Source organism: Strongylocentrotus purpuratus, unplaced genomic scaffold (assembly GCF_000002235.5).
Source record: "Strongylocentrotus purpuratus isolate Spur 01 unplaced genomic scaffold, Spur_5.0 spur5_scaffold_12, whole genome shotgun sequence".
Classification (NCBI taxonomy): domain Eukaryota; kingdom Metazoa; phylum Echinodermata; class Echinoidea; order Camarodonta; family Strongylocentrotidae; genus Strongylocentrotus; species Strongylocentrotus purpuratus.
This window is the reverse complement of record NW_022145597.1, coordinates 28,086,026-28,198,803: the sequence shown is the minus strand read 5'-3', so window position 1 is coordinate 28,198,803 and position 112,778 is coordinate 28,086,026. Positions and strand designations below refer to the sequence as shown.

The window sequence follows — 112,778 nt, the reverse complement described above, 5'->3', positions numbered from 1 at the left end:
GCCAATATTAAACAATAATTATAGTTTATTCAATCCTAATTATTCATTAAATATATTTCATCTCATAGGAAACACAAATTGTACAAATAAAAAATATCTACATTATCTACAGAGTCAATTGAATTTTATTTTCAATACTAGTATTATAAATAAATAAATACATGTATACGTCTATTAATGATGTATTTATGAACACAAATAAGTGAAGTGCCACAGTTTAAGAATGTTCTAAATATAGTTCACACAGGCAGCTTGTATTATATGTATTCTGTATATGAACAGTCTTTTCTCTTATAATTGGTAATACTTTGAGGTAGACTTTTTATAACAAAAAACTTATTTACACTTCAATCTTAATATTTTCAGAACAACAATTGCAACAAAAAAAATAACAATGGTTATAATGACAATTAGGAGACTACAATAAATATGCTATGTCACATAATGTGCCGTGATGAAAGAGCTTGTTTGTTTCTTCCAAGACACATTTGGTACTTATGACCCTTTCCCAATTCTTCTACTTGTCAAGTAAATTAAAATCCTTAAATAGCAGCTACAAAATGCAACAATAAGATGTTCATCCTTTGAATGTAACACTATCAAGATCAAAAGTACCATAATATTCCGACTTCCTACTTATTATCAGTGTGTCTGTCTGTGATTTTGTGTCGGCGTGTGCGTTTTGACGCCAGCATAATCTGGGTTTAAAAAAAAAAAAAAAAAACTATAAAGGTTATAGTAAGCACTTTTGTTTAACTTGTTCCCATAAAAAATATTGGTGTTCACTTAAGCCTTTTTTCATTTAATTGAATTGTTCAATTTACTGGAAAGTCATTAAATTTTAATGTGCAATAGCTCAGGGACCAATTGCAGGGACCGGGGTAATAAGAGAATATTTATGAAACAAGTTACGACTGTTTTCATGTTCCCAAATAAGAGCTCTCCTCTTTTGAAACGTCTTTTCATTTTGATCCATAAAGTACAAAACAAGGGGCGTCAACATGCTGGCTCCATCTAGTGCTGAATTCGTCACTGACATGAAACGACGTTTCAAAAGAGGAGAGCTCTTATTTCTATGGGAATATGAAAACAGTCGTAACTTATTCCAATGAATTTCTTATTACCCCAGTCCAAGGGTGTCGATTAGTATTTGGTTGGGGGAGGGGGGGGGGGATGATAGGTGCCAAAATATTTTCGGCAATGGATCAAAGCAACCAAGCGTGTGGCAGGTTGCACCCCCTCCCTAAGCGCGTAGCCAAGGGGTTGGATGCTGGGAGGGAGGAGTTTCCCCCTCCCCCGCGAAGCGCGGAAGCTTTGACGTTTCATTAAATTATTAGAGAAAGAAGACGATTCGATGTACCATTCTCGACTCTTAATCCTTGTTTGAATTAAGTTCCCCCCTCCCGCGCGAAGCGTGGAAGCTTTGACGTTTCATTAAATTATTACTCTTAATCCTTGTCTGAATTCAATTTCGCCCAATTCTGCGCGAAGCGCAGAAGCTTTTACATTTCAATACATTATTAGAGAATGAAGACGATTCGTTGTATCGTGTGCTTGTCTGAATTCAGTTCCCCCCCCCCCCTACCGTGCGAAGCGCGGAATTTTTGATGGTTCAATAAATTATTACTCTTAATCCTTGTCTGTATTCGTTTTCGCCCATCCCGCGCGAAGCGCGGAAGCTTTACCGTTTCATTTAATTAGTAGCGAGCTTTAGATATTCGACACCGAACGACCTCTACTACGAGTGACGTCATTTTGAATGACTGCGCATGCGCCACCTGCTTCTAGCTCGTCGTCTGTGAATTGACACAACGGGAGTCGGGCAGATATTAGGCTTATCTCGAAGTGATCACAACGACTACGAGAATATAATTCAAGAAGATATATGTGACTGCAATGAAAACAACAAATACCTATGAACTTGATCAATCACGTTAATTCAACCTATTTAATTTCACCTTTTCGACGAAATTAAGGAGTTTTCTGCACAGCTGAGGTTCGAACAGCTGTGCAAACTATGACGTAACAAAGAAAACTTGTCGCGCGTATATCACTGCGTATCACTGCGCATCACTGCGCATGCATTCAAACATTGGCACCGCGTCGTGTGACAATCTAAAGCATTGCAAGAGGAGACCAAACGTGGATTCAACGACCGCATAACAATGACGTCACTCGTAGTCGAGGTCGTTCGGTGTCAAAATCTAAAGCTCGCTATTAGAGAAGGAAGACGATTCGTTGTATCGTGTCCTTGTCTGAATTCAGTTTTCCCCTTCCCGCGCGACGCGGGAAAGCTTTGAGGTTTTATTTGATTATTACTCTTAATCCACATCTGAAATCATTTTCGCCCATCCCGCGCGTAGCGCGGAAGCTTTTACGTTTCATTAAATTATTAGAAACGGCAACTAATTAGGCCCATTAGTGCCTATAAAAAATATATGCTCTTCCTGGCTATTTTGGAATGTGTAAGTTTGCAAAAGAAATGGAGAAACGCGAATTTGTTGAAAATCATGTGATATCACGAACATTTTATAAATTACTTGTATGAAATTGAAAATAAGTCATGGTTGGATTTTATTGGGGGGCTAGCGCCCCCAAGCCCCCTCCACCAGTACGCCAGTGACATAGGCCTACATCAGCTTTTAAATAAAACAAAAATGAAAAATGTTTTAGGAAATATCAGGAAATAAAATGAGTGAAAAAAATCAACATGAAGATACAATGAAGTGAATTTTAAAAAGGGTTAACGGAAACAACATAACAACTAGTGAACTATCTTATAAGTCATAATGATGTCCGAAAATCGTACTCCTTGTCTCCGATCTCATCACGAATTCGCCACAGAGTTCATTTATGTTTACACTGTCCAGGATTGTCCAGGATAAGCATTGCAGATGGCTACTTTTGCGCTTCGCGTTTAACATTTAGCTCGTTGCTTTTTAACGCTGCGGCTTTGCATTTGGCGCACTGCATTTCTATGATGCTGTTGATTTAACAAATTGAATAAATTAATCAATTCCTGATGAAGCCGTTTGAGCGAGAATTCAATTTATTCTTGTCTCATATACGGTTGTCACATTTACTTTTATATATATATATATATATATATATGTATTATAAAAATGAGATAGCAAAATGTGTATATTGATGGTCATCTTGCGAGTAATAACCATTAACTACTCTCATCGGGCTCTCATCATTAATTTTTCTCTTCATTTTTTTTTTTTTTTTTGATGGTGAATTATTGGGGGGGGGGGATGATTGTACAGGGCATCACCCCCACCTGAAATATTGGGGGGGGGGGGGTATATCCCCCCATCCCCCCCCCCCCCCCCCCCCCCCGGGATCGACACCCATGCCCCAGTCTCTGGAATTGGTCCCTGAACTTTTACACAATAAAATGTAATGGCTTTCAAGTACTAATGGAACCATTCAATTAATAATAATAATAATAATAATAATAATAATATGGATATTTATATAGCGCCGGTATCCGCCTGGCTCTGACGCTCATGGCGCTGTACATACATGTATTTCTATCACAAAAATATAGTTTTCTTAACTAAAATAAAGTAAACTAAAACAACATAAATTATTACGCTACATTGACATGATTAAATAGCACTGTTTAGAAAGAGATGGGTTTTTAGAGCAACTTTGAAAGGATAATAATAAATGAGTTCTTGTTTTAGACCGCAAATACCTTCAAAGTACACGGTTATTGCTCTTATTCTTATTTATGACATTTCTAGTGCCCTTTTAGAAACTGAAATTGCTATGAAGGTAATTTTAGACCGCAATATGTGTGAGTTTATTTTGAATAGTATCAAACCAATTCAGCTCCACTTTAAAAAAAATACGGTGACCATTAATTAATTAATTAATTAATTAATAATAACAATACACGGGCCGGCTGGTTGTGCGTATTATAACCAACACGAAAAAGCCAATATTGGCATTGGCTGGACTAAAACATATAAGGTGCTATCTCATTTTTCAACGGCTCAGTGGTTCAAAATTACCTAATATTTGTGGGGCACCACACATATTAGAAATGGTTATATGTATGGATATTTCAGCCGTCTCTGTACCGATTTTGATCAAACAAAGATTATTTTGTCATTTAAATTGTATATTATTTCAAATTTGACACTCAGTTTTTCATTATGTCATACAAAAATTATTTTGTGTAGCGCCCTCTGCAACAAAATTCAACTATCCCTGTAAGTGAAAATAAGCTAAAGTAAAACAGAAATATTGCTTGGTATACCTTTTTATTTTATATTATAAAAAAAAAACACGATTATGCTGGCGTCTCAAACACACATTCACACACGCCCACACAAAACGCACGCAGTGAGAACTAGTTCTGTGTGATGGGAGCTTTAATCCTACGAACGTCTTGTCAATTTGTATGGTGGGTAATTCTTAAGTTGCTACCTCCCCTTCCCCACATGTGCACCAAATTCAAGTCCATAACTCAACTTGCTTAGAGAATGTTCACTTGCCACTAATACTGCATGTCACCTTCAGTAACCCCCTCCCCAAATGGGATAACCCTCAATTCTTTTTTAAATCAACGGATAACAAAATTCAAAATTATAGTGCAACAAAGATAAGTGACTTCAAATGCCAAAAATGACATGAACCAGGAATAGCTAAAATTAACTTACTGCCACATATCTCTTTTGGAACATTTTAGAGATGAAAGAAATTACTTTACTCGTAATACTTTTTACAACTTATTTTCTCTCTTTGTCCCTTTTCCCTTTCTTACCCTTTTCTCCTCTTTTCATTTTTCCAGCGAGAACAAGAAAGACAAGATAAGAAGAAGAAGCAGGAAAATACATATGAAAGTAAAACAATATACATGTATATAAACATACATACATATAGTAGAAAATATATCAATTCACAATGCTAGATGGAATACGCAAGAGGCATGGATTGAACTTCCCGTGCGCTTTCGATTTATTCTCATATGATGAAGTGAGCATTATCTCATGGTTTTAAATGGACATACACACAAGTACATGGTTACACAGGGTTATTAAAGCCCCTCTAAAGTGTTGGCAGCCCCTCAAATTTGATGGCAAAAATTTCACTTAAGTTGTATCATAATGTTAAAGAAAATGTCATTTGAGACACATTTCTGCAAGGATTTTCAAAACAAATGTGTTTGAATATTGATGAAAGAATGCGAACTTTCGGTTTTCTGGGTACAAAAAAAAAATATTTGGGGATCCCAACACTTTATAGCGGCTTTAAGAGAAAGGAAATAACAGATGCAACGAAATTGGCAACCATAGTAAAAGCTGACTGATTGCCATTATAGCACCAAACGAAGAAGAAGAAGATCAGGATGATTATAAATGTGTTGTTTATTTATTCTATTGGATACAAATACTTTCTTCTTTAGGGCAATTATTAACACAAGTCACTCACTCTGTCATTCTTCTTTCCGTCTTTCATTCTTTCTTTCTTTCTGATTTCTTCTTCTCAACTGGCCTTCTGCTTTCCATTATGCATTTTTACATATCGAATTCTCATTGTTTTAATCTAGTTTTATTTAATATGACGAGGACAACAATTTAAGCTGTGCTTATGACGACCCCCTTTTCCATGTAGACTTTTAAACGAGCTGACTTTTACAAATCATACAAACATCTGACGGTATATATGGAAATAAATACAAATCATATCAAAAATAAAATTTCTCGTTTAAATTTATCACAGCCAATGGCTGAATTAGGTATCTTTATTATATTCAGTAAAATACATCGTAAAACTAACGCTGAATTGTTCTCAATTTCTATGGCCTGTCTAGTGTCCTTGTAAAAAAAAGTATTCTTGTTCTCGTAGGATGGCAACTTAAGGTAATGGATTATGTAGGCCTATGCAACAAATCCTCGATCGCGACTACCTCATAATTATTCATGCTCTTTTTGAAACAAATGATTAGATATTATTGTTGATCAGTAACCTGGGGTCGTTTCATCAAACCAACTCCATGACAGTCATATCTTTGTCCGCGACCTACGGAGATGTCAGGAAGCGGACAAATTCATGATTTCGATACTATCGGCTAAAAAGTTTCGGAAAACGACCCCTGTTGTTAGTAGACCTACAAATGTGATTTATGATGTGAGTTAAATATGGTTTGGGTTGCGTTAAGGTTTAGGATTTAGGATTAATGTTATTAGGATTAAGACTCAATACGACGAGCAATCCGATTGGCCTTTGCTCTTATCTATCGCGTATCTTGCATTTAAATATTCTCTTGCCATCCTACGATAAATACATTCGCGTGCCTAACGCCAGTGCTGCGACGTTACGACACATTAATATTTTTTTTTTTATCGTTCATCATTATTATCATTATTATTATTTGTATTATTGTTAGGGACTCAATGTATGGATTAAATTTACACCCCAAAAGAAGGTGTAAATTTGCACCCCAAGGTTATGATTTTACTCCCTTTAGGAGTGAAATTTGCACCCAATTGTGTTTAATTAACACCTTTTGGTTCCATTTTCATGAAAAATGGGTTAAAATTTACATCCGTTGGGTTGAATTTTATACCCTATAATCGATTCCACCATGGACCTACGTGGTAGGTCCATGATTCAACACTCTTCTTATGCACAGCATCAACCAATTGATCATCCCTCGAGCAATCAATCATCCATGCTTTGTAATCACCTAACATTCAGATATTTTCAACCTTTTGTCTACGTTTCACTGCTCTAAAGAAATCATACCAGAATCTCGAGTTATACTGTCGAAAAGCTTTAATGCTTATACTTAAACAACAGTTAGTGTGAACTCAACTCAAGTGCAGACTGTAAGAACCAACTAAGTTAGCCTCGGTGAGGCTGGCCTGGATGGACGTATCGGATCAACTGTAGTGGAACTATATAGATACACGATCTTGCCTTCCAAAGGAACTTCCCTTTACTTACACGTATAAGTCAATTATGTACTAGTTAGTAAAACAACACTTCTGCTAATTTCATTAAGTTATCAAATATAACCTTCGGTACGACCCCTTATTCTTGATCAGATAACTTTTACACAAATAATATACATGCCCAAATGACACATGATAATTCCCTCAACATGACTGAAATGTGTAAACTGTGCTAATTTTCCTTCATTTGGCAGTATATATATCGACACGATGCGGAAAAGAGAAAAAGTAAGGAGAATTGATATGTACAAAAATTGTAAGAATGGGGGTGTAAGTATGATGGACGTTGAAACTAAGATTATGAGTTTCAGATTGCGTTGGCTAGGGCGAATTACTGACAAGTCAGACACACTGTGGAAAAGAATGGCTAATTTCTGGTTTGACCAGATAGGTGGGCTCTCTTTAGTATTAAACTGTGATTTCGATGAAAGAATTTTACATTATATCAAAATTGCCAATGTTTTATTGTGAAATCTTAATAGCATGGTATAAAGTAAGGGGTATATAGTTTAAAAATGTCTCATCGGAAATTTTATGGTTTCATGAGAACATTATTTTCAAAAAGAAATTGGTGTTCTTTAAGAAGTGGTTTCAGAGTTGGCATTTTGTATGTAAACGACATTTTTTGAAACGGTACCTTTAAAAGTAGTGTTCGAATTGGGTATGAATTAAAACAGGGGAAATGCAATGTATTGTTTGACCTAGCAAAACTTCAAAAAGCGATTCCAAAACAGTTGCATAAAAAGGAAATAACTCTCAATCGAAAAGAACAAGTTTACAAATTCCAAGAAATCTTATTTGAGGTAAAATAAAAAGGCTGTATCAGTTAACTGGTAAACAAAACAATATTATGACATGCTACGCCTAGATGATGGGGTTGCTAGATGTTGTCTATTATTTTGGGAAAAGCTTTTAGATAAAGATATAAACTGGCCAAATTGTTTTAAAAGAAATTTAATTAACATTAATGAAAGAAATTCACTTTAAGATTTTGTATAACATTCTACCAGTGAGAAAGAATCTTTTGAAGTGGAATCTTGCATCTGATGATACGCGTAAAACTTGTGAAGCAAGTGAAGACATTGTTTATTTCATGTAAATGTAATCATTCTTTCAATCATATTTATGTTGGTTAATAGATAAAGTGTTTGATACAGAAATAAAATTAAATCAGATCATCTTATTAAAGTAGGTTAGGAAAACTCAATAGATCACATAATTTCCTTTGCATTTTGGTCAATATATAAAATGATACTATTACGCAACAAAAAGGGGTAAGATATTTTAATAGAAAATCTGGATTGAAGTATATCTTTACTTCGGAGCTTAACAAAAAAAATTGAAATTGATCAGAATAGAAGAAATAAAAACAAATCAATATATGATTTTTCTAATCGACTTTCAGAGTACATTTGAGGCAAATAGGTAACAGTTTATATTGTGTTGCACATGTACAATTCAAGTCTTATGTATGGAAAAATGAAGAAAAAAAAAACATGTATGGTTTTTATGAACTTATGTTTGTGATATATGATGTTAGAATCTGAAATCATTATGAAAGAATTAGTAAAACGAGAATTGGAAAGAAAACAAATTCGTAATAATCCGTAAGAAATCGTTAATAGCTCGTAATAACTCATAACAACTCTTAAATCGGTCGTAAAAGTAGCCAAATCGTAAGGATCCGTGAAAGATCCGTGAATTTGTGCGATCCGTAAGGACTCGTAAGAATTAGGTTGATATTCTTCGAAAGTCTTTGCGATCGGATTCACTGTATGTGAGTTAATAAGAATCACAGATGTGAATAACAAATCTTCCCTCTGTAGTCTTCTTCTTATCGAGTCACTACACAAGTCCCGTCCAGTGGTCCACACAGGCTTTGGCACGGAAATTAACGGCTTCCAGGTCATCTTGGGTGCATGGCTCTGGCAGGAGTGGGCAGACTAGCAGGTGTTCCATTGTCTGTTCCTGGCCGCATTCACATGCCGTTTGTTCGTCTCCTAGACCCCACCTCTGCATTAGGACTCTGCATCGACCGTAGCCAGTTCTTAGGCGGTTGAGGCTAAGCCAGGTAGGCCAAGTCTCACTGGAGCCGGTTGCGAGGGATTCCTTCGGGCTGAGGGAGAGTTTATGTGGAGTTGTCTGAAGGTGGTTAGACCACAAAGTCATCCTTTGGTTGTGAGGGCTAGTATTAAGAGGCTCTACCGAGTGCAGAAAGCTGTGTCTGGATTTGAGCCGCTTGCCCACTGGCTGTTGTTCGAAGAGTGGGTGGAGTGGATTGTTTTCTTGTTTGTCCTTTTCTTTCTGGGACAAGACCAACCTTCTGACGTGTGGAGGGGCAATACCGCAGAGCAGGTAGATGTCTTCTACTTTAGTTGGCCTTAGGCATCCAGTGATCGCTCTGCAAGATGAATTTAGAGCTGGGTCAATCTTGGGTGCATGGGCCGACCTACTCCATACTGGTGATGCATACTCCGCAGCAGAGAAGCAAAGCGCGAGGGCTGTCGTCCGGATTGTTCTGGCATCAGTCCCCCAGTTGGTGTTGGCTAGCTTCTTGAGGATGCTGTTGCGGGCTCCAACTTTTGCCTTTGTGTTGGCGATGTGGTTCTTGTAGGTAAGGGAGCGATCGAGTGTGACGCCTAAGTAGACTGGGTTGGGAGTGTGCTTCAGCCTTTTCCCATACCAGCTGATCCTTAGTTGATGGTTGGCATCCCTGTTCTTGAGGTGGAATGCGCTTATCTGAGTTTTATCAGGGTTAGCTCTCAGGTGGTTGGTCGCATAGTATGGGATGAGACCGGCCAGGGCATCACTGAGGGACTCCTCCAACTTCACAAAAGACTGGTTCTGGGTGGCGATGCAGAGATCATCGGCGTAGAGGAAGCTCCTGGTGTTTGGGTGGATCGGTTGGTCATTCGTGTACACGTTAAAGAGTAACGGTGCGAGCACACTTCCTTGTGGTAGGCCATTTTTCTGTCTGCGCCATCTGCTGCGATTCCCATTGAGAACCACAAAATATCGCCGATTGGACAGCAACGTCTGGATGAGTCCAGTCAGTCTCACGTCCTTTGTCAGCTCAAAGATCTTCCTGGTAAGGATTCTGTGATTCACGGTGTCGTAGGCAGCAGAGAGATCAACGAAAGCAGCTCCGGTGATTAGCTTACTCTCATACCCGTCCTCAATGAACTGAGTGAGGTTTAGGAGTTGGCCAGTGCATGATTTTCCTGGCCTAAACCCTCTGTAGTGAATTTACAAATTGCAACATGACGAATAGTGAGCGGGTGAGGATCGGTGTATGTCATAAACGGGGTTCGGTCGTTATCGTCGAACACCTTGATGACTCCCTGCTCGTACGTGACGAGGATTGACATCGTTCTGTTTATACTCAGTCCATAAGATGGGTTGCGTTGCCAACGTACCGCACATCCAGTCCTACACCGACCAATGAAATGATAATATTCTCCTCCTATATCTGCGAGAACAAAACAAAAACAGATAAAATTAATGCGTACTCTCGGCCACAAGCATAAAACAAACATCGGTATATCCGGATATTTATTAACAGAGGGGGAGGGGGGAGCACAGTTGAGTCCTTTCAAGCCGATAAACAACGGGTCCATAAACGATTCCATCGTTATACGGGAACTGGCATAATGGGGAGGGGGCGGCAGCGACACAAGCTTTACTCGATGGATGAAATGATCAAAAGCAAAATAGCCATTGCTTAGGGGAGGGTGTGGGAGCTAGGTGTCGCAGCGTCTTCTTTCCTTTATATATCTTTTATTTTTGTCATTTAATTGGGTATCCAATGTACCCCCCCCCCCCATACCTACGTCAATGGATGTGAATGTAGATAGTAGATGCCTGTAAATCATAAAAACTACTCATTTCGGGGGCAAATATACAGAACTTACAAAATGACCTACCTTCATCGATTGAACTTTGTATCTAACAACTTACACATAAGCGTTGTAGTGGGTGGGGTAGGATGATTTTGGTGCCCTCTCCTCATTTCTATCAAATTTGGACAACCACTTTTTTGGAAACAAGTTGGTATTGTTGTATTTTTTACGCCGTGTCCGTGTTCATAATCCTATGAATATGTTATGACAGGATTACGTATAATGCAACACCCGAGACTGACACAAACGATCGGAGTCTCACAATATTTGCTCGTTTAAGTATCATTCACTATGATCTATATACTTATAATGACACATTTTAAATGAATCAAGAACTAAATTATCAATTTGATCATCTTACGTATGATGTAGATTGGTTCACTTGCTCTGTAAAAATTATGGTATGTAGATCGTTCTGCCAGCGCGATAACGGTAGTGCCTACTGACCGAGTAGAAAACCGAAAACTCAAATTTATGTATTTATCGGCTGGGACAGGCGGCAATTGGTCAAAAGGGTACCGCTCTCCAATAATATTACATTTCGTAGTCCGGAGATGGATATCACCTAAAGAAATGACATGAAATAACATTTTGTAGATTTCTTTTATAGTGAATCGAGTGTTTCACTCCATCAATCAATTAATGTTTTATTAATGCTCTACAAACACCAAACAAAAATATTGTTCTGTGTTATGTTTATGTCCTCTAAGTTTATAATGTAAAGTGCTTTGGGAATTATATCGTAATTATTATGCCATAATAAAACAAAATACGTGGAAACGTGTGACACACCAAATCACCAATACGTTCACTATTTGAAAGGGGGAAAAAAGGGGGGGGGGTGTCCATCCTGACAAATTTCCAACTATAAAAAGGAAAGACAACCCACACATGTTAAGGTAATCATTTGTTTTAGTATTTAAAACTTCCAATTCCTCAGTTCCCTTCCCCCTTTTCTTCCCCCACAATATGTTGGGGTCGGGGTGACACTCTCTCTCCCCCCCCCCCCCCATTATTTCCTTGCTTTCACCTCCTACGGTCCATCTCTGGAAAACGCCACTGACTATAGCTTCTTGCCCATAAAACACATGATTTTAAGTACCTGTGAAGTTACCGCTCCGAGCAAGAGAACCATGTAAGTCTCTGTCATCTAAAGGTGGCGTTGGTGCTGTTGGGGACAATGTAGAAGGTTGATTTTCATATGATTGCGGTTTCTCCGTCGCTGAAGAATAGTTATCATTATTTGAAAAAAGATGAAATGCCACGAAAGACATTGGCATATCGAGGGCAAAGCAAAGTATTATGTTAACATTGAATACAAAACAAGAATTTCTCCCCTTAAGGCCCCGGCACCAATGGCACTTGGATTAGAGTATTTTTTGTCTATCAAGAAAGTAAGTAACATGTGATCATAACTCTTTATTTGGTCTTTTCAGAATGTTTTCTGTGAAGTGCACCCCTTTCCCCGGACAGGGAATCCTGGATCGGGCACTTGAAGAAGTACTTCTCTCTAATCAATATTTCATTTAAAGTAAATTGATTGCTATACATCCAGCTCTTGAATGGGTAAATCTGTTGATTTATCCGACATATCTGATTCTGTATTTACCGAGAACGCTGCAAACATCGTGCCGTCTTCTAATTCTTATTCCCCACCCTTTTGGAATCTACGGTGCTAGATCGCGCTCAGACGCGATCATCGAGTCATTGCTAAGAAGACTTCCTCGACATCGGAGTCGAAATAATCTTGTTAACGCATCCTCAGGTCTTTCGTGACATGACTGGGCATGTACACCTGTGGAGAAAAAGAGAGAGAGAGAGAGAGAGAGAGAGAGAGAGAGAGAGAGGGCACCGCGGTAAGAACTTGCGAAAAACAAAGTATACCCCATTTGTTGTTTTTTTATAATAATTTTAAATAGAATGCACGGTGAAATGAGTAGAATATCGAATTTGGTGATATTTACCCTACACTGTTTAATGAATCTTGCATCCGCCACATCACCTTGATTTTAAACGTGCAAAGTGGATATAATTGGCAATTGTACTACACGTACTATACCGAGAACTGTTTACATGTATATCAATGCATTTACACACACACACAAAGGGGGGGGGGGGGGGGGGGGGGGGGGGGGGGCTCTGAAGATATAAAGCATCATTTTCTGACTAACAGCGGATAAGAGACTATCGGTACTCCGTAATCGAACAATATCGAGTTATTCCAATGAATGCAAGTCAGGCAAAAATCTTCAATTTTTCTGTCCTGAATGATAAATCTTTAACTGTTTTAAGTCACTTCATCTTGAGATTGTGTTTGTGTATGATTGTTAGAGCTTTCGCGTAAAAAGGGTCACGTGTTACCCCCCTGAATATGAAGTGACAAATCGGTCTTTCTGCTTGTTTTAAGATATTTTCGGCAATATTTTTTGGCAAAATTTAGTTCAACACTTCAGTTCAAAAGGTTATTATTGTAAGGATTTCTATTAATATTGTTAATATAAAAAAACAGAGGTAAAAACTGATCGATATTCAGCAGTCAATAAAACTGAGAAAGAAAAACAAATATTATAGACGTATACCTGGTAGACCGGTTCCATTTATCACAGTAAGCACGATTGGGTAGTAGATCTGATCCAGAAAACAGATTGAACAAGAACTCAACATTTCATAATGACAAGATAATATTCCGAACCCAAACAATACATTGCCCCAGAAGCCAGTCATAATTATCAATATTTAATTTAAATTATGCTTTTATATTTGTTTCCATTGATTGAGATTGTAATGTATAATCATGTATTTTACTTCCTACCTTGATAGATCCGTCCCGCATGTCGTTACTACTCAAATTAGGGATATACGCTTAACTTAGACAAAACTATAATTTAAAATCTAGATTTTCGGGGAGAGGCAAAGGCAGGGAAACCGTACATAGAGCCGGGTGTTATACAAAGACTGGGGAAATAGATAAATACATGCTGAAATATTTAGTCAATGAACATGAATTTTTAAAGGTTATGATGATAAAAACGAAATTCTTTATCATACATTAAATCAAATACAAAAAGACGCTGATATTTTAATTAATTGATTAAAACAAGAAGACCTCCCTTTTATCTCCTGATCGGTTGTTAGAGGACTTTTACGATGACAATATTGTTTCACAGTCAATATCCGACACTGACCGAATTCCTAACTTCAACTCTAGACCAAAAGTGATATCTTACTCTTACCCTATCCTAACCTTTAACCCGAATGCAACCCTAACCCTAGCCCTTTATCTCGGACGCATTAAATCCCGGATCAAATGTCGCCAGATCACCGATCGCTAAAATACCCAAGTCTATAAAATCCAATAAGGGCTTCCGCGTGAAAATACGTACAGTAAAGAGACACATCCTGACTTCAAGGATTAAGAATACCGAGTGAAGCACTAATAGAATTGATCGACAAATTTTGAGAGAGTGTGTCTGTCTGTGATTTTGTGTCGGCGTGTGCGTTTTGACGCCAGCATAATCTGGGTTTAAAAAAAGAAAAAAAACTAAAAAGGTTATAGTAAGCACTTTTGTCTAACTTGTTCCCATAAAAAATATTTATGTTCACTTAAGCCTTTTTTCATTTAATTGAATTGTTCAATTTACTGGAAAGTCATTACATTTTAATGTGCAATAGTTCAGGGACTAATTGCAGGGACCGGGGTAATAAGAGAATATTTATGAAACAAGTTACGACTGTTTTCATGTTCCCAAATAAGAGCTCTCCTCTTTTGAAACGTCGTTTCATTTTGATCCATAAAGTACAAAACAAGGGGCGTCAACATGCTGGCTCCATCTAGTGCTGAATTCGTCACTGACATGAAACGAGGAGAGCTCTTATTTCTATGGGAATATGAAAACAGTCGTAACTTATTCAAATGAATTTCTTATTACCCCAGTCCAAGGGTGTCGATTTGTATCCGTGGTTGGGGGGGGGGGGGGGGGGGGGGGGGGGATAGGTGCCAAAATATTTTCGGCAATGGATCAAAGCAACCAAGCGTGTGGCAGGTTGCACCTCCTCCCTAAGCGCGTAGCCAAGGGGTTGGATGCAGGGAGGGAGGAGTTTCCCCCTCCCCGCGAAGCGCGAAAGCTTTGACGTTTCATTAAATTATTAGAGAAAGAAGACGATTCGATGTACCATTCTCGACTCTTAATCCTTGTTTGAATTAAGTCCCCCCCCCCCCTCCGGCGCGAAGCGTGGAAGCTTTGACGTTTCATTAAATTAGTACTCTTAATCCTTGTCTGAATTCAATTTCGCCCAATTCTGCGCGAAGCGCAGAAGCTTTTACATTTCAATACATTATTAGAGAATGAAGACGATTCGTTGTATCGTGTGCTTGTCTGAAATCAGTTCCCCCCTACCGTGCGAAGCGCGGAAGCTTTGATGGTTCAATAAATTATTACTCTTAATCCTTGTCTGTATTCGTTTTCGCCCATCCCGCGCGAAGCGCGGAAGCTTTACCGTTTCATTTAATTATTAGAGAAGGAAGACGATTCGTTGTATCGTGTCCTTGTCTGAATTCAGTTTTCCCCTTCCCGCGCGACGCGGGAAAGCTTTGAGGTTTTATTTGATTATTACTCTTAATCCACATCTGAAATCATTTTCGCCCATCCCGCGCGTAGCGCGGAAGCTTTTACGTTTCATTAAATTATTGGAAACGGCAACTAATTAGGCCCATTAGTGCCTATACAAAATATATGCTCTTCCTGGCTATTTTGGAATGTGTAAATTTGCAACAGAAATGGAGAAACGCGAATTTGTTGAAAATCATGTGATATCACGAACATTTATAAATTACTTGTATGAAATTGAAAATTAAGTCATGGTTGGATTTTATTGGCGGGCTAGCGCCCCCAAGCCCCCCCCCCCCTCCACCAGTACGCCAGTGACATAGGCCTACATCAGCTTTTAAATAAAACAAAAATGAAAAATGTTTTAGGAAATATCAGGAAATAAAATGAGTGAAAAAAAATAAACATAAAGATACAATGACATGAATTTTAAAAAGGGTAAATGGAAACAACATAACAACTAGTGAACAACTATCGGGTTCGACTCCCAGCTAGTGCTTTTTTTTTTTATAAATCTTTGAAAAAGAAAAAATGATGTTAAACCCATTTTTATCTCACTCAAAGAGTGATAAAATAATTATTGTTGGTAATGTTGATGTATGGAAAAGGGTTTCAAATCTCAATATGTCAATGGATTCCTCAAAAAAAATTGAAAAAAGAGCCTATGGTGAGGGGGAGCAGCTGAGTGTAGGAAAAACTGTAAGGGAGCCCCTTTGGGGGTCTTTTTTTTGGGGGGGGGGGGGGGTCTTTTTTTTTTTTTTTTTTTTGACGCGGTCGTCAGCTAGCTGGCGGTCGTCAGCGTAGCCGGTGGCCGGTAGCGTTAGCCCCAAAGCCATGTCCAATTTTTAAACTACATTCAAGAGTCCCTTATTGCCAGGTTAAACAAGTTTTTTACATTTTCAGTACTACTTTCTTCCTTTTATTCACTCTGTACACTCCCATGCTATCCTTTTCCAGTCTGTAAACAACTTTACAACATGAATTCAATGATGGGCAAGGTTTTACTTCTTATATGAAAGCGCCCAAACTTCGCGAGGTGAAACAAAGGGTCTTTCAATTCAAGTCTATTCAAGCCCAATGGGCTAACAACTGGCCTGCATACCCGAGCAGAATCATTTCGTGCTCGACAAAGACACACAGCCTTGGGTAAAGAGGTCCAATATTATTAATTTTTTTAGTTATATTTTTTCATTGACAGTATACTATTAAATATCAGGAATATTGGATGCTCTGTTTCAAATACAGTCCAGATTGCCGCGCAATGAATTATCTCATGCTTCTTGTCCAAAAACCATATCTAACTGGTTTTTAAAACGGTATCATTTTAATTTCCATTTCCCAGCATTATTTTGAACTGTCTTGAACTGAAGTTGTTTTCCTTTCTTATATTTTGATACCATTACGTCATCCAAATAATGCGGTCATTGTTGCAATGTCAGGAATGCTATTATTACCTCTCATGTAATCCTCGCAATTGACAAAAATATTCCGTCAATGAAGGGAGGGTCGGGTTTTTTTTCTTCAATTCATTAATTGATGCCATGTCAGAAAGAGCTGAATAATGTGTTACATAACTATTCAAACATTGCAGGTGCAAGCTATTGAACACGGAATCGAATAGCCAAGCTTCCCTATTCATTGGTGCCCCGTTATAGAATTCGTAGCACATCCTAAATGGAATAGATCCGTGTTCTGTTCATTATGCTATGTCAGGGCAGTGGCCTATTGTCATATCACTTGAAGTTTAAGTCAGCAGTTTGCAAAATAAATGAAAATAACATAAAACTTCACTATTATATCAGAAATATCAGTAACTGAAAGAAAACATTTACGGGCAATCTTGACAACATCGGACTGCAAAAATATGAATAATTATGCATCCCGAAATCGTTAAATCAGTAAATCAACATATTAAAGTCATTAACATGCAGAAAGTGCTATAAGACCAAGAAGCAAACCAGTTAGTAGCAGTGAGGCAAAGTGGTCTTGTGGATAAGACTGATCGCTTCACAATGCAATGTATACTCGGGTTCGACTCCCAGCTTCTTCTTTATACCTCATGTTATTTTTTTTTTTTTTTTCTTTACCCCATGATATTGACGTGTCTATCTCCTTTTTTAAAGGGGACACCCCCCCCCCACCTCCTCAACAAAGGAGAAAATAACATTTGATACTCTTTCTTTAACAAGGAACTCTCTGAATTAGTTAGAATACCTCTTTTGCTACATCTACAACAATAAGTATCAATATGAAAAAATACATAGAGATTACCAGTGTGACACATTGGTCTAGTGGATAGGCAAACGCCTGGCAACTGGAAGGTATCGGGTTCGACTCCCAGCTAGTGCTTTTTTTTTTTATAAATCTTTGAAAAAGAAAAACTGATGTTAAACCCATTTTTATCTCACTCAAAGAGTGATAAAATAATTATTGTTGGTAATGTTGATGTATGGAAAAGGGTTTCAAATCTCAATATGTCAATGGATTCCTCAAAAAAAATTTAAAAAAGAGCCTATGGTGAGGGGGAGCAGCTGAGTGTAGGAAAAACTGTAAGGGAGCCCCTTTGGGGGTCTTTTTTTTTTTGGGGGGGGGTCTTTTTTTTTTTTTTTTTGTTGTTGACGCGGTCGTCAGCTAGCTGGCGGTCGTCAGCGTAGCCGGTGGCCGGTAGCGTTAGCCCCAAAGCCATGTCCAATTTTTAAACTACATTCAAGAGTCCCTTATTGCCAGGTTAAACAAGTTTTTTACATTTTCAGTACTACTTTCTTCCTTTTATTCACTCTGTACACTCCCATGCTATCCTTTTCCAGTCTGTAAACAACTTTACAACATGAATTCAATGATGGGCAAGGTTTTACTTCTTATATGAAAGCGCCCAAACTTCGCGAGGTGAAACAAAGGGTCTTTCAATTCAAGTCTATTCAAGCCCAATGGGCTAACAACTGGCCTGCATACCCGAGCAGAATCATTTCGTGCTCGACAAAGACACACAGCCTTGGGTAAAGAGGTCCAATATTATTAATTTTTTTAGTTATATTTTTTCATTGACAGTATACTATTAAATATCAGGAATATTGGATGCTCTGTTTCAAATACAGTCCAGATTGCCGCGCAATGAATTATCTCATGCTTCTTGTCCAAAAACCATATCTAACTGGTTTTTAAAACGGTATCATTTTAATTTCCATTTCCCAGCATTATTTTGAACTGTCTTGAACTGAAGTTGTTTTCCTTTCTTATATTTTGATACCATTACGTTATCTTTCATACGCCTTCCCGGCATGCACCTCGAGCATTGTATACGTTTGTGTAATGTAATGCGCTTAGATAGCAATGTACCATACTTGGAACGCAAGCCACCTCCAATCTCATGTAATGTAGTTGACGCAAATAAGGCTCCGTCTCATTTCATCTCTGTCGGAGCTTCCGATACCGATCATGTCGAATTATGATGTTTGGTTATTTTGGCACATCTGCTCTTACTTCTATAATATCAAGTTTTGGTTATATATACCAGGCTTATGTTTAGGAATGTCACTCCCAGGTCGAAAATCCCATAGAGACCAATAGCGACCATTGGAAAAATTCTATTGGTCTCTAATCGTTTCTGATGGAGTCTATTGGTTTCTGTTGGACCCATAGAATTGAATCCAATAGAAACCATTCAAACCATCAGAAACCAATAGAAACCAATAGCACCCAGAGAAACCAATAGAAATAGAAACCAATATGACCAATAGAAACCAATAGGACCAATAGAAACCAATAAGACCAATAGAAACCAATAGGACCAATAGGACCAATAGAAACCAATAGGACCAATATAAACCAATAAGACCAATAGAAACCAATAGAACCGATAGGACCAATAGGACCAATAGGACCAATAGAAACCAATAGGACCAATTTAAACCAATAAGACCCATAGAAACCAATAGAACCGATAGGACCAATAGAAACCAATAGGTCCAATAGAAACCAATAGAAACCAACAGCTAAATCTATCTCATGCATATTCATGATTACTTTATACGTGTTCACAGAAAATTAAATTTATCATAATTTGTTAAGCAACTTATGACAATGTACATCAATTTTGTGATTTTTATTTTCTTTTGGCAACTAATGACCAATAGATTATTTGTTTAATCATGTTACAATTTCATTCACGTTTTAGCAATAGATATATTGATTATAATGAATACTATAAAATACTAACCAAGAAACAATTCATGTATGTTTATTATATAGAATAGTACAAGCATTCTGTTAAAATAAAGGATATTCTTAAACTCACTTCAAGTGATCTATGTGATGGAGTTAATGCAATTGAGGTTAGAATATACTTTTTTTTGGTGGACAGTTGCTAAAATCGATTTTGATTGATCATTATTGATTTACCAATAGAAGCCATTGGCCTATGGGTTTCAAAAGGGAATTCAGAATATGGGACCATTAGAAACCCATAGAAAGATCTCTAGTGGACCAACAGGAACCCATAGAAAATATCTAATGGACCAACAGAAACCCATCATAGAAGAACATATCTAATGGACCAACATAAACCCATAGAAGACATGGGTGGATGCTGGTCCAATAGAAGCTTTCTGTTGGTCCATCTGCATTTTTTCTGTGGGTTTGTGTTGGTCCAATAGATATTTTCTAATGGTTTCTGTGGGTCCATCATTTCACTTTCCCTATTGAAACCATTAGACACCAATAGCTCTAATGGTTTCTGATGGTCCATTAGGATCGGATCCTAATGGAATTTCGACCTGGGCTAGACGTGAAAAACTAAATGAGAGAGAGAGAAAGAGAGAAAGAGAGAGAGAGAGAGGGGAGGGGGCGAGTTAGAGCGCGAGAGCATTATCACAATCTTTATTCCTAGATCGTGTAAGGGATTTCCTGACTACTTGCATATTTTGTAATGTTACTAATTTTTACATAAAGTTTTCACAATCTTTACTCTTTACCAATATATCAGATATAATCTGTATTATAAAGTACCGAAATGTCACGTCATACTGGCCAAGTTATCAAGGTTGCTAGTTCCAAACAATCTTGTTCTAAACAATTGTGTGATCAACACACAAGCCCCATACCTAGTATGTTTCATTTTGAAGAACTTCAGTTAGTGTTCTCGCTCATTAATTATTAACTCCATAATATCTTCTAGCATGATTTCATTTAAAATTGCCTAGCACCCCCTCCATTGAGACTTAGAGATATTAGCTCCATCTATCTCCTAGCATGGTTTCATTTAAACTTGCACTAACTACATCCAGCCTAGCACCCTCTCGATCTAGCCTAGCACCCCCTCCATTGAGACTTAGAGATATTAGCTCCATCTATCCCCTAGCATGATTTCATCATAACTTGCACTAACTACATCCAGCCTAGCACCCTCTCGATCTAGCCTAGCACCCCCTCCATTGAGACTTAGAGATATAAGCTCCATCTATCCCCTAGCATGATTTCATTTAAACTTGCACTAAGTACATTCAGCCTATGACCCTCTCCATCTAGCCTAGCACCCCCTCCATTGAGCCTTAGAAATATTAACTCCGGCCATTTCCTAGCTAGTTTGCCATTAATGCTAGTTTTCGAAACTAATTTATGTATAATACTGTTACTTTCAAGTTGCCTTTGATAAGGAAGTAATGTTCGATAATGTCAAAGTCTTCTGCGTCCCAGAAAAAAAGAAACTGAGAATTATCGATGTTTTATCATAACTTAATCAGGGGGAGGTGGTGGTGAGCACTAATTTGTACGGGTGTAGCTACGATGTTGACTAAGTTAACGAAATAAATCTTAATATATTCATGTTGTCGTGGAAAATGACCATGTGCCCATATCGCAAGTAGGCCTACTATACAGTGCGTCCCAGAAAAAAACGAAACCGAGAATTAATCACAATTATAATTAATAAATGACATATATTTGTAAAGCATAGATCCTCCTCTTTCATTTGATGTAACTCATATGATGCATATTTTACGCACGAGTGATTAAAAACAAATTGAAGAGAGGGTACCAAAAAGTCATTTGGCGGGCGTTATCTCAATTTCAAAGAGAAAATCACATTTCTAGAAAGTTTATTTTCTGCCCTTTCATACGACACCTCAATCAGGAATAACAAAGTTATGTTTGTTTAGATTAATGCTTGCATTTCCATAATTTGATGAAACGAATTGGTTTTTACTGGTTGCCTGCCATAGCAGACGAGCAGACTTGACAAAAGACTTAACTCCGTTTCGTTGACAATCAGCCATGCACAAAGAGGACGAAAGAGCCCCCAGAAGCTTAGGGGTTTTGGGCATTAAATTTCCATCAGATTAGCATCCAGTGGACCGCCTTAGGGCAAGCGAATCACTTAAAGAGCGCGCGTGGGGGAGGGGATGGGTGAAAGGCCTCCCGCGCGAAGCGCGGTAACTTAGACGTTTCATTAAATTATTATGAAAAGAAGACGATTTGTTGTACCGTTCTCGACTCTTAGTCCTTGTCTGAATTCAGTTTCCCCATCCCACGCGCAGCGCGGAAGCTTAGACGTTAAGTTAGAAAGAAGACGATTTGTTGTATACCGTTCTCTACTCTTAACCCTAATTGTCTGAATTCAGTTTCTCCCCCTCTAGCGCGAAGTGCAGGAGCTTCAACGTTTCATTAAATTATTAGAAAAAGAAGACGATTCATTGTACCGACTCTAAATCATTGTCTGAATTTTCAAAAATGTTTCTTTGTCCAATAAAAAGTCACAGTTCGAAGGGGAAAAAATTGCTGGCCGACCGACATAAAAAAATCCCACCGACTTCAACCCACCCCCCCCCCCCCCCCCCCCTTTAGCGACGCCCCTGAATGTAGAGTGGCCTGAGCGGGTAGGCACAGGTCGTGGTTCTAAACTTACAGAGACACTTCGATGAAGACATCCTTATTTCATGATTGCGTGTGTTGAACTGCCCTGGACTTTATAACTTTAAACCTCCAGGGTTTATTTTGCATATATAGGTATTTATCAAATAGGTAGCAAATAAAAGATGACTAAAAGAGGAATGAAAACAAACAGATAGGAGAGGATGATCAAGCATAATGATGTGCACCAATCTATAATGATAATGATAACCGAGCACGGCCAAAATATGCGGGGAGGGGGCTCAATGATATCCGAGCCCCTCACAAAATATCGGGGGGGGGGCTCCGTGATGTTATCCGAGCCCCACAAAAAACAATTGGGTGATATCTGAGCCCCACCAACATATGGGGGGGGGGGCTCAAAGATATCTGAGCCCCACCAAAATATGGGGGGGGGGCGCTCAATGATATCAGAGTCCCGCCAAAATATTTGGGGGTTTCAATGATATCCGAGATCCACCAAATATATTTTTGGGGTCAATGATATGCGAGATCCGATGTCTGAGCCCCACCCCCCCCCCCCCCTCCTCCCCAAATAAATATTTATAAAATGTTTATATTTGAATGGTAAGCCTGTAGATTATAGGTATACATGAGTTTCATGCTTAGAATATAATGATTGGGGAGAGGGGGGGGGGGGTTAATGATATCCGAGCCCCGCAATAAGTATCGGGGGCGGCTCAATGATATCTGAGCACCACTTAAATATTGGGGGCTCAATGGTATCTTAGCCCCTAAGGACTCAATGATATCTAAGCCCCACCAACAAATTGGGGGGGCTTAATGATATCTATAAGCCCCGCAAAAAATATTGGGGGGCTCAATGATATCTGAGCCCCCAAGCCCCCCCCCCCCCGGTTCCTAAGCCTTTATACGGTCAATGAAGTTTACTTTTCGAAACTTAAAGGGATTGGGTAACTTTGTCTCAGGTTTTGAAACAAAATCCTGAAATGATAGTTAGGGCTAGTTCTGACCGGAAAACGACCCAAATATCGGATTATGGCTAGCTGCCCCAGGGCCTTGTCCTATATACGGATCAGGGAAACAATACTTTTCAGGTCATGTGGAACGGCGGCTCAAGCCCCCCCCCCCCCCCCCCCCCACACTTTTGAAAAAGTATATTAAAGATAATTAAATAGAAAGAAATAGAAAAGAAAGTATGCTCATGTGACCGTAATTAAATGCCCATACCCCTGAGCTTCCGGGGGCTCTGCCCCCTGGACCCCACCTTGTGCCCTAAGGCTGGCCCCCGGATGCTCATTGAAGAACAAAGCCACGTACAAAAGTATAATCGATTACAACAGTTGTGGGGCCGATATTCATAGAATAAAGGTTTTAAATAAAATATTCACTTCTACTTTCAAAAGGACTGGCCCATTTGCTTTAAAAAAATTGTAGAGAGTTATTATTATGTAATTTCTAGAAAAAATGTCTACCACATGATTTACCGAGTTGCTTCCTTTTATCAAATATACACGTAAAACAATATGAGGACAGACTGTGCGGAAAGCAAACCGCACGGATCTTCCCTCGGACGATCGGTGCGAGCAGAAAACCCGCATGTTATGTCCGACGGACAAACGAAACTGGTAGGACAAACGGCGCGGTCACACCGGCACGGACGACTATGCCAGTTCGTGAAAATATGATTTGCCTTTTTTGGCGTCTGTGTCGTTTTACTCGTTTATGTTACCATGGATATCTCAAAAACTAAAGCGTTTTGGATGCTGAAATTTGGTGAGATGAAAGATTGTTGATAACTTATGCTAAAAATGCAAAAAAAATAAAAACTACATTTTGAAGGGATTTCGGTGGCTTGTGCCGGTTCGTAAAAAAGGCGACGAAATGATATGGGCTTTATGGATCAAAATGAAACGACGTTTCAAAAGCGGAGAGCTCTTATTTCTATGGGAACATGAAAACAGTCGTAACTTGTTTCAATGAATTTCTTATTACCCCAGTCTCTGGAATTGGTCCCTGAACTTTTGCGCAATAAAATGTAATGGCTTTCAAGCAGGGGCGGCTCCAGGTTAGGGGGCGAATGGGCGCGCCAGGCAGGGGGTGTCTGAGGGGGATCTGGCCCCCTCCGAAGAATTTTTTTTAAATTGATGCATAAATGGCTCGATTATAATTTTTTGCCAAATTAAAAAGAAAACAGTCTTAAGTTCAACTACCAAGAACAAGAACGCAGGGGGTGTCTGACGGGGGATGTTCCCCCTCAGAAGTTGAAGATTTTTTTTAAATTGATGCATAAATGGCTCGATTTGGTGCATAATAATTTGGCCAAATCACGAAAACTGTCTTAAGTTCAACTAACAGAAACAAGAAGGCATGGGTGGGGGGGGGGGGGGGTCACCATATTTTTCAGAAGGGTTGTTATAGATGAATTTGTCGTTTCCATTGAACAATCAGCCATAAGGTTAGGAGATACAAGGGATTAATTTGATTTCTGTCAGTTGGCGAAAGGTTTCTCATTGTAAACCAATGTTTGAACTTCCGGTAAATGTGAATGTAACAATGACGCGTCTATATCTGATCGCCTGATTTGGCTGGCTTTTTCTTTCTTTTTCTTGTTTTCTCTTTCTTTATTTTTACCCCTCTCCCTGGCCCTCCCTTACGTCATATCAGTTTTATAGTTATCTTTCTCCTGGCCTTTCTCCTCCTCGTCCCTCTCCTTTTCTTTTATTCTCATTCTTTTCCTTTCTTCTCCTTCTTTTCCTTTCCTTTTCCTTCTCCTTTTCCTCTTTCTTCTTACCTTCCTCTTCCCTTTTTCAAAATAATAGGGGGCGGCCGCCCCCCTCCACTCCCTGTGGCGCCGCGCTTGCTTTCAAGTACATGGAACAATTCAATTAAACGGATAATAATAATGAGTTCTTGTCCCGGCCCCCCCCCCACTCAGAGGTCGGAATGACCGCATGCGTGTTGCCAAAATGTCCGGTAAAGGGGTACTTTTCGTGCGACAAAGTCCGGCCCGAGAATTGTAAAAAAAGGGGTGTATTTGACTTTTCACCCGGAGATTTCTTTAAAAAGGGGATGTTTTTCTTTTTTTCTCTCATCTCTTTGGACTCCTGAGAAATTATTCCGAATTTAGGGGGGTACATTGAGCATTTTTCCTGATTTAGGGGGGTCTCCAAAGCAGAAAAAGCCCGCGAAAAGCCCGCGAAAGGGGGGTTCGGAAATGTTGGCAGTCCTCAGATAGGGGGTGCTTTCAAAAATAGGGTACGAGCATATGCGTACCCTAAATAACATTGAGTGGGGGGGCCGGGGTTCTTGTTTAAGACCGCAAATGCCTTCAAAGTAGGGTGATCACACTGCCTGTGCACATAGTCTAGCTGCCCCATGCACATACACACACACAACAGCAGTCAGTTGGTAGAAATAGGAATTTTCGTAAATTTATTTTAAAAAAACTGAACAATATTTTTAAATTTTTATTTCACATGTCTTTCAAGCATACCTTTAACTACAATTCTGTGTAGTTTCATTGTTATAAGCATGTAGAAAATATGTTAAATTATTGATTAGAATATTGTCTTTTCAGCCATGTGTGACATGGCCCGCTGATCGCCCATTGACTGTTATTCTGCGTGGTGAAAATGCACTTCAATGTATAAAACTCCCCTACAAAAATGCAATATCCTCATATATTTCACTCATTAAATCAATTTGTTATTTACACTCAAGGTAGCCACAACTGTACTGGGGTCACCAAATTTTCTTTTTCTCTGAAATTCAGTCCCTGTGGAATGTTATGGCCTGTTGAATTGAATGATTTCTCGGAAAATCGTCATAAATCCTCAAAAACGGACTTAGTTATTTTTCAAATTTTTTTCATAAATTATCTGCAGATTCGCAAAAGTGGCAAAAATGACTTATTTTGTTTGCTTCTGTTTTCAAAACGGTAGTAGATATATGAATTTTCTTTTTTGTATTTTTTACCACAAAGATCATATTTTAGTGTCTGATAATTTAATTTATTATTTGTGTCCAAGAAAGTGATGAATTGAGTTGTCAACTTTGTCGAATTTTGCCATTTTTGCCAATTTTACCATTTCTGGCAGGTTTTTCGGTAATTTTGCGATATAAAAAAAAAATGGTATAAAATTACAACGCATTGACCGATTTCAATTCTGTTTTTTGTTTTTTGAAGTTTTCATAAAGCTTGATCATTTGCAATCATCAAATAACATGTGTTTGTTGTACTTATTTTTGGTGTGCTATACCTATTCAAAGTGCACGACGGTTATTGCTCTTATAATAAAGAATTGCTATCATTTACCAAGTTCTATTTACATAAAATGCCTCACCAATCAATGAATAGACCGGCTCACGCACCTGATCGTAATTTGTATGCACTTCCTAAAAATAAACCTAATAAAGGGCGTTTCCGACAACTCGAAAGAACACCAAACGTTAGCCCGACATAATGATAGGCAAGCATGCATACCGGATCTCCGGATCCCAACACGTTCCTCCCTCTCAAAATATCACACCACCACCTGACTTTAAAAAAAATAGTTTTGGCTGGGTGAGCAGATAGGACCACTATCTGGATTCCCGAATTGTTTTCACTTTACAGAAAAAATTTGTATCAGTCATTTAGATAAATTATGTGAATTTACATAAGATTGCGTTATCGATAGCAACACATGAAAGTAAAGGTCCTACTCAATTCAGACATGGCTTTGCATTTGAATGTGTAATGCAATGTTTACTATGTTATTTGAATAGTACTTTGAAATCAAGCTCATTGTAATATAAAAGCCGTCGTTACCCAGATACTATGGCATTGTATAAAGGGGTTATAATAGACATCGTGAAAGAAAGCGGACGTTCAAAAGAGCATCCAAACATCTACCCACCTATTTGAATTTACATAGACTGTGTTTGAAAATAATGAAATAGTCGATATACTGTATAAGCACTTCGTGAAGGAAATGTCTCTTCTCACTTAAGGCGTGCTTAGGATTGTAATACAATCCTGCTGCCATTTTATACCATTATACCAAGTTATATAATTTGCATATCATGAGTTACAAATGATGAACGGACAGGCCCTCTCACCAATCATAATTGCATACCCTAAAAGAAAGGGCGTTTCCGACACCTGAATTCAAACCATTACCGCCATTCCGAGAACCCTTTCAATTCAAACGTGGCCTTGCAATTGAATAGGCCAGTTTCGGCGGTTACGTAATGCGCGGTTACTGTAACCAAGCCCGACAAGCTTTGTCAAATCACCATTTTGAATCTGTGCATTGTGTATTAGACTGTCGGTTCTTGCCGTTAAATTGCATTCATATCTTTCTATCAAAACTGCGTGTAAATATATGAATTTCTGTTTTGGCCGGAAATGTCTTCCAACTTGCCATTCATCAAGCTGAGTTTCAAGCAGCTGCAATATTTTCTAAGAAAAAGAGGAGTTTCGACTACGGTATACACCCGAGAAAAGACTCGTTAAATTAGCGTCCGCAGTAGCGGACTAGCCTGCCCGTAGCCCCTGACCTGCGGGGTCCGTGTCACTCGGTAGACGTGACTGTATGGGGAAATTACAACGGGCAGGATTTTCGTTAAGTGAACTAGTTACATACCTCCCTTAAGTTTGACGATATTCCTGACTTTGGGACCTATGACGTATTCAATTATCTAGTAGAGAATATGGCGGACCATGCATTTATGATCGTCGAAAACTGAAGGCTTTTAAGAGTTTTGAAGACTTTCGATTGATATTTGCCGATGGCCATAGATTATGTGGCCTGGAGAAGCTCGAGTACAATCCTCCCTCTAGTTAGCTCTCGGCAGCTTATGATAGCGACTTGTGACTAGATTATACAGGTCAAACCGACGCAAAAAGACAGAACATACCAACTTGAACAAAAAGAAAAAATATATAAATAATAAACAAATAAAAAGTAGAAGTCTAGACTAGATCTAATAGAAAATGTAATAACAGTTTTATTTTTCAATGTTTTTTTTTAAATAATAATAATTGCTTCTTGAAGTTGAATAACGAAGGTCCGGCATAATAATTGTAGTCTAATACATTAACTTTTATTTTATGAAAATCAAACTTAATTCCTAATCTTATTCTAAACAATAAAATTATTCATCATCCTGATTCTTCTTCCTTGCCATCATAAGTTTTTTTTTTATTACTTTTATTATTCCCTTTTTCCATTGCTCTATCATTCTTTTTCCTTGTTCATTGTTTTTCTTCCTTTTTTCCGTTCAAAATTATTTGTTTATCATTATTCATCATTCTTATTCTAGCTCTCTGTCATCGGACGATATTATTTTATAAATATTATTTTATTAACAAAGACCTTATACCGGTATATTATATTATTACCTTTATTGTCATTATTTCTCGTTGCTTTTGTTAATAATATTGATTCTGCGGTCAGTGCTTGCTTCTCGTTAGCCGTTTCTCGTCCGCCTTGAAATAGTCCGTATCGAGGCGTTTCACAAACATTTTTTTAATCCGTAAAATTGTTTCCATTTTGAAAATGTGAATCGCGCCTACACGAACACGAACACGTGGTACGCGCGCACGCTTCTGCAAGCAGAGGTGACTGTGTGTGCGAACGAGTGGAAAATAGTTCATCACTTCTTTCATTTCTACGTCCTAATTTGTACTCAGATTCAAGCTAAGGTAAATGCAAAATTGAATGGAAATTACCGATATCGGCTAGCTAACTTATATTTTGGTGCTTCGCTTTCTGTTTCATCACTGGCTTTCAAGCCAATATCGCTTGTATCATCGACCTCGTTTTTCTTCTTTTTGAGGGGGTATCGTGCGCTGCCTGTACCGGGGACTTGGCCGAACAGGTTAAGCTGCAAGATGTGAATCGCTAGTTCTGTACCAGCAATGCTTTTCTATTATTCTTGCCTAAGACTCAGCGATTTTAAAGATCAAAAGTATGAAGAACAAAATCACATCTCAAATATATTTATTATTCAAGTTTGAAACTGCCTCCCTTTTCTTCTCTCTCTCTCTCTCTCAAAATAGCGAAAACAAACGATACGATCACACCTAGCGAACACAGTCATGGTATGCACGCAAAGTGTAGTCTGCTACGCACCGCGAGTTCTTTGCTTGTCCGACCCTCCGATTACGTAATGCGATTTAAAGGTCTCTGAATACATTACGAAACTGGCCTATTTGTAATGCTATGTTTACAAAGGTTTATGGAAAGTACCTTGCAATAAAGCTCATTGTAATACCAAGAGCCTTAATTCGCCACCCAGACATTGTGTTTTGCATAAATAGGCGTTACAAACAAAGTACTTAAATATCTTGAAAGAGAACAGATCCCCAACAGACCATTGATACATTTACCCCTCTATCTGAATTTACATATACAATAGACATGCGTTACAAAATAAAGAAATAGTCAATGTACTGTATACTCATGTTTTGAAGGAAATGTTTCTTCTCACTTCAGGCATGCCAAGAGTTGTAATACAAATCTTGCTACCATTTTTTGTTTAAATACCAAGTTATATAATTTGCATATCATGCGTCACAAAATGATGAACAAAATGATGAAGCACTACTGGCAATTCGAAATAATAACAGGGAATGTATCCGGACCGGTCCCCAAGCATTTTAGCCCCCTCAATAAACACCACCACCTGGCACCATTGAAATATTTTGGAAACCTCACTCCTACACATACTTAACCCCTTTATTCCGCAAGTGGCAAAGCTTCGAAAAAAGAACTGAAACCAACAGCCCTTGTCACGACAATCTTATTAAAATATTATCATTTATATTGCCTAATTCCTCGCATCCTACATTCTACGTATATATATATATGATGTTTTAAATGTAAATAATAGCCTAATTGTATCTATTTGGACTCTGTATAGTGTACAAGTATAATTTATCTCAAATCACTTTTAAGTATTATTTTAAGCATACAACCTTTTCAAATGATGAATTGTATTTTAATTTAACAATATTCACATATCAACATATCATGTATTCGTTGTACCTGGTTTGCTCTCTCATCTGACGATGAAGCATTCAAAAACACATACCTAGAGCCTTATTTCTGGCTTTCGTTACTCCTGATTCTTAGTTTTTACCTTATGGTATTTTTTCTTCCAACACTAGTTCTTCCTCTCTGACTCCCACCTTTTTTCTCTCCCTTCTTGATTCTCTCTCTCCCCCTCTCAATCTGATCTTCTATCAATCTATGTGCCTTTATACCATTTGATAATCCTAGCTATTTCGGTTTATTGATTAGTTGAATATTATTGCGTTACTAATTTTGTATGCAGTTATTATTTTGTATAATGCTTTTTACAATGTTCATTATAATCTGTTTTATGTCAAAGATTTGTAAAAAAAAATCGTGCAATTCAGCCTTTGGGCTGCAATGTGATTTTTTGAATAAATAAACCATTATAATAATAATATAATAATCATTGTTTTGGTTAAAACAATTAATGAAAAACCTCTGGCAAAAAAAACCTTAGCCTGAAAAAGAAAAAAAAAAGAGAGAAAAAAAAATTCTCTCAATGTTGTCACTTCATCTCCAATATTCATCATGTAAGGCATTATGGAGACGAAGTTGCACACAAATCAGACCTCGCCTTCCACATACCTTTCAACGGTGAGAAACCCCGAGACTTCACTTTATATTTCATATACACTAAGATTATATGTCATAAATTATCAGAAAAAAATGTGACACATTTTTTTCTGACACTGTGTGATATCATCTCTTGGTAAACGTACGATAATCTTCTAAATTTGTGTATTATGCCTTTATAATGAAATAAAGAAACAAACAAAATATGTTTATATGTATATACATTAAACAAAGATCACTCTCGTATACCTGACAGGCTAGTTTGACCCATAAATTTAACATTGGCCAATGTATAGTTCACAATACTTTATAGCTTGTACTTTTCTTTTCTTCGTTCCCCATTTTATCTAATTGTTTTTATCTTATTTTCCCCATCCCTTCATTCCCTTCTCCTTCCCCCCTCTTTCCTCCTTAATTCTCCTTCCTATCTCTTTCCTCTCTCTCTCTTTCTTCTTATACATATTCCATTGAATAAAATCAAGCAAAGAGGGAAAAAATTAAATGAAGGTTACTTGATCCACACTTCTCAAAGAATTATATTTTGCTTTTGTATAGAAGGTTAAAATAAGGTTTACCTTTTCATTATGAGTTTTATGAATATGACAACATCTTACAATCAACAACGCACTTTTCATCAGAAAGGTATGGACTTCCCAAAGCGCTTCGCGTATCTTCCCTATGGGACTTTCCCTTTCAAACTAGTTTATTTCAAGACTTAAGTACTTTTTGTTAAAATGAAACAATGAAATGAAATATCTCTATCTTATTTGTAAATGTAATATTTACATATGGCTATTTGATAAATAAATTGATATCCCATGGAATTTTGTCATATCAATTTAAAATGTGGCTAAATTAGAATATTGAACAAAATACGAAAGAAGTTTATGAAATGTAACGACTGGATAGTTGCTAAACTAAAAGTGCTCTGCACGTGTAGAATGTGCGTGCATGCTGGCTGGTGCTGTAGAAATGGAACACAGACTAATCGAAAATGCGAGCAAACTTTTGCAGCAAAATGTTCATCAAGCGACTTCTAAGCAAGCATCGAAGTTGTTGGCAAGGCAGTCTACGGAAAACTCGGTGGATAACTTGATTTTCTCTGGCAAGGTATTTAGTAAATTTCATGAAAAAATTACTGAAATGCCCGTGACTGGCTGCCCGTTTACTACATCTACCAGACGGGCTACCTTCGGGGGCCTTCATGCTAGGGGTCGTAAACGGCCGAACATGCCATGCGGACGCAGGCAGTGTTGAGATTCGATTGTGAAGCATGTTGTTCTCTCGTGGAGTCATTGCGGAACTATCTATGTCAGGCATTTTATTTCTTAGAGATGTTTTATTCCTTGAAAATGCATTTGTGAAAACCCTACAGTGGGAAACATAGGTAGGGAGGCCAATGCCCGGGCGTAAGGCTTCTACACCTACGATTTGTGCGCTCGTCGCCCACTTCAAAAAATTAGCAAAGGGAAAAAAATGATGTAAAAATAAAAATTGAAGAAAATATGAAAAGAAAATACAATTATACATTTCACAACATACCTATAATCACGGATCTGTAACAGTCTTTCACCATTTGTTGACAATCTTGCAGATTTTGACGTTTTTTAATCCAATAATTGTGGTTGCAGACGACCTTGACGCACTCGCACCACCGACTAAGAAAATCCTAGAGGGCGTAGAGGTTTGCTCACTAAAAACCTTCTCATTGGCAGAAGGTAGACCCTAAAAATATGGGATCCGTTTTGAGTAAAGAACTTTTGATAGAGATCAACATTTCAGATGTTCACAATTGCCACTTCTAACAACTAGAAAATATAAAGAAAAAAGATTATATCTTTTTAAATACAGATTTTTACAAACTGAACATTCGAAAGTAGATAGAGTACGATGTTTCTGTCAATCTTGCGTTGGTTTGAGCCCTATAGCTACATCCATCTCAAAATGAGAAGGAAAACAGTGAACAGTGACGTCATTGTTCGCGCCAAAAATAAAGGGTATTGCGACATAATCTGAGCTCCGGTCAGATCGTGCGCAAAGCATAGTCTTATTTATAGACCCTAGTACCTTATTCTCACAGCACTAGATACGAGTGTCGTGCAGTAATGTATGAGAAGTGTTAAAAAAGATATTTCAGTAAAAAAAAAAGTCTACGTGAGCAGTCTATACTCCAATTGAGAATTGAAATGAAAGCCATGATTTGAAGGTGTGTGTTGTATGATACATGGTTAGTGAGTGTGTATGTTACGTATAGCGAAAGGGAGAGAGAGAGAGAGAGAGTGAGAGAAATATTAGTACACGTACGTAGCATGCATGGATGTGCGCTATGATTGTGTTCGCTGCAAGATGGATTTTAATTGGACCTCGTAACTTCTCGATCGTTGATAATAAGGAATACTCATGAGGAAATCAAATTATTGGAATACACATCTAAGGTAAATATCAATGAATTATATATATTTCTTTCCTTTTTTGAACCATCGTCTTCGGCTCGTAGTAGTAGAAGATGTAATCGTTCGCACATTGATTAGAGCCACAGCGTAACAGCTTTTCGTTACCGACATTTCTCCCCCGATTTTCTTTATTTAGATCTAATTTCCTGATTTCTAAATCAGATGTAAATTAGGTCGATATGTCATTTGTCCTAATTACAGTTATCAAAATTTGATAACTTAATATTAAATAAATAATTTACGGACTTACTTATATGAATTATCCAATTTGTACCTCAGAACCGCGAAGCAGTACGTTCATGCATTCGAAATATTACCCGGCGGCCGATATATTTCCGGGTCCACCTACCAAAACATAGCCAATGGCCAATCAGAGCACTCGTTTCGTGGGAGTTCGTTGGTCAAGCTGGGCCGACTCGTATGTAGCTACGGTAGCTATTGGACGTTCGAAAAGAAAAAATTAATATTCATCAACTAAAACCAAGACGGATAATGTTGACGACGAGACTTTCTCGGATTAATCATTAATTTAGGATCTAAATGAGCAAGCTATCGTAAGTCAAATAAGCTATTTATATGTTATTTTTAATTAGACTCTAATTATTGTCATATTGCAGCATGTGTGAGGATGTAAAGAGTGAAAATCTCGTAGCATATCTCATTCATCGCGGTCCTGCCGAACCGAACCATTGGTTCCGTACAGTCCCGATAGGACAATCTTCAGTCTCTATAATCGGAGGTCTAGTGGAGCCAGACGTAGTCTCAGTGGAACAACCGAAGATTAGAGAGACTGAAGTTTTCGGTCTAGCTGAAGTCCAGCCATCAATGTGCGAACGATTACATCTTCTACTACTACGAGCCGAAGACGATGGTTCAAAAATGATGAATAGATTTCAAAATTGGCAGGAAAGAAATATTTATAATTCATTGATATTTACCTTAGATGTGTATTCCAATAATTTGATTTCCTCATGAGTATTCCTTATTATCAACGATCGAGAAGTTACGAGGTCCAATTAACATCCATCTTGCAGCGAACACAATCATAGCGCACATCCATGCATGCAACGTACGTGTACTAATATTTCTCTCACTCTCTCTCTCTCTCTCTCTCCCTTTCGCTATACGTAACATACACACTCACTAACCATGTATCATACAACACACACCTTCAAATCATGGCTTTCATTTCAATTCTCAATTGGAGTATAGACTGCTCACGTAGACTTTTTTTTTTACTGAAATATCTTTTTTAACACTTCTCATACATTACTGCACGACACTCGTATCTAGTGCTGTGAGAATAAGGTACTAGGGTCTATAAATAAGACTACGCTTTGCGCACGATCTGACCGGAGCTCAGATTATGTCGCAATACCCTTTATTTTTGGCGCGAACAATGACGTCACTGTTCACTGTTTTCCTTCTCATTTTGAGATGGATGTACCTATAGGGCTCAAACCAACGCAAGATTGACAGAAACATCGTACTCTATCTACTTTCGAATGTTCAGTTTGTAAAAATCTGTATTTAAAAAGATATAATCTTTTTTCTTTATATTTTCTAGTTGTTAGAAGTGGCAATTGTGAACATCTGAAATGTTGATCTCTATCAAAAGTTCTTTACTCAAAACGGATCCCATATTTTTAGGGTCTACCTTCTGCCAATGAGAAGGTTTTTAGTGAGCAAACCTCTACGCCCTCTAGGATTTTCTTAGTCGGTGGTGCGAGTGCGTCAAGGTCGTCTGCAACCACAATTATTGGATTAAAAAACATCAAAATCTGCAAGATTGTCAACAAATGGTGAAAGACTGTTACAGATCCGTGATTATAGGTATGTTGTGAAATGTATAATTGTATTTTCTTTTCTTATTTTCTTCAATTTTTATTTTTACATAATTTTTTTCCCTTTGCTAATTTTTTGAAGTGGGCGACGAGCGCACAAATCGTAGGTGTAGAAGCCTTACGCCCGGGCATTGGCCTCCCTACTTTGGGTGGTGCATCATCCGTGATCATGTGCATCCGTGATCGTGCGTCACGATTCTTCCATGTTGTATCGTCGACTCAACATGGCGAAGAGAAAGTATGCATGCGTAGGACGAAGAATCACTCCCTTTTTCCCATTGAAGACTTCTTCAAATTATAATTTCAAGTTGCTGGATAGATGCCCAGAGGAGTCGAGCAACCGAGTAGGCCAAAGTCAGAATTGTAATTACTCCCTTTGCATATTTTGAGATAATGTCGCCAAACCCGCTGTTAGTAGGGAGGCCAATACCCAAATCTAACTTTTTAATTACTAATCTAATTATAATAAAACAAAGTTTCTTCTTCTTCTTCCTCTGTAAATGCTACTTCATACAACGAAGATTACGCACTGCAGTGTGGTGTGTGCTATGTCCAAAATGTGTGTAGGCCTCAATCCATGTGCAAAATACAGTGATGTGCTGTTAAAAACGTGGACAGCGATGTGCTGCCATCAGTTAGACGCTTCCTTCAAAAGCAAATATTTTCTTTCACTAAGACAAATCACCCATCTGCCGACTCCAGAAGTTCCATAAAATAGGAGATATCCAGCTCTAAAGTAGGCCCTTCCTTCTACGCCTATCTGTACGTAAGAGCCTTGAAACAATTATATTTCATGTCGCAAAATTACGTTCATAACTAGACAGGCCAGGGGATAGGCATGTCATTGCCCGGACAACAAGTTCAAAACTTCGCGCGAAAGTACATTCATCATCAGCGGCTAGCCTTGAATCGGTCGCACACTTACACACCGACACGGGCATTGCAAGCCGCAGTCCTGAAATCGAGCCATTGAGGGACAAAACATGAACAGAGAGAAAAAAAATCAACGTAGATCTATGTGATTGTAATATAATCCAAGAAAAGAATTAAAATTAATAATTAGGCCTAGAGATCTACCTTAGTTATAAGTGGTATTCCAAATCCAATAGTAATTCCTCATGAGTAAAGATCAATCTGACACTGCATTATCAATGATCAAGAAGTTACGAGGTCCAATTAACATCCATCTTGCAGCGAACACAATACGGAGTACAATAGGACAACAGCATGCATGCAACGTACCCAGACGTACAGGTGTACGTGTACTATATTATTTCTCTCACTCTCTCTCTCTCCCTCTCGCTATACGTAACATACACACTCACTAACCATGTATCATACAACACACACCTTCAAATCATGGCTTTCATTCCAATTCTCAAGTGGAGTATAGACTGCTCACATAGACTTTTTTTTTACTGAAATATCTTTTTTAACACTTCTCATACATTACTGCAAAACACTCGTATCTAGTGCTGTGAGAATAAGGTACTAGGGTCTATAAGTAAGACTACGCTTGGCGCACGATCTTTCGCAATACCCTTTGTTTATGGCGCGAACAATGACGTCACTGTTCACACTTTTCCTTCTCATTTTGAGATGGATGTAGCTATAGGGCTCAAACCAACGCAATATTGACAAAAACATCGTACTCTATCTACCTTTGAATGTTCAGTTTGTAAAAATCTGTATTTAAAAAGATATAATCTTTTTTCTTTATATTTCTAGTTGTTATAAGTGGCAATTGTGAACATCTGAAATGTTGATCTCTATCAAAAGTTCTTTACTCAAAACAGATTCCATATTTTTAGGGTCTACCTTCTGCCAATGAGAAGGTTTTTAGAGAGTAAACCTCTACGTCCTCTAGGATTTTCTTAGTCGGTGGTGCGTGCGCGTCATGTTCTGCTGCTACCACAATTATTGGATTCAAATACGTCAAAATCTGCAAGATCGTCAACAAATGGCGAAAGACCGTTACAGATCTATGATTATAGGTATGTTGTGAAATGTATAATTGTATTTTCTTTTCTTATTTTCATCAATTTTTATTTTTACATCATTTTTTTCTTCTTTGCTAATTTTTTGAAGTGGACAACGAGCGCACAAACCGTAGGTGTAGAAGTCTTACGCCCGGGCATTGGCCTCCCTACTGTTAAAATGTTTTTTGATGCACCATCCGAAGCTCTGACGCCTTCAGCATCGGCGTCGGAGCTTCCCGGAGTTAATTAGGGTCTAGAGTCTAAGAGTAAGATACTAACAACAGTAACTAACACTAACACAGTCTAAACATTAAGTCTAACAATTAAAAATTATGCAAAATTGGGAGACTGATGATGACTGATGTCTGATGACGCTCCCATGAATGATGAAGAACAAAAAATATTACTGATATTTAATATTATTAGATTAGCTTGTGAAGTGAACCGTCATGCATGCATGTGTGTGGTTGATTGCTCTGCATCTGTTAAATGTCTTGCATGAATGATGAAGTCAAAAGGTTATTTTTCTCCATTTGTTTATGCAGAGAAGTGGCACTCTTCACGACTGGATAAGCCAAGTGAATGTCAACTTGAGTACATCGGCATCAAGGTAAACAACATCTCAATCTAATATAATTTTTCACGCAGTTTGTGCAATAGTGACATGCCTTTTGCAAAATACTAAAATAGGAACTGAATTAAGCAGTACAAATAGGACCTAGTATCAATACCATAGAAATACCAATGAGTAATTATGGTCTCACTAAAACTAAAGGTGGAAAGAACTGTCACATGTTGCAGAAGTAGTGTTCTCAACTTCTCATAAAGCAATATTTCGCTTTGTACTTGAACACTTTCCAGTAAACCACAATGAATTCCAAATGCACTGGATGCTTTCTGAATATGAATGATTGAAATTTATTTACTGCCTCTAGACTCACTCTGCAATACTGTGATGCTAAATGCCTTATAAATTACGAACACTTTTCTAGGTATGAACCGTAAGGGCAACATTCATTTCTTTCCGGGGCACTGCCAGACCGTTTTGAAGAGGGAGGTGTTTAGTATCAATTTGCCCAGTAGTTATTGGCTAAACAATTTTCAACAAGAATAAAAACATAAGGCATTTGAAATGCACATGTATTAGTGAATGAATAACTAAATAAACACAATAATAATGATAATAGAAAGAAAGGAAAATGTTGTTACATTGACAAATTATGTGACAAAATTTGTGTCATGGAAACGGCTGTATTTATGTTTGTTTCTGTTTTGTTCAGACTTGAAGGTCTAGTTGTTCTACGAGCTATTGTACAGCAGTGCTCTCAAGAAACATTCTCAGAGTGCTGTGTGACGTGGGTTAGACTCCTCATCAATATCTTCCAAGTAAGTTATCCCAACATTAGTTTCATATTTTGGATGATTAAACCAAAAAAGGAAAGGAGGAAATAAATGTGAATGCTACGATTTTTTTGTTTCCATGAGTATCCTGTGAGATATATTGTACATATTTGAAGAAGAAGAAAATGTGACTTGCACTTGTATATTCAAATTTTTCTAATTGACAAACCCTATCAATAAAATTAAAGTGTAGCTCACTTTGATAGTACACTTATTATGAGGATAACAACTGTTGGTAGAATAGATATTAAGATACATGTACTGTACAAGGTTAATGTGTTTTTGGTTTGTTTGTTTTTTTTCCCTTTTTTTTAAATATTTTTTTCTTCTGTTTGTAGCCTCACCAAACACCCAGCATTGTGGAGATCACATCAGGGATTCTAGTGGACATCCTCAGGATTGCATCTCGGAGCAATGAAATCTCGAGAGATCTCGCAATTAACCACATCCCTGGGCTTCTGGGAACCTTACTCAATGCTGAGTCAGAAGAGGTAAGGTAGCTGATCAGAACCAGAATGAACTGGTTCCATCTGGTTCTATGTAGTTTGTAGTGGCAATGAAATCTCAAGAGATCTCGCAATTAACCACATCCCTGGACCTCTGGGAACCTTACTCAATGCTGAGTCAGAAGAGGTAAGGTAGCTGATCAGAACCAGAATGAACTGGTTCCATCTGGTTCTATGTAGTTTGTAGTGGCAATGAAATCTCAAGAGATCTCGCAATTAACCACATCCCTGGACCTCTGGGAACCTTACTCAATGCTGAGTCAGAAGAGGTAAGGTAGCTGATCAGAACCAGAATGAACTGGTTCCATCTGGTTCTATTTAGTTTGTAGTGGTTTTTAAACAGTTGAAACGAAATTGCACCATTCACCTCCCTGGAACATACACAAAATGCTGAGTCAGAAAAGGTATATTTCAATAACTTACCTCCAACTGCAATTATGCAAATGCCAATTTTTGCACTATATCAGTATTTCTGAATAATGAATAGCTATTGGGATATTTGAATTATCTTTAAAACTTCATGATATACTACAGACAATGATAGGAAAGGTGATCTCAATGATATCTCACTTGGGAAAAAATACATTGGAGGTCCAAAACTGGTTCGAAATAGTTCTACTATTCAGTGTTTTAGAAGACAAAGCCTCCCCTGAAATGCTCTAACTGAAAATCAGAAAATGTTTATATTATTGCGAGGTTCTTTTTTTGATAGAAATTCTATTTTTCCTTTTATTTCTACACACATTGATATATTTTTCTTGATTTTATTCCTTGCAGTGGCTGGTTCCTAGTCTGCGTCTTCTGTCGGTGTGTATGGAATGCTTCCCGGGGCCGTGTGGTGCAATCAGTTACAAGCTGGAAGCAATGGTCACGCCTCATTTAGACTCCACGTATCCTGATATTCAAAAGGTATTCATCTCTCTGATCATGGATCTTAGATATTTTCAAAGGAGAACAAAAATGGTTGAATCGTTAATTCTGTAAATGCTTGAAAAATATGTGAATAGTGGTTATATTGAATAATTTTATAGCGCTTATAGCCACCATGCCTGGTGCTCAAGATGCATGAATTTAACCCTGGCTCTAGCCAGGCAAATTAGTTTGGTGCTCACAGCATTCAAGGTCTTCTTTCCTCCAGGTCCATGTATATATTTAACACCTGGATAGAGAGTGGCAAATGCTTATTGATGTTGGTTTAGTGTTAGAACTATAAAAGGATATTTGTCACTTTTTTTGTGGCTGTCTTTAAGTTTACTCAACATTCTGAGAAAGTGTCATAATACATTCAAATCACAATGTTCTTTAAGACCATCTCAAACTCCCTCAAAGCTACGTGTACATGTATTTCTTTCAGGGACAAAAACAGGAACATGCGGTGTGAAGGTGTTTTTTTAATGACAGGTTTTACATTCTTGATCTTGTGATAAAATATATTTTGTGAAATCAATTAAGAATAATACTTAAAGTTAAACCTGTCCTAGTGGCCACCTCTCTAGAAAGGCCACCTGTCTATAGCAGCCATGTGATTTTATCTCAGAGTCCCTAGAGTAGAGAAAGAAATGTGTGTTGTAAAACCTGTCCAGAAAGGCTACCTGCCTACAGTGGCCACTTTCTCTTTTTCCTTAGATGACCTCAATTAACTGGTTTGATTGTGGAATGACAATTTCTTTTAAAGTTTGTGCATGGAGGATGGTCCTTTTTCTTTCAGTCTAATTTGATTACACCACAATCAAGTTGTTATTACGATTGTCGGCTTTCTCCCTCGAAGAAGAAATGTGTAGGACTGTGCAATGGCCACTTTCTCTCTTTCCCTGAGGTGTTTTTAATAGACAAGTTTGACTGTATATCTAAATTTTGATTGTGTCTTGTAATCTTACTTCAGTTGTCACAGAGGTGCTACCCGTTGCTAGCTAGACTTGGAGGAGGTGGTTCTGGGGGTATCAAGTATACAGAGGCTTTCAAGCACTACACCATGACCATCTTGTACACACTCCAAACTCAGCTTGCTGTGCTTTATGCTGACTGTTCAACAGGTACATGGAACAGTGTGTGTGTGTGTGTGTGTGTGTGAGGGGGGGGGGGGCTTTTCTTTAATTTTTTTTTTGGTACTTTAGGTAAATTTGCATTTTGAAATGATGATATTATACACACCACAGCCTTGGTTATCGTTATTGTACCCATACTGGGACTGGGTATTAATGGTAAATTTTGGTTGATGTGATTACTTGTGAATTAGTGATGATAATGTATTTTTGATACACAGAATTGCTGAATTTTACAAAACCTGGAAAGCACAGTACACATTTAAAGATTTATGGGACTGCACCAATGTGTTGCTAAAATGAATTTTCCTGATCCACGATTTAACTATTTCTGATTGTACATTTATGAAAAAGCCAAACTAGGTTCTGAATATGCAATTTTGATTGATTGTTAGCAAAGTATTTGATCATTCACAAGTTTTTATACAAGATCTTCTTGGACATCATCAGTGGTCATTCTTTTTAACAAACACATTTATTCCTTTCAGAACCCGAGCCTACTCCCGAAGAGGGTATTGAACCCATATCTCTCAGCCTCGCTCCTACAGAGGAACCCATGAGAACCCTACACCTCACCAATCAGCTGAAATCTCTAAGCAACTGTCTTCAGATTATGCTAAGGTATCCCTAAAGCGTATTTTCCCCCTTTGTATGCCTTTGCTACAAAGTAGCCGGAGGCATTATGTTTTCTGGTTGTCCGTCCCGTTCTCGTGATCGCGTCATTTCAAGAACTGGTTGATGGATTACCGCCAAACTTGGGTCATGTCTGTATCTTGCAGAGCTAATGATCTAATTAGATTTTGGGTCATGAGGTTTAAAGGTCAAAGGTCACAGGGCTCATTATGTATGCAAAAATAGCTTGTGATCGTGTTATCTCAAGAATCAATGGATGAATTACTGCCAAACTTGGGTCATGAATGTATCTTGCAAAGCCAATGAAGTGATTAGATTTTGGGGTCACAAGGTCAAAGGTCACGGGGCTTATTATGTATGCAAAAATAGCTTGTGATTGCGTTATCTCAAGGATTGATTGATGGATTCCTGCCAAACTTCGGGGCATGTATGTATCTTGCACAGCCAATGAACTGATTGGATTTTGGGGTCACAAGGTTAAAGGTCAAAGGTCACAGCTCATTATGCATGCAAAAACAGCATGTGATCACACTATCATTAGAACCGGTGGAGGGATTACCATCAAACTCAAGACATGTTTATGTATCTTGCAGAGCCAATGAACTGATTAGATTTTAGGGTCTGGAGCTCTTTATGTATGCATATAAATAAATTGTGAACGCATTATAATTAGAATCGACAGATGGATTACTATCAAACTCAGGACAGGAATTTATCTTGCAGAGCCATGCATAAATATGAAAAATAACTGATTCTGAGAACCCATTAATGGATTACTACCAAACTTCAATATTGAAAATTGCTTCCGTTTTGGTTTATAAAATCGCTCTATAGCGGAGGCATCATTATCGACTGCGCGCAGTCAAAGTTCCATCTAGTTATGATTCTGATTTAGGGTTTGATGGGGACTCTGTAATGTAGAGCTGTCAAATGGAGTTCAAGTTTTGCAGATTTCAGAGATGCCAACCGTTACGGTTTCGCCGTATTTGTTACGGTTTTAATGCTTTTGTTACGGAGTAATGTAGAGCTGTCAAATGGAGTTCAAGTTTTGCAGATTTCAGAGATGCCAACCGTTACGGTTTCGCCGTATTTGTTACGGTTTTAATGCTCTTGTTACGGAGTTACGGTAAACAATCAAAAGGTTACGGGGAAACGATAAAACAAAAGTACATTATAGTGAATGCCGCCTTATCACATAGCCTCCGTACACAGCGCTGCATGTCGCACGCATTTACAAACTCATAAGTTCACTGAATTTGACTACATTGGATAGGCACTTTCGCGCACATGGTCCGTCCGCCGCCATCTTGTTTAATTCAGAAACAACACGGCTGCTACGTATGCTACGTGCGGTCGTGCCTTTTTGGGGGAGCATGGGGGTAGATGATCGTGAGCGCGGCGCCCGCAATACCCATTCATAGTATAGTAGCGAAGAATTCGGTGATTCAGCGGGCGCATTGCAAGTGCGGTATATGGTGTGTTGTTGTTCATGAACGCCGGGCGTAGCGGCCTGGGCTGGTGTGTCTGTGGTACTGGTGAGTGTACGTGTGCGTGTGTAGGATACGAGTTCTGCCATTTGACTGTGGATTCGAATTTGCCATTCGACGCTTGAACGAGCTGTTTTCTTCCTGAATATTATCGTGGATTCACTCAAAAGAGGGAGTACCCGAGGAGGAGATCCTTTGACTGGAAATAGATTTTTAAAAAACGTTTTTATGCACATCTTTATTTTGGACTTAAAAATGGTAGGTTCAAAATGCAGTAAGAGCGATTGGGTGTTTGTGTACGTTTTGCGCGAAAATTATGCTGCGGTGTCTTACGTTACGGGAAGACCCCCATTTGTTACGGAAAAATATGGTAAATGTTACTGACAGCCATCCTATAGGGTTGGCATCTCTGAGATTTTGCCAGAGACTTGTATGACACAGCAGGTAGTTGAAGTTTAAAAGCTTAACCCCCCCACCAAAAAAGAAAGAATTAAAGCCCACCGCCCCCTCCCCCTCCCTCCCCCCCCCCTCCCCCTCCCTCCCCCATTCAATTATATTATGAAAGACAACAAATGAGGGTCTCAGTATTGGTTTCATGCAAAATTACATCCATTGCTTTGACAGCTTAGGAGCTCACCATTATGTGTATGTTACTATTTTCTAGATTCAAAGGATGTTGTCTCATAGTGTAGATACAGTGTATTTTCCATCTATATTGTAGTCTCTGATATTGTTTTATTCTCATACCATTTTTTAAAATCAATTATCCCATGATTCCTGTCTTCCTTATATCTTCTTTATTCATCTGTGTGATGGCATCTCTTACTTTATTTTGTTTAGTTATTCTGTTCTTGTAAATTTCATTTACATCGATCTCCTCTCCTTTTTTCTCTCCTTTTGCAGAAATGAATTCCCAGCCAAAGCTTCCATCCCAGTGAAATCCACTTTAGAGTATATCTCCAGCGCACTAGAAGTTACAGGGAAGACACTCGTAAGTTTATTCTCTACATGCTCACTCATGTACTTAAAGTCAAATAGAAGTCAGCTCTCAATAACAGGTGTTGTCAATCACCAGGGTTAGCCTTGAGTTTTATGTCCGTTAGACCTTATGTAATGCTTTGCTTTTCCTTCGCCCGAAGAATCTCTGAGCATGCTCCGAGAGACTAGGGGGTAATACTTGACTGGCCAACGGGTTTGCTGTGTGCAGATTTGTACTCCCATAAATGGTATTTCCACCAAGTCTGGTGTCGGCGAATTACAGCCTTCTCTACATGGAAACTGACTACCCACTCCCTTTAACCCTAATAAGGCCGGGGGGGGGGGGGGGCCATTATGGCCCCCCCCTCCACAATTTTTCTGATTGTTCGATAACGCATATGGATGGCGCCTCGCCGCTCGCTGACTTTTTTCTTTAGAGTCTTGCGCATCTTTAAAAAAAAAAAAAAAAAAAATCGGACCTATAGTTACAAGGTCACGTGACCTTTTGTCTTTGCATGTCAGCCCGAAAATCGCTCATTTTTGTGATTTGTGTACAAAACATATGGAAATGTCATTTTTCCTAAAAATAGATCAAACATTGGTTATTGGGTCTTGTTTAAAGTTTAGGTGGTTGTTTTGGGAGTCAAAATAGTTGAATTGTAGAAAGATTAAAAAAAAACAAAAAAACAATAACATAAATAAGTTAAAAAAACAATGAAATACATAAGAAATTATCAAAACAAGAGATAACATAAGGAATAAGCTGGCTCTTCCAATTTTTTTTGTCGTATTATTGTTCCAAATGGTCTAATGAATATATGTATTGAAAAAGAATGCTTAAATATGAATAATATAGGATTTATGGGTAAAAATGTGATTTTATGACGTTATTTGCATAAATTACCATAAATATGCAAATGAGGGATTTTTTTCAAAAAATTGAAATTATCATATTGTTCTATACACTTCACTTGACATGCGTGCAAATTTTCGCGGAGATCGGCCGTTTCACGGCCGAGATCTTAGGGGGGGGCCATAATGGCCCCCCCCCGGCCGTAGTAAGACTTCAAATAGCCCGGCCTTATTAGGGTTAAACCCTGTCTGTCCCTTGAAGTGTAAATTTTACAGTTTGTTGTGTGCGTGGTAGAAAACAGTGTCTTACCATACACCCCTGTTCACAGGTAGCAAAGCTGACAGGGGCGATACAGAGAACCTTTATTTATTCATCGAACATGTGACATAATAAGCATTACAAGGTAAACTCTGATGCTACATGTGTGTGTAGTCCCGTGTACCTGCAGCTGTGTCATGTGGTTTCCATTGTTTGCGATTGTCTGCAAGATTTATTAAATTCGGAATGCTCTTACTGATTACACACCTGTTCTTTGTTACTACCTATTCAATCATTCAGATTAACATTTAGACTGTTTCTTTGGCAATGAAATTGCATAACCTGTATTCAAGATTATCTTTAGTACCTATATTCTTCATTTTCCATAGGGTGATCATGTGACGTCAGAATCCTCCATGCTAGCTATTGTCCTTCCCAGGATTCATCAGACTACTTTACAACTTCTTAAGGCCCTGATTGAAAGGTATGGCTGAAGATTTTTGTTTTCAGAGAAAGAACCGATTTCTAGTTTTTGTGGCGAAGAAATAAAAGACTAAATATATAAATGGCATGATAAACACTTGCTAGGAACCATAAAAAATGTTATTTTGTTACGTTTATTAAAAGAACCATTGGAGGTATGAAATATAACTGCTTGTATGCATCACTGTTGATAGATGAAGTATAAAGATTTAGTAATAATTACATCAAAGGTCAAAGATCGCATTATGAAATCCCTTGGAATTGTGTTATCAATGATCAGTGAAATATGTTACATGTAAAGTGATGATTAAAGACCCTGTCCGAAGTGAAAAATGAAATAGATGAATTATATATCAAAGGGAAAGCTGACAAGCCATAGATTACAACAATACCAATTATATCGTCGCTGTTTTCACGAAGTGACGGTAGTGAAAAAAAATTGCATTCACTTTGCGTTACGATTTTCCTCACTACCGTCACTTCGTGAAAATAGGGACGATATGCTACTTCAGTGCCTGTCAGACGAGTAACAGCTCTCTCAAAACTTGAAATCTAAAGCTGTGAAAATTGGGAGTTGTTGACCTAAAAACTAGCTATCGAATTGATGACATCACCGTTTGTGGAGTACGCATTTTCACAATGACTTTGCATTAATTAAGCACGGCTCATCGCCTCAGCTATATAGGCGAGCACATATGGTGTCGTCACTGTAACTGCGGCAAATTTGACCCCTGTTTACCTGTAATTTGGAGAGGTGGGGAAAAAAGTTTTGAATTCTGTGCAATACTTAAAGGGAAATATTTTGAATTCCTTTATATTTGTATTCTATGTTCTTTCAGCTTCCCATTGATGAAAAGTTATATTTTCATCGGATAGGGTCTTTAATAACATATTGAATAGAGTCAGGGGTATATTAAAGATACAGTAGAACACATCTTGTTTGATTTGATCAGTCTTTTCTTTATGGTCTCAGTTGCTGTATGAATCACTACAATCATCAAATCAACCAGATCTTCCTCAGAATGCTAGGAGGGACACATTCACAGGACCAGGTCAAACCATTCAGGTTAATTTTTTATTTTTTACATGAAGCAAGCCATTCAAATTATTTGCACTTTGAAATTTATCCTTTCTTTGAATTTAAATTTTATTGTAAGTCAGATTTTACATTTCATTTTAAGTCATCAAGATAAAGACTCAAAAGAATGGTAAAATCACAATTCTGAACATAATTTAATTTGTTTGTTGTCCCAGACAGCCTGTTACATGTCTGATAACCAATAGGAAATCATAAATGTTGCTCTCATAACGAGTGCACTTGTATAATTTTGCAATATTTGTGCTTTTGAGCACAAAACACAAGATCATAGTTAGTGAGCATAAACTAGTTTAGAATAAAGCATGTCATGCTTCAGAGACAAGGATTGCCGTGTTCTTACAGTTGATATTTTTCTATTTTTCTAGAAACCTGCGAGCTGAGATCTACCGGACCATCGTGATGTGGCTAAAGACAGCTGGGGTATCATCAGGATTTGCTACGCTTGTTGGAGAGAAGCTGATTCATCAATGCATACAAGACGCTACTCCCCCCACCAGTGCTACAAAGGTATAGACATGCAATAAGTTGTAATGTATTTAGAGAAAATCAAATATTTGGAGATTTTTTTTGTATGAAGAAAATAATGATTACTGCACATGCAGCCTCATTGTGTAAATAAATTGTATGGTTATGAATATGTGTTGAACTTTAATTAAGCACTCTTTTGAAGCTCAAACATTGGCCTGGGAAATTGATGAGAGATTGTGTTCTGATCCTTGAATATGAAACATTTGATGCCCAAAACCAGGCACCTTTCATTCTGGGTGTTGTGAAGGGTGCTTTGTCATTCCAAAATTGTCTGACAAAACAAACATAAAACAAAACAAAAAGAAACATGAAGGTCCTATTAAACATTTTTAGGGTGTCTTGTAACTTCAGAATTTGCTTACAGATTTACACATGTAGGTCCCAGCATTCTCTGATAAATAGGTGGGCTGTATAGTACCCAGAGATGCCAACTAGTACGGATTTCCCGTAATTTCTACGGGAAATCGGCCGATTACGGGCGGTACGATTTTCATACCATAAATTCCGGATTTTGCCGATTTTGCCGATTTTCAAAATTAGCACTTTAAGGTTTAGCACGTTTAAGGTTTAGCACGTACTTTTGACTATTGCAGCGCAGCCATCCTTGAATCCATGCATAGAAATCCCACAGGGCTTCCGATTGGACAATTTGTTATCTAGCACACCCCTTTCAGTGCATACATGTGCATACAACATGTGCTTCGCGAGCGGGGGCCGGGTGAAATACCTCTCTTGGCCGCGCCGCTACCGCCCGCCCAGCGCCAGACCTCGCTACGCTAGCGCCGTGTACACTGTCGGATTTCTCACAGGCTGTCACAGCGTTCGTCGATTTTCGTCGACAATCTGAACTCATGTTGGTTGGATTTAGATATCAATCATCATGTCTTCCACAACTAAGAAGCGTGGCAAGAAGTTACAGACTTTTAAAGAAGAATACAGTAAGAAATGGAAATGCATCGTGTAACACCAACTAATGAACAGGTAGACCTATGTTACTTTTATTTAACTTGTTGTGCTATCGCGCTTGCCTGCGGGAGCTGCGCTTGCCAGCGTGCAGAAAAATTTGCGTCGCGCAGAAAATTACGGATTTTGTCTCCAAATTACGGATTTTTAGCCTTATGATTACGGATTTGTGCTCTGAAAGGTTGGCATCCCTGTAGTACCCCAGCACCCCATGACTCCAATGCCATACCGTATTTTCCGGCGTAAAGGCCGCAGTATTTTCGGGTGAGAAAAAATCAAAAAGTCGGGGTGCGGCGTATACGCAACAACAACAAAATTCAGCGGTCAAAACATCACGTCCATTTGCACGTATGGGACTATAGGAACGATAGCATGACTAGACAACGGTACAGGACAATTCTAGAATAACTCCACACAACTTACCGACAAGTTTATGTTGCATAGTTGACATGAAGACGAAAAAACTTATTTTTCTAATAAAATCTGCCGATAGATCTAGATCTAAGTCCATACCATTGCATCGCCAAAAAGTAAACAAAGGGACAGGCCGTTACTTACGGAGCTAGCTGCTGCGCAACGCAACTGCGCAGGTCGAAAAATGCTATTTCGGATTACACCGCACATCGAGGAAGGGGTATTGTAGGATACCAAATCTGCGTACGATACAGTACTAGCTTAAAAGTCGATGAAGATCTGCTAAATTATGATCATTTTTTAGGTTAACTTCTTGTTGATTTATAAGAATATTGGTGAATTTGGTATAGGTTGTAGTTTTTTTTTTTCCTCTACGAAATGTCAAAGTTGGGGGTGCGGCCTATACGGCGGTACGGCCTTTACGCCGGCAAATACGGTACTCAAAACATCTACCCGGTAGATAGGATGCCTGGGGTGTGTTTCACAAAGATCCTAAGTAGAACTTAACTCTAAGTTGGACTTAAATATTATGGAGAGCCATTTGTAGCCTTATAATGAAATATATTCAAAAGCGAAAATTCAAGTATTTTAGACTTTTCATAAATTCCACATTAAGAACATGAAATCTCCCATGATAATAGAAAATATGAATGATTTTAAAAATAACTTTTACAAAATATTTACAAGGATGCTAACGGCTTTCCATAATTGTTAAGTCCAACTTAGAGATAAGTTGGACTTGTGATCTTTGTGAAACATCCCCCAGGTCAATATAACACATATGTTCTATAGACTCCATTCAAATTATCTCAGGCTTGGTATATAATATGTTCATCATTTAAAAAGAAAAACTGTCTACCCCCTTGTAAATTTTTCTACAGCTTGCAAGCGGTGTGCAGGCAAAAAGTGACAAGAAAGGTGGCAAGGTAAAGGTCAAGGGTCAAAGTGCACATATTACTGACCTATCATCCGGGGGCCAGCAGACTGACCAGTACTTTGACAGGGTGCTGTGTTTGACAGCATTGCAAGGTGAGATCTGGGACCTGTTTCACAAAGCCTTTTTTCAATGACAAATGACACAAATCAGTGACAAATCTGCTGATAGCCAATCAGAAGCAAGGATTTCAGTAGCTCATAAAAAAAAAAACTGTCATTTGTCACTGATGACAAGTTTTGTGAAAAGCCTCCCTGGAGCTTGGTGGCGTAAATATTATGTAAATATTGTGTGCTTTGGATTTCAATATAAGACAAGACTTCTGTACTTGTGAACAAGTATGAAGTGGCCTGTCTTAATATGACAACTTCTTTTATGGCAAGGATGACGATGAAGAACATGAACATGATGATGATTATGGTGATGACAATAATTGTATTGATGGCAAAGATGATGAATATGATGTCATTATACCAAGTTTAGTACTTTAATTGTACGAAGTTTCAACTTGACTGACTGTGACATTTTGGCAATGGGAAAATGATATCTGAACAACCTGATGATATGTTTTTTCTATATTTTTTGTTTAATGTTTCCTTTTTTCAGCATTGCGACAGTTGATGCTTACAAGTGGAGTCAAACTAAAAGCTAATCTACATCAGGTATGTCAAAGAAAGTTCAAAATGTGACCTGTGTAAAGGTGCATTCACATGATGATTTTGTTTGTACCAAATAAAGGGCAAGTGGAGCAATAATGGTCCTATGCATACTCATTCATCTTTGTTTGATACGATGCAAAAATGAGGAACACAGTATGCTTAAAAAAAACCCAAGTTGTAAACCATGACATATATGTACGACGTTTGTTGTTATAAATAGCAATTTGTACATGTCACCTAATTGGCAACATACTGTAAATGCTGTTATTTTCGCACAAGTAATTTTTTCGCGCTGAGCGACCCCCAAACGTATTCGCGGGTTCTTAAATTCGCGTCGCACCAAATTCAGCCCGTTCGGAACACGCATAAGAAGTCATGTTTATATTTTCGCGGGTTCTAAAATTTGCGGACACTAACTTAAGCTCGAAATCCGTAAAAAATGAATGTACTTCAAATATTTCTGTGTTTACTGTAGTTTACTGAAAGGACCAATCTCTATGTCTGTCTACTTGATGGTAGTACAGCAAAACCTGTATATAAAGACTACTCAATGGATATACACTAAGCAGTTTCTATAGGATTGTGGTCTTTCTGTGGAGGTTCTTTTAGTTCAAGTTTCAGTTAAAAACACTGAGGGAAACAGATAATTGGGTCTTTATTGACAGGTGGTCTTTCTATACAGGTCATTGTTAAGGCGTGTTTCACTGTACTGTGTTAATACCCAACCAACTTTTACAGGATGTCTACAAGTTTGTCATCCCCCTATTGACAAAGATCCAGAGCTGTGACACATCCAACATGCCGTCACCATACACCTGCTGCGACTGCAGGAGGGAGCTCTACGGGATACTCCTGGCAGGTGTGCTTGTACCCCACCCCCAGGCCCCTTCACCCCTCAACCTTGCTGTGGCAATCTTCAAAGAGGGGAAGAATGACAAGAGTATAGAAGTATGTGCAAAATTTATGTACTTTCCTTTTCATATTTGCAGATAGTCTCTATATATTGTGTTGAATGTGTTTTCCACTTCAGAACAGAATAAATAATCAAATATTATCATCATCATCATCTGGTACAAGATGAAGGCGTTGGCCTGTACTGAAAGTGAAAAAGAGAAGTTTATTTTGTCAAATGGGCGATTCCTTTTATGTTGATTGTGACCTGATGAAAGCATATCAATCATACATATAATTGGTGAAGATATTTTCACTCTTGCTTTATTACTGTCCAAATCTATCTTGCAGTTTGTGATAAAGAATGTAGGGTAGCTGTATGTTTTCTTATTTACGGAGCATGATACAGTTAATTGATGTACTTAATTTGAAATCTCTTATTGGACGCTTTCTGTAAGCTCTTCCCATTTTGTATTTAATGCTAAATTTTGGTTCAAACAACATGGCAATGGCTATATGTATGTAATGTATTCCATGAGTGAATTTGTGATGAAAGTATTGTGTATAGTATAGTGTTTACATCTTTAATAAACTTGTTTTATAGGTATCCAGTGCATGTTGTGAAGCTGCTGTTATTTGCGACGTCATCATTCACCCTCGCAGACCTCCGATACCATGTGCCAAACCTCAGGTCCCGCTCACTTCCATGTCGCTCCAAGCCCCTCTCACTTCTGCACTAAGCCTTTCCCAGACACCGGAAGGACAAGTTGTTCTTGTCATGGAAACTGAAGATTCTGGCAATGCAACACTTTCAAGTGCAAAGAAAGATTCAGTACTCACCCAGTGTGAGGTACATATAGTTACTCTGTCACCAAATGCAAATGTACAGGCAGCCTCTGATGAGCTGAGTCATGGGTCGTCACAGGACCAGGACACATCCCATACTGTACATGATAGTGGGAGCACTGATGAGGCTGGTGTGTTCAAATCAAGTGCTGCAAGAAAAGATGACGATGAGGAGGAGGAAGAGGAGGAAGAGGAAGAGAAGGATGATGGGAAGGAGAGCGATGAGGGTAACGAGATGGAGGGAATGAAAGCCGAGACGATGGAGGAGAGTCCAGGATCATCAAGTAGAAAAAGGAAACATAACACACGTGCGAACCAACAGGTAGTTATACTTAAATCTTGCTTGAAATTTAAAAAAATCGACAGAGTCTGAATTATGATTACATCCATACAAAATACAAAGAAAACATTTCAGTCAGAGTTAGGAGAAGTTATGGATTGCTAATTTGTATAATATTGAATTAATGGTTATTTTGTTAAATCAGGGGACAATTATTGACATATTTTAAGAAATGTAATCATTTTTTTAACCATAGAGAGGATTGCAAATGGATACAGGACAAAAAGACTATCTATATCTGACCAATCATCTCAAATGATTACATAAAATAATGCATCGATACTGGACAGGAAGGACTATTTTTTACTCTATTTTTTTGTGTGTCTCTCCCCATCTCTTTTTTGTGTGTCTCTGTCTCTCTCTGTTTGTCTCTCTATCTCTCTCTCTCTCTTTCTTTCCTTCTTTCCAATAGGCAAAGAAACCAGCTACAGAAGAAGTGAAGTCCATGCTGTCGGAATTCATTGATGCTCCTCCAGATTCAGAGTGATGATTTAGGGGGAGGGGTGAGGGGGGAGGGGGAAGATATTATAAAGTCTGAACTGATGGATGGATTTTAATTATTTTTTTTTAAAGATCAGTAAATTTATTTCTGATTCCCTTTCCTTTTATCCATACCACAGACTACCATAGGCAAAACCATGTGGGTTAACACACTTATTTGATACTCATTAGTTCTCCCTGACAATTTCACTACTACTGTAGTTAACCTTAGGTAATATAGTGTATGCCAAGTTGAACAATTTGGTAATGTGTTTTTCTTAGAGTATACATACCACAATAATAATTCATTTTAATTTGAAATTTAAACACCAGTCCTCCAGTGACCTTGCAAAAAATGTCTGTTCATTGGAACTATGTTCTTATCTGTTCTGTTTTCTTTATACCGATTACCTTGGAGGATCCACAATTATATGCTCATTCTTTAAAACCATTATCAATGTTATAATTCCTCAAGTTTGTTAGCTCATATTAAATGTCATCAGCAAATTTTGATAATTGGAAATCCGTATGTCTGTTGCTTCAATTGATTTCAGTGATATATCTTCAGGGCTAAAATGTTATACCGGTAAGCAACAGAAGCAAAAGATACGTACCAATCCTCTGTCAAGTCACATAATAAAGTATGTGAGGTGGAATGAATGAGAATTGTGAACTGTCTTGTCTGTTGGTCAAGTTTTCTGGTTTTACAGTAATTGTTATAAGATATAGTAATGTTAAGGACTTAAAGACAAAGTTGAGTTCTGGTCATGCAATTGCATAGTGAAAGAAAAAGTGTGGAATGGATCAGAAAAGGTTGATTATCTAGCAACTAAGTATTGGTGTATACTGCAAGGTTCTGGAAACATCAAAGTGATAAGAAATTTGGCCTAGTCTTGGTAAAGTTACAAGCACAGTACACAGAAAGATGTATATGGGGCTACACGAACATGTGGCATAAAAATCTGCCCCAATTTTTATGTTGTTACATGCCAAATTTGGAAAATGAAAGCATTTGATGAGCCATGCTTTTCAGGGAATATTTTTTATCTGATGTTCTTTCACACTTTCATAATAACAATGATAACGGTCACATATTATTTTTCACCTCTTCCAGGAACTCAACTTTATTTTTCTTTAAGTACATATATACTTAACAATGAACTCCAGTTACAAACAACAAACTTATCAGAATTATGATTTTCTAATAATTGGTTTATTTATTCATTTCCATGAAGAATTCCATTTGAACCAATAATAAAAACTGATAATTTCATACAAAAATATTTCAAAAATAGATACAATAAAACTATCATCGGGGAAGATATTAGAAAGCATTTGGCAAGTGATATATTGTTTGTATAATGTATTCAACCACAACAAAAAAATGAGAAAACTTATTACATTGGGGAGCAATTCCATGGTAACGAAGAAATACAAAGACACTTCTTTTCAACATTGGGACTTGTTAATCACATGAATTATCACTTAACATGAAGGCTTGTACAGTTATATCTGCTTTAGAGACCACCTGTATAGAGGTGGTCCTATAGGAACTCGGGTGTTATATGCTCTGGCTCCTAATGGTTAGGGGCCAGAGCATATGATATAACACTGAGTTCCTATAGGAAATATATTTATTCAGATGGTCATATCTCGGCCAATAATTAACATATTAAATTGGTTTTTTCGACATTTGGACATTATTTTTGATGCTCTTTCGGAAAATGAAGAAAAAATTGAGAAATTCTAAAAATAGATTTTTTTTTTTAATGACGGCACAGCTTCGGTACTCTATAGAAAAATACCATCTTCATAGACCATTTTTTTTGTTTCCCTTGAAAGTAGTTTATCATTGAAACATGTACTAAAGGAACCTGTACATAAAGACCACCTGCCTATTCATTGTATTTTATTTCAGTAGCCCCTCCTGATGGAACCGTCTTCATGGAAGATTATATTCTCATAACTTCTGGGTTTTAAAATTTGATTAGAGTTCCCAGCATTTCATTTTCATGAACTCCAAATTCCCTGATTTTCAGTGGAGATTAAACATTTCAGGATCATTATCAATTAGAGGTTATGTCCCGCATCACAGCCACTTTGTGCTGGAACAAATAGGACTTTACTGATTTGGTCAATTTGACATTTCCTTATGTAATTGATCACAAGGCAAGCTTTACTACTTCAGCTAGAAGGGATTAGACCACCCAGCGAGCCAGCAAGGTCACTGTGACAGGTGGCCATCTCATTAACTCGGCTCTCATTTAGCATAAGAAAAAGAGGATCATGGGGGACCAACAGGCACCGATTGAGGAAGTTTTCTATATAGAGGGACCAAGTAGCTCCAAGTAGGACAGTCTGCCTTTAATTGTTTGTCCAATTCACTTAAACTTTCACCAATCTGCTTCTCTAATTTTCCTGCCTTATTTCAGAGCAATTTGCTATTAAGGATGGATTTTCCTTAAACAATGATTATTCAATATAGCATGGCAGTTGGAATCTGATCAAACCTTCATGTTTAGTGATAAGTGACTGAAAACAAGTATTAACATTTTGTAAAAAGCATTTTGTCATTTTTGTGTCATTCAGTACAATGGAATTGCCCCTTTAAAATACTGGTCAAACAAAAAGATACATTGACTATCTTGTAAAAAAAGGAAAATTATTAAAAAACTTGCAAAGCGTATGCAAAAAAGTTCAACTCACCAAAGGTTATTGTACAAGTTTAAAAAACAAGGTTAAATGTAAAACATATTAAAAAAGTTACCAACTCATGTAACAATATACAATATATTCATACATTTTGCCACATAAAAAAGTTTTGGCAGTATGTATTCAAAACCATTGCAGATAGCAAGAAGTGATTCACAAGTATATAGATACAAAGAAATACACATTTCATCTGAATGACAAATCTATCTGCATTTGATTTGTAAAATTTAATAATAACAATAACAATAATAATAATAATATTAAAAAACATTACTTATAAAGCGCTTACCCCCAAAGTCTCTAAGCGCTATAAGTTATGGAATGCTTTTTAATGAGATCATATTATGATCAACTTGAAAAAGGATTTTATTCTAATATTTATTGTTCAGTTAAATTGGCAAATATATATCTTTTAAACATCCCAGAAAAATGTAATACTTTTCAAACAGTTGACCATTTGAATTATGTTACATGTATTCAGCTAAACACAGATGCAACAAAAAAGCATCTTCCCTCTAAATTGAAGATAATTGACAGTATATTTGTGAGTCTAAATTTCAAAGTACATTTACAAGGATTGTGCATTTATAAAAATAAAGTCTATACATATCATTTCAGAGTAATTCATTTCCTGTCCAAAGGTGCACAATTTCCAGACATTTGTGTACATTCATGTACATATGTATATTTGAATCTACCAGTATTTGGATCCTACTTTTACATAACAAGATATAATTTGGGTGACTGTCTAATATTTACCTGGTAATTGCATTACATAAATTTACAAGGCAATAAATGCAATGAAAACTAGATACAATACATGCAAATAAGCTGGAAAAAAATGAACTTGAGCAACAGTATACCTTAAACAAGTTTAATACATGTGTAGGTGAATGTTTAATCCATTTCATTTCAAACGCGAATTGCAGACAGAAAAGCAACATCGGTAATGACATTCTAAAAGTCTATAAGCATCCAAAGCCCATTCAACACCAGCTGTAAAATCACCCATAAAAATGCATATTTATTACCTTTACAACTGAATACTGTACGCAGGGATGATAGTGAGAGTTTAACAGAAAAGTTTTAGAAATCCAAGTCATGAAAAAGTGGCACCCTCCCCCCCCCCCCCCCCCCCCCCCCCCCCCTAATTTTAAACCCGGATGTACATCAATCTTAGGGGACATCTATTTTTTTAAGAAAATATTCACGATAACAAATATTTAAAAAATCAACTATAAAAAATCAGAAATAAATAATCGGAAACCAATTTCTTTTACATCAGGGAAATCATCAGGCTCGCGTAGATGATAACATGCTCCGATGACATTTGCTCCTCCATCAATTTTCTACATTCACCCAACTCATCCCTGGACCCAAAACTAGAGCTAACTCCAACCTTAAAGGTCATGTATAGTTTTGGTAAGCCCTCAAAAACTTTTCATAAGATTTCTAGGATTAAAGGTGATAATAGGAAGATACTGGCAATGCTACGCTGATGATAATCTTTATTTCCTCTTGAAGTGAAATATCAAACAAATAATTAGATAGCCATCCTGGGATGTAAATTCTAACAATGGCAACCTGCACTACACATATGTAAAACCTATGAGAACTGTGTGTATACGCTACAGTCTACGCAATCACAAGGCGAAGTGCTGAGATTGTAAATATGAGGGGAGTCGACGGGGTAGACAGAGCTGCCAACCTTGTGCGACCAAAAGAGGAATCATGATGGCAAAAAAAAAGGAATTCATAAAAACGAAACTGACAACCATGCGCGACACACTTCCAATGCAGAAATGTTCATTCATCATGCTGTTTTTTTCCATACGAGCAGGTAATTTTTTTGTTGGCTATTTTGGTACTATCGGCATTTCATTTTTTTTGAGAATATTTTTCTCTTCAAGTATGTTTTAAAATTAGTTTTCTATTGAATTTGTAATCGAATCACCATTGCGGGGCAGTTGTTTGACGTGTGGTATGTTAAAAAAAATAAAAAAAAAAAAAAAAAATTTTAATTAAAAAACGTATTTTATGAAGAAAAAACGTAATACCGTAATTTGGAGGAAAAAACGGAGTAATTCCGGCAAAAACGGAATGGTTGGAAGCTCTGGGTAGAAGGTTCCTAGCGCAGGGGATCAGTGTATAGCCGCTATCCAGCATTCCTTGCATATAATTATACTAGCAGCCATCAGAAAAAACATGGATCAAATGTCAAATGATCTCAGAAATATGTCTTCTGAGAACACGAGACTTTCTTTCCAATTTCCTTCTTGCTACGAAAACGTTACATACATGTAAGCGATTGCAACCTATACCCTAACCTAGCATAACCCTATTCATGTCTAAAGGAAGAAAGCTGAAATGTCGTCACAGCATATGTTGCTGGAACAAAAGTCACAGTAAATGAAGGGTCACCATATCTTGATTCCCATTAATGTAATGCATAACATCTGCAAAGAGCTACATGTATAGGTATGCATACATTGTAGGTGACAGTATAAAAAGCAAACAAATAATGATCTCCAGCTTATTATATTTTTATTTAAGATGACATTAAAAAAGATTCTATGTAACTCCAGTATCCTGCAAGGCATAAAATTCAATCATGACGAGATTAAAGCTTTAGATATATGGCTGGCAACAGACAAAACTTATCGTTTATTAATGATCTCTTTATAAAGTCATAGCATACCTGTAGGCAGAGACATTTTCTTCTACGTGGAAGGCTATGTGTTTAGTAATGCCCTTTTGTCTCTCATTTCCTGGCCCCTTCTCTGTTATTATCCCTATCATGCATACAGAAAGGAAAAATTGGTTGTGTGAAATTATTCCACCCAACCCATGTATTTGTGATTTTCTAAGCGTAGAGCCTTATCATATGGTTGTGTAAAATCCAAGGGCTTTGGAAGTTCGAATCACTACAGTATACCGGTAGCCCATTTTACAGCTGTATAGTGATCTTGACATATTAAAGCTACATGAATGCTGTACAATGCGAGATGTGAAATAGCATAAAATGCGGAGAGCCTACAAAAAAGTAAAAGGCTACAAACTGGCATGCCTCTTGTAATATGACCACTTCCCCATCACAAGCCCTCACCATATACCTACCAAGATGGAATATGAAATGGTTTTGAAATCACTCCATGTAGCTAAAGAGCGTTCTCTGTTTTCGCCTAAGCTCATAGGCATCCTCGGTACCTTTGGATCTATCAACGTTTTCCCTCTGCCTCACCTCCTTATTGAACTCTCTCTGGAGTCTCTCGGCCAGGAGATGATCCTCATCCTCCTGTGTAAGTCTCTTCTGCTCCTGGTCAAGGAGCTCCATGTAGCGCAGGATCGTGTCCCCAGACTTCCTGGGAGACTTCCGGGATGAGCCAGTCCCCTTGGCTGGTTTGACCTTCCCACGATTCTTCCCCCTCCTCTCGCCGTTGCTTTTGTTTTTCAGATGTCCTGAATCATTGTCCAGCACGTCAACGCTTGCCATGCTCACATCCGAATCCTGACTCGCCATCTTAACGGCTGAACTATCGCCATCATCTGAGAATGTTAAGCTATCGTCACAGATAGTCAATTGAGTGCTACTGTTTAGGTCAACAGCACCAGGGATAAGTTTTGAGATCGTATTGGAGTCCCTACAAGTTTGGGATGTTTCACACATGGATGAATCACTGACATTAACATTACCCGTACCCTTTTCTGTTCCTTGCATAGATTCTTTTTCACACTCGTTGCTCTTCAGCCAATCCTCATACGCCACTTCAACCTTTGTTGAACTGCTCCTGAACTTGTCTCCTGAATCACATCTTTGGTTACTCACGGCAGGGTCTCTGCCATTGGCACTCTTGGTTTTGCTCTGTTGAATACCAGCTAATTTTGTCTGCTGCATTGAAGCATTCTCCAATTTACTACTGTCTGGATCTTCTTCTGATTTCCCATTTGCTAAACTATTCTCTAAACTTGAGTCCAAGCATTCTGCTGCTTTAGGCAAAGATGGAAGAAGTGGTTCAGAACAATTTTTGACACCATCACCATTAGCTGCTTTTAACTTTGAACGTCTTGCATTGAACAAGTCTTTGATGCTGTTAGTAACTCTTGTCTGCAGCTTGGTATGTTCCCTCATTGCATATTCCTTGATGGGAGTGTGCACTTTCTTCTTATAAGGTTTCAAGCACCCATCGACTTCATCCTGACTTTTCCCTGAAATTCTACCTACTCTCGCATTTACCTCACCATTGCTGCCACTTTTCCCACTGGACGACTTGTCACTGTTATTGTCACATTTCTTGATAGCTGATGGCTTCAGCTTTGCATCTAATGTCCTGCTATTGTTACAGTTATGATTATAATCAGTAGCGTCGCCGCTATCATCAACGTCCGACACCAAGGTTGTGTCCGTTTTCCTTGAGTCCTCTACCCTCATCTGGAGCAATGTGTGGCTTTTGTCCCTTGGGGCGTGTTCTGGTGAGAGTTCTTTGGCCATCCTCAAGGGGGCATCCCCTGCTCCTGACATCTCCACTTTTGCTTTCTTCTGCGGGGGTTCCCCCTGTCTGCTGCTTCCATGATCTCCTTGCCTCACATGCTTGTTTGTGTGCTGCCTGGAGAGCTGTTTCTTGAGTCTGGCCAGGCTGGTCATAGTGGCCTTGGAAGATTCGCTCACCTGGTTGGTCCGTTCTGTTTCCAGGTCCTTCCAGCGGGCCTTTAGCAAGGACGACATCTTGATGGAGGAATCCTCGGTAGCGTCTCCTCCGTCCTCCATCTTCTGGAGATTCCTTGGGGTCGTGAAGACTATGGGTGGCGACTCTGCTCTGCCATCTGGAAGTTTCCTGGGTAAAAACCAGGGAAGTGCTAAGGCATTATACATCTTTTCTATATACAAGAAGCACATTAAGTAGACAGGCAGTTGCTTTTGTGGACACATAATTATGTCATATAAGAGCAGTAGAACAATGAGAATAAAAATTCCATCAAGAAATTATTCATCCCTTCTGTATCATCAAGATATAGTACATTTTTATAAATAAACTTTCAAGATTGAAATTTTGACTTATAATGCTTTATTTCATGTATAACTTAGGCATAACATGCTATCTGTTTCAGACTTCAAACATATGGTTCAACGCTCAGACTTTGAGGCAGGATTCGATAATTCGCTTCTGATAACAGGGAAATAGAATTTCACTTGATTATAAAAAAGGTGAAAACTGTTTGAGGTTTGTTAACAGGCAAAAAACAAAAAAACAAAATTGAAGAGGGAATCAATGTTATGCATATTGTTTGAAAACTTAAATAATATTTACATATTCCTAAATTGAATTAAAATTGCCGTTTCATGCTTACTTGCGAGCTGTTCTGGGTGACACATGGATAGGTTTGAAATGGTTCATCTCTTCCGAGATGCTATCATTACTGTCCGTACTGTGAGCCCTAAGATGGATGTCATCGAGCTCCCGCAACCGCTGCGGCCTCAAGACGACAGGGGAGAAGGCACCATGGCGCTTGATGGACTTTCCGTGGCCAGGAGAGGGTGAGCTTCTGTCTCTACTGGGACCTGTATTGTGGACATTAATTGGTACATCTTGATTATTTATTTCCTCTCTACCGCGGAAGCAGCCGTTGCACTTTTAATTTTTAATTTCATACAGAGTTTGGATAGCTTTCAGCACAACTACCATCCCAAAGCCCCCTTTGAGAAATCCTGAAACCTGATAAATGAGAAAAGAGGGCCCCTACACAAACTATATCTGTCATTTTGTTTCAATGCATTATACTAACATGTACCTAAACATATTTACATATTCTTGTTTTAATCCCTCATCACTTGCAAACCTTTGCATTATATGATCAGGAAACTTGTGAGGATTGAAGTTAACAATTGAAAACATTCATGTAGTTAAGCCTGATTTATTAAATATCAAATGATTGAAACCTCTCACAACTCTAGGGTACTATGTCTGGCCTAAAAGGAGCCTAAAGCGAGACTGCACTACTTATAGCTACTTGTGCCCTCTATAAAGCCAACAATACCCAAGTGGTACCGGTTGATCCCCCATGGTCCCCTTTTTCTTATGTTAATTGAGAGCAGATTTGATGAAATAACCACTTGCCAGTGACCTCACAGGGAGTTCTAATCCCTCCTGGCCAAACTGGTGCAGATAGGCTTTAATACTGTCCATTCTTTGTTTTATTATTTTCATCCGGGGGGGGGGGGGGGGGGGGGGGGGCTTGATTTATTTCTGGATGATCACATAACCACATTATCACAACAGCTAGGCAGGTCAAAGGTCGATTCAAAGTTACTAATCATGGCTAGATAAGATGAAGCTCTAACCTGGGGAACATGCTGAAGTTGAGGGCTGATCCTGGATGGCTGCTCCCTCCCATGAGACCTGCGTCTCAGGGGATTTACTCTTACGTCCGACTGGCGACATGAACTTCTCGATGCTAAGACATTTGATGGTCGATGAGGAAGCGCTGTTCTTTCGTGAAGAGCCTCCAGATGAGGGCAGGACAACGATATCAGGAGATTTGGGGACAGGGGTCTGTGATAGCAAAATAGTGATAATGATGGCATAAGTTATAATGAAGAAGAGGAGGAAGATGAGGAGGGAGAAAAAGATGAGGAAGAAAATTAAAAAGAAGATGGGAAGGAAAGTAACACTAATAATGATAACAAAAATAATGAAATTGGTGCTACAGAATGATAGTAATATGATATCTTTACCGGTAAATAATAGGAGTATACATTGATAAGTGGTCTATATGCAAAAGTTATGACTGTTTAGGCTTTATAGGTTGATTCATGCTTATTAAGTGAACTCTTAAAGGGACCACACCAAAATCTTTGCTTTTATCATTTCAGTTTAATAATTTGGCAAGTTGCATGAGCCACACTCCAAGAGCTACAGCCTACAATCTACATAGATACTCACATTAGACAAAGATTGTTCAGACATCTGAATTCTTCTGGCAAGTTCTTCGTCTTTCAAGACTTGTTCTCTCATCACATGGACCTTTTCCCCACGATGGATCTATAGAAGAAGAAAGAAGAGAATTTAAAGGTATAGACCAGTTTTGGAAACGCCCTCCCCCCCCCCCTCAAAAAATGAAATGGAAGCTCTTATTACCAATCATGTGAAAGAATATGTTTTGACTAATACGTGATGATACAAATTTTGCCGGGAAACCGTCTACTAATTGATATATTTGGTAAATTATCATATCCATCCGGCCTGGATAGATATCGCGAATACACTTCAACATTTAACATTTGGGCATATATTTCTGCTCTTTTGCGAATTTAGGTCGAAATATTGCCATCTAAACCTCTGAAGGCAATATATATGAACAAAATTGAACGGATATTTTGTACCCAAAACCCTTGAACCGCAATTTTACCACTACCGGCCTTTATTCTTTAAGACAATTGCAGAGAAGTACTACCGGTAATACCCGCAACTAACAGTGCATACTTTCTTCCTTTATTGCGAGGCAGATTGAGAAAAAAAGATTGAAAAAAAAGTAGAAGATATACTATCAAAACCTATCCCCTTCCTTCATAAAATAAAATATATATGAGACATCTAAAATGGTAGGGGTGAAAAAGTAAAAGGAGAATTACTTCATATCTAGGCCCAGAAGGGTGAAACCTTATGATTTGACTTCCATGCACAAATCACCTTAGTATTTACATGTGTGCAAATATATATTGTAATAAGAAGTAAACTTGCACTTAATCCAGGAGTAGAATTTGAAGTTGATTCACATACACTGTACTTTATTATTTTTATGTCTGTAGGTCAACAAAATATAAAAGTAGAAGCTGATACACTGTATGCTGTATTTTAAACATACATTACCAGGTAAGTGTTCCAGCAAACGTATATACCGTATTTGCCGGCGATAAGGCCGCACCGCCGTATAGGCCGCATCCCCGATTTTGACATTAAAAAAAAAAAAAAAAAAAAAAAACTTTTGTCGAAGACGGGATTTGATCGCTTGCGTACAAATGTTACTAAAATCACCGCCTTAGACCGCTCAGCCATCCCGCACTGATACTTTCATCTGCAGTTTTCTCTGATATATAGACTCTTGTGTATTGCGCCATAACTCTTGTTTACATTGAAATGGATTCTAAATGGCGACTTTGCGTGCTGGATGCTTCGTGGCAGCTCCGTTAAACGGGCCCTTCTTTTACTTTTGCAATGCACTGGCACGAACTTAGATCAAGATCTATCGGCAGATGTTGTTTTAGGAAGTTTATTTTCGTCTTCATGTCCACAATGCAAGATAAAATTGTCGGTAAGAAGTGTGGAAATGTCCTGTACCATTTATTGTACCATACGTAGTCCCATATGACTTACTCTTTTTTTTTTTTTTACTCTTTCGCCTTAAAGGCCGCACCCCGACTTTTTGTTACTTTCTCTTCCAAAAATACTGCGGCCTTTACGCCGGCAAATACGGTACTGGTAGAGTAAATCTTTTTGCAGGTGATGAATCCCCTTGGCCCTTGAAATACTTACTACTGCATCTGGTTCCTCCTTGGCGAGACGTCTTGCCAGTTCAGCATCCTGTTTCTCCTGACTCAGCATCTCCTCCTGCCTCTCTTCAAACCTCTTCACCTCCTCTTTTTGAAGCTCCCTGATGTACTCTTCGCTACGCTTCACTGCATCTTCCAGCTCACGCCTATATTCCTCATTCATCTGGGAGATGGATTGATAGATATATCAATTGACCAATAGCAGTTCAGAGCTTCCTAAAGATCTAAATGAATCAGCTTTTCCTCCTTAAATTAGCAACAACCATTTGTATTTTCAATATAAATGTCTCTTTGCGTGGGCATATTTGTTTAAGGTCCAAGGTTGGAGATCGAATTAGGTTAATGTTTGGAATCACATGTGAGTTAATCCCTTTTGCCCTCAATAGAAAAATTGCAAAACTGACTACATTGTAAGTACCTCTACATGTACATGTATAGAAAAATAATGCCTGCTAGGCCTTGGATGCATATTACATATTTCTGATGTGTCAAAAAACGTTTTGATCAAGTGATCGAGACTGATGCTCAGTTATGATTTATTCCTGAAAATTACCCATCTCTAACAAATACATGTATTTTATGAAACTCTAAGAAACTGCACATTTTCTACTCAGAAATATTTATAAAACTGAACCTGCCAGCATTTATGATTTTAAAAAGGAAATGCTCTTACCTTTTCACTTTCCTTCTTGAATTCTTCTCCGATCTCACCGGGTTCAGCAACATGTATGACAGGGGGAGGAGGCTGTGTCATAAGATCTGTGATTAAACATAATATTTGATTTAAAAAAAAAATCAAATTGTAAACTTTTAAGTTATAACAAGCCTGATTATATTTATTTTGATATTGACAATCTAATAGGTTTGATAAGGTTCTTTTATTAACATGTCTAAACCCGCACTGTACAAAAACATGTAGACCTAGATTTCACCTTTAAAAAAAAAATAATAATAATAATAATAATAATTTTTAGATCAATAATATCACAAAAATTGTGCCTTTAAAAAATATTTTCTTGATTCTTCTTGAAGAATCTTATTAAGTTAATAGGAGAGTACTTTTCTTGAAATACTGTCTGTGGTAATCTGTTTTGACTTGCCACGGTTGTTATTTTACAGACAATAAAAGTACTAAAGAATGTAAATATTTGACCCTCTAAGCTCTATGCAAAATCTTATGTTAGAACTAGGGCAATTCAAAAATCAGATTCATGATCAAAAAGTAACATTTAAGATGCACAAGGTTCTTTTGTTTTATTCTCTGATTTTCTCAATTTTTTTCTTTCATGATTTCTCTACTCTTGACTCAACAACACAACACAACACTTACAAGTTGATAAGCTTACAAAACTAAAGGAACAATAGAAACAACATCAACAACTAGATGATATTCCCTGCCAAATGTTTGCCTCTCAGAGGTCAGGAGTGTGGAGCCTATTGGTTTTAAGGGTGGACCATAAAATTAGATGGTTAGAATGACAAAAGGGATAATCTTTCATGAGGAATCTGCTTTTCATATTATCATTTTGAGCTGAGTTAATCCCTTTGCAGCAAATGTCAGTGAATAAAATTGGTATCCCAAGTGAGAGGCTATCAAAATTCTTGACAAAAGTATCTGAAATTAGAGAGACGGTCTCCCATATTGGCTGTGTGCATTCAGCCTGAGACTGTGCGACTCTAGAAGGTCTAGTCTTTATTTATATTAAATATTGACTTGACTCACCGTGCCTTCATCACAGCACTAATCATCAAGATCATGGTGACTCCTAGACCAAATTTTCTGTCTCTTTTGTTCGTTAGCCTCTGATTTGGGTAGGGTCGGCTCCTCTCTTGCCTCTGATTTGGGCAGGGTCAGCTCCTCTCTTTAAAGAGAGGAGCTGTCCCTACCCAAATCAGAGGCTAACGAATGAAAGAGACAGAAAATTTGGTCTAGGTAACTCCCTACTAATCTGCTAATGCCTATCAAATGGCAATGCATTTGCATGTGCACCCCTGGCCTGTCACGACTATCAAACATCATCATCATTACATCAACATCATCATCATCATCACATCAACATTATCGATCCTGCATCATTCATCATTGCATTGTCAATGCAATGTGACATCTTCTTCTTCTCCTTCTTCAACTTCAAGATAATCTGCCTCCTTCAATACGAAAGAAAGGAGCCAACCCTACCCAAATCAGAGGCTAACGAACGAAAGAGACAGAAAATTCGGGCTAGATTTGGGTGTGCGGGTGGATCACTACACCAGGGTTTCCCCTAGACCGAAAGCTTCAGTCTCTATATCGTCGGTTGTTCCACTGAGACTACGTCTGGCTCCACTAGACCTCCGGATATAGAGACTGAACGATCGCCTATGCCATCGTACGTTGAAGATACACTCTACGGGTATACGATAAGATGATACTGCCCTGACGCTAAAATAAATCCTTTTTTTGTAAGAATCGCGTGCACTAACATATACAATTGGCATTTAGAATTAAACCACACATGATAAACATTAACAAAATATGTACCTTGGACCTCTGCATATGAAATCTTCTTCAAAAAAGTGTTATTATCTCTTCCACTTGACTGTCTTCAGACGTCAGCCATCTTGAATCAAAGTAATGAATATTCATGACAAAGTTTTTTAGTCTCCACCCCATTGACTTCATTCATAGACGTGTTGTCTGCTTCACGTGCGCGCGCTATCCTCGACGTGACGCGCGGAGGAGCTAGCTGAGGCGAGGTCAACCATCCTCATTATCGTATTTGAATATTCATTAGCCACCATTTTGATTTCTGTCGGTCAGAATGCTTGACGTGGGTCATCGAGAAGCAGCCAAAAGCTTGGTAAGTCCTTTTATTTTAGGGACTGACAATTGCCTAGAAAATTACTGCAATTGAAGATAAATAATGTATTTCTACTCAAGTTTGTCATGTTTTCGGGAGGGGCCTAACGGCTAAAATCTAGCCGTGATATCTTCAACATACGATGGCATAGGCGATCGTTCAGTCTCTATATCCGGAGGTCTAGTGGAGCCAGACGTAGTCTCAGTGGAACAACTGACGATATAGAGACTGAAGCTTTCGGTCTAGGTTTCCCCCTACTCTTATACGAATAGTGCAGTGGGTTCTTAACGTGCAAGGGTGGGGACTCTCCTCCTGTGCACAGCACAGCTCAGGGGCAGGGCCTCCATTCAATTTGAATGTCCTGTCCTGTGCTGTTCTCACTTATCATACATAGCCTGCGTCTATGAAACAAGGGGAGTGGCACGTTAACAGACAACACAGGCTTCAGTCATCCACCTGGGTGGGATTCGAACCCAAGAAACTCCTTAACATGACATTGAATCATTAATCATTCACATTGATGATTGATCATTCAATAATTCATCATCAACTGCAACTGACAACTGTTCAACATGATCAATTCAGATTCATATTTGTAAACGTTACGAACATCATCATGTCATATGACACTGAACTCAGAACTCTCTTTATCAATATCATGTTCATCTTCACAATCTTAACAAATTATTGTCATGACTGACTGGCCACTCACCTAACACATCGTCGTCGTCGCCTTCTTCGCCCGTACCCGGCTCCATACGTTTCTGGCATAGCACGGGGAACGCTTCCCGGATACTTCTCCATCGCTCCTCGTTGATCAATCGCCCCGAATGTTTACGAGCCCAGTTGCTGATACGCAGGCGGCACATCGGGCAAGACAAGTTTGACTGTTCTACATTCTGCCGAAAACATGGCATACAGAGCTCATGACTGCAAGGCATGGTAACTGGCTCCACCAAAATACACAGGCAGATGGGGCATATGCATTCTGACAACCTTAAAGACGCCATTTTATTCCTATTTCCGTGTAAAACCCCATTAAAGTCGATTGATCATAGTCTTTCGCAACAAGTCGCCATTAGCGTTGAAGCGCGCGATAAGTGCGTATGTAGAATTCAATACGGATATTTTGTGTAGAATATGCATAGGGCCTACTAAAGTACAACATGTATAAACATGTTAGTTCGCAGGCGCTACCTTCAAAACCTATACAGGCAATTCACTAACATAATTTTCTACTGTACTGGTAAACGTGGATCAGCGAATTATAAATCTCGCCAGGGTCTGCCGAAAATTTGTCTAGTATATCCAGTCTTACACAATTCCACTGATATAACAGACATGAAAGACAATATTTTTGTTAAGAACATAATGCATACAACAACCTTGACAAGCTATCCCTAAGCTTACCTGACATAACAGGTTATATGCAGACTGCTGGATTCCGAGTATAGTACTACTCGTCACTGGTCCCCTAAACATCCTAAATTTGAATATGTTAATAAACCAGTATATTGTCCAATACTTGGGGTGCAACCCCCCCCCCCCTATTGTGAGGCTAAATATGATAGGTTAGGGGGATAACATCGTTGATACCGGGCTGTATTGATAATATTAAAATATGTCAGGTCCGAAGGGGCGTCTTCCAATGCGGAGGGGGGGGGGCGCCAAAAAAGGCTCTTTTGGGGAAAGAAAGGGGCACCTTCAAAGGGAAAGCGAAAATATACAATTGATGTTGGACGTTAGGCGTTGTAAGACGTCTAACAATTTATAATTGTTAGACATTTGCATTTACTCCTGCGCTGTGATTAATACATTATCAGAAACGATTTCAATATTTGTTTTCTCTTTCTCTATTATGGTCCAAGATACTGATTAAAAATGTTTCAAAATTGTCAATAATTTAAAATCTTTTCTTCAATAAATTTCCCCCTTATAAAGCTAGTTTAAAGACAAAAAAGCATAAGCCGTTTGAGGAACACTTTTCTAATCGTGAAAGTCTGAAAATACACTGTTTGTCATAATGGTGGAATAATTTTTTTAAACCCAGTTTATGGAATGATTTTGACAATGATTTATTCCTAAAGATCCAGATAATAGTATACATTCTCAGACTTTATTGAATAATGCCTTGCGAGTGACGTGACTGCTAAAGCATCCACTAGGTGACCTACGGCCTTAAGTCATAAATGACAGTAATAAGGATTAACGCCTCACAAAAGGGCACTAATATAGCACATCGACACGGTTTTGATCCTGGGCCCTCACAGTAACGAGGATAATGCTTTGCCAACGAATCATGACTGTACGCAGCGGGGGTTAGCGTAGGGGGCAGCCCCCACAAATAAAATAAAAAACAAAGAACATGCTATAAATTATCAATAATTCTTTGCACTCCCCCCCCCCCCCCCCGGTCCCCAACAGGAAAATTCCTCTGTAAGGCCATGCATTATAGTTCAAGGCATGGCCACACGGAGGATTTTTTTTATGTTGGGGATCTGGGCAAAATGCAATTGCATTATTATTGATAAGTATAGTAGCACACACATGCTTTAGCAGTCACGTAAAACAATCACTTACAAACTATTATTCAATAAAATCTGAGAATGTATACTCTATTATCTAGATATATTGAAAATAAATCATTGTCAAAGTCATTCCGTAAACTGAGGTAAAAAAAGATTATTCCACCTTTATGACTTACAGTTTACTTAAGCTACATAATTATATCAATGCGGGCGAGCTCCTGGGGGGGGGGGGGGGATACAAAGATTGCTCTATCTAAGTTGGTTTAGATTAGGGGCACATATCGAGAAAGGAAAAGGGGGCATTTATCAACACGGAAAAGGATACTTTTTAGAAAAGAAAAGGAGCACATGTCAGAGTTAAAGGGGAAATTGTCAAAGGTGAAAAAGTGGCCTTCACGAGAGAAAAAAGGGGCACGTATGAAAATAGAAAAGGGGCATATCATCAGAGGTAAGAAGTGGCATTCATAAGAAGTGGAAAAGGCCCTAATTAAAAATAAAGGGGACATTTATCAGAGGTGAAAAGGGAAACGCATCAGAGATGAAAAAGAGCACTTATCAGAAGGGAAAGGGGCACTTCTAAGATCGTAAAATCAAACATATTAGAAAGAAAAAGGGGGACTTATCTGAAGTAAAATGGGTCACTTTCCCTATGTAAAGTGGGGGGGGGGCGCCTCTAAAATATTTACATAGAATCCCAGCGACCGAGCATGCAGCTTTCGAATTTTACATTTTTTCTTTACGATTTTGCTGAATTTCGCAACACATGGCCCGGTGTGAAAAGGTGCTTTACATTTAATAATTTGCTCGAATCGAGATTGTGGTTAAAATTTGAGAAGAGAGCACAAGTTTATCAATATGTTACAGGTTTAGGTTTTATTTAAATTTGTTAAAAGTATACCTTTTGTTTATCTGGAGATATCGGGGATTGAACCCGAGGCCTCTCACATGCGAAGCGAGCGCTCTACCACTGAGCTATATCCCCGCGTGTACAGGGACTCTGATTAAAGTAATTGGAAGAAACAAATCCTGGTATTGCTTTGCTCTCTCTCTCTCTCTCTCTCACCCCCTTTTTCTTTGCTTTTAAAAAAGGGTACTCCTCAAAGTTGAAAAGGGGTAGGCCTACTTATTAAAAAGGAAATGGGTACTTATTACAAAGGAAAAGGGGCACCTCTCAGATTTTAATAGGGTCAATTATCAGGGGGTTAAAGGGGCACTTGTTAAAAGATTATGGGACCAAAAAACTGAATAATTACTGAGATTCGAACTTAATTTTCAAGCCCCTATTTTTTTATGGGAAGTTCTAAATTAGCATTATCTTTCAAATGCCGTTGGAATTTAATCTTTTGATTTCTTTGGCCTGCAAAATGTGACATAGTACCTTTCAGTTCCTATTGAGCCAATCAATGCAGCGGTAGGATGTCTAGGTAAGGTTAACAAAAGCAACACGCCCCCAACGTTAAAAGTAGACCTTGCCATTCCTCTCATTCTCATTGAATTTTTTTTTCTTCTGTATCCCGAAATTAGTGTTGGCAAACTATGTGAACGTATTTCACTCTCCGAGAAAATACATGGCCCATTTCGTTGCGGTGTTTTCCAATCTTCCACGAAATATGTTCGCCTGTTTCTTCTTTTCATTTCTTTCATTCAATATCATCGTGGCGTATATACATACTCAAACCGAGATTGTGGTTCAACTTGGAAAGAGTGTACATGTATCAATGTTTCAAGTTTTCCAATTAAAAAAAAAAAAGTATACCATTTTCATCTGGAGATATCGGGGATTGAACCCGAGGCCTCTCACATGCGAAGCGAGCGCTCTACCACTGAGCTATATCCCCGCCTATGCATAGACAGTGACTCTGTTTAAATTAATTATGGTAAAATCCTGGTACACTGGTCTTTGTTTCTCTCTCATTCTCTCTCTCTCTTTCTCTCTCTCTTTCTCCCTCTCTCTCCCTCTTTCTATCTTTTTCTCTCTGTCTGCATCTCTCTCTCTCTCTCTCTCTCTCTCTCTCTCTCTCTCTCCTTTCTGTCTAGTTTCTCTATCCCCCACCCCCATCTTTCTCTCCCTCACTCTCTGTCTCATTCCCTCCTCATCCCATCCCCTATCTCGAGTAGAGTAAAGGTTGATTTCTATTTTGTTTAATCAATAGGTCTACATCCAGATTGAATCAATACTCACATGTGCAGCATAAAATAGTGGCAAAGAGGGCCGTAGTTCTATGGTTGCATATTGAGTCTCTGATCTGTTTCAAATCCTCGGTCAATAACAATCATTCCAAACGTTTTGTATATTATTTAATGTACTTTCCTTAAGATATTCATTGTGTAGTCATGTTGTTTGCATTTCATTCATTATACATTCCTTTATTAAACTCATATAAACTCAATATTTTTTTTTCAATTTTAATTATTCAGCCAATCATTAAAAACAATTTACAATGACACTGGTACTGGTACAATTATAAAATGATGACAGGCTATGGACCCCTGAGAGCAGAGCTTGTAAATGGGGCCCATTAACATACAATTAAATACAAATATAATAAAAATGAAGCCACTTCTTAAAAACCCTTTTATACCAGTAGGCATACAGCACAATATCATTCCATGTCAGCATAGTATATGAGCCGGCGGTTTAAAGAGCCTTTTATTTTTTGTACAAATTTAAAAGAACAGACCAAACATTTCTGTTTTAATTTGTCAAACAATTTATTAATAATGTTTTTCCACATAACTAAAAATCTCATGTTTTCAACACAGATAATCAATAGTGTAGAATCCTTCTTTTTTATCGAACGCCCTCTACATGTCATGACTCAAGTTATCACAGCATCTTCTATTCAGTGGCAGTATACAGTTACGGGGGGGGGGGGGGGTGAAATCTTCTCTCTCTGCCTCTCCTCCCCTCCCTCAATCACAAAAATCAAAAGTGAGGTACAATTAGAAAAATGAAAGCAAGGCCCCCGCTGAAGTGCCCCTCCACCAAAAAATATGCAGGAGTAAAGATGATACAGACAGAGGGCCGGTACATGATTAGAGGGGGGGGGGGGGGGGGGGCACGGGAACACGCCCCATCCAATGGTGTGGGGGATCGAGAGGGGACAAGAAGCAAATGAGGGGAGGGAGAGGCCGGAGGGCGAAAGGGAGAGAGAGAGGAGGAAGAGGAAGAGGGGGAGAGAGAGGGAGAGAGAGAGAGAGAGAGAGAAGAAGAGAGAGGGAGAGAGAGGGGGGAGGGAGAGGGACCTGCAGTATAACAAAAAAGGGAGGAATCTAGTGCGTGTTTGTCATAGCCTCTTCTTGCTCTTGAGGATACAATAGTTATGTTGAGCATATAATAATTATTGTAAACGGTCGGTTAAAGGAAGGGTGAAATAAAATGCTGAATGATAATGATGGCACGTGGGAAACAATAATCTCGAAAACATAGCGATTTTGTACTCTTATTATATAAGAGCAGAAGTAACACAATTCTTCCTGAAAGATGAAATATTTCATTATTAATTAGGTGGTCTGTCGATGACAGATCACCTATTGATTTCGTTAGAATTTTCTTTCTTTATTCTTTATTCTTTATTTATTTTTATTTATTCCGTACACTTTTTTTGTGTATACGTTTACTCGAAATCGACTTGGTCAATTTCCTTCAAATTTCTGATAGTCATTAGGCCCTATAATATCAAGTTCCCGAAACCTTTTTCAAGTTCATGGGGTCATCGTGACGTCATCCAGGCGCCATTTTGTAAAAATCAAGTCATTATCATATCTCGATAACGAGTCTTCAAAAATAAACCATATTTGGTATACATCAACTTCAGGTCAAAGTTCAACTAAAATTGTCAACAAAATTTGCGCGCGCACCTCGACGCGCACGTACGCGCGCTTTAAAATTTTAAAATGCTCAAATTCGTTCCAAATTTTTTTTGCACACGTTTCAGGCCATTGTAAGCATTTTCAAGATTTTGCGCGAGAGCACTTTTTTGCGCGCGTTTCCGCGCGTAAGTGCGCGTACTGACATTTTACAACATGGAAACGCCAAATTTTCTCTATCATATCAACCACATTTTTCCAAGCATTTTGATACCTTGTTCACCTTTTTCTGACCAGTGATAACGCAATGAGCGTCCGTCAAAGTTTACAGCACACGCGGATCTGCATTATCCCTATCCACATTACATGTGCAAAAACAAGCCTATACAAAATTCATTTTAACTCTTCAGAATGGATAGATACCCCCAATTTTTTTTCATATTTAGATAGATCATGAGTCGGAGATATGATTTTATGTCTAATTTGACCCTCAATTAACTCATGACGTCATCATAATGGCCTCCGAACTTAAAATTTCAATTTGCATATTATGACGTTAGCAGATTTTTGGAAAATTGATTGTATCTCTGTAAATATTGATCAATTTTCTTTCAAATTTTGATATGTTTTAGCTGAGAATATTCTCTACGAATGTATTTCCCACGATATTTCATTTGAACAATGGCATCATGGCGTATTTTTGCGATTAAAGGAGGCATGTCAATTTTTCACATTTTGCGTGTATTCTCTATGGGACATGACTTTTTCTCAAAACTGGTTTCTACATTCTTGTCTTTCGCGAGCAATATCTCCGTCGTTTTATCTTTGTTTACGCTGAGCTTTGAGTATGTTGTAGCTGAGTCAATATGCTATCGTAAGTGTGCCCTTTAATTTTCGATCAGATGCCGGGATCATGCTCATATTTCACTTACAAAGTGGGATTTGATAATTCCATTTTCCGTTTACGTGTAATCTCTATGGGAAATATTTTGGTACATCGGTAACGCACTTGACTTCCGACCTCGAGGTCCCTGGTTCGAGTCCGGGCGTCTCCAACAATTTTTTTCTTCACTTTTTTTTTCTTTTTGACCTTTCACTGTACCTTTTCCTTTGCTTATTAAAACACGTAGAATCACAAATAATGTTATAAACAACCATGTTTACTTTATTATTCCCCTATTATCACTTGATCCATTACTTTCTGAGTGTAGTCCCTATGGGAGATGACTTTTTCTCAAATCTGGATTCTACATTCCTGTCTTTTGCGAGCAATATCGCCGTTATTTCCGTTTGGTTTTTGTTGATTTTGGAGTATGTTGTAGCTGAGACTATATGCTATCTAAATGTTCCCTCATTTTTTTCAATCAGATGTCATCATGGTCTGTTGATGATCATCATCAACATCATCATGATCATCATCATCATCATCAACATCGTCATCCCCATTACTATCAAGATCATCATCATCATCATGATGATCATCATTGTTTACATGTCTATATAACTTCTCCCTTTCTCAGTATAGTAAGTATTATAATCTATCATAAGACTTGAAGACAGACCACCTTAATCGTCCTCGTGACGATTTAAATTCTAGTTTAAATCTATTTTTAGTTCCGGCCATACCCGGCTTCCACTGGTCTTCTTTTGAATTCAATGACCCATATTTGAAAAGAGGTATTTTCACAAAACTTCAGTTGCCAAACATAATCTTTCCTTGCTCCTTGCTCCAAATGCTCCATTTCTCTCTCTCTCTCTCTCTCTCTGTATTTTTGTCTCTCTGTCTCTGTCTCTCTGTCTCTCTGTCTCTGTCTCTCTCTCTCTCTCTATATATATATATATATATATCATTTACCCTCCCCTTCTCTCTCTCTCCCTCTCCCCCTCTCCCTCTTTCTCTCATTACCCCCTGCCCCTTCTCTGTCCGTCTCTCTAGAACAGGTTTTTGTAACAGAAAACACACATTATTATACGCAGGAATTGTTCCAAAATTCTGTATTTTTTAAAGAAGAATCATTTACAGAAACTTGTTTAAAACATGATTTATTTCTTCCGGCTTTCGTCACTAACGTCATACACTCGTCATAAATTCTCAGTTTGTATTTACTCTGTTCACGACGTACGTTTCCAATGTTTATTTTTCACAGTCTTTGTTTAAAATGGGTACAAAAGGGCGTGTCACGCTTTAGTGAACACAACACAAAGAGGGAAGACAATTTACACGATGTGTAGTCTTTATATGTAGGCACTAAATATAGGCCCTATATGTAAGTGTGTCGAAACTTTACAACTAAGTCAGTTTGTGCTGGTTGCAAGTGTGATATGGACAAATTTGATTATTTTTTCATAGTCTCAATTATAATTTAATAACTTCTTTATAATAAATGTCGTTCAATTAACAAATTTGTTTCTTAAACATACTTTGATAACATAAGTGTCTAGGTTTCTAGACTAATACAGGTGTGATCACTGGATGTGACGTACGGCACGCGTTCACCGAACCGTTAAGTTTTCTTTTATCCCAAGTTTTAACGTAACCACGTGAACAGTTACGGATATTTTTAGAAGAGAGGTACAGGTTTATGAATTCGATGGTCGTATAACAGAAACAATATAACTCCTCACAAAAGTCGCTTTGAATCAGCAGTATACATCCACAATATATATTTCAATTTGTATCTGGAAAGACATAAGCGAATTTCATCTTTCGCACGGAAGTATCGACTAATCGACTCAATTGAACAGCTTTCTAGCAACTATACGGCACATGTAAGTACGATCATATTAATACATTCTAATAATTATGTTCTAGATAAAACAAAACCATGATTATCTGTGTGTTCTACTATGTAGTTCTCGATTCAATATCTTTCGTATAATGTTAGTCAACAGCTTGTTTGCTGTCACTGTTGAAAGTCGCAAATCAAAAATTTGTTTTCCGTTACGTAGGCTATATGCCAACTTCTTCTTTCTGATTTATATTTTTTTCTCCCCAAAGTTGAGCAATGAAATGAGACATTAGCAGCTGTTTCCTATAAATTTGGCTTGCAATGTCCATCCTAAAAGAAGGCACATTTTTATAGGAAATAAGTAAATTGGCAATTATGTTCATAATATAGTCTGATCATAGAACAAGATAATGATAAAGTTGTCATTAAGTGCAAGGGGCGAGCAAGCAGGTATGTTCTTTTTTTTTTTGGGGGGGGGGGGCTTAGGGGAAATTGAGGGGCTGTGAGTTCTTGCATTCCTCTTTGTTAACATGTTCCTCGCTAAATCTCATTCATAATAAAGACAAATTAGGGGGGGGGGACATATCCATCAGAAAATCTAAGAATAGAAATAAAACAGATTTAGAGTTTGGGTACTCCATCCGATGCCGGATATGCCCCTGGGTGACAAAACAGAAAAGTATCGGGGGAAATCCCGGGAATGAATACCAGCATAAGAGAGACAAGAGGAGGAGCTTGTGTATGTCAAATGTCAGGTCTCATCTTCAGGGGATATAAGATTCTATTTACATACATCCTACCCGCAAGATGAATATCTCGATCAGTCTCACTAAAAGAGAAGTGATATCATTATTAGCGCGGTGGTGTTATGATGCACAATGTTGATATAGTATGAAGAGATTGGAAAAGGGTAAGATATAGGGCAGAGCGGGAGGGGGATAGATGGGGTTAGACTAAGGAGGACAAGATGAGGAGGAAATGACGAGAGGAGAGAGGGAGAGAGAGAGAGAGAGAGAGAGAGAATGAGAGAGAGAGAAAAAGAGGAAACATGATGATGAATGAGAAACTGGAATTGGTAGAGGGGCATAGAATGAAAGATGGGGTTGAGTGTGGTTGAGGGAGGGGGCGGGGAGGCAGAGAGAGAAGGTGAGACATTATTGATAAAAAGACACAAGTTGGGTCAAGAGGTCAGATTCTTGACTTGCCATCCGATACTCAATATCAATTCCATCATCTCTTATGTCTATTCTAGAATAGAGTCGAGAGATGAGATAGGCCTATATAAACGACAGCCAAGTAAATAAGCTAGACAAAAGCTTCGCAAAAGAACGCTTCGTATTACTAACTACATGTTTGTTTCCTTTACCAAGTAAATAAGTCAAACAATAACGCAGAAAATGATTTAGTTTGTAAGTAGAGATACACAGTCATCCGTCATCATTCTGCAAGAAGACACCGTTTCCAATTACTTTTGCAATCACCCCGTTCATTTCGTAGTGCTCCAACAATGATACAGCGCAGCAGTGACTCTGCTGAAGGGTTCCTTCAGTAACAAACAATAACGCGGACCCGCATGGATCCGTCATTAATCTCTTCGATGTCACAATATGTCATAACTTGATTGTTTTTCGTCAATGCATTGCGCTAATTAGCTAGATCAAAGAGATAACTTTTCGTAGTAATGATTCGGTCCGATTTGTGTTGAGTGGTTGTACGGTAACGGGAATTCCAGATAGCGCTTAGTCTGTAGACACAGACTCTAATTTGAAATTTTAAAACATTTCATGAAGCCTTGAGCACAGCTAGCAACGTCGGTTCTTGTCCAAAGAAGTTATGGTGGGGTCACTCAATGTGACTTCCGGACCGCATGATCGTTACCAAAATCGCGGAAAAAGGGGTCAATTTCAAGCAATGTCCGCGGACAAAATATTCCTCGAAATAAAGAAAATAGGGGTGCACAGGTGTCCCCGAAATTGATAAATAGGGGTCAGGAAAAGGGAAAAGAGAAATCCGGGAAGGGAAAAGAGAAAACCGGGAAGAAAAATTCTCGGAGCCGAGTCTTGTCCTTGAAATATGGTAAAATAGGGGTAAATTTGCGAAAGTGTCCTTACAATCTTATAAATAGGGGTATTCCAAAGTACGATTTTGTCCTTGTTTTGACGTAAAAAAGGGGGTTAAATTTCACAAAATGTCCTTGAAATTGACCGCAAAAGGGGGTTATATGCATTGGTGGTAACGGTCATACGTGTCACTCTTTGCAGGGGAGTGACCCCACCGGGTGCAGTATGCCGTCAGCCTAGTCTCACAGTGCAGACACTGTTACGCCCTATATCTGACAATACTGTTTGTGCATGCAAACTATATTACAGGGAATTCATTACAGGTAGCGTTAACAGTGGTTAACAAAATGACTTTCAACCTCTCTGTCGTGGAGTGGAAATCCACTGTTTTGCCAGGGATATCACATATCCCTGGTTTTGCCAGTCATAATAATTTGTTTATCAGATATTATTATCTAATCAACATTAATTTTAAATGCCCGAGAAATAACAACATTTCAAAATTGGTACAGTTTTCTTTAATTTGCTGCTCAGCATGTAAAACGTGTAAATCTACCGTTTTAAAATGTTGTCACTCCTCGGCCATTTTAAAATGTCGATTTTAAATTTGAGGTTTAGAGATCGAGTAGGGATCTCTTCATGTTAGATTTGAATCCACTCCAAATCATAGAGCCTTCCAAACCACGACTTTGAGTGTATCCACTATGACTGGAAAAGGATTCAACTCCACACCAAACGAAGTGATTTCGAACCACTCCGAAAAGAGTGGATTCCCATTCAAGCTGATAAAAGGGGTCCCGTAACTCGGAATGGGCGAGGGGGTGGCTGAGAGGCTGCAGCCCTCCACCCCCTCCTTCCCCTTCCCCACACATACACACACCTTTGAAGACATCTTTACCATAGACCTACTATGCACCGTTACAGAACCGTGGCATTGCGATAAAAATGATATGCATGCTTGTTTGCGGGTTCAGCCCCCCCCCCTCCCCAACCCCCGCCTCGGCTATACGACACGTTCACGTCCGAATATGGAAATAAAACGTGTTAATGGAAGATGCACCCTTTACAACTCTGACATAGCAGGAAAAGTAGACCAATAATTCCACTGTAATCACCCAAGGCGTATAGAACTTCATTACATGTAATGGACCCATACTTCGTTTGGACATGTCACTAGAAGCAATGAAGAAAAATCTTTATACGTTTATCCACGTGAGCAAAAGAGCCTTAAGAAAGGCAAAGTACCCTCAAACCAGGGTATGTGAGTTCCTGCTCAAACCATCAAGACCTTCTTCAAATATCCTTGGTTTCTGGCATTGTCTTTTATTCTAATGACTAAGGTTTGTTATTATGCACTTCCGTCAGTCTATATTTTGGCCAATTAGATAATTGATGTCTTTCTCATGGTCTCGTTACCAAACTATATGAGGTGTAGGGGGAGGGGGAGAGGTGGTTGCATTGTCTTGTAGTTTATCCATTTATCGACATTCAAGGGAGAAGTCCTGCTCCAATCTTTTATATGACAAATAGTGGCATAACGTCACTTTGACGTGTAAGTAATAATCTATTAATGTTATATATTGGGCGTAATCGATGCAAAACCTTTTCCCATCTGATTTGATATTATGACATTTTGACAGCTTTGGGGTTTATTGTTTGAGTCTGTTTACCAGGTAAGCGGAAAAACCTGTTCCGAATGAAAGGAAATGAGCACATAATGTCGGAATTGCACGTTTCCTAATCTTTACAAGGTCGGAAGAGTGACATAAAAATGTTGTTTGCCCATTTTCATTTATTAGTCTAAGTCTACTTATCATGTTTTACCATGGAAACATCATTATACATTACATGCAGGTCGAGACCCTATTTTGCACAACATTTGCAGTGCGAATTATATATATTTTTTATGTGATACACCTCGATTGATTCCAGTTATAACTTTTCATTTTGCACGGTTGGTAACTTTTTTTAAATTGTGATATTTCTAAGTACCAATAACAGAAACAAACAAGAAATCCACAAGATTTAAACTCTTCCAAGTATATTACTTTTTATTCTGCACATGAAATAAATATCAACTTTAAATGAATATAGGTTTAAATTCATTTATTTCGTTTTTAAAGACTGATAAATTGATGGTAATAGGTCTTGATGATATACCGGCAGGCACAATAACTAAAATAGATCTACCAGGGCCTTTTCTTTGATTGGCTTAGTAAAATAAAATGGAATTAAAGCATATTTTAACCTTGTCCCTTTCTTAGAATCTTCTCGAAGATTCTAAGACCAATTAAATCTTAGCCCTGCTTGCCTTCTTTCACATCAATAATCATACAGTACTTGAAATTAACCTTCAGCTAAAACGCAGTCTGCTGTAAGCAAAACATGTTATGACGTATATGACCATACCATAGACCCCCTCCCAGCCTATTACGGCTATGTCGTCATGCTATTAAACCTCGAACTACATGGCGTATCCAGTCCAAGTTAGGGGGGGGGGGGGGGGCTTAAAGGGGGCACGTCTACCCCTTTTTAATGAAGAATCCTAGTTGTGTTCTGACGCATTAAAATATTAGACTTTGAAAGCTGCATAGTAAATATGTGATAGCTTTTTCTTATTTTCAGAGATTTTGTTCGTGATGGTGCCCCTCCTTATTTTTTTTAGATAACAGAATCATGGGTCCACTCCTGTTTGAACTCCGCTAGTAATGCGTCCTCCGGCCATTCCGGAGTACCACATCAAGCGTTCCATCTGTCAATCTCTCAAACATTGGTGTACATAGAGCATGATGTGAAGCACTGTTCGCCCCTATTTAGTCCCCCCCCCCCCCCCCCTCCCCAATTCGGGGTCGGAGGGACCGCATTCGTGTTCCCAAAATGTCCGGTAAAGGAGTACTTTTCACGCACCAAAAGCCGGCTCGTAGTACACAAAAATCCGGCCCGTATTGACTTTACACACCGGACTTAAGGGGGTGTTTTCAAAAGGAGGGAACATGCATACGCGTACCCTAAATAACACTGAGTGTGAGAGGGGGGGGGGGGGTATTTGTTATCCAACATTAGCAATGGGTTTATATTGTGCACGCGAGGTTGTTGTCGTTCGATAGGAAGGGTTGCCTTGTGCCTTGCCTTGTCCTGCCTTGGGATGGGATGGGATCGGGACATGTATACTAAATAAACGAGTCAGAATGATTCCAAGGAGATTTCCCCTCAAAAGAGTCTTTTATTACCAAATTAGGGTTAGGTCTACCCTTTTTTTTAAATTTATGGAGCAACTATTTATATATTAAGAATATATTTCAATTTTATCTACTTTTTCAAAAGATGCTATCTTATCTTACCAGCAAAAAGTTGTTAAAGATAAACTTTAGTACTGGTAATGCGATTGCATTGTGAAAGAAAAGTTGTGGAAAGGATCAGAAAACAGTTGATCATGTAGCATGTAAGTATTGATGTGTACTGCAAGGTTCTGGAGTCATCAAAATCATAATAAATTTGACCGAGTCTTGGTAAAGTAACAAGCACTCACATAGAAAGCCAGGCGCGCCGGAAGCAGTTTGGGATTGGGGGGGCAAACATTCCAGGGGGCTCACCTTCCGAGGGCAGTGACGTAATGAGAAAAAACGTTCGGAAGGGGGGGGGGCAGACGAAAAATCTGCATCACCACCAGTCTTACACGTTACATGCAGGTCCCGCGGAACGTTTTTCAAAGTGAAGTATTAACGATCAGGTAGAGCGTAAATTGGCGTGGGGTCCAGCCTCGGCAGGGTGTCAAGGGGCTGAGCCCCCGGAAGCTCAGGGATTTTAGGTATTTAATTACGGTTAGATGAGCATCCAGGGGCCTCTTTAAGGCCATTGACGTGTTCCAGAGGGGGGGGGGGGAGCCCCCAGAAGCTCAGAGGTTTTAATATTTGACTACGGTCAGATGAGCATCCAGGGGCCCGCCTTATAGGGCCCTTGGTGGGGTCCAGGGGGCAGAGCCCCCAGAAGCTCAGGGGTTTTAGGTATTTAACTACGGTCAGATGAGCAACCAGGGGCCGCCCTAGGGCACTTGGTGGGGTCCAGGGGGCAGGGCCCCCGGAAGCTCAGGGGTTTTAGGTATTGAATAATGGTCAGATGAGCTTCCAGGGGGCAGAGCCCCCGGAAGCTCAGGGGTTTTAGGTATTTAATAATGGTCAGATGAGCATCCAGGGGCCCGCCTTATAGGGCCCTTGGTGGGGTCCAGGGGGCAGAGCCCCCGGAAGCTCAGGGGTTTTAGGTATTTAATTACGGTCAGATGAGCATCCAGGGCCCGCCTTAGAGCCCTTGGTGGGGTCCAGGGGGCAGAGCCCCGGAAGCTCAGGGGTTTTAGGTATTTAATTACGGTCAGATGAGCATCCAGGGGCCCGCCTTAGGGCCCTTGGTGGGGTCCGGGGGCGGAGCACCGGTAAGCTCTGGGGTTTTAGGCATTTAATTACGGTCAGATGAGCATTTTTTATGCCTTATTTGTGACATTGGCAGGTCACTTATTTTTTCTCTCCGTCTTTCTTTCTTTTTCTCTTTAACATACTTTTTCAAAAAGTGAGGGGGGAGGGGCTCGAGCCCAGCCACTTTGCAGACCATGTCATAAAGGCTTCTAAATAAGCGTATTTTTCGCCCGACTGTAATTTGGGAATTTCTTATTTTCCAACAAACGCATAAAAAGGTATGACTTTAAAAAAAATGGAGAAAAAATACCGGAAAATCATGTCATAATAGCAACATGTGTAAATCACTGGTATCGTATAGATATACCCCCCCCCCCATCAGTACGCCAGCGTTCAGGGGCTCATGTCTTCTCACCCCTATAACAAAACCAAAAAAACAGACACGTTTTCCCATTCTCGCACAATATGTCCACGATATGCGCGTATCGCTATTCTAAACCGTATAGGTAGCATGCGCAATGTTTATAAAAATTTAATTCCTGTGAACTTTCCTTTTCTTTGAATGGAATGGTATATGTGCTTTAATTCAGGTTTTTATTATTGTTATGTTCTTTTGGGTTAAAAATACAAACCATGTTTATTCCTTTACTGCTTTTTTTTTTTTTTTTTTGGAGGGGGGGGGGGGCGTTTTGGGGGGCAAAAATGCGTTTTGCCCCCCCCCCACTTTTTTGACTGGGGGGGCAACTGCCCCCCCCTGCCCCCCCACTTCCGGCGCCTATGTAGAAAGCTATATATGGGACAACACACATGGTGTCGGGGCTAGTACTTCCTTGATTTCCTTGTCTTTCTATGCTCATTACTCAGCCAGTATACATTTTCTTCCAAAATTGTTTGGCACGTACATGTCATTTATTTGTAATCTTGAACATTCAGTGTAAGTTTCCTTTGATTCTGTGAGAATTTTTTTTTTTTTTTTACCAGTACTGGAGTTTATCTTTAAGTTCTCGGTTTTCATTTTTAAAGTGTTTACAATGTAATACAAACCAAATCATAAATTAATTTTATGACTTTCAATACAACAAATTATGTTTGATGCTTGCAATTGTTGTCTCTTTTAAATCGTCACTGTAATGACACTTCACGTAGCGCACAATTTATCATTTTTTGTCAATACCTTTATTGTTCTTCGAGTATCATTTCTTCTGTTCTCGGTGTCTTCAGAATATTTCTGTTATATAGGGGAAAGGGCACACGTCAAAAAATACATTACAAGCAAAACCAACAACAGAACAAGAAACGTATTCAAAACTAACCAACAAACAAAAACCAACAGATGTGGAATGTCATATTTTTCAATTAATCGTTGTATGTTTCCAGAATCTTGGACAAATAGAACTAAGATATCATATTTGGTTGAAGCATGATATTGATATATGTCTGTAAAATTTGATACGAATAAATAATCAGATTAAATGATAATAAAAATGGTTGTCACAGGTTTAGGGATATATTAGGGCTGAAATTTAGGAGCAATCGCTACTCGCCACTCCAAAACGCTTTCTGATTGAGAAAATTATGTTCATCAATTTATCTCTTCCTCTCTATTTAATTTTCCTAAACTTAATAAGTGCTATCCATCATTTATATTCATTACCCAGTAATACAAATCAAATCAAATTACCGAAGGGTACCGATGAACATGGTAGTTCGTTATTAGCAAACAGCGGATGAAGTTACATGAATTTAAATGTATTATGATCAATTTATAAGAAATACGAGATCAAGTGGACATTCATGTGTATCGTTTTTCTTTTCCTATAATGTAGGAAGGAATGCTTGGGGCGCCCCTTCATTTCATTCTTTATTCTCGATCTTTCTTTCTTTCTCTTTTTTTCTATCTATCTATCTTTCTTCCTTTATTTCTCTGTTCTTTTCTTTCTTTTCAGTCTGTCTTCTCTCTATCCCACTCTTCCCATCACTGTTTTGAATTGCGTCCTTTATCTCTCTCTCATTTCTTCTATAAGTGTACATTATATATATTGTAGTTCTTCTTCTTCTTCTTCTCTCTCTCTCTTTATCTTTGTTGCTTACCTATTTCATCCCCTGTTATTCCCACTGCTCCCACGCTTCTGTTGCCCTCTCTCGATCTCCCATCTCTCAATATTCCTCTCCCTTGCCTTTTAACACCCCTCTCTCTCTCTCTCTCTCCTTTCATCATCTCTCTCCTATATATATCTCTCCCGCCCACTCACTCTCTCTATCTCCCTGTTCCGCGTAGAGCATTCCATCTGTTGGTAGGCTGCCCCATCTGTCATGTGACGTGTAATTTATACCATCATAATGTCATTAGCATCACATATAGTCGCAATATGCTATACAAACCTAACATAGCCATGTATTGTGACGGGTAGAAGATGACAGCCCAGTATATACCATAGACACGTGCCCCCTCCCAACATAATTGATAAAAATATAGCAACATAAAAGAGAGAGAGAGAGAGAGAGAGAGAGAGAGAGAGAGAGAGAGAGAGAGAAAGAAATAAGAAGGGCAATGTGATATGACATAAAGATGATACCCCCTACTTACACACACGCTCTTTCACCTCTTGGTCGGGTCATTTTCGTTCACCAATTTAGTAAGACCGGTCACACCCCCTTCCCTGTTGATGTTGTAAGCCCCTTCAAGTTAAGCACTCACGCTACACCATTGCAACAGTGTACAGTGTAATGCCGATTATAATGGAAATTTCAGAAAAAAAACAATCATCAATGATAATCTCGATTTGATCTTGGCCTATAGTCATCAAGATAATTAGCATGATATTCATATCTTATAAACCTGGGGGTGTTTCACAAAGATTCGAAGTCAAACCTAACTTTAAGTTGGACTAAAAAATTATGGGGGCCATTAATTTTGTAGCCTTAAAATAAAATATATTCAATAGTGAAAATTCAAGTATTTTAGAGTTTTTATAATTTTACATCAAGAACATAAAATCTCCTTGATAATAGAAATCATTGAATGATTTGAATCAACAATTTACGCCGTTTAAAACAACTGAAACAAAATATTTTTATACATGCCAACGGCTTTCCATTATTGTTAAGTCCAGCTTAGAGTTAAGTTCGACTTAGGATCTTTGTGAAACACCCCCTGTTAATGGTATCCGTATTATTCTACGCATATAGCAGTTAGGAAATACTGGGGAAAAGGAGCAAAATTATAGTTTCCCCATGACAATAGACGATACGTCAGGCACATACAATAATGAATATTTACTTGTCTGCAAAATAATTATGCCCATTAACACTATTTATTCAGCTTCGGCAAACAACTTTCATTGAAGACACTTGAAGAATCACTGTATTGTATTTCCTTATGTCGTTATCGAGAGGCCACTTAATATGTACTACGTGTTTGTACGATCGCCCCGAGCTACATTCATTTACCTTTCAGCACTTACAATTTAATTTCGTATTTAGGAGCCTTAATCGCAATCATCCTACTACATTGAAATTAAGATTTTCTACATTTATAATATAAAAACACATTGTAGCCCGTGTTGTTAGCGTCTCATTTGCGGTTTGCTAAACTGGGCAACTATTTTTCATCATGGACATTTCCGAAAATTGAATTTATCATAAATATCAAGTTTAGAAAATTTAATTGTTTTCTACCAAAAAAATTATCTCTTTTTAAATAGGTTGTTTTGCAGTTAGTTTTGAACAAATGAATATAATAAATGAGATAGGAATTGAAAAATAAATCATGACACAGCAGCCAGAGGATATTTCTGAGGTGACAGGGTAAAATATAGATTTTCTTTTCAAAATATCACGTCTAAATAATATATTGAAACTCAATATGCCCTATTTTGGTAGATCCTATTGGGGTTTCACACGCGAACCGAGATTCTCCGGGCGATGCGGGCATTATTCAATGATCATCGGATCAGGTTATTACCCCGCTACCGCAAATAAACCAATATTATCATCATGTTACACTTCTAAAATATCTTTGTCCTTGACAATGGTTTCCGAGAACACGTCATGCAAAGGTATGATGATGCTTTTGGTCGCTGTGGTCTAAAATGTGTATTTTTAGGATTTTGTACTTGTAGTAGTAAGTTGGTCCGAATGCGCGACTTGATTTATTTGAAATATATCCAAGCCTTCCAAGGCATTACAGCAAAGATGGATGGAATGTTTTGTAATGAGTATAGTCTTAATATAATTAGGTAATTTGATGAGTACTGTCTTCTGGTTTCGTTTGAAGATGATCATGATGATGCCGAAGAAGAAGAAGAAGAAGAAGAAGAAGAAGAAGAAGAAGAAGAAGAAGAAGTAAAAGAAGAAAAAACAATGACGACGAGAATAGTGTATGAATGTGCTTTAGATAAACATTATTAATGATGCAATGTCAGGGTGAAATGATTGCGCCTGAATTGAGGCTACCCGTGGCGTCGGATCTCGCTCTGTGCGGTGTTCTTCAGGGTACAGGGGCTTGGCGACGTGCGTAAGCCTCAGCCTATATGCAGTCAGCACAAGCCTCAAATATGGCTTCTTCGGTTTTGGAATACCCCATATGCTGCGTAGCTTTATCTCAATTCCAACCACGATATTATTTTTTCCGCATTCCCCAAGAGAGTTACCCTGAAGAAAAAAATGGATTCAAATAAACACATCAATCGAAACTATATTGTACAACCGAAAAAAACAAAGTTAAGGAAGCTGCGCTGAATAAAAAATATTCTGGCCGAATCGAGAAAAAAATACGAGGAAGTCTGTGATGCTTTAATTGTGATTCCGTATCGGCCTATGCATATTATCGATTCCATGAATAGCTAAACATCAAATACTTGTGCTTTAAAATACTTTTGTAGATAATTATATCATGATGGGGAAAAATTACAATCTCCCCCCCCCCCCCCCCCCCCTTTCACCCGCATCTATGAACAGACAATCAACATGCGTTCCCTAGTCAGGTTACTTAAAATTAATGGGTCTGTGATTGTAAACTATCTGTGCTATGACGTATACAGACAATCACAACGAGAGGTATGCCCTCATCATTACCTGGTATTAAGCACGATAGTAAACAGTCGATCTCAGCTCATCAAACGAAGTGGACTTAATATGTGAGTCAGCTCTCTCTCTCTCTACCAGTTCTTTACATTGCGGCAATATCTCTGCTGGCAATAATTATTTTCCTACTCATCCATTTTCTTGGAGCGTTTTCCAAAGGATGAATATTATTTTCGACCTGTGTTTTTACACCACGAGGACCTCCGCAAACTAACTTTCTTTGCACCATAATCATTTCGTGAAGTGTTTACACTGAAATGGACGAACATTTGTTTTCGTTTTAAAACTTCTATGTATGACTTCATATTTGTCGACCTGTCTTTTTACCCTTCAACCTCACTGCAAACAGACAAACAGATCTGTTTATCATATTTATATAAGTGTTTGGCAGAGGATGGACAGTTTGTGCGAGACTTTATTGAACTATGATGTGATCTAATTGGCTTCGATATACGTCATTAATGTGAAAGCGAACAGAGCTCAGATTTTCGTGACAAGGTGACATTTTCCACCATTATTTCTTGTAGCATTTAACGAAGAGAGGACATTTTGGGACAGACATTACTGACAGAACTAATGATGAGAAAAATTGGCTTCCTTGCCTCATTATTGTGAAGGTTATTTGATCTTAAAACTTTATAGGGCTTCTCGTCTGTTGCCCTTTCGTCGCAGCTAGTTGACCCATAATATTTGGTTCAGTATTTGGTTCAGGAAAGATTCTTTCAGATCTGAATCATTCTCATAAATTGCTTTCATCTTTTGGTCAAGCTCTCTTCTGTGTCGATATTAGCCTATTACCACTGCTAATTGTTTCGGGCGGATTAACTGGAGGTGTTGTGATAATAAAGTGGGGGCATCAACTGTGTAGAAAAAAATGGTTTAGAAAAACAGACATTGGGGAACGACACGGAATATCGCGCCCATACGTCAAAGGTTCGTATAAAATGTTTTGTGGATTATCATGAGGAATTGCAGATCTATAAATATAAATTAGAGTGACTTTTGTTCATATCCATAATCCCAAAATGTGTCGGCTTTCTGACTAATTTTATGTTATCCACGGATTTAAGGAGGCACAAGTGATCTGTATTTACCTTGAAATCCCCCAAAGTAGTAGCCTTTTCTTTTCCCTTTTCTGTTTAATTTTTCTTCTTTTAAGACACAGAGTATATAGCTGCTTAATTTCAGCATTAACCAGATTTTGCGCATGTGAAACAATATACCAGAAGAACACAATCGCAACTACATGTACTTTACAAAATTCCAACAAAAGGCAATTTCAATTCCAATATATAGTGATCACATTCGGATCACGTAATCCGTTATTGTAATGTTCGCAAAAGGTGATGGAAAGAAGTTGCAATCGTGTTGAAGATAAGCACATGCTACAACACATAATATGCACAATAATTATGTTTCGCTCGTTTGCATGCAAATTTATTTAACAGTTCTTGTTTTTAATTTTGTTTTCTATCGTAGGTCTTCGGACTGAACTACAAATAACAGTATTGTTGGGAGTTAAAACTTTCTGGGAAGAAGCCCGGAGCCGGAGGACATTATACTGGACAGTATCTTTTGAAAGGAACAGTTAGCAGCAGTGACCGTTAACATCCCTGACTGAATGGGAAGATATTGGAACACCGTGATCATTTCTCCGCGGTCAAAAATGAATTCACCGCAGAGTCCTAACAGTCCAAAGTCACCGAGTAAATTCCTTCAAACGCTCCGCAACTCGCCTTCGTTACTACGAAAACGGTTCATGAATTCAGATGGTGATTTGTACTGCGAGGGAACTAAGGAGCGGACATTCCATGTGCGTTACGGAGGACGCGTACCGGTGCGGTCACTGCGCGTCCGTGACGCGGTTACCGCTGTTGAAAAGTTAGCGCCGTTAGCTAACGCGCTCCAAACGCAACACCAGCCAATCAACACAACGTGTGCATTGCGCGTGGATAAAAGCACGATCACGTTTGAGGACTCTTCCCGCGATGTGCTGGAGTCATTACCGCTGTTCTGTATCGCGTACTGCGCGACGGACCTCAGGCATCCACGCGCCGTGGCGTTGACGTGCAAAACAAGAGAATCTATCCATTGTTACGTTTTCGAAGCGACGACGCGGGACAAAGCGTTGGAGATAGTTAACTATGTCAGGAAGGCTTTTGAAGCTGCTTGGATGGACTGGAAGAGAAGTCATTCTGAAGGTGAAGATCCTCGAGAGCGACAAATAAGGCTCTCACCTCCTGGACATGTGCCACTTTAAACAAAACAAAAACAAAAAAATCGTTCATGATGGCCGGTTTATCTTTTTTTTTTATAAATAAACCAAGATGGGATCTACAATGATGCTGTGCAGCTTTTGTTGCTTTCTTGCTCTTGACATTTGAGGCATAAGACTTGCCAATATAAAGACTATAACGATGCGAGCAGAGAAATTTCATTTTGAGCTAATTTTAATGTTTCTTGCCTATGGACTGCTTCTATTTATAAATCTATATACAACGCCTAAATTCAAAAGTATTGCCAGTTGAAAAACAAAAACTGTGTCAAACACAGTTGCATTTTTTTTTGGCGCCATATAGGACTATCATTGATATGATTATAATGAATTTATTCTACTTGTAGATACTTTGCCATCTGTAAAACGTTCCGCAAACAAGCATATTCAAAGATGGACTGAGAAATATTATATTTATGAAATTATACCCGACAGCGGAAAAGGCGTCACTTTATGATGAATATGGGAAGAGTTACTTATACATGAACTATAATGTGTGGTCATTTTAAGGGGATCAGAAATGAACTAATAATATTTGAGCCCTATGGTGATAACAGTGTTGCCTTTCCGAAATTGAGCATTTATTATTTTTGGACTTTGTTCTCGTACTATTTGTCTCTCGTAAATATTTTTCCCGCTTCACTTTTTACTGGAATTTACAAATTTGCATGATGTATGTTACACACACACACACACGAGCAGATCTCTATCAAGGTGAACAGCTTGATAATTCACACATGCATGACTTTATCCTATCTCGTCAGTCAGGCTCGTCGAACACGCTGGGAGAAATATATGATGGTACAGGGGGTACGGGGGGACGTGGCCCCCCAACCATATAGTGGTGAAAAAAATATGTAAAATGAGAAACAGCTAGAAAAGACAGAAAGGGACTATACCTTCCGTACCCCTTAGTCGGAAACATTTTCATTTTCATTTTGCGGTGCCAGCTAATCGTTTCAGTGCTCCCCAATAGGTGGACTCACCTACGCCACGGATGATGTAATATGTGACCCCCCCCCCCCCCCTCCGCCCCATTTGTTTGACAAAGGACGGGAAAGATCGATGGCGTGCATCCATGCATTGCAATATTTGTTGCATAATCTATTGATGATTAATATTGGTATTTCCCATTTCGGATTTTGGTTTTGTTTCGTTGAATGTCTTTTTTTAGTTGTCTGACGTAAGCCTAATTGCAAATACCACCGAGGCAAACTGTTATAAAACTCTTGCCACTAAAAAAATATGGTTTACGAATTGGGGCCCTAAAAGGATTACAAAATGATAACCATATTATTCATGTTGTGTAACAAATTTTAGAAGAAAATGTTATCTTTTTGCCAGCGCCTGTAATAATCCCATATGAAGAAAGATTTATTTTCATTTTTGAAAAAAAAAGAGGTTTGAATACATTGCTACACACGCTTGGAGCACATACTCTTGCCTATGAATCTGCAAATCTAAAAGACCGGTATGAAATACAGGTTAATTTTCAGATTGTTAACAAAAATGATGAATTGAATTGGCTTCATAATTTTTAATCTAAATTTCAGTAACAAAACCAGGGATTCTTTTGCATACATTTCTTTCGTTATCCCTCTCCAATATCTATTATTCTATTTCAAAACTGTGTAAAATTATCATCGTGTGAATGATGGCTTTGTTCGATTACGGTATTCTATTTTGTATGGTGCAATTCTTATAAAGAAGCAAACGATTATTGATCTTTGAAATGTATCTGAATTCATTATTACGTCGTTCGAAACCATGGAAAGGTACTAAACGAATACTTCTGTGTGCAGAACTAACAATATCATACTTTCTTTAACTGTTCGCGTTCCACGCCTTTTTAATAAAATGTTACCTGTTATGAAATGTAATACTTCCGGGTACACTTTCATACTTGAAAAAAGATGTTTTGATTGCATTAAAGGTTTTATTACCATTATACCATGTACGTGCGAAGAGCTTGAAATGATATACATGTACAATAATTATTAATGTACAGTTTAGAGCATACGTTGTGATTGCCTGGGACAGCAGGAAGTCAAGAACCCGGGAAAGGAAGCACATGAAGAGCGTGAGAGAGAGATAGAGAGAGAGAGAGAGAGAGAGAGGGGGGAGGATGAGGGAGAGAGAGAGAGAGAGAGAGAAGAGAAGAGAGAGAGAGAGAGAGAGAGAGAGGGGGGGGGGGGGGGGGGGGGGGGGGGGGGGGGGGAGAGGGGGAGGGGGGGGGGGAGGAAAGAGAGAGAAGAAGGGGAAGCGGTCGAGAGAAATCGAGATATGTATGGAGGTATTAAACAATTTATAAAAAAAAAGAGGGAGTGAGAGATAGCGATAGTATAAACGGTTGTGGCGAAAGAGAGATGGGGGAAGAAGTATTTAGAAACATCGAATGAAATTGATGTTTGATTATGGGTTGTAGCTTATAGCTTAAGTATGTATTCAATAGTTATTCATATTTATTCATTACATTCTCATTCATTGTTGCGATACTTTTGTGTGCTAATGTGCCAGACATGATAAGCATTAATGCTATTTTCTGGTCCCATTTATCCTTTTAATATATGTTAAACAATTATATTGATGTAGTTTTTTTTTGGATAATAAAACTTCAAACTCAAACTCAGAAAGAGAGTGAGGGAGAGAGAGAGAGGGAGAGAGAGAGAGAGAGAGAGAGAGAGAGAGTGAGAGAGAGATAGAAAGAGGATGGGATACAGAGAGAAAGCAATGTTGGAGAAGGGAGCTAGGTTATTTATGACGTGCCATCTCTGAACTGGATGATGGAGATATACGGACGGGGCGAGGGCTCTACCGGCCTACAGGCTTATACATGCACAACACTGATGGACTACAAGGTTGTTTAAAGAGATGATTGGTTGCGTCATAGAAATCAATGTAGTCGATAATGTATACCACAAGCATGTTGTTGTATGCGGTCTAACAGTCGATTTATCACGTGACCTTCAATATATGGAAGATCCGGAGGGGACACGGGGAGCGACATGGGGAGCATATTAACCCCCCCCCCCCCTCCCCCGTAATACCAAATCTGACATAACTCACGTAAAGAGAAAAGACAAAGGTGAACAATATTACGTACAAGTGCAAAATGGCGACCGGAATTATGTTACTAACTCCTATTTTTGGAATGGAAGCCTCCTCCTCCTCCCCCCCCCCCCCAACATCCGGCCCTCGCAAGATAATTCCGATCCGCCACTGACCAGGCTGATCTCTCGACATCATTTCAGTAAGTCTAGATCATATAGAAAACACCATCAGTGCAGTGATGAAAAATCAATTTTGTCCCTATGAAATGGCATATACACACTTTTAATGTCGCATGTATTAAGATGTCCTCAAAGGTATTCATATTTTTGTAAATTCTAGGGAGAAAGGAGAATGAGGTATGGATAGAAAGGAGAATAAAAAAGGGCAACTTATATAATGAGAGGGAAGGGAGAGAGGGAATGTTGAGAATGGATTTGGGCCTCTGTAGGATGTCAAAGCCCCTCTAAAGTGTTGGGAGCCACAAATTCGAATTTAAGTGAAATTTTGCCATTAAATTTTGGGGCTCCCAACACTTAAGAGGGACTTTAAAGTATGGTACATTTACCGAGGTAATGAGCAAAATCAACACACTTATTCTTTAAACATCGTAATCATATCACCATTTCTTCTGTGCCTCTTCATTTCCAATTTCTCTTCATCCCATCGTTCTGTCCTTCTCTTTTTCACCCTCTACCCTCTCTCTTCTCCATTTCAATATCCTTTCCTGTTACTCTCTTTCTTACCCCTCTCTGTCTTTGCCCCCCCCCCTTCTCTCTCTCTCTCTCTCTCTCTTGTCTCCAGCTCTGATTCCCTCTCTGCCGCTCTTCTTTCTCTCTCCTTATGCTGGTACAATTTTCTCTCCCTGTCTAGTTCACCTCTTGATTTATAATCTCTTTATTAGCCAATACTCCTCCACTTTCATAATACAGTTTCACACCTACATGTATGTAATACCAAACTCACCTTTCACAATGCCATATGATTTTAAGACTATCATTTCATTAAAAATATCTCCTAGCAAAATAATCCAGCCGACAACAACATACCATCTAAAGATACCAGAATGCATGCTGTAGCAACAATAATTGCTCTGTCATCAAATTATAAACTAAGTAAATGCCTAACTTTTGTCTGGTTTCCAACCCCCCCCCCCCCAAAAAAAAAAGAAAAAAAGAAAAAGAAAAAGAAGACCTAATCCTTACCAAAACCCTAATCTGAAGTCTAAACCTATTAAACCCTACCAAAAAAAAAAAATCAAACCAGCTCTAAATTGCTATCTGAACCCAAACCCTGAACTTTTGATGAAATGAAGCCTTGAGCATACATGAGATCACCAGTAAGCTACAACAAAGAGACATCCAACAACTTCATTTGGCAAATCGAGATTTGTATTGTATTCATGCGTTAAACACTAGTAACGTAAGTACATGTACACCATTACAATATAAGGAATCCATCAGTGCCAAGTTTACAAACTGATAAATATATACAAGCAGTATCATGATGAGCTAGGGGGTAGATTCACTTCCGAAAGCTAGCTTCCAACAAGGATTTCAACCAATCAACATGTGATATGAGACATAAGATATTATTGATACGTTAAAGGTACATGTAGTATTGATAAAGTACGTGAAATGAAATTTCATTTGAGAAAAGGGCAATAGGCCATTTTCGTAATGTAACCAAATTTATTTGTTAAGGAGGGCAAGCCATAATGTTTGTCCTACCTAGCAACAACTAATGTATGTTATTCAAATTTATTGAGATCATAACAATTTGTATCGAGGCGCTTCATAAAGACATATTTATGCATGGATTTGGATACATAGCAAAAATGGCCAATCCCATGGGATTTGTCCTATAATTTACCGACCACATCAAAATAAAATCAACTCATCAGATCAGATGATAGTATCAAATTATGGCACGGTTTTGAGCAAACATCAAGGAAAATGGTACTTTTGACAACAGCTACATGTTCATACATGTAATTCTGTGAACTTGGTGACATATGGGACACAAAACTACCAAATACCTTGGACTTTCCAAGAAACTGATGATAAAACATCATCTGTACATCATACATGTACAGTCAAACCTGTCTGTAGCGACCGCCCAAGGGAAACACAAAAAGTGGTCTTTGTAGACAGGTTCCTTTAGTACAGTACATGTTTCAATGAGAAACCATTTTCAAGGGAAACAAAAAGTGTGCTTGTTGTAGACAGGGGGTCTTTGTAGACAGGTGGTCACTAAAGCAGGTTTGGCAGTACAAGTATTTGCTGTTAGTGTACTACATGTACATAAGGCTCCAAACTACATCATGAGATTTTGGGGACTGGAAGAAAAAAAGTCAGGGATATAAACAAAATTGCCAAAACCAATATACATTTTTAACATGATAACACAGATTTTGACGAAATGATCTTCTTGAGGGCAATTCCAATATACCCTATAATTATTATACACTCCAGAAATAGAAATGATATTCTGATTACATAATACATGTACAGTACATCATTATAATATTCACAGGTTTCCACAGGTGATTGACAGGTCTTTTGAAATTGCCTTGGCTTCAATTTTCAGAAATCTTTCGTGATCGTGTTGTAGGAATGCTGAAAAACACCATGATAATCCAACAGAGGTTATGTGAGCGACAATAGGCCTGTCCTCATCAGCTCGAGATTGCCAAATAGCCCGCTTTTTCTGATTTGGGAAGTGATCCCGAAGTTACAAATCGCTTCTTCATCAGCTCGAGACTTGACCTCGAAACTTGAAACTCGAGCTTGAGAAATTAGCTCAGCGTTCGCGCATAGTGCAAGTCTTCGGTCTGGTGAAGACGGACAGGACAAATAGCAGGATATGTTGCAAACTAGCCCAAGATATCTTGGGATGATTATCTCGACCAAATATCCTGCTAATTGCAACTTCGGGCTGCTGATAATTTGCGATCCCGATAGTTCAAATAGCAGGATATTTGGCAATCTTGAGCTGATGAAAACAGTCCTAATGTTACACCAATGGTCATTGTCTTACTAACCAAACTAAATATTTCTCAACATCAGAGTCCTTTTCTACAAATTGTTTTGGTAGATTTTCCAAAATTATTTTAACCTTACACAAAAAATGCTATTTTTTTTTGCTAACACCGGTGCTGCCTAATTCTGGGCAAGGGGTATTGGTGCTAATGATGAAGGACAAGGGAATGCATAATTTTAGATGACAAGAAGAAGCAAAAATAACAAAATTATCTAATCTTGTAGAATGATGAATTGCTGTAAGAAAATATTGCTAAAACATTAACAACAACAAACAAAGATATAAATCTTGATATTTTTTTTCTTATCAAAATGTTGAATTTCACCCACATGCATCAATAAAATAAAGAGTACCGGTATATTATTTGTTGAGAGGCAAAGGTGTGTTAACTTTTATTCTACGATATAGAATTAGCAACCTTCTGGCTCTCAGCAGACATATTTTTTTTCTTTAATGAAAGAAGTTATTCAAATTCAAAATTTAATTCAAACACCTAGTAGCACAAAGATACATGTGATTTGTAGACAGGCCTTCATGATGAATTTACAAATCTATTTTGATACATAAAATAATGAGTTACAGAAGGTGTGTTTCTACATTGATACATTCCATTCCATTGTTTGTCATATATTGTAGAATATGAGCCAACTCTTTACAAAGTATCTTTGCATGAAATAATACAATTAAAAATAATCAAAAGAAACATAGGAAATAAAATAGAATTACAAATACTTGGGAAATGGAAAATCCAGACATGTGTTAAATAGATAACTATCCGAAAAAGCAGATAGACTTTCACAATAATCCAGGCCTGCAAAAATCCTTCCAACATATGATACACTGTAGAAGTCAAGATACCGCCAGAGAATTGGAATATTGAATGACAAATAAAAAGAAAATTTATTAGGCATATTTGCAAAATGCAAATTGGAAAAAAAAAAGAACCTGAAGAAGTTATAATGTACTACTTTCTATCCCAAAACTTGATATCATAGCCACCACTGACGATGCTCACTTCGTACGAGCTCCAGAGTGGTGGAGCACACGCTGTACAACTGCGAAACTAATGCTTCTTTGGATTTAGTCACCAACCCCAAAAATGTTCCACGTTCTTGTACTTCAGTCACTCCCCGACCCCAATCGTCATCATCCCTTCTCTTCCGAAAACTGTGCTCTCTTCTCCCATATCTATGGCTTTCAAAACCCCTTTCGGAGCGTCGGTGATGGTCTCGCCTCCCTTCTTGCTGAGGGTAGGTATGCCTGGAGTGATTGCGATCATCTCCATAGCTGCGGTCACTTCTGTAATGTCTTTCATCCTTGTACCTATCACGTCTGTGATCACGAACCTGTTGGTCTCCTGTTTGATGTCCTGGACCTGGACCATCCTTGTGGTGGTGGTGGTGATACATGTAAGTGTGACTATGTCCTACATTGAGTTGATTGCCATATTGTGAGGAATAACGCCCAGCAGAGCTCCGATCATCCCTGTAACTCCCACCACTATAACCATGTCCTGCTCTGTGTCCATATTCACGTTCTTGGGAGTATCTACTTGTACTAGAATCCCCATATTCCCTGGCCCTGGAACTTTCCATTTCTGGTCTATTTACAGATTTATCTCCATCTCTTTTCCTTGAGCGCTCCTCATATGTGACCTCTTCAACAACCAGCGATGTGTGACTTTTCGAGCTTTGAGACAAAGTGTGAGCATCCTCTAAGCTTCTACTCTGCTGATTTTCTGCAGCATCCCTATTCGATTCGCTCTCATTTCCGGTCACACCCAGGCCAGAATCGTCAAATTCAGCTTTGTCAATACTAACATTATCACCATCTAGTCTATCAATTTGGGCAGTTTTATTTACTTTATCTTCATTGTTTTTATCAAGAGAATAACCATCAGTTTTACCAGAGTTTTCTTGATCTTCTTCGTCGCTTTGCTCTAAAAAAGGAAGATCTGGTCTCCTGCTATGTTTTCCTACTGTACTACCACCAGCTTCAAGTTTAACAGTGCGCTGGTTCCTATTGCTAGAAGGCACCTGCTTACCGAGATCATGGCCCTTGCTGTCCATGTAGGTCTCCCAACTATCAAAAAGATTGTATGCACCTGCACCTTCTGAATCTGATCTCTCTGTACTGGACTCCTCATCATGCTGTGACTGAGGTTCCTTTGAGGAATCCCTTGATCTTGATGATTTGCTATTAGAGCTGTAGCTCCTGTGGCTCAAGCTGCTACTGGACCTTGAAGAAGACGGTGAACGCGAGTGGCTTCTTGATGAATAAGAAATGTCACTTCTGCTCGATGACCTACTGCTCTGGCTTCCCGAAGAGCTTGCTGTCGAGCTCCTTGAGGAACTCCGGCTTTCCCTTCTTGATGATTGCTTAAACCGTTTCTTACTCCTTTCGCCAGAACTTCTATCACTTGATGAAGATTTTTGCCTCCTTCCAACCCTTAGTTGACCCTCATGCGAACTGTCTCGCCTGGGTTCTTCATAGTCCGCGGAGCCGGAAGAACTGAAAGACACGTCTGAATCACTGTAGTCTGATTCATACTTGGGTGGTGGACTGGCAACACATCCTCCCCTCAATCTCAAAGGCTCATGGTATGATGATTGATCTGCCAATACAGACAAATGCAGACAGCTCTGAGGAGTGTCTAAACTGTTGCTTGAGGCAGAAGTGATGTCAAGACAGTTCCCACCTTCACATCTGTGGTAGCCTCCATGGTTCTGTCCACCACCGACATTACCACTGCCATTACTGCCACTGTGTTGAGATGATGGCATGTAAGACCTCTGACTGCCAGTTGAACCCCTTCCTCCCCCTCCTCTACGGTTCTGAGATGGGCCTGAGGGACCACTCTCGTCATCTTCACTGTCAGTGTCCCACTTGCTTTTAACCTTGATGATGTCATCCTTGCAAGAACTTGATGTGACGTACAGAATAGGTGATGGTTCTTTCTTGGCCTCAGCAACAGGTGCATTTTCTGGAGGCATCGGAATATCTTCAACATTCAATGTGGGTGCAACTTTAAGACTTTGATGATGCTGACTCTCCTGTCCTTTAGTCCCTCCTTTCCCATTCTCTTTGGATGAGTCTGTGCGAACTTTTTTGTCCCCTCTACTTGATTCAGACCTGCTCCCAGCCTTCTCATTCTCCCTTGATTTATCCCTTCTTTCCCTGGAACTGTCAGCAGTTTTTCCTGAATCTCTTCTTTCTCTTTCCTTTGACCTCTCCCTTTCTCTGGATTTCCCACGACCAGGTCTTTCAAGATCATAGTACTGACCTTCCTTGCTCCTATCTCTTCCTTTGTCTCTGTCATCCTTTTTTGCTTCATGAGATGTCCTTCTCTCAGTATCCCTCTTTTCTTTCTTCCTTTCTTCTTCTCTTGACCTTGGGCGCTCCCTTTCACTGGATTTCTGTCTGGAATCTTCAGAGTTTTGGTGGCGATCACCATCACTTAATCGACGTTCCTGAGTATGGCCCTCTCTATCAAGAGATCCACTTTTTCTTCTGCTTCCCTCTTTAGATTCTCTTCTATTCCCATCTCTGTCCTTGTCTTCCGATCTTCTATCATGTTCTTTGTCTTTGTCTCTATCGTATGATCCAGATTTGGATCTCTGTTTTCTTTCATCAACATCAGCTGAGGTACTTCTGCTACTCCTTGAATATCTGTTTTGCTTTGCTTCTTCCTTTGATCTGCGTCTATAATTCTTTCTTTCAGGAGGGGATGGAGAATGCTTGCTATGACTCTTCTTACTCTCTTTAGGAGACTCTTTTCTTTTATCTTTCCCATTATCAGCTGATTTTGAGCGATGACTGCTCTCCTGTGAAGAGTCATGTCTGTTGCGAGTTTCGCCTTCAGATTCCTTTCTATGCCTTAGTTTCTCTTCATCATTTTCACTATCTCTTGATTTTCTATCACGTCTTGCTGTCTCCAATGAGCTTGATTCAGCTATAAAAGAGCCACTTCTTTTCCGTTTTCTTTCTCTAATGGGTGTTCGCTGCTCCTTTTCCTCTTCCTTCTTAGTTCTTGGAGAGAGGGATCTTGATCTCCTGGACGACTTTGACAACTTTTCAGGACTTTCCTCTCTGGTCTTTGAATGTTTATCCGACTTTTCTTGTTTACGATCCTCAGCAAAGCCTCTGTTGGGAGAGGATTCTGAGGCAGAAGAATATGATCTATGTTGTTTCTTGTTATCTTTGTCATCAGCTTTATTTTTCTCCTTTGATACACTTCTTTCACCACTGTACTCTGACTGTTTCACCAACTTTCCTTGTTTACTATCCTCAGAAGTTTCTTTCCTGTGAGGGGACAAAGACGCAGGTGAACGCGATTTTTTGGATTTCTTTCTGTCTTTGTCATCTTGCTTATTTCTCTCCCTGGAAGCACTTCTTTCCTTCTTGTGATCATCAGGAGATTGTGCTCTTGAGTGTCTTTTACTTCTCCTTGAACTTCTGTCTTCTTCCCCTTTTCTGTCAACCTTTGCCTTGTTTCTTGTCTTCTCTTTCTTAACCGATTGTGGTCTTTCATCTCCTTCTGGCGATTCTAATCGCTTTCTTCCGGTACGTCCATCTTTCTTCTTGGTGTGCTCCTCCTCAGATTCAGCTGATGGTATATCAGAAGTCTTTCTTCCTTGTCTCTCATTTGGTGGAGAGTGGATTGCTTCTTTGGCTGATTGCTTTTTAGGATGATCTTTGACTTTCGGAACGCTGTACTCACTTGATCTGGAGCGTTTCTTCCCAATCTTGACTTCTTCTCCTTCATCTGAACTGACCTTGGGGGCTCTCTCCTTTTTAACCAGAGAAGCAGACCTTGATCGTCTGTCCGACCTTGCTGGAGATTTGTCAGTGATTCTAGTCTTCACATCTCTCTTTTCTTTGCTTATCTTTTGTTGCATTGAAGATGATGAACTGTCAGAGCTGGATCCATCAGAATAATCATCCTCTTCTTTCGTCTTTTTCATGTGCTTCATCTTCTTTGCAGGCTCCTCTGGTGACTTAGGACGTTCTGGTGATTCCGAACTCAGAACTGATGGAGATGAAACCGATGTCGATCGTTCCTTTTTCTTTGGTTTCTTCTTCTTGTTCTTCTTTTTCTTCTTGGGGACTTTCCTGGTTGGGGAAGGTTTTCTCTCAGAGTCTGAGCCAGATGCACTTAGGGAAGACACGCTTTCTGATCTCTTCTTTGCCTTTTTATGCATTTTCTTCACCTTCTTGGCTGGCTTGGATTTCTTCCTCATGGGAGAAAACGCGAGTGAATCTGCACTTTCTTCAAACACTGATGATGACGATCTGGTTCTTTTAACTTTCTCTTTCTTGGTCTTCATCTTCCTTTTCTTATGAGACACTTCCTCTTCTTTCACTCTTCTGTCTTTCCCTTCCTTTTTGCTCTCTTTCTTAGTCTTCTTATATTGCTCCTCTTCTGATGAGGAAACAAAAGAAGAAGACTCGCTTTCCTTCCTGCTTCTATTCATATCACTTTTCCGTTTAGTCTTTGAACTGTCACTCCTCTCTAAAGACCTACTGTGGTTTCTCTTATCCTTCTTGGGCTCTACCTTATTCAACTTGTCATCCTCGCTTGAGGATGTCCCTGAAGCATGTTTGGATTTCTTGCGGATCAGATCAGCTTTCCTAGTTTTACTTCGGCTCTTGCGCTTTGGCGAGAGGCTTCCGTTCCTTGATCGCTTTCTCCCTGTCGGTCTCCCTCCCTCTGGAGACTGTGGTTCCTTCAGATTGTCACCTTTGGAGCCTTTCTTGTTATCCTTGCGCTTGGGTACAGGACTTGGAGGTTCTGACGATTCACTCTCAGAATCGCTTGAGGATTCTTTCTGCTTCTGCTTGGAGATCACCTCTAGGGATGAGCTCCTCTTCCTTAATTTCTTTTTTTTCTTCTTCTTCCCCATTTTTAACTCTTTCTTTACTTTTCTATCGCCTTTCCCATCCTCGTGACCCTTGGAAGGTTTGTCTTTCTTTTTCTTCTTCTTGGTGGATGATTTTTCGTCGCTGATCATTTCCCGAAGCTGTTTGGCAGACATCTGCTCCTGAGAGGACTCTTCGGATGAGCTTTCAACCAAAACTACCTCACTCTTTTCCCTAACACTCTTCTAGCAATGAAATATGTCAGTTCATATACAAATGCAGCGGACGGTATCATTTGAGAGAATAATAAAACAATTAGATTAAAATCAATAAAAATTAAATTGATTATGAATACCATGAATTTGTTAGTTATATTGAAGATATAAGACAAAGGGCGATGATCATTCATCCAGTGTTATTTGGTAAAAAAATTAAAAAACAATCATTAAAAAGCATGAAATCATCACATTAAACAGAAGTTTGATAAAGAGAAAGCATGTCCAATTTATGATATTTTATTTGATTAATTTATCAGAATTTAAGTAATGTACATGTATGGCAAACAAAAAAATCAATGTATGGGTACAGAACATACCGTTTAGAAGGAATTCATAATGCCATCAGCAACATCAGAGTGAAATGGTGAGTTGATTGTCCAAAGCAACACACACAGAATGGCAGAATCCATGAAGAGCGAGGATGTTAGAAGTCCAGGATTACCCATCGTGTAAAACAAAGATAAACAGAATACATTCATCAATAATGGGTAAATAGGAGGGTTGTGGAGCACTAAAAACAGTCTGCAATCATTAACCTTTGTATCAAAATTAAATATTGATATTGGCATGTCATTCAGGAAAAAATAGAAAGAAAACAAAATATTCCCCTCCCTGACCAAAGCACCGACAAAGGAAATACATAATCATCAAAAATATTATATATTTTCAACAAGCAAAACTGCTGTGGTCCTCCAAACAACAAATGCTACAAGGCCATATTTCTCTCAAATTATACCAAAAGAAAAGGTTCCTGCCTTGGAGCCTGACTGATACCATACCTGCCAACCCTTTCACAGCAAAATTTAGGAATCTCTCAAGGAAAATTAGGAATAGTCTATTTTGTTTACATTTCAAACAGAATATTTCAGAGAAAGAGAGGAATCAAGGGTTCAAACAATAGCTTGAAGGCCAAAAGATAGGAATCATTCCTCCCAAATAGGAATAGTTAACAGGTATGTGTTGTTTTTTTTTCCTTTCCTCAACCATCCTCCCTCCCCCTTGAGTAAAAAAAAAGAAGAGGATTTTTTGGGGAAAAAAAGGCATTTCACAACATTTCCCCGCTTTTGAGCAAGAAAATTGGGAAAAAATAGGGAAAAATCAGGAAAACAGGGGTAAAATCTGGAAGAAGAAAAAAAAAAAAGATCAGGCGAAAAAAAAATCTGGAAGAAAAAAGAAAATCAGGAAAAATCAGGAAAATATTTCTAAATCAGGTAATTATCAGGCCTGCTGTACTCACCCGTCTTGAAGGTTTCTCAAGTCTTTGTAAGGACACCAAGGCATCCTGGAAGTCAGGGGTAAGGTCTACGGCACTCTGGTAACAATCCCTTGCCTTCTCTTTCTCACCATTCTCCTCACATCTAGGAACAAACAGAAAAGATTAAGATAAAGATAATCTTTGATGTGAGCATTCAGCATTTTTTTTGAATAATTGATATTTTGGGACAGAAGGCCTTTTGCCACAGTTATTAGTTAACTTTTTTTCAGTCCCTACAATCCAGTTGTTGTATTATCTTTTTTCTATACTTACTCAATTATAATGTCTATTTTCTGATTTATGTAATTGCTTCATTGCCCCAAAAATAAATGATAAAAAACAAGTCACCTCATTGCTATCAACTATTTCCAGCATTTCCCAAAAGTTGGATTTAGTTGTTACATGCTTTGTCTATAAAAACAATGACCACCATTCCATTTGTTTCAGAATCTGAGACAAAGTTACCGGATCCCTTTAAGATAATGAAGAAGGTGTGGCTACCACTTACTGTTTTCCTTTCTCATACAAGGTCTGACACATGTATCTATTGGCGTTCTTGTGGGAGGGTCTAATCCTCAGAGCTTCAGCAAAGTCCTTGATGGCCTTGGACAAGTTGTTCTGGTTTGCAAACCTGAAATTAAAACATATAAGAATAAAATTGGTGAACTTGTTCTTAATAATCATGTGCTTTGATCCACTGAAGCTGATTAACACTTTGAGGGCTCAGTGAAACAAAGACGTAACTCCATTTTGGCCATTTTGAGAAAAAGTGGTTTATGTGTCACTGAGCACTTGGGCTTTAAGGAGTAAGTCTATGTTTCACTAGCCATTGACTTCAATGGGGTGTTGGGTGGATTTAGTCTTTGTGTTTCCTGGAAAGCCCACAATTTTCTGAACATTTTGATATCAAAAACTCATTTTGGTAAAATATGGAATTACGTGTTTGTGTCACTGAACCCTCTACTTAATTATCCTGTCTGGCAACTAGAATTGACTGCTTTTGATTCTTGATCTACTGAGTTCAACTTTGGTTGCATGAAATTGGACATAGCCACAGAGACTCTCTGTATATCTACACTTAACATTTCTTTGTCAATCCACTTCTTATGTAGAATAAAGAATAATGACCACAATTGTACATGTATGACAATGCTGCTAAAGTATGGTAATGGAGTGATGCTGATACATTAATAGTAACATAAAGGAAAGCATGACAATGAACATTTCAGTCTGTGTTATGTGCTGGTCACCACCATTCAATCCAACTACTTTCTGTTTCCCAATACACTGATCCACCTTTTCAGATACCACATACAGTCAATTAACAAGAAGGTTGAGTTCTGGGAAGAGGTGAAAATAATTTGTGAGCGTTATCATTGTATTATGCAAGTGTGGAAGAACATCAGAAAAAAAATGTTCCCTGAAAAGCATGGCTGTTCAAATGCCTTAATATTCTAAATATGGCATGTAACATCATACAAATTGGGACAGATTGCCACATGTTTGTGTAGTCCCATATACACCTTTCTGGGTACAGTGCTTCTAACTTTACCAAGACTGGGCCAAATTTCTTATCATTTTGATGATTCCAGAACCTTGCATTACACACCAATACTTACATGCTAGATGATCAACCTTTTCTGATCAAATGCACTCGCATGACCAGAACTCAACTTTATCTTTCAATAAAATAATTTCAATGGTTAACATCAATGGTAACTTGCTATGAATTAATTAATAAAACATTTTGTAAAATAGAGCCCAGATGATTTGAAGATGGCAATGACCACGATGTACTTACAAGGCACCCCTTGCAACAAGGCCTTCCACATTCTCTGCATCAATCTCAAGGGCTCTATTGAGCTGCTGCATGGCTTCCAGATAACGGCTCGCTTTGAAATGCTCCACTCCTCTTGCAACACTGTAAACGGGATAGAATCATCAATAGGTGGATTAAGTTAAAGAATACGTTCATTGGTTAAAAGGTTTTATGTATTTGAATCATTAAGTACATAGGCCTATTAGTATTACATGTACCTTATACAACACACAGTGGTGAAATTGCTTTTATTTCTTATGGTTTTGATACAAATCTATTCTTCTCTACATCAAAATATTTACTCCAATGTGATAAGGCCATTAAAAACAAAAATTCATGTATAGCGTCCCCGCCCGCTTTTTTTTATTTTTATGAAAAAACATGATAAACATATTGGAAAAATTATCTTTTTCTGATGAAAAAACAAAACAAACATAAATGCTGGCGCCAGGCGGCATCTTGAAAAATAACCTGACTAGCTGGACATCAGGGAAAATAAACAGAGTGGCCATTTTGAGGAAAAAATTACTAAAAGAGCCCCTGTGGACAAAAAATGAATTTGAGCCCTGTTTATATCTGTTATTTACGATAACACTGAATTGGTTGACTGCTTTATGTGTGATCAAGGTATTGATTCACATCATTAGCAGTCTGTGAGCCCTCTCTGACAAAGCAAAAATCACAAATATCTAAAAAGTTACCTCTCCATTGCCCACTTATGGGACTGCCATTTCCTCAGAGCTTCTGCATGCTCCTCAGTTGAAAAATTCGAACTAGCAAAGAAGGAAAATTAATCAGCAAAATCAAAGTTTGAAAATTACACACATCTTACAGTGTTCGTTTAAAAGACTTGAATTACGATGTTATGATGTTAAGTGAAGACCGGATGAAACATGAATATCATCGAGAAATATGCAATCATGAATAAAGCTAACTGTACCATTTCAATAGTACTGCTTAACCAAAAACTCTCTCGTTTTGTCAATAAGGGCTGTTTTTTCAATAGCTAGAAACTTTCAGGAATTGCCCAAACGTAGTGTTTGGATTCATTCATGACAGTTGTACAGGTGAGTTTTCCCATGGGCTTGAAACTTGGGGGGGGGGGGGGGGGGGAGCAGCCATCCACTGATTCCTGTCACAGCCACTTAAGTTTCTCTCTAGTGAAAACCCTTAGTGGTAATATGAAACACGGGGGAATTTAGGAAGAAAATATCAAGGGCGAATTTTCCCAGAGTGTGTACTAACAGGGGTCCGCAGGGGATCATTGCATACTTGTACCTGCAATATTGATTTGAGCAGGGCTCTCAAACCACTTCCGTTGGATGCTAGAATGCAACGTTTCACTCACTTTGGAATAGGTTAATGCACACTTTCAACCTACACAAAAAGCTTTGCTCTTTTCAAATACCCTCCCTGAGATAATGCAAAGCCACCTTTCTTCTATAAATATAGTCCAAGTGTAATAGGTTTAATGTTAAGAAACCGGATAATAATAACAATGATAATAATTCTGCTTTTATATAGCGCTAAATGCATCTATAATGTCTTTAAGCGCTTTACAGATATACTATTACCCCGGTCATTGGATTCAATACTTGCCTGCACACAATATGTGCACAATCTCCACTCCCTGGGGAGCATTCCAGCCAGGCGTTACTCGACGCTAAAAAACTGACCAACAATGACGGTCGCATCCTATCGGGTACCCATTTAACACCTGGGTGCAGAGTAGCAAGTGCAGGTAAATATCTTGCCAAAGGATATTAGTGCCATATCGGGATTCGAACCCTCAACCTTCGCTTCTCCAGTCAAGCGCCTTAAACCACTTGACTACGACACTTTAATTTCTAAATCTTCTAAATTGATTTGTTTACCTTTGTAGACCTGGAATGAGAGAAGAGGGGTTTGCATCATCAATGCTGAGAATGTTGGTTAGGCAAGAAACATTGTAGGAGTTGTCGAAGCCCAGAGTATTGTCAAGCATCTCATCGTAGGACTCCTGCGTCTCTCGCTGAGTTTGGGAGCGACGGTAATGCACTGGAAGCTCACTTTCGTTGATGATACCCTGCATGAGGAGAAGGGAGAACCAATATGAAAGTAGACCCTTTAAGCCCCACTGCATTACTTATAGCTTCTTGCGCCCTCTATATAGCTAGCAATGCCTAAGCGGTGACCGTTAGTCCCCATGTTCCCCTTTTTGTTATGTTAATTGAGAGCTGACTTGATGAACAAACCACCTGCCAGTGACCATGCAGGGAGGTCTAATCCCTCCTGGCCAAACTAGTGCAGATAGGCTTTCAAATGACTATGAACTTACTGGCATTTTCTATTGTCATTTTTTGTGAAAAATATAAAAAAGAGAGAAAAAGCAATTTAAAGCATAAATACATGTATATGATAGACTGGAGAGTCGTCTTGTTCCAATAGTTGAATACATGATACTTTATCCAATTTATTTTAGCATGAAAAGGATCATTTATAAGCATGAAAAACATATAACTTCTTGTACATCTCAGTCATGATAAATAACTTAATACCCCCAAACTACATGTATGGCAGTTACAAAGGAAGAAAATAAGTATCAGTAATCATTCTCGAAGAAAATGATCACAATTTCTAAGAGTTCCGTCTAATAACAAATTCTGAACCCATTTTTTGTCTTCAAATTCTGAACATAGCTTCAATACATGTGAAAAAAAGAAAATTTGCAGAATACACACAATCATAAAAGTGATCCCAACTTTAAATCCTGACCCAGGGCCAAACCCTGACCCTAACCTTTATTTCTAACCTTGACCCTAGCCTCTATTTCATACCCTTACCCTGATTCTCATTCCTAACCCTTACCCTAGTTTATTGTGCTTGTACATGATGGGTTATTCTCAGATATGCCGAAACATGCATGTGATTTATTCATAAGATTTCTGTTATGTGCACTTACGAGTAGGTTTTCCTCATTCTGTTCTCCCTGATTGATCATTGTCAAAATGACCTTCTCGTTGGCTGCATCCGTCTTGACCACTCGACACCGGACCATGTTCCCCGCTCTGAAGTCCTCCAGCTGGGCTTTCAGGGAGTACCTTTCCCCGAGGTCTCCCTTCGGAAGCAGCCCAACAATGTCGCACTCTTGAAGATACCTGAAATGAATTGAAGGTTTTATTAAACAATTATTGCAGGACTAAATTGATTTGAAGAACAATGCAAAAAAGGTATACCTAAGAAACAAGATGGCATATAAAGATACCTCTTCAAAAATATGATACCACTATTATAAAAATACATAATCATTTCAATTTCATAAAAGTAATGTGTGATTGATTTCTTTGTAAAGATGCAACACTAAGAATGGTATACAATAATGTATATTTCAGTGGGATACCAGTTTAATGATTATAGACAGACTTGGAAAAGTTTACTGGAGGTTTAGTACCATACCATTACAGTTACATGGATCCAATTAAATAATATTCTCAGTTTTGCTTTAAAAAGGAAAAGCTTAATGCATTATTCAATCAAAAGGTGTCTATGCATTTTTGTTACCCTAATGCGCTTTTTATCACAAATGAAGTTTTGAAATTTTGACATCAGCTGCTTATTTTCTTGGATATTCCATGGGAATAAAGTTCAGAGACTACCTGTATCAGCTTATGACTTATGTTTGATCTCATTTTAAAAAAATTATTATATAAGCATGATTTATTGAATAAATAACAGATTTATATTTTGTGTGTTTATTATAAGTTTTGGTTGGTAATTTTTAGTCAGACAATGGTGCACTTAGAAACACCCGTATTAAGCGCATAATAAATGTTGTGTATTATTATCTGTTTCATGAGAACATTTAGTCAAAACAAATTGCTCAACGCTTAAATTCTTGGGTAATTTTCCACCCATGGCATGGAAAGGGTTAAGGTTTGGTCATTGCATATTGTCATTCAACTCCATTACAAAGTGGTTGAATCATGTTTCTTATTACCTGGCTTCTTTCCCAAATAAGCACACCACTTGGACAAACATGCCGAAATCCTTGATGGCTACGATCGATCCAGCAATGATATCGTTGATGGCAAGGATGTCAAAGAGCCTTTTCCTGGACTGTTCTGGAGGAACGACCATGAACTGTTCAAGCGGGGGAAGAGTAGCATAGTAATCCAGGTCGACGGTATCTTGGACGCTTGGCAATGTCGCAGGTTCTTTATCTGCTGGAGTGGCCTTGAAGAGAAGGTCGGCTTTCTTGGATATGAAGTTATGGAGCTTGGATACAAATCCATTACTGAAAAGAAATAATACATGTATTGATATGGAGGATTGCACAATGTAGGGCCTACTGACTGTATACAAAATAAAAAAAGGCCAGTAAATTGATACATCTGGTCAGCATTTTTCACATGTAAATCATGTAAGCTCATTAATATTAGCAGGAACATGTGGAAGGTAAGCAAAGTGCTATTACTTCGGAAACAAATCTCCATCTTTTGTTTTATTCTTAACCGATTTTAAAGTGCTTTGTACGACTATGACAAGATTTAGAAGAGGGCTCTAGAAGAGTCCACTGGTGAACTCTGAAGGAGTGAAGGTACATGTAGCGTGCAACTAAAGCAATTTTTGACAGGTGAGGGAAGTGGCGATTACAATCGCATTTAAAGTTTTGTTTACATAATTCTTAAGCATAATTAACGCAGGCAAATGGGTGCCAATTATGGCTAAGTGATGTCAGTGTATCAGTATTGATATCACCTTGCCCGGCCCTTGGCTTAACTTAACTAATAAAGTTAATTCGGTCTCAGACTGTGTCAGACCATGCACTGATGCAGACAGTTTCAAATCATGAAATTCAGTTTGAACTTTGATTTTAGTTTTACAAAAATAAAAACAAAATTAGACTAGATTCTAGTCTAGTCTAACTCCCAAATTCATTGGCATTGCTAATAATCCTAACTAACTTTTTCAACAACTTTGGTGGCAGGTCTTGAAATGGTTCGTGTAGTTCCCTTGGCACACCCAGGGGTAAAATCTCAGGTGAAGTGTCTGATTTGGATGATTCCTCGGTACTGGACTCGGCTGTAGCTGTTGTACGCGATTGCACACGTACAAGATCTCTCATGGTCCCCGTTAAATGTACGCCGTCTTGGTAAGGTGCCACCGCAGTCGTGTCGGGGTCATTGGCACTCGATTCCCGGTGATCGCACTCTTTAGCTTCATGATCCGCAAGCTGTTGTTGTAAATGTTCTTCATTCTCTTTCTCGATGAAAACAAAATTTCCTTGTTGAAGCTTTTCTGTGAGTATTGACAGATCTTGGCCATGCATACGCACGGCTTGCTGGAACAAATTTCGTTGCATTTCAGACCAAGAAGACAACTGCCGCCGAAAATCCCGATTTCCTACCTCGTCGCGCACATCATTTCGCATGCACATTAAACTCAAAAAATTAAAGGAACAACTTACAAAAGATAGATTACACGGTCGAATTCGATGTAGTCGGAAAGTCATGGGCGTATACGTAGTAGTAGACCTATGTAGTGCTGTATATAGCGGAGGTAATTCGAAGCAGTCGTAATCGACCCTCCCCTCTTCTTCATCGTTCTTTTTTTTAGATGAGGATATCTATTTCAAACTTAACAACTTTTAAAGATATACATGCATGGTAAAAAAAGAAAAAGAAAAATCATTTCCAACGTTTATTTGAAGCGTACATTTCACCTGCTTCTTCCCGGGAGTCACATATGCATCGAAAAGAATGTTGCAATCATGCAGGGTAGGCTTATATTTGATTTTGAAAAGACTTGTCGAAAAAAACAATACTGAACAATACACAGACGCGTACACAGGGGGGGGGGGGGGGGTGGTTGAACCCCCCCCCCCCCTCTTTGGGTTTTTTAAAGTGTGTATTTTGGACGAAACCCCCCTTTTTTATTTGTTTTATTTAACAATTATGCTAATGGGTGACCTATAAAGGTGACCTTACCCCCCACCCCAAAGGGTCAAAAGGTCGATCCGGCAAATTTTCAAATTTTGGGACCCCCCCCCCCTCCCCCCTAAAAAATCCTCTTAACACCCCCCCCCCCCCCCCTTGAAAAAATCCTGCGTACGATACGGACTATACACATGGGTGCACCTCAAAATCAAAATGCCAGGACTAGCTCATTTCAAATTTTTCAAGCAGTTTATAGGTAAAGACCGGCCAAAATAGGAGGCGGCCCCAAAAAAGGAAGCGGGCTGGGACGCTAAAATAAACATGTATATTTTTTGTAATGGCCTAATACGTGATGGTGCAAATTTTGCCGGTAAATCTATCCAGTCCGGGTCGATGTCGCAAATGCACTTCAACATTGAAATGGAAGCTCCCATTACCAATCATATGAAAAATATGTTTTAACTAATACATGATGATAACAAATTTGCCGGGAAACCGCCTACTAATTGATATATTTGTTAAATTAGTTTATCTATTGTTATGTGAGAGATAAACGCACGTGTCGCGCACTACAGCGCTTGTAACTTTCCCAAGACTGGGCCAAATTTCTTATATTTAAACGTCTTTGGGTGGGTGCAAGAAGGGTGGAGTTTCCCCTCTCCCGCGTGAAGCACGAAAGCTTTGACGTTTCATAGAAGACGCTTCGTTGTACCGTTCTCGACTCTTAATCCTTGTTTGAATTAAGTTCCCCTTCCTCCGCGCGTAGCGCGGAAGCTCTGACGTTTCGTTAAATTATTAAAGAAAGAAGACGATTCGTTGTACCGTTCTCGACTCTTAATCCTTTTTCTTCCTACGTTCCCCTCCATTTCTTCCTTCTCTCTCTTTTTTTTTTTTGGCCGGCGTTTTTTTTTTTGGGGGGGGGGGGGGTGGCGACCGCCCCACCGCCCCCTGGCTACGCGCCTGCTTTAGGCACTTCATGGGAGAGAGAGAAAGAGAGAGATATGGTCTGATCATGGACCCGCTATGAAATCACTCATATTTTTAGACAACACCGAGTGTAATTAAGCCTGATCAACCATCTGACTCGGAATTATTATATTGATCAGTGGGTTCTTTTCAAGAGCAATCCGATGCCTTATTGTCTTTCTATTTATTTCCCGCGACCAAAATGATCCCCCGGCCTCAGTTTAGAACTAGAGATGAGGGAAGATGAATTGGAATGCCCGGGGGTTGCCCCCCTTCCCCCTAATGTTTTTTTCCTCGGTTAAGAAAGTTTTCAAGGGAATTCAATTCTCATTCAATTCTCATTTCACAAATGTGGCTGCCAAATTAGTAGACAAACTCCCCCCTTCCAAAGACTTTTTCAGCGCAGACAATGATTGTATTCGTGACTTTTACGAAAGAAAAGGTGTACGTGAAAACAGCTTCGAGTTATTACCAATCAGTGAACAATTTGTTTTCAAAGAGTTACGTAAGTTGAATGTATCAAAAAGTACTGGGTTAGACTTGATTCCAGCTAAA

General features: G+C 38.6%; 3 protein-coding genes, 1 long non-coding RNA gene and 2 other non-coding genes across 7 annotated transcripts; 2 read left to right on the top strand and 4 right to left on the bottom strand.

Moving 5' to 3' along the window:
- Nucleotides 1-31,903: 31,903 nt before the first annotated feature.
- On the top strand, nucleotides 31,904-53,711 carry LOC100890645 (proline-, glutamic acid- and leucine-rich protein 1). Its single transcript, XM_030982309.1, has 16 exons — nucleotides 31,904-32,090; nucleotides 37,802-37,866; nucleotides 38,537-38,642; nucleotides 38,996-39,148; nucleotides 39,941-40,072; nucleotides 41,046-41,196; nucleotides 41,694-41,826; nucleotides 44,229-44,316; nucleotides 45,804-45,898; nucleotides 46,871-46,963; nucleotides 47,362-47,503; nucleotides 49,783-49,930; nucleotides 50,442-50,497; nucleotides 51,233-51,442; nucleotides 51,990-52,553; nucleotides 52,984-53,711. Exons 1-16 carry the CDS (start codon nucleotides 31,932-31,934, stop codon nucleotides 53,056-53,058), a joined length of 2,370 nt encoding a protein of 789 aa, XP_030838169.1. The 5' UTR covers nucleotides 31,904-31,931; the 3' UTR covers nucleotides 53,059-53,711.
- A 4,624-nt stretch (nucleotides 53,712-58,335) lies between these two features.
- LOC100890567 lies at nucleotides 58,336-68,284 on the bottom strand. Its single transcript, XM_030982308.1, has 7 exons — nucleotides 67,861-68,284; nucleotides 64,982-65,067; nucleotides 64,292-64,471; nucleotides 62,702-62,800; nucleotides 62,101-62,311; nucleotides 61,110-61,320; nucleotides 58,336-60,595 (listed from the first exon to the last, which is right to left on the bottom strand). Exons 1-7 carry the CDS (start codon nucleotides 68,156-68,158, stop codon nucleotides 58,909-58,911), a joined length of 2,772 nt encoding a protein of 923 aa, XP_030838168.1. The 5' UTR covers nucleotides 68,159-68,284; the 3' UTR covers nucleotides 58,336-58,908.
- A 2,302-nt stretch (nucleotides 68,285-70,586) lies between these two features.
- TRNAA-CGC lies at nucleotides 70,587-70,658 on the bottom strand. Its single transcript has one exon. It is a non-coding gene; the product is annotated as a tRNA-Ala (tRNA).
- Nucleotides 70,659-71,442: 784 nt separating this feature from the next.
- TRNAA-CGC lies at nucleotides 71,443-71,514 on the bottom strand. The gene has a single exon. It is a non-coding gene; the product is annotated as a tRNA-Ala (tRNA).
- Nucleotides 71,515-76,040: 4,526 nt separating this feature from the next.
- On the top strand, nucleotides 76,041-91,953 carry LOC115922754. The gene is made up of 2 exons (XR_004063595.1): nucleotides 76,041-76,255; nucleotides 89,246-91,953. It is a non-coding gene; the product is annotated as an uncharacterized LOC115922754 (long non-coding RNA).
- Nucleotides 91,954-96,224: 4,271 nt separating this feature from the next.
- On the bottom strand, nucleotides 96,225-110,789 carry LOC586547 (filaggrin). Of its 2 annotated transcripts, none has more exons than XM_030982307.1 (9): nucleotides 110,286-110,789; nucleotides 109,319-109,615; nucleotides 108,284-108,479; nucleotides 107,217-107,407; nucleotides 106,044-106,115; nucleotides 105,325-105,444; nucleotides 104,032-104,154; nucleotides 103,506-103,626; nucleotides 96,225-102,232 (listed from the first exon to the last, which is right to left on the bottom strand). In XM_030982307.1, the coding sequence occupies exons 1-9, from the start codon at nucleotides 110,756-110,758 to the stop codon at nucleotides 97,121-97,123; spliced, it is 6,705 nt and encodes a 2,234-aa protein (XP_030838167.1). In that variant the 5' UTR covers nucleotides 110,759-110,789; the 3' UTR covers nucleotides 96,225-97,120. The 2 variants fall into 2 exon arrangements, with proteins under 2 accessions (XP_030838167.1, XP_030838166.1); XM_030982306.1 differs by having other exon boundaries at nucleotides 96,225-102,235; nucleotides 110,286-110,786.
- Between the last annotated feature and the right edge of the window lie 1,989 nt (nucleotides 110,790-112,778).

What these genes read in the sequence shown, in the direction of transcription:
- LOC100890645 (XM_030982309.1), top strand. Translation starts at nt 31,932, where the DNA reads ATGCTGGCTGGTGCTGTAGAAATGGAACACAGACTAATCGAAAATGCG. An exon ending in TCAATGCTGAGTCAGAAGAG is followed by an intron (nt 39,149 to 39,940) that starts GTAAGGTAGCTG and finishes TATTCCTTGCAG; the next exon opens with TGGCTGGTTCCTAGTCTGCG. An exon ending in ACACACGTGCGAACCAACAG is followed by an intron (nt 52,554 to 52,983) that starts GTAGTTATACTT and finishes TCTTTCCAATAG; the next exon opens with GCAAAGAAACCAGCTACAGA.
- LOC100890567 (XM_030982308.1), bottom strand. Translation starts at nt 68,158, where the DNA reads ATGGCGTCTTTAAGGTTGTCAGAATGCATATGCCCCATCTGCCTGTGT. An exon ending in TCAAGAAGGAAAGTGAAAAG is followed by an intron (nt 64,472 to 64,981) that starts GTAAGAGCATTT and finishes TCCATCTCCCAG; the next exon opens with ATGAATGAGGAATATAGGCG. An exon ending in AGGAGGAACCAGATGCAGTA is followed by an intron (nt 62,801 to 64,291) that starts GTAAGTATTTCA and finishes CTTCTTCTATAG; the next exon opens with ATCCATCGTGGGGAAAAGGT.
- LOC586547 (XM_030982306.1), bottom strand. Translation starts at nt 110,758, where the DNA reads ATGTGCATGCGAAATGATGTGCGCGACGAGGTAGGAAATCGGGATTTT. An exon ending in AGAATGAGGAAAACCTACTC is followed by an intron (nt 107,408 to 108,283) that starts GTAAGTGCACAT and finishes CTCCTCATGCAG; the next exon opens with GGTATCATCAACGAAAGTGA. An exon ending in TTGTATGAGAAAGGAAAACA is followed by an intron (nt 103,627 to 104,031) that starts GTAAGTGGTAGC and finishes GTTTGTTCCTAG; the next exon opens with ATGTGAGGAGAATGGTGAGA.